Here is a 121,896-nt window from a genome sequence, read left to right on the forward strand (position 1 = left end):
CTGACAAACTTCAGCCCGGAGTTCAAGCACATCAACAGGGGCACGACGATCGCGTACATCGAGGAAATTGTGGAAACCAGTAATGCGTTTGTCCTCTCGGATTCCGCCACATCTACCCCGACGACCACGGTTCCCGAACCAGACTACGACATTAATCCGAGTCTCCCAGTGATTAAGCAACAGCAGCTCAGAAGTCTGCTCCGACGATACAAACACTGCTTTTCGACGACATCGAGGATTCGACAAACACCAGTCGCCAAGCATCGCATAATCACCGAGGAGTACGCTCGACCACTCCGCCAAAGCCCTTACCGAGTTTCGCCGCGAGAACGCGAAGCTATAAGAGAACAAGTCGACGAAATGCTGCGCGACGACATCATCCAGCCGTCGAAAAGCCCGTGGGCATCCCCTGTTGTCCTGGTGAAGAAAAAGGACGGAACCCTACGTTTCTGCGTCGATTATCGTCGTCTGAACAAGATCACGAAGAAGGACGTATACCCCCTTCCACGGATAGACGACGCATTGGATCGGCTTTGCAACGCTAAGTACTTCTCCTCGATGGACCTCAAGTCTGGCTATTGGCAAATAGAAGTCGACGAAAGAGATCGCGAAAAGACCGCCTTCATCACCCCAGACGGCCTCTACGAGTTCAAGGTTATGCCATTTGGACTGTGCTCGGCGCCTGCAACGTTCCAGCGCGTGATGGACACGGTTTTAGCGGGATTGAAATGGCAGACCTGTCTCGTTTACTTGGATGACGTCGTTGTATTCGCCGGAAATTTCGACGATCACCTTAGGCGGCTTGCCACAGTACTAGAGGCCATCAAGTCATCAGGGCTCACTCTGAAGCCAGAAAAATGCCGCTTCGCTTACGACGAGCTTCTGTTCCTAGGCCACGTCATCAGTAATTCCGGAGTACGCCCCGACCCGCAGAAAACAGCTGCCATCGCAAAGTTCCCGCAGCCCACCGACAAGAAGGCAGTGCGTAGATTCCTTGGCATGTGTGCCTACTACAGGCGCTTTGTCAAGGACTTTTCACGCATCGCCGAGCCGTTGACACATCTAACTAAATGTGATGTTGAGTTCAAGTGGGAAACGCCGCAGGCCGACGCATTTGAAGAACTCAAACGACGCATGCAGTCGCCGCCGGTACTTGCGCACTTCGACGAGTACGCCGATACAGAAATCCATACTGACGCCAGTAGCCTAGGCCTCGGCGCCGTCCTGGTCCAGAGAAAAGATGGACATGAACACGTGATAGCTTACGCTAGCCGGTCGTTGTCAAAAGCGGAAGGCAATTATTCTACAACCGAAAAGGAATGCCTCGCCATCGTTTGGGCTACAGCGAAATTTCGCCCTTACCTATATGGCAGGCCATTCAAAGTCGTCAGCGACCATCACGCCTTGTGTTGGCTAGCGAATTTAAAGGATCCCTCAGGACGGCTGGCACGGTGGAGCCTCAGACTACAAGAATACGACATCACCGTAACATACAAGTCCGGACGAAAACACTCAGACGCCGATTGCCTATCCCGCGCCCCCATTGACCCGCCGCCGCAAAATGACGAGGATGACGACGCCTTCCTTGGAATAATAAGCGCGGAAGACTTCGCCGAACAACAACGAGCGGACCCGGAACTTAAAGGCCTCGTCGATTATTTGGAAGGGCACACCGACGTTGTCCCCAGGGCATTTAAGCGCGGATTATCTTCCTTCACGCTTCAAGACAGTCTACTCGTGAAGAAGAACTTCTCGCCAGTCCGCGCCAACTACCTTCTTGTTGTCCCGTCAGGACTTCGTCCAGAAGTATTGCATGCCCTACATGACGATCCGACCGCTGGACACCTGGGTTTTTCCCGGACACTCTCGAGGATACAACAAAAGTATTATTGGCCGCGCCTGACCGCCGACGTCGCCCATTATGTCAGAACATGCCGAGACTGTCAGCGACGCAAGACACCGCCGACAAGGCCAGTCGGATTACTACAGCCAATCGAGCCTCCTTGCCGACCATTCCAGCAGATCGGGATGGACTTGCTGGGACCCTTTCCGACGTCAACAACCGGAAATAAGTGGATCGTCGTGGCGACAGACTACCTCACCCGCTTCGCTGAAACTAAAGCACTGCCGAAAGGTAGCGCAGCCGAAGTGGCGAAATTCTTTGTCGAAAACATCCTGCTTCGACATGGCGCCCCAGAAGTCCTCATCACCGACAGAGGAACAGCCTTTACAGCGGAGCTTACCCAAGCCATTCTGAAATACAGTCATACAAGGCACAGGAGGACCACGGCCTACCACCCGCAGACGAATGGCCTTACGGAGCGGCTGAATAAGACCCTCTCCGACATGCTAGCGATGTACGTCGACGTCGAACACAAGACCTGGGATGCCGTCCTGCCGTACGTAACATTCGCTTACAACACGGCGGTGCAAGAAACAACACAGATCACGCCGTTTAAGCTGGTTTACGGCAGGAATCCGACGACGACGCTCGACGCCATGCTGCCCCACGTCACTGACGAGGAAAATCTCGACGTCGCTAGCTATCTCCAGCACGCCGAAGAAGCCCGACAGCTCGCCCGCCTGCGGATCAAGAACCAGCAGAGGACCGACAGCCGACACTACAACCTCCGACGACGCTTTGTTGAGTACCAGCCCGGTGACCGTGTTTGGGTTTGGACCCCTATACGCCGACGAGGACTGAGCGAGAAGCTTTTGCGTCGCTATTTTGGACCGTACAAGATCACCCGACGTATTGGTGCACTGGACTACGAGGTCGTGCCAGACGGCATTTCGCTGTCACAGCGGCGCCGCTCACGACCTGAAATTGTCCACGTTGTGCGGCTCAAGCCGTACCACCAGCGTTGACGAACTTTGGCACTTCGCGTAACTGACCTTTGGACTTTATTTCTTTTCGTTGTTTTGTTACTTATGTTTAATAAGTGTCCCTTTGTGTTTCGCTCTCTTTGTAGCATCGGGACGATGCTTTTTAAGAGGGGGGTATTGACACGTGTATTTATGTTTATCGGGCGACCAGGTTTCACCGCCTAAGAAATCGTATCGCACAGCGCGGGACGCGCTTGAATGTATCCGAAGTTTCTGGAAAGTTATCGATGCTTCTATCCGCAGTCTGTTGTTGCCGAACCTTGTGTTATCTGATTTCATCGCGTAACGCGAATGGTGTAGAACTTTGTGGAAGGCACACGGGTCCGAACGATTAGTCTGGAACATTCGACGACTGCTCTATAAAAGCCGACGCACTTGACCCGCTGATCAGATTTTCGACGATCGCCGACTGTGTTCACCGCTGTCGTTGTGCTTCAAGTGTATCCTGTTTTGTGGGCACAGGTTCGCCCAATAAAAGCTAGTTTTGTCTTTCACAGTACTACTACTGTGTTCTTTCTTCACCGTCACTACCACGTGACAATATACTATAATATTATATTATTATATAATAGACATAATAGATAGATATATAATAGATATAATAGACTTTCTGCACTGGCGCGGGCATCAAAATTTGCGGCATCATCGCCAGTGCGTTTTATAATTAACTAATGTTAGAGAGTTCTTAGATTAGGGGACGCAGGCGGCTTGCGTACGCAAGAACTAGTGGCCACGGTAATGCGTATGCGCAGTATACCGTGGTCATTCGCCTCCGGATCACTGCGCCGTTTATATGTCTCGCATCACGAGGCTCGTCTACCGTCTTGCGCGATTTCTGATGACCTTCTCGTGACCTCTTGTTGCGTTCGGTTGACTTACTACTGTCTCGAGATGCAGCTGAATGCCATGCAGATTCTTTTAAAAATTTTTGAGGGCGTGCAACTGCTACATTTTTTACGTCAGTAACCTTTATAAAGCAGGAAATTTCCATATTCAAGGGAAATTCTCTTAGATAAAGGTAAGGGCCACGCTGGCGTTGAAGTGACTTCTCACCAGGTATTAAGACTCAGGTCAATTCACGTTATTTCACGTTCCAACGACGTCAGGACGTGATATGAAAAAAAAAAAAGCCGCCTTGCGGTCAGCTTGCGGTCTCCCGCGCCCCGCACATAACAGTCATTTTTCGCAAGACGCAAATGTCCGGAAAAAAAAAATTACGAGATAGGTGTGGAAGTATATTGCAAGAGAAATGGACTAATGCATGCTTGAACAGAATATAAACGTACGGAATACAGCAGATATACAAATCTTACGTTACGCAGACACATCGCATTAACCATAATGCACAGAGAGAGGGAGAGACAGACAGAAGAAAGGGGAAAGGTAGGGCGGGTAACCAGGTGGGTAGATCCGGTTTGCTACCCTACGCTGGGGAGAGAGGGGTAGGGGGAGGTAAAGGGATAGCAAAGTAGAGATAAAGAAAGAAAGGAGCACAGACATACAATCTCAGTCAATTACTGCCACCGTATACCGTCACCGTGCACGCAGCACAGTAGCACTTGCAGCACTATAGACATCTGTTCAGGCTACAGCCGCTTGTCCAATTCTGTTGCCCTTATAAAGTGCAACCATAATGCATCGATTCTGAGGAAAGCCCGCGCCTTTTGGGGAGTATATTGTTCCCAAACAATAATCGCCGTCCCTCTTGCTAATTGCGCTTCCTTTCTTGAAAACTCTGCGCTCGGTATACTCTGCTGTAAAAAAAGAAGAAAAAAAAACAGCGATCCGTGACAATGATAACAGCGTGCTTTTCGTGACCTTGAAGTACGGATCACGCAGCGTTAAACGAAGCAGAGGCACGCAAGATATAGGTGAAAATAATTTTTTGTGCACAAGCTGAGTACCAAGGGGTGTCATATATGTGAAAAAGAAATAATCTTCCTGGGGTGTACAACACATGAAACGATTACGAGGATGTCATTAATCGCAGTGAAATTCGCAGCAGCACTTTGTCTGGTTGTAACGGATGCCCCAGGCGTCAGGCTGTGTGCATTATAACATTTTCTCTTTCGAGGCTGGCGCTGTCTTCAGGCAATATTAAAAACAAAAAATTAGCTATGAGGGGATGGGGGCGGTTAACTTCTATAAATAGCACGGTGGGTTATGATGGACGCCGTAGCAGACTTCTCCGGATTTAGTTTTGGGGACCACCCAGGGGTTCTTTTACGCGCACGTATACAGCGTTGTGCGCGAATGTTTTTGCATTCCGGTTCCCATCGCAGTGCAGCCGCTCCGACGGGGATTCGAACCCGGGACCTCGTTTTTCACTAGCACGAACTCCGTAGCGCCAAACTACGCAACCACGGCTGGTATCAGTCAATATTGACAGGCGTAATAATGAATCTTTCTTTTTCTTTTTTTCACGCGACCATTTTTCAGTGGCTGTGAAATATTGCAGAGTTATCGCTCGGCGCAATTAGACGCGCCTTGCTCTATCGGAACGTTGTCGAATGTCATCGCCGTAGAATGAGTTATCGCCGACTCGACAACGAAAACATTAATCGTGCTATTTTTATTCTCTATACTTTCTTCTTGTGGCTCCAAAGGAACCCCTCTAAAACCTCTTTCAATGTTACTTATCTGATCGTGGGCAAATAATGTACATTTCTGGCATGTCTTCTAACGAAAGAACAATTGACATCGGGCTCCTGCAATTCTGAATTCTTGGTTCGATTTTACTTCTGTTGTATACTGCACTAACGATCTACTTAAATGTCTAACTTAACCAACAGAATGCATCCTGTATGCCGATGACACCTCTATTTTATCTTTGGGTAACAGTTTGCTTTACACTCTCTTGCAACGACCCTTAGTGCTGATCTTATAGATATCTCTACTTCGTGTGCTAAAGACAAACTTCCATCTTATCCTTCCAAGACTAAGTTCGTAAATCTTCATTTCTAGACCCAATAATGACTCGCAAGGTATGCCAGTTTTTATTGATATGCATGCTATTGTTCCCTCCGAACACTGTTCATTCCTTGGCGTCGAGCTTGAGTCACGCTTAAAAATTTAACTTGCATATCCATCAACTACGCAGAAAAACTTCATGTGGGATTAGGATTCTACTCGAAGCTAGGTGTTATCTTGATTTACATACTCTGGCTACTCTGTACTACGCATTCATTTATAGCCATCGAAACTATTGGATAACTTCCTGGGGTCAAGCCTATCACTCTCATCTTTCTTCCTTACTACACGTCCAAAGTCAAGTAAATTATTACTAAGAGTAATCGCCGATCACGTGTTACAGAACTGTGCCGTGATCTTAACATACTCTGCATTAGTAATCTTCTGAAATTCAGTGTTTACATATTTGCACATCGAGCAATTAAGGACCACCAGCTTCTTAAATTTGTTTTCATGCAGGGACTTACCAATACAAATAATACACGTTCTGTCTCTAAACAACAGTTCTTTATTTCTGAAAGTACGGACTAACTGCGGTACCCAAAGAGTCGGTTTTGTTTTAATTAAATTGTGGAATTTCTTGCCTTGTAATATTAAAGGTACCGTTTCCCTGCGATTATTTAAACATTTGCTTCGTGATATGATTCGTAACCAATAACACAATTTCACTAATGAAAGAACCTGTCTTTTTATTGTTTTCTTTTGTTGAATAATGAATATTTATTTATTCGCTATAACTGTTTAATCACCTAAATGATTGCACTTGCTTAATTATTTTATTCATAATTGCGTTACTGCGCCTACTTAATTGTAACTGCTATTTATCACTCTTTCTATTTTGCCATTTTGGCAGTTTTACATTTCATGTATAACATATCATAGGAGGTTCCCCTGCAGTGTTTTCGCTTTGGGACCTCCTTCTGTACAATATCTCGTACCCGCCTTTGCATGTGCATTTTACGAGAATGAACTTCACAATTCAAAAGATTCACTGCGAAAGAATCGTGCCTGTAATCAGATTACATGCGCGACGCGAATAGTGGTGTAGATTACAGAACGTGCCAGAACCCCAGCACTTAAAACATTCTAGAACGAATACGCGCGAGCTTACGCTGGAATCTACGGTGGGTCGTCTAGCCGGCGCCCTTCACAACTATTCGTAGGCCAGATGGGTACCGTATGCTCACCGCTGTATTTGTATTTTGAGTGTAACTTTCTTTTTCTTTTTTTGTCTGCGCACAAGTTTTCTATTTGTCTTCTGACGTGCTTCCTGAACTCTTTTTTTCCATTGTGAAATTTGGTGATGAATGTTCGTGATATACCATTATGCAGATGTTAGTGAGCCGTTGTTGTTTGTATGGTGTTTAAGTATGTCTTCCAGCAGTGGTCCTGTAAACGAAAAGTCATTACTACGGTTGAATGTTCACACGTTTGGGAATGTGCATATTTATATGCCACAAAGATGCTTTTAGTTATAGGTATTATTTTTGTGTAATCAAAAAATATGTTTTCATTTCTTGTCGGTAGCTGAACTGTCTGCCTTTATGGAATCTATTTTTTTTTCTTAGGGGGGGGGGGGGAACTCGTCAAGCTGTCTGTTTCAGCTTTTTTTCCCCTTACCACCCCCATCATGTCGATGGAAAAAAAATAAAGGTTATGATTATTATTAAGTTCGCCCACAATAAAAAGCTGGAAGTTCGTGACGCGCGGTGTTGTCACTGCATTTTTTTTTTCACCGTCGCCGAAAATAAATGAAATTATGGGCTTTTGCGTGCCAAAACCACTTTCTCATTACGAGGCACGCCGTAGTGGAGGACTCCGGAAATTTCGACCACCTGGGGTTCTTTAACGTGCACCTAAGTCTAAGTACACGGGTGTTGTCGCATTCCGCTCCCATCGAAATGCGGCCGCCGGTACCGGGATTCGATCCCGCGACCTTGTGCTCAGCAGCCCAACACCATAGCCACTGAGCAACTACGGCGGGTTTTCACCTTCGCTTGCATTTGACACTATCTGACTGAAGTTTCTGGCCTCGCAGTGTTCTAGTATTCTCTACTCTCTGGAACAAGATAGCAAAAAAAGTATGATGGGTAATGCTTGATGTCGTGACTGTATACCGATGTTTACGCCAGCTGTTAAGTATAATTCCGTCAACCTTTTTTCGTCGACAAGACTCGCACAGCTTGCCAAGCCTTCGCCACGTAGCGTCGGCCTTTTCCGGGTTTTGTGGCATCTCTGACGTCATCGCGATAGCGCGCTTGCGGTCACCAGTGTGCGTCATATTTTAAAACAACCTAATACCGCCGTTAAGGTCGGACACGCGCACGACACCCGGGCGTCGTCATTGCTATTGCTTTTTGTTTGTTATTTATTTATTTAGCGCACTTGCAAGGCCCGGTAGAATGTCGGTAGAATGTCGATTGACGGTAGAATGTTATTGACGGTAGAATGTCGGAAGTTAATGCCGCGAGCCGCGTCGCCTGCCTTGTCCTGCGTGTTTTTCCTCCCCTTATGCGATTTGAACTCGCAATTCGCTCCCTTTTAACACCATCGCGCCGTAATTCGCTCGGAGTTCTGACTGCTACGAGCATGTCCAGATGCAATGACCTACGCAAGTTCGAGCCTATATCGCCGTAGTTCTGTAGTGCTCCCACCATAGACAAGCCACAAGTTAACAATAAATAAATAAATAAATAAATAAATAAATAAATAAATAAATAAAGCCGATAAAGATTTCATTAGTCATGCATATGATACGTAAATACGAGGCTGTTTGTACAGACAGCTGAGAGGCTATATATATAGTATCCGGTCCAACGCGCAATTGCGCATTCGTGTCAGACGCAGAGAAAGAGAGAGAGAAACGGATAACTGTAAGGCAGGGACGTTAATCGGGACTGAACCAGGTTGGCTACCCTGCACAGTGGACATGGGGAAGAAAATAATAAGGGGAGGGGGGAACGTCTATTTCCGATGTCTCCGACTTGGCGAAAAATCCTCAGCGCTGTATCACAAACAGTACATATCGCCGTAGCTCATGCCGCTTGCCTTCAGGAATCGTATAGCAGTGATCTTTGCGGCCCCCTGTAGCTGTTATAAGCGTGGCCATAGTCCTGCGATCTTGTCCAACCAGAAAGATTCTTCCCGCTAGATGTGGTTTAGAGGGGGGGGGGGGGGGGGGGGGTTAGGCCTCGCGTTTTCAAGGGACGCGGGCAGTATACGTATATATAGCACGGAAGGCGTTCTACATTCTCTACACCGCCACGGCCATTACATTCGGTGCTATCGGTTATTCCAATCATGGATGAGTATGCGTTGGTGAATGCAGCGAAGTACCGTTATTTTTTCACGTTGCAGGACGACCAGGTAACAGGCGCAGTTGCATGCAAGGATCGATTGTGCGTGCAACCTGTATAGCCAGTAAAATATATTCTGGTGTGGGCCACTTCTGTAATGTAAAGAGAATGGTACATCAAGATACGTTCATTTAATCAATTTTTACAAATACACGTGCACATAAATACGCGCAAAAGATTGGAAAGAAACGAAAAAAACAAACAAGCGCGGTACAGAAAGAGAAGGAAGAAAACGCAGACTGCTTTGATAACTTTGTTCTTGTACGCCTCACACACACACACACACACACACGCACACACACACACACACACACACACATATATATATATATATATATATATATATATATATATATATATATATATATATATATATGGTACACAAAGAGAGAGAGGAAACGCAGACTGCGGTGATCGATTTGTTAGTGCACTGCGTTCACCGAAGCCGCGACAGATGGCGTTACCGTTCCGTTGCAGTGAAATCGACATCTTTTGAACGGCATCGCCGCAGACCGACACGCGCTTCGCGGGCTTATCGTGGGCGAAACTGGTATCGCCTGAAGATGTAGCATTAAAGTTAAAGGTCGTACAAAACGCCACCACCTCTGCGTGAAAACCGAGCTCAGGTAAGCCAGCGGTGTTTAGCGGGAAGCGTAATGTGCACCTGGAGCCCATATTTGTGGAGCCCTCGGACTGTGTACACTGCAGATGAGTGCACCGCTATACCGCGATGGCTCTCCTGTCTGGCCGGCTGTAACATCCAAGTTCTGTCACTCTCCGTGATTATATCGAGACCTGTTGCGGCGTTTGTTCGCCAAGATTTTTCTTCCGTTATTTCTCTCTCGCTTCTGCATGCGCTGGCCCGAAGTTAGTACGTTTTCTTTCCCCCGGGGCCATATCAGGCACTGCGACAGCTCCCGGATGCAGCTTCAACGCGGTGCATACGTGTACACGCGTAAAAGCGCAGTACCGAGGTCGGCGTGCGCAGGTATTACGTTTTGTTTTAGCTAGCGTCCCACGCTAGCGTGATGCTTTTTTGCGTGTGTGGTACTTCGTGCAAACTGCGGACAAACAACGTCATTTATTTTTGTTTCTTTCCAAGCGTTCTTTTTCTGTGTGTGTGTGTGTGTTCTTTTCCTCGCTGTTGCTGAAGCGTGTAAGACGTACTTAAGCAACGAATCAGTGTAATGCAGTGAAGTGCAGCACAGGCTTTACGTCGCAGCATTGAAATCGGGGCTCCTCTTGAAGCTTGCAGCAGCATTTAAAAGTCATGAGGCTGACTCGCGGTCTTTTACAAAGAAAACCTTGAAAGCTGCGTCGGCAAGTTGGAAAAGAAAAAGAAAGTGCACCCACGAACACAGTTTGGTTTTCATCATCCGCGACTTGTGTGGGATGTGTACTTTGGAAGCAAACCGAAAAAAAAAACGCAACAAATATCGTGTGTCGCCCCCCAGTTCCCTCCCACCTTTTCTTGTTTCGTATTTTTCTTTTTTAAATTTCATACAAATCTAATGGATGTAGCTATCGAGCAGCGTGGCTGTGCTAGGTTTACTTTTCGAAAGTTAACTATGTACATCAGGGGGGTATTCTGTAAGAGTCCACCTAGTGGACTGTCCATTTCGGCGGCTGCTGATTGGATGCAGCTGTACGAGCGAGGAGGAGACGAGTGTCCGCAGCCAATCAGCAGCGGCCGAAATGGACAGTCCACTAAGTGGACTCTTACAGAATATCTCCTGAGGAGTTCGTGCGCACTTGCCAAAGTGTGTAGTCGTAGAACTTTCGATTGATTGATTGATTTAGATGAAATCGGAAATGTTAGCAGCCATTCTATTGCCGGCACTTTTCCACAATCAATGTATTGATAAACGTTTACGTAACGTGATACGTAAATGATACGTAACGCAACGTATCGTAACGTGAGATAATACGATACGTTACGTAACGTGAGATACGTTACGTATCTTACGTTACGTAGATACGTTACGTTGAGATAATTAACGCACTCTCACTAATTATTGTGTAAATTATCAATTTAGCAGTATTGAAGTCATACCCATGTAGCAGAAGTCGCCTGGCTTAGCAGCAATGACGAGAAATAGGTCCTCAAATTCTACGGCGAAATCCATTGATTATTCTTTTAACGCTTATCTGCAGTGCTTTTTCGCCCACCGTGTTAAGTCTTACGCGGTCCAAATAGCATAGAAGGTCAACATGCGATTCTGAGAACAAGTCGCTGGTCAAGTTCGCACAAAATGCAAGTGGTTTCGTCTTCTGCACTAGAAACGCGTATCGTAATTCCAGCAGAACCACACGTTGTCCTTGATTTCAACACGGCGTTCATTCTCGGCGATCTTTTTCTTTTATTTTTTCCTCGAGCTCTCGCAAAACCTACTGAGGAGAAGACTGACTTCGCTCAGCAAGCAACGGTGGGCCTATACTAAGTGTGTACCATATATTTACGTAGAAAAACAGGAGCAGACGTGCATGTATTAGTCTTCCATGGTTGCGTCTAGTCGGTAAGGATATCCTCGATATGAAAACCGTGCTTCTTGTTACTATAACTTTTTTGGGTGTGTCTGTAGCCCAGGTCAAGCATTTTGGTACTGGAAAACCAAGATCATCCAACGATAAAAACTGCGGTTTCCAAAAGCAGACGACGTTCTGTTTACCAACGCGTAGCATGCGAATATCTCTCTTCCCGCGGCGACAGATGCGGGGCTTGGCAAAACAGACGACGCTTTTCTGACTTGCAGATGACGGCCGGAATATTTCGTCCCTGATCGTTAATATTGTTTTCGCTTTCGTGCGTAGACACCGGGGCACATTCAGTAGGCCTAGCGACGAGCCACGGTTTTAACAGTACATTTTCCCCTATATATATATCCCTTGCTCAAAACAAGTCGCTTTATTTCCCAGCTTCAACAGTGTATTACTGCGTCAACAAATGTGCGGCAACGCATCGTCTGCTCCTGCAGCGGCTTATATAGCTGCGCGTTCTCGCGCTTTCTCGTCCCGGCGCGGGAATCGTTGACCTAATATTTCGCCTTCGCGAAGCGGCTGCTCCGCTCCGAGTTTCGTGGATATGGCCATCGGGGGAATTCTCGGCTTGCATCTCTCATCGTCTATGCAGCGTAAGCACCCACTAGGCTTAGCAGACGTTCCCGGGGCGCCCATGGGGATTGAGGCGGCGTGGTGCGTCCCTGCTTTCCCTGCTTTCCCTTCCATCCCTTTCCTTTTTTTTTCTTTCTGCCGTATACTGCAGCCATTGGCACCGCCTGACGCTTTTCTTTCTTTCTTTTTCTTGTTTTATTTTCAGTTCGGTGTTTTATTTACTGCGCAGATCAGCAGCATAATCTTTCATTATGGCCTCTGAGATCTGTCGGCGCGCGCCGTCTGATCTCGGAAGCAACGCTCTTTTGAATAGGAAAAATACTACAAGAAACTCGGTGCTGCGATCGTTCAGCGACCATTGCAACGATGACGTAGTGCGGGGATTTGTCTAAATCGTTGTGCTCACGGCTTCAGATATTCCCCATGGTGTTATTTATTACGTGATTCAGGTATCTAAATTTCCGAGCAATCATACTTTTTTTTAAACGCCGGCGAGGGAATGAGTGTCCGGTCGCACACGCGTAAACCTATCAAGTCGTTGCATTTATGACGCAATATTTTGTTGGAAGTGATCAGATTTCAGTGTCGCGAAGTCGTTTGAAGCAGATGGACGGAAGTATATACGTAGACAAACCCAGGTATTACCCGTCGTAGTCGAATTCCACGCTGCAGCCGCTCCGCAAGTATTTGCGTCTTCCGTACGTACACCTCCTGCCCCGCTCCCCACCTACTAAGGAGCTGCGGGCGATGAGGACACCGAAACACCCTATAAATTATTATCGCAGAGCTCTGGTAATTTTTTTTTTCAAGAACCTCTATAGTCATTAGAATACGCGGACGCTCACGGATACCCACTAACTAGCGTCTTTTTCCGGCCTTGCACTAAGTCGCACTCACACTCGCGTCCCCTCAAACTTTTACGGCTCTCGCTCGAATCATCGCACTTACGTCTACTCGTTTCTCGTACTGACGCCCGAGAAATTATCGTTAGTCGTTACGAGTGAGCTTGCTGGTTAGTGAACGCACCGCAAGCTATATCCTTCGCTGCTGCTCTTCGAGGAGGACAGGTTAATGGCGAACGCGAAAGTTTCGATAAAGCGAAGCATGTTCTTCGTCTCTCACCCCCTTCCCCCCCTTGCCCACGCACGCACCAACGCGTGTTCAAGGGGCCGGCTGTCTTCCACGATACACCGGTCCCTGGAACACTTCCGGCGGTACGCTGAAAACCAGGGTACCTGCGGATATACTCAGGTGTAGCGCTAAGTGAGGTGGCCCGGGCCCCTAGCTTGACGATTTACGCTACAGCTCGGACGTGAGTTCCAACTCAAACGCGTCGTCGTCATCTTTCTTTTTTTTTTTTGTCGCCTCCATTTTGTTGCAATCGCTCCTTCGCTGTCGCGCTGTCGTCCCTGAGCGACAGTCCCGACAACCTCCACCCAACAATGCACAAATTGCTTCGGGCCACGGACTCGCGCAGCCTGCAATTTGTCGATCGACCGCGGGACCGAAACAGCCCCCTGCTTGTAACCGCACTCTAATTGCAACGGTTGCGCGAATGTAGTGGCCTAAAGAAGGATACTGTAGCAGGATAGACATTTAGGGCGAGCTGGTGCCGGTTGAACATCTCGAAGGGGGCAAGAAGACGAAGACAGAAGGCAGGAACACGCTGTCAGCGCCCTGTGTCCTGTGTGTTCCTGTCTTCGGTGTTCGTCGCCTTTGGCCGCCCCTTCAAGATGTTCATGAAGGATGTACTTCGTCCCAAAATGTGCACTCATTCGGCCTGGCCGGTGCTAGAGCAAAGACTATGCACACACTGCGCCGAACACGATGCTGTTCCTGTATCCGCGTTTACATTAAGAGGAAGCTTTAGCTCGGGCCCAACTCCGACGCGGCCTATTCAAATACATGTAAAAACGCAAAAACGTTTTTATGAGATAACCCCGGGACAGATTTTGATGAAATTTGTTGCATTTGAGAGAGTAAGATAAATTCTAGTGACTGTTGGAAGCAGAATTTTGATTTAGGGCTTGAATTTCGTTAGAAAGATTTTCAAAAATTCAGAAGTTTGAAAAAGATAGAAGCATGAAGTTTACAAACTAATAGCTCTGCATCAAGAACAGATATCGCGGTTCTGTAAACGGCATCCATTAGATCATTCAAAGCGGACAATTATTATATGTCATTTTACATCTTACGTGAATTTGTTACATTGTTTACGAGGGTTCTGCAAAAGTTGTAATTACATATTATTACATTTTTTGAGGTTCATGTGTAACATATCAACTTTGTCAGCTTTAGATGTGCTATCAGATACAATTCACAGAATTGCGATATCCTTTTTTCTTGTTGAGTTACACAGTTGTAAACTTTATAGTTTCGTTTTCTGAAAATTTGCAATATTTGTCAATTTTTTATAAAGTATTGACGGCCTAACTCAAAAATTCGAAACCAACAGTCACTAGATATTAAGTTTTTCTTTTAAATGCAGCAAACCCAGTCAAATTTAATGCAGTGGTTGCCGAGAAAAACGAATTCTCCTTTTACATGTATTTAGATACGAGCACCCGAGCTAAAGCTTCCTCTTAATGCGACAGTAATGATGAAATGTGACGTTAATGCGACAGTAAGGATGAAAAGTGACGTTAATGCGACAGTACCGCGTTGCGTTCTACAGCGCATCGCGGTGAGTACCCTATGCGGACAGTGTTCACCTGTGGCGCGTTTCCGCCTTCGTTCGAGGCAAAGCCGCGGAATCCGTTTCCGGGCGATTTTGCGTTCAGCCGGTGAGTAGCTGAAAAAAAAAAATGAGACACACTGGGACATTGGTCTCTCTCTCTCTCACTCAATTCTACACGCCAGCGTTTTTACCTGTACCGTGTGAGACGACCTGTCCCGTCTCGAACTACTTTCTGTCTCTCTCTCTCTCTCTCTCTCTCCCTTGTCGCATCACCGCGATTCGCCTTCCTATAAACGAGTCGACAATGACAAGAAGCGAAAGGCAGGACAGCGAGGAAATAAAAAAAGATTCCCGTCTTCTCCGCTTACCCCCCCCCCCCCCACACACACACACACACACCCGCGCGCCACCTACACAACAAACGAAGCCCGCTCGGGCTAGACAGAAAGACAGAGAGAAACAAGCTCTAATGTTATGCTGGAGATGTCAGCCCGGCTGTTCGCCTGGCATGCTACTCTAGGTGCTGGGTGATGGTTGATGGTAGTGATTAACACTTAACAGCACATACAGTCAAACACACACCACGCTCGTGCGTGTTTAACGCAAACATAACGCAAACGCTGGCGCGTCGCATTGAGAGAGGAGGACAGGCGGTTGCCGCCGTGTGCTCTTCGCAGGCGGCATGCAAATCGCCCCGGAAACAAGTTCAATTCGATTCATGTAATTCAATTTATTTTCAGAAGGATCGAGGAAGGCCCCAACGAGACGTAGAAATCTTTTTTTTTTCCACTGCGCAGAGATTCGGGCCCCCTGTACGAGGCATACAGTAAATAGGCAAATTTCGAACTCGAACATAATAAGTTTTCAGATAAAAAATGCATAAAGAAAGAGATATTAATCTGGTGTTTGCGCATGCACCTTATTTGTACCGTACATACTTTAAATGCTAAACAAATAGCAAGCGACGAAAAAAAGACATTAAAACATACGTACATACATACATACATACATACATACACACGTACGTACGTACGTACACATACATACATACATACATACATACATACATACATACATACATACATACATACATACATACATACATACATACATACATACATACATACATACACACGTACAGTCGCCCAAATCTTTAACTGGTGTGCGGGAGCGGCGACTTTTCCGTGCGTCAGCGCCGTTTGACGGGGCGAGGCTGCAAACAGTCTGAGGCTAAGCGCATGCGGACAAAGCGCGCTCAGCTGGGCCCATCGTCTACTAGGCTGTTTCCAGCCTCGCCGCGTCATACGGCGCTGACGCCCGGAAAAGTCGCAGCTCCCGCACACCAGTTGAAGATTTGGGCGACTGTACGTACATACGTACGTACACATACATACATACATACATACATACATACATACATACATACATACATACATACATACATACATACATACATACATACATACATACATACATACATACATACATACATACATACATACATACATACATACATACATACATACATACATACATACATACATACATACGCATGTATCGTCCGTACATCTACGCACTGTATTAAATGCAAAGAAACGATGCACACAACATTTATACACCATTCGGGTTCCGGCTAGTTTCTGACGACGGCAGATTCGCGCCTCGTGTAAACGCTGTGCGCCATAAGAATGCGACACGCTCCTCTGCTGCATTCGCGTACGTTTCTCGTTATTCTCGAACGAAGATTGCTCGCGTGGCTCCGCGAGTGTTTGTTGTTGTTGTTGTTGTTGTTGTTGTTGTTGTTTCTTTTTACTCACTCAAATCGATGCCGCGCGAAGCAGCTGCAAGACATTATTGCGTTCAATATTGCGCCTGGTTAATCGCGTCGCGCTGCTTTGCATTATTGCACGCAACTTTCTTTTTAATTAGTCGCTCGGGCACGCTACGTAATTGGGAGATTCGAAAGTTCAGCGCCATCGCCGAATTCCGAAACTATGGGTAGAAGAAAAAAAATTAATGTGCCTACGCGTAGCTCCAGCTCCGAAGATGCGCACTGGAGAACGTGCCGTGAAATAAATATCTCTTCCGGTCGTCGTCATTTCAGCTTCAGTACTTTCCACAGTACTTTCCACAGTTCTTTCCAACTTATGAAACCTGACACATTGGTACTTGCTGCGAATGTTTGAGTGTTTTGCATATCTCGAATCTGCGTGGTGGAATGTCCAGCCAGAAGTCGTGTTAGCGGTTTGCCGAGTTGTGTATATACTTCAATCCTAAAAATTCGACAAGACGCCTAAATTTGCGAGTAGTAAAAGAAAGAGTCAGGGGCGATATTTAGCGGTGAATGCGAGAGAGATGCGTTAGCGTTTTGTCGCAACTCTTTGATGTCCCGTACCCGCGATTCAAACCGCGTTCACCGCATTGCGCTGTGGGGTTCAGGAGCTCACTCCGACACACGGCCTTGTCTCTCCGAGGTATACAGGGTGTTTTTTTTTTTTCAGCTACACCAATTTCTTTTCAAAGGTTACCTATGGCAGATAGCAAATTTCTAACCCATGATCCAAATTACTCGATGAGTCGACCATTACTTCTACGAATACTCAAACTGTGTAGTTGAATAATTAGTCATTACAAAAATTAACTCTTTTAATAATTAACTCTTTTAATTATTTACTTCGCGCCACAAATTTCAGTCTACGAACTATAGCCGCGTAGTTCGCATGGCGTATCCACTTGGAACGAATCTTCGGGATGCAGCACCGGTTACAAGATATACGTTTTAAAATGTGTCCGTCGAAACGCCTTGGTGTTCCAGTTACTCTTATGCTTCAGGGCATAAAACAGCCCTGGCAGGCATTCTCAGATCATGAACAGCAGATTGCCATTCTCCCTCAAGAGAAAAGTGTATTGGCCTCGAGCTCCACCACTGGAAAAGCTGGCGCCACCGTCGGCGTGACGTGCTAGGAGGGATCACGTGGACATAGCGGCCGCGTCGGCTGCTTCGGGAGCGCCGAAGCGCCGACGCGGCCGCGTCGATGATGATTATGATGATGATGATGAGCGTGATGATGATTATGATAAAACAGCGGCTTCTTAAACAAGTAACTGGAACGCCGGTGCATTTCGTTGTATACTTTGTAAATTAATTATCTCGGAACTGGGCCTGTCCAGAGAATTCCTTCCAAGTGGATACGCCGTGCGAACTCAGCGGCTGTAATTCGTGGATCGAAATATGCGCGGTAATGTATTTAAAATGTCAATTAGCCTAGCTATGTTAATTATCGAACTGAACATTTAGATAATTCTCGTAGAAGTAATGGCCGCCTCACCGAGTAATCTAGATCAAGGGTTAGAATATGGGCTCTCTACCATAGGCAACGTTTAAAACATTTGGTGAAGCTAGCCGCCATCACAAGCCATCGCAGCAGAGGGCGACAAGGGCACTGTTGCAGTTTTTAAAGGCAACGGAATTGGACAAACGGCTGTAAATTTAAATTAAATTATGGGGTTTTACGCGCCAAAACCACTTTCTGATTATAAGGCACGCCGTAGTGGGGAACTCCGGAAATTTCGACCACCTGGGGCTCTTTAACGTGCACCTAAATCTAAGTACACGGGTGTTTCCGCATTTCGCCCCCACCGAAATGCGGCCGCCGTGGCCGGGATTCGATCCCGCGACCTCGTGCTCAGCCGGAACAGATGTTTATAGTGCTGCAAGTGCTACTGTGTTGTGTGCGGACGGTATGCAGTGAGAGTATTTGACTGTGATTGTATGCCTATTCTCCTTTCTTTCTTTATCTCTACTTTGTTATCACATTACCTCCCCCTCGCCTCACTTCCCAGCGTAAGGTAGCGAACCGGATCTATCCCTCGGGTTAACCTCCCCGCCTTTCCCCTTTTCTCTGTCTCTCTCTATTTGGTGAAGTTAAAAAACAAACCACGCCCTGCATGCTTGGCGATTGCAGGGCCAACCCGTGCAACCTAAATCGAAGTACGCCGCGCGCCCACTAGAAGGCGTCCGTGGCGGTAAGGCGACGAACCCGGGACCTCGCCTGCAAAATCCTAATGCCACAAGAAGAAAGCGTAAGAATAGCGAGTGGGAAAGAAAAAAGTAAAGTTGATGACGTCCTTTAGAAGTACAATACACGACTAAAAGAAATTATGCGTTCTTAATGGTTAAATCAAAATTATGCTTTCGAGTTTCGCTAGCTTCGAGCGAAAAAAAAAAGACGAATGAAACAAGATGAAAAACAAAAATGTATTATGAAAAACCTGTCGCCGCGTGCCGAAATTCCGGAAATTCCGCGCTCCCACTCGAGACGCCGTAAATTAGGACACCGAAAAGTCTGAGCTCCTACTTTTCACGTGAGCGCTAATTAGGCATTCCACCTCATTACGGGGACGTCTGCAAAAAGTCAGGCTGCACAGTTAGTTCGAATAATCACGTTTCTATGGAGCTTCGAACCTTCCGTTTTGTTTTTTGTTTTTTTATTTCCCTCCATTTTGCTGGCGGGCAGGCGACGAGCGAATGCAGTTCAAGACCATTCGATCCATTCGATTGTCGACACTTGCCTTTCCTTAAAAACAGAGAGAGAGAAAAAAAAATGGCCAGGCTTAGCTTGGTGAAGCCAAGAATGCGTTGCATATTGCGCGAGTTGGGGCCCAGCTTTTCCTCCGGCTGTCGTGACGTCACGTCACGTGGTTGCGCTAAAGGTCAGTGGTGGCTGCCCGGCCGCGCCCAAGGGCTGAACTGAGTGATTGCAATATGTAAAAATAGAAGCAATTTAATAACAAACATAGCAAACTTGAAAGAGAATAGACCCACACATGAGACGCGCAGCAATGAACAATGGCTCATACCCTCAATGGTGGCTGCCCGGCCGCGCCCAAGGGCTGAACTGAGTGATTGCAATATGCAACGCATAAAAAGAAGAGTTAGAAAGAACGCTAGACAGGGGCGGCCGCGTTTCTGCGAAGTCTGCAAGTTCGAACCTTTGCCTATTAAAACGGGTGCATACCGAAAGCTGCCGCGGCTATCGAGTAGGTCGTAGGCGTATCCGACAGAAGCCGGCGTGCTGTCCCCGGGGGGCATGTCATTACGGCTTACCGCGGAAAGTTTCGCGAGAGCGTCGTACGTATGGTTTGAAGAGAAGGCCCGTCGCCTCTTTCGTTCGAACTCGCGCAGCTCACTGCGCCTTTCACTCCCCCTATGTATTGTTCGCTAGGTGTGTCTGGCTCCCTTTTCCGTGTACCGTAATTTTCGGGCCGCACGCTCCGCAACAATGTGTACAAGTGCTGGATCGCCTGAGCAAGAGGTGTATATGCGGACCGTGGATTGCGCGTTGTAGCCGATTTTTTTTCTCTCCTTTTAACCTTCCGCTTGTGAACGTAACTTGAAATTGAGTAATTCTGTCCAGACTTGGCGTTGCAAGCTTACCAGTGCACTTGGCAGTTGCTTCAGTCAGGCGATTATACGTCAGGCGTATAGGAATGACGTATAGGACTATACCTCTATACGCGTCCCAGCATAATCGCCACCCGCGCATACTTATAACAATGTTCGAGGAGTTCGTACGCGACGCTAAACCCTTGCCATCGCCGTCAGTGGTTTGTCCTTCAGGCGAAGCTGCATTTTTATGTGTGTGTGTGTTGAAAGGTTGACTCGTAGCTCCATTTCCTTGCATCCCTGCCGCTCTCCTCTTTGCTTTGCAACTACCATGTAGAACTGTTGCGGACACCGTGACGGAAGGAGCTAATCTGCTTCAACTTTTGCCCTTTGTTGTCAATTCAAAAGGGGGCCACCGGCAACGAAATTTCCTGGGCCGCGTTAAAGTCCTTCAGATATTGTGTACAGACGTAGAGCAGCTTCCGTGTGAATGATGTTCATTCGATGTACGAGTGGATGTGTCACGAGAGGCTCGCAAAAGTAGACGTTATTGGATGCCGAGGGGTGCGTCTAGACATCGTCAAATTCCTGCTCCAGTGGTGAACTCCGAGAAATGGCGGCACTTTGAACCAATCAGAGAAGCCGTAGCAGGCCTCTGAGCCAATCAGAGCTGGCGCGATGGCGGATTCCACGATGTGGCAGAATCTGACCACGTCCAGGATATATGACACCCTGAAGCTGACGGAAACCGCCTCCATTACCGCTCGAGCAGAGGTGGCGCGCGACTCGTGTAACGCGCGGCTCCTCGACATAGCCTCCGAGACTGGAAACCGTCCACGGTAGCCAACGCCACCTAGGTAGCACAAGACTCGCGCACTTCGATACACGACGTCACGCTACCTTTCTCGGCTGCCGTAGAATGTAATGAAGGATGCTTCCCAAGTTAAGCCGTGGTGATTTTGATCTCACCGCTTTCGTCACGCTGGGCTTGGCGATAAAGACTTCGGGCCAATTGTAGCAAGACGTCGTAAAGCAGAGTGCACAGGCCTGCCATCTCTCGGGCGCTGCCGCAGTCCGCTGAAAAAAGAATATTTCGCTGCGGACATGCTGTAGGACTTGCGTCATATCCTTCAACCATCGTGTGACATGCTTCATTCAGCTTAGGTGCATGTTCAAGGGCTGCTAGTAAGAAAAACTAGATAATCACCAAGCACTGCAACTTGGCCCACACTTCTTCAGCAGCATAGACTGTGCGTATACGTAATTATACATTTTAACCAAAGCGGGATTTTCGCTGTACAGTTAGCCTGTCAAGCATTTCGCCCCGTCCTTAGGAGTTTCCGGAGCCGTACTTCCGTTTCTGGATGAAAAGCTTTTAACTGGTTCGAGGCGTCCGGGTCGCAGCATTCAGAAACGTGCCATGTTTTCCGTGTTCTGTGATCCGGGAACTGCGGTACGTTAGGAAGCACAAACTCCGCACGGCTAGATTTATCGGGTACAGTAGCCTCCAAAAAGGGGGGAAGAAAAACAAGAAAGTCTGTAACCCCGACCGTTCATCTCGCGTTTCCCTGCGGAGCTCTTAATGTAGTGCTTATTATTTTCCTCCCTCTTTCCTTTTTTTTTTTAGCGTTAACGTTCTGGGCCGCCTTTTCCAAAGAACGTGCAGCCACCGCGTCGCAGCCGGAACCCGCACACTCACACAGCGGGTGAAAGGAGGTTTTTTTAGAAAGGCATTGTTCTTTATTTTGTGTGCTTTATCCACGCTCCGTCTTAATGAGTTTTCGAGGCCCTGTAGCGGCGTTTCGGGAACAAAATGAAAGAAGCTAATGCACGTAGCCTGTTTCGGAACGTGGACGGAAAAATAAGATTTGGGAGCAAGGGAAACCGGGGTGCGGAAAGGGAGTCGGGTTTGAATAGAGGCCGGTTGGGGCGAGGTGGATCATGTGACGGTGGCCTGGCTATAGCTTTGAACATAATAAATTCTCCACGATGCGAAGTTGTGCAAGCGAAAAAACTGGCGTGAAAGAGCAATAATGGCTACATGAGCGAGTCGAGGTCTCTATGGGTCACATTTCATGCTGTATACCCCATTTAGTCTCGCCTTGCGACAACGACATTTTCTTTTCCTGTTTAGTCTCGGTCGGTGGAATTCTTTATTTCTCTCTCTGTTTTTTTTTTAAAAACGCTTCGTTGCCTAAATGTGTTTTCGATTTTCCTCTCCCTCTCTCTCTCTCCCCCTATCTCTCTCTCTCTCTCTCCCGCTATCCCTCTCTCTCTTCTTTTCTTCGTAGGCGATGCCTGTCGCTCAGCGTTTGTTGCGATTAGCAACGCGTTCAACAAGCGCACTTATTGCTGACTACGACTGAATTAGGATGTGAGAAACTTGTAGCGCCTGAGGAGGCTGATGAAATATACCTCCGGCCCGCAAGTACTCACACGCAAGCATACGTACACCCGTATGCAAAAGTATACGGACGACAGGGTCGCCGAAGAAACAGAATTTCTTCGTAATTAACACGCATTAACGGAAACGGAGTAGTGCGCTAGAAAGTTCGCAATGCAGAGTTTGGACTGCACTCTTTAATTTCAAGTTGTATTCACAGACAGAGCAGAAAATAAGTTTTATCGCCCTGGTCCGTATAATTTTGCTCGCGTGTGTACCTGCGCACAGGCACACACGGCCATACACCATCGCACGTATACCCGGACGCTCGTGCGGAAATGCTCATAAGTTGCATGAGCGCAAACACACTCCAGCACACAGATGCACGGCCAGTCATAAGCGCACGCGCACACATAGGCACGAGCACATACGCGCAAACATGTTAATTTTAAACGCGAACTTACACAAATGTGCAAATGCGAATACAAGCCGTGTGCGCGCAAACTCGAGCTACAACGCGCTCAAATCACACTGAAACGGAGTACTTGTGCACTTTTGGTTCGGAATATTTGGTCATGTATGTATGTATGTGTGTGTGTGTGTATGTATGTATGTATGTATGTATGTATGTATGTATGTATGTATGTATGTATGTATGTATGTATGTATGTATGTATGTATGTATGTATGTATGTATGTATGTATGTATGTATGTATGTATGTATGTATGTATGTGCTGCGTGCATGTAATACCTACCTCTTGTATTTCCTTGTTCGTGTGCTTAATTATGTATTATGCAAATTATGTACTCAGGGTATTCCCGCCCCTTATACCTTGCCCTACCTTAAATATTTAAATGCCCATATAAAGGGGTCTTTACATATTAAAGTGAAGGGAACTTAAAGCTTGCGCACAAGCAAATACCAGATAGATAGATAGATAGATAGATAGATAGATAGATAGATAGATAGATAGATAGATAGACAGACAGACAGACAGACAGACAGACAGACAGACAGACAGACAGACAGACAGACACAGACACAGACAGACAGACAGACAGACAGATAGATAGATAGATAGATAGATAGATAGATAGATAGATAGATAGATAGATAGATAGATAGATAGATAGATTACCAGTGTCGCGCTTTCTGACATCTCCAGCTTCTCATTAAAGTCACCATTGGGCCTTCTCTATCCACTAAGCACTTGAATCCCGTTTTTCGTTTCTCTCTGCGCAAATGTCAGCTGCAACGGAGAGTCACTCCTCCACCCACTCTATACAGACGCTGCTTCTCGGCGCAATCCAGCCTACACGCCTTGTCGTATACGGTTCGATACGCTTGACAAATACGCGAGGCGTAATTGCCAGTTTCGGATCGGATCGCCGGGTTCAGTATGTGTGTCTACTATGCAGCGTCGCAAGTGGGCGCAAATTGCCTTTTTATTTTTTATGATTTTTTGTAGGGGGGACGGGGGCTGGGCGCGAATCGCCTTTTTGTTTGTTTAGGGTTTATTCAGTGGGGAGGGGGGGTGGAAGGAGATAGAAGGTTGTAACTTTGACTCCGCGCCTTTACGGATCCATTCGGAGTATAGCCAATCACGGTGTGTCTCAGACACAGCGCCGACGCCTGATGCGCTCGTAACTCACTCATTCGTGACGCATATAGAACGTCTAAGGCTCGACGTTTAATGTACGTATAGTCGAGACGGCGCTTTTGCGCACTCGGACTTCTTTAAAGGCCTTCGTCGTTTCCAGTCAGCGGTGTTTTGCGTCTTTGCTGCGACTTTCGCTACCAGCTAGGCGATCCTTGAAGCAGCGCGCCGGCAAAGCCTGACTTCTCCACTTTGCTGCAGTATTTCCCTCATCGAGAAGAGGCAGTGCGATGCGAGTATTAGAGATATACACTTAGAGACGTATATATCAAGTATGATCGATCGATGCGCCGGGTTTGACGTCACAAAGTAACGCCGTTGCGGGGCGCTCGTGCACGTGCGTGAATTGGACTAACTCAGCTTCATTATTGTGCCCATAATTTTTGTATACTAATGTGCTTTGTTGCGCGGAGACAATATCTGCAGCGTCTATCGTGGTGTTAGTCGGTTTGAAGCGCGAAGAAAGGCTCTACAGGATAGGGTGCGGTTTCAGCACCAAATTCACACAAAAAAAGATCATACGCAGTCAAAACACATTACAACGCCCCCCACAGAAATGATTTGCTAACAACAGGCCCGTATATCGTGATCGAGTAATGAAGCAACAAAATTTAGATCACCGCGGATCGGCCCGCGGTATTGCACGGACTCCGGGATAGGCCGATGAAACTCGGAGCGGTGACCTTGCCAATTCCAGTGGCATGTGGCTGTTTGTTTGGGCGTTTGGTGTCGCCTCCGCCCTCCGCTTTCGCTCGTGGGAAAAACGTGGCAGAGATAAAGAGAGAAAGAGAGAGAGAGCGGAAGTAAAGCCCCTTAAACTTCGTAAAGTAGCGGCACGCTTTGAGGAATGCCGCCTCTTCCTCGCGCGCTCTGGCCGAGGCCGACGCCGCGTCGCTATTGGCCTAATGACATCACGTGGGCCCTCGCGCCGTGCTTCACCGCCATTTTTGCTCGAGAATCGTCTACGGAGTGGTGAGGAGCGCATGTTGGCGCGGTTGCTACGCTGGAGCGATGTAGGCGGCGCCACGGTCGAGGAGGGAGCGTGAAAGAGAGGAGAAACGAGGAGGAGTGAGGGCGGAGGAAGAGATTGTCGCTACTTTACGATGTTTAAGGGTCTTTAAGCGGAAGTGGAATAAAAACAAACAGAACGCTCGCTCTGCCCCACTTAAACACCTAGCGTTGCGAATTATGTCGCTTGTCTGTCGTTCCTTTCATGGATGTGAACGTATAGAAAACCACAGCACCGCGTGGAGGCGCTGCGGCGCCAGTTGGGGACGCCACCTACCGGAAAAAGTTTGCAACGTCCGGGGCCGGGTACAGCGCGCTGTCCTCCGTTAGCACTGCACTGTCGAAGCACAATTTTCCGTGGCTGCCGGACTACGTGTGTAAACTTTACGGCGGTGATTTGCCACAAGTTCTTCCTGTCGAAGGACATCTACAAAATCTGGTCTGGATCAAGCTGAAAGAATTATTTTCACCGTTGAAACGTCGCGAAATCATAGCTAGCCCTGCATCTTTTAGGACAACGTCGCGGAAGAAAGCCACGAAAAAAATGAAGTCTGTGTCGAGCTTTATTTCTTTCTTTTCCTGCCCGCAGCACAAAATGTCTCTAAAGCAAAACATGTTTTCATAGAGTAATTTACCAGCTAAACAATTAATCGTTAGCATGAGGTAATTTCTTTTTTTAAAGGGTATGGATACGAGCTAGCTGGCACGAATCCATGGGTGAAAGGCAGCGTAAAATAAACACGGAAAAGGCAGGAACACAGGAGGAGGTCGATAATTATATAATTTCGATCGTGGCTTAAATGAAGGCGAGCGTCGACGCATATGGTAATTTCTTGCTTCTTAATGAAATGCGAGTCAGCGTTATGTTATGGTCACTCTCGCGTGTCTGCAGCGAGTATGGATATTTAACTTACGTCGTGCGCGTCCCGATTAATTTGCATTCCACGCTTTCAGAGCCGGAAGGCTGGGATTTAATTATTCTCACTCCTTACGCTGCGTTCGTTTTGCGATACGTACGCAAAGTGAACAGATCATTCGCGTTGTTTTCCTCTGTTGTCCCGCATGTGATAAATATGCATAACGCTGTGTTGTTCTTCCAGTGTACAGCAGTGTGAAAAGCGTTAAGTCATGTTAAATTGCGGGGTTTACAGCGTACAGAAGCTGAAAAGTGGATCATGTGAGACACCGTGGTGGAGGTCTCAGCATTTATTTTCGCCATCTCCTGTTCTTGACTGCACACTCCAAGACGGCCCACGAGCATTTTCTCTTTTTTTTCTTTTTTTTTGTTTTATTAAATCTCTCGGTATGCCGTCGCTGTGGACGGGAATCGAATCCAAAGCCTCGGTAAAGCACCGTAACACTGTATAGCCACCGAGTGGATTGAGTATATAAGCAGGGCAAATGTGAAATGCAAGCAGTCCGCTGCAATATGAGTCTGTTGATACAACTCCCTTTCTGTTAACCCTTTTTCTTCGATTTTTTTTATTGCTCGTCTTTTTAATTGTCAAAACAGCATATCTCTACTCCCTCCTCTCGCGAAAAAATTACGTCCCTGTGTTTGACAGGCCCTGTTTACATGCGAGGACTCTTGTCTATTTCGCATTCATTACGACCTCTTGAAAGAATGAGCAGCACCTCCCTACTTCACCCCATTCCTCCGCCCCCGCCCTGTGTGGCTAACGCAGTCTCGTTTCTAACATTTCTATTTCCGTCATCATGCACAACAACACGTATGCGCTTAGCAGTTTCAGGGTTGCGTGTTTTCTTTGGGCATCCGCGGCACTTGTCGCCTCGACGATGACAAGTGTCATTGTTGAATCAAATAAAGAAGCGACCACGTGCAACACGAGCGGGGTGCAGCTGAACGAAGCGATAAGCGGAGGAGACCGGCGTGGCCACCCGTGAAGGTTCGGCTTGCTCCGGTAGGGGAATGACAAGCGCTGGCGTCGGCGGAGAAAATTGAAGTGGGCTTGTGTAATAATAATATTTGGGGTTTTACGTGCCAAAACTACTTTCTGATTATGAGGCACGCCGTAGTGGAGGACTCCGGAAATTTTGACCACCTGGGATTCTTTAACGTGCACCTAAATCTAAGCACACGCGTGTTTTCGCATTTCGCCCCCATCGAAATGCGGCCGCCGTGGCCGGGATTCGATCCCGCGACCTCGTGTTCAGCAGCCCAACACCATAGCCACTGAGCAACCACGGCGGGTTGGGCTTGTGTGTGTATATATTGTCACGTGGTAGTGACGGTAGTTATATTTATATAAATATAAATACACGTTTCAATATATATAAGAAATTCTATAGCTTTTTTACAGCTTTTTGTACCTCTACCCCGCCCCCCAATGCGTATGTCGTGTCTGTGAGCAAAAACTCATCCAATCACAGCGGGAGGTGCGCGCCGCTGGGTTCCTTGCAGTGCCACCAGATGGCGTTCGCCTCCACGGCAGCGGCGGCGCCGGCCGTGCGGGGGACAGGAAATAAAGGAACAAGAAAGCTCGCCTTCGCGCATAGCGTTCGCCGAAAGTGTTTCCCGGTAAACATTACAGTTGCATAAGCTGCACTTGTCGGGAAGCTGCAACTGTAGCATACGAATTGGGGAGTGACGTAACTACGCACGACGCATATAAGAAGAATCCGCCTAGCAACTGACTTCATTTGTGTTCTGACAGCGCTACGGGAAGAACACGCATATAAAGTAGCACCGTGAACACGGTGAGCGGCCACGGGAACAGCACCGTGAATGTGGACAACGGTGTCGTGCTCAGGCTAGGCAGGACCCACTTCGAAGCTACACGTCACATTGGTCTATCGGATGAGGTGATACCACAGCTTTGCTGGCCAACCCCCATCACGGCATGGATTGGAGCCCACGTCTTGCTTCCCTCGAAATCCTTTCATCACTGCCTTGGAATCGAACCCGGAGCCTATAGTGCTAGCGACGGCGGCAGAATTAACGCCGAACAAAGTGGGATATACGTCGCTGACCCGAACAGAAGTGATGTGAGAACGAGAAAGTTCGACTTGTCGTTCAAGATAAGCACGAAACTGCGACAGCACGCATAGGTATAAACCACCTGTTCGAACAAGTCGACTAAAATCAATAATATTAAATGACTTCTCTATGCTTAGATCTCGGGGTCGGTCACCGACGCGACCACCATCTCCAGGCTCTAGAAACAACAGCGTGTGGGCGATATCTTGCGAAGTGGCGATGTAGGTGCACAGGATGGATGAATCGGTTGGATGGATGGATGGATGGATGGATGGATGGATGGATGGATGGATGGATGGATGGATGGATGGATGGATGGATGGATGGATGGATGGATGGATGGATGGATGGATGGATGGATGGATGGATGGATGGATGGATGGATGGATGGATAGACCGATGGATGGATGGACCGACGGATGGACGGACGGACGGACGGACGGAAGGACGGACGGACGGACGAATGAATGAATGAATGAATGAATGAATGAATGAATGAATGAATGAATGAATGAATGAATGTTATGATCGTCCCCTTTGGAACGGGGCGGCGGGTTGCGCCACCAAGCTAGAGATCAAAGCGCGGAGCGACACCCCGCGAACGGACAACCGTGCACCGGAACCTGTTGAACCGGAAGCGCCGAGCAGACAACGCGTCCCATGAGCCTTTGCTAGTTTAAGCTTCACCTATTCTTTTTTTTTTCCTCCACTTTTTAAGAGCGTTTCAGTGTTGCGCTGCTAGGTGAAGAACGCGCTATTCTTACGTTGGCGCTCGGTTTCATGGACAACACTCTCTCTATAAAAAAAGTTTACACCCTTTGGGGCTTATCTTGTCCCACAACGATAATCTCCATCTGCCTTGATTGCGTGCCCTCTCTTGAAAACGCGGCATCCACTACTTTCCTGTCGAGAATACTGCGTCATGCTGGTAACCTGCAAGCCTTTCGCGACTGGGAAGTACCGGGCTCGCAGCGTTAAAGAAAGGAAATGCGTGCAAGACAGATGACGATTATTGTTCGGGGACAAAATACAACCCAAAGGGTCACTGAGCACGTGCTGGTGGGCGAGCTGGTTACACATGATTACAACGAACCTATGTGGTTGTCCGGTGTCTTCCGGTGTCGCCTTCCTTCGTCCGTTTTATTTGGTGCCTTCGTTGTAACCCAAAGGGCGTAAACATTTTTTTTTTTTAGAGTGAATGCTTTGTGAACATCGGTACAGTCACCGGATACGCAAGTCACGCAGCCCTCAGCGCGGTGTCCCGAGCGTATTAAAGTGTAGCTGCCTTGGAGTCGCTCTTCATTCGGCTTCGCGCGCGATGCTCGAGCGCTCCGCGCGAAGGTCCGCGCGTCTCGGGGCCCATGTATGTTTCGTATAGACGAACAGAGTGTGCCGGGAAAAGCTCGTAGCCGATGAAAGACGTGGTGTGCTGACCCCGTTCGCCTAAACCATCATGGCTCGTTTGGTGCGCCGGCTCAGGGGTAAGTGCGTGGAACTCGGGTGGTTTTTTTTCCTTCTCGCCACAGAAACAGTTCGTGTGTATCGAGTGTGTGTGTGGGGGGGGTTCCTTCTCTCCTCTTTTTTTGTTTTTCTTTTTTTTTTATCCTTTTCTCACTCTCACCTACGCATCCCCTTCCTCCTCCCCTAGTACAGGGTGGCCAACCGCAGATAATCTCTGGTTAACCTCCCCGTCTTTCATTTGCCTTTTTATCTCTTTTTATCTCATTTGCCGCCGTGCAGGTAATCTTTAAGGCTTCCGTGAAAATAGACCTCGAGAGGAAGCCAGGGAATGAGCATCGGTAGTCTAAGCGAACACACTGTTATTAACCGGAAATAATTTTGTCGCAAACATAACTGTATTTGCAATAATTACGTGTTGCGTCAGCTGTCGGTGGCAGACACAATTTTTGAGGCAATAAAACGCTTTATCGTTAATTTGTTTTTCATGACTGTCTGAGTATTTCTGTGAAAACCGCACTGCGATACTGTTTGTACTTTACTAATCACTAAATTCCGTTTTAACTTTTGTATCTCGGTGTATTCACCCGATTACGAGGGCTCGAAAGAAGAAACAAATTAATATCGTGTCAGTCCTCGAAAAGTAAATAGTGTAAACGACTTTGAACTGAAAAAGAAAGACGCATTGAAGATAGCCAGTTCACAAATAAATGCATTCCTACATACCTGGGCAAGTTATGGATAGCATTCGCGTGAGGTCATGGACCCAGCTTATCACCGAGCCGCCATGCTATAGCATGGCGGCTGCATAGGCGTCAGTGCAAACCATTTGTATTTTGCTGGTGAGTTCTTTTTTCTTCGAATAAAATTTCAAAATCGAGGCCCAGAACATTGCACCATTAGCGAAAAGTCGCTAAGCGATGACGACGTGTTGCTTGAAATTCGGCCTGCATCACGTTTTAATTGCTATTACGTGACCTGGTTAATATAATGCTTTTAACCAATTTATTTAAATTATCTTCTGCGCTGTCGAGTGGACGGTCGGATATTGAAGAAAGGAAAAGCGAACCACCGATTTTGAAAAAAAAATGCTTTCAAATCACAAAATTGCGTTTTACCTGGTAAAGTAGCTTTCGTGCACCCGGAGACGGCTCACTAATAACGTCTTCGCTATGATTTTAGAAGTACAGCCGACTCCCGTTAATTCGACCGTTGCGGGACCTCGAGTTTTGGTCGAATTATCCGAAAGATCGAGTTAACAGGCGGCGGCTAATATGGACGAATTCAAATGTGTTTTTTATTGTATAACGTCTTTCTGATTCTGCCTATTGAAGCGTGACTCGACGGGCCTGCCGCAATGAGCGCCCTAAGCTTTGAACTAATGGGAAAAGTAAAGTCCCGAAAACTCTGAAAATAAAACAAAAGTAAAGTGAATCAGCTTCGTGCTTAATGAAGCAGTAGCACCGTCTGCAGAATGTCTTGTTTTTCAAGCCCTATAGCAGCCGCTGCGCGCATGAGGGGACCGGAAGGGGTCGAATTAACCGAAGCGTCACGCTTCCGCGTTCGAACTAAACGAGTTTTTCTTCCATGGCGATGTACGGGTTCTCGTGGAAACTTTCCAGTGCGTTCGCATTAAGCAAAAATTCGAGTTAACCGAGTTTGAATTAATGTGAGTCGACTGCAGCGCCTAATAGAGGCGCATATCACCCCTGCGATAAACCTGGGTTGAGGCACCGAACTTAACCACAAGTACCTTGAGAACACTTAATTTAGTACGTGAAAACGACGACTAGAGCAAGTATGCGTCATCGCCGGACACCAAGCGCGAGCAATCAACTGCTTATTTTGTAAAAAAATTTTAGAGAAGTTTGTTCGGCGTATACTTGCTGCTCCACTCTGGTCCTCTCGTTGTTTTCGTGTACTAAGTTGACCATGTTCAATGAACTAAGCCCACTGTCGAATTTACTTTGAGGAGTTTCAGCGAGGGCCACTTACGGGCTACTCACGCCAATAAAAAATTCGCCAAGACTCGGGCAAGCCAGATTTGTCGTAGAGAGAGAGAGAGAGTAAAACATCTTTATTAATAATATTTGAATGGCGGGATCAGTGTGGGAGGAACCCTCAGTCCAGGGTCCCTAAGATGATTCCGGCGATGTTTCGAGAACGTTTTATCGCAGCTCGGAGGACCTCGGGAGGTCCGTCGCTGAGGGCTGCGTCCCACAGCTCTTTGTTGCGTAGGGGGGTAAAGGAGAGTTGGCAAGGGAGGAAAGAGGTTTGCCGTGCACTCAGTCGTGACGTGGAAGATTGTGGGTGAGCTGCCACAGCCAGGGCAATGATCTGCATAACAGTGTGGGTAGAATTTATTGAGAGAGACAAGATTTGGAAAAGTTGCGGTTTGTAACTGGCGTAATGCCACTGCTTCCTCCCGCGAGAAGGACGGCGGTGGTGCGGCGTGGGTGCGACAAATGCGTGTACAATGACAAAGTATGTCTTTGTAACGGAGCAAGGGATCCCCCCACTCTGAACTAGTCGCCTCACCACGCCGAGTCGCCCGGAGGGAATGTAGAGGTTACTAACGACTCGCCAAAAATTTAGCGACATTCTCGCTACGTTGCTCAACACTGGAGTGTAATACGATATGCGGCTTGCGGGAATGCATAGGCCTAACTAACAAGCATAATTAGCCCGGCGTCGTATTCTCGGACGATCACCTTTCGGCGATACTATCGCCTTCGCGTGACGTAGTGCTCAATCAGCTCGCACTTCCATGGTCGAGGCGACAGCTCCGCCGAAAGTGGCGAGTGGAGAGAGCGTCTCGCTTGGCAGTGGAGCTCGACTGCAGAAATCATATCTCGGCTATTAATGAGCCGATTTGAAACATTTTTGCGACAGAACGCACCCTAGAGGACACGTGACAACTTCCAGCGTATAACAAAAATTTGCTTTGGGGCCCGGTTTAGCTCAGGAAGGTTTAGCTCGGGGCTTCCTGTCCAAGTACATGGGAAAATTAGAAATCATCTTTCTCGCCAACCACAGCACCGAATTTAATGAGGATTGTCACATTTAAAGAAAAGTATTAGTTTCTAATGGCTGTTGCAAGCGTTTTTTTTTTATTGAGGCCTTCGATTTTTTTCAGTAAAAATTGTTGAACATTGCGAAACTAAAAAGAAAACGAAACTATCAGGTAAGCAAATCTGTAGCTCCCGAATGGAAAACGATATCGCAATTATGAAAACTGCATTTAATAGCACATTTGAAGCGTACAAAACTGATGTTACACACGCTCGCGAAGTGTGTAAGTAATTTTTAAATAAGGCTTTTGTAAAGCTCTTATAAACGTTAATACAAATCCACGTAAGCTGTCAGTTAATATATACCAAATTTGTCCGCTCGCGGGATCCAATCCCGGCCACGGCGGCCGCGTTTCTATAGGGACGAAATGCGAAAACACCCGTGTACTTATATATAGGTGCAAGTTAAAGAACCCCAGGGGGTCGAAATTCCCGGAGTCCTCCACTACGGCGTGCTTCATAATCAGAAGGTGGTTTTGGCACGTAAAACCCCATAATTTAATTTTAAAAATTTGTCCGCTTGAGATTCTCTAATGGATGCAGTTTACAGGACTGGCGAAATCTGGCTTTTGCGCGGAGCTGCGGAGCTGCGGAGCTCCGCGCCAAAGAAAAAAAAAAGATAGAAGCACGAAGTTTGCAACTTCGAATTTGCTAACTTCGTGCTTCTAAAAGATACAAATTTTCGGCATTAAAAAAAAGGTTCAGGCCCTCTGAGTAAAAATTCTGCTTATTACAGTCACTACAGTTTAACTAATATATGTCTCATATTCAATAAACTTGAATAAAATCGCTCTAGCGGTTTCCTCATAAAAGCAATTTTGCGTTTTCCATGTACTTGAATAGGCAGGTATCGGAGTTAGGCCCGAGCTATAGGTTCGTCCTAATATTCAAGCTGTTTATGAAATTTGCAAGACTTGTAATGATACGTGGCAGTCCAATTAAAAACGAGACGGAGTCCGCGAAAAAAAAAGAAACAGTTTGAGTCGTGCATCCTTCCACATACATACATACATACATACATACATACATACATACATACATACATACATACATACATACATACATACATACATACATACATACATACATACATACATACATACATACATACATACATACATACATACATACATACATAGTAAAACTAAATCTCCAATCCTAGAACGTATGGGTCACATGCCTTTCGCAACCTTAATTAAGGCAACTTCATTCTGACGGGAACCTCGGATTGTAGTTTAGCTTGTCGCTGGAAGTAATCTGCAGTGCTCTAACATCGTTTGTACTAACCCAGTCTTCTTATCACCGAGGTGTGTATCGAATTTATACAATAAAGAAATTTGATCAATTGATTTGAATATCGCAACTTTTGTTATTAAAAGTTAGCCATACTTTGATTAATCCGACTGTTCCCAGCACGTCATTAGCTAACAGTGCGAGGCGAGATGATTAAGTCGCCGAAGTGAAAAGCTTACTACCATGCTTATTAATGGAGACTTATTAATTAATCCTGTATCGTATGTGTCCAGTATAACGTCTAGGCTTACTCGACACCATCATCCGAATTCACTAACACCTTATTTTGCATGGACGGATCAAGTATTCTTTCTTTCCCCGAACTATAACAGACTGGAATAACTCGTTATTTCCTGTTTAAATTGATTGACTCATTGTACTACTGTTGTGTCTTACCACCCTACTTGATTGAATAGTGCATTGTAATATTGTTGTGTTTAACCACCCTGCTTGGACCTGTTCTAGGTCTGCAGTATGAAATAAATAAATAAAATAAAATAAACACCCTGCAATCGTCGGCGTACATTATTAAACGGGCAGCCTGATTCACACTCCATCACTTATGCAAATTTTAAACGGCATCGCGAGACTCGTTCGCTTGCCTGTGGTACGCCTGTTATTATCATTGAAGAACAGCGTTGAAAGTTGTAAAACGAAATTTTAAAAAAGTAATACATTTGACGCTGTACGCGTAAACTCATATTGCGTTAGCATTTTATGGCAATGCAGACTGCATTGAAATGCGGCGCATAGAGGGATCCTTGTGAAAAAAAGAAAATGCCAGCAGACTATACAGTGAATCAACCTCCTGTGAACTTATCCAGTCACCATCAAGCAAACAAAAAAAGGAGGGGGGGAGGGGGCAGGCAGAAGCTGCTCGAGCATCAAGAACAGCTGTGCAATAGCAATTGCTAGTATATTTCACGCAAAGCAAGCGAACAAAGTTAAGAAAGGTCTTCTTTTTTTCAGTCGATCAAATGATTGCACTGGAAACACGCGAATGACTATATACGTCGCCACTATGCTCAAAGTGAATACATAGTGCCCACAGAAATAGTTCGTGTGTACGTGCGTGTGTGTGCTTGGTTTTTCTTCCTTTTTTTATCTTCTTTCTTTCTCACCTATCGCATCCCCTTTCCCCTCTCCCAGTACAGGGTACCCAACCGGAGATAATCTCTGGTTGACCTCCCTGTCTTTCCTTTGCCTTTCTCTCTCTCTCTCTTGTCTGCATCGAATGGACTGTCAGTCCCGTCCACCTGCCTTCTTGTTTGCCGGTCCTGTTGGAACAGTGACGTGTCATCCTGTGCTCGTCTACCGCACTAAAAAAAAAAGAACTTAATCTAAGAAAAAAAAATGAAACAAAGAAAATTGGGTCTACTTGCAGATGTGCCCGCGTGCTCATATCTTCGGTGATTGATGTTGTCATTGTCCCGCCCTACATACGCGATTGCGGACGGATCGTACATGCAGGCCTGCGTGGTGCTCGTCGCTACTTCCTATTGAAGACAATAAAAAAATCAATAACAATAAAAAGAACAATAACAAAAAAATACAAAGCAACGTCTTTCTTTAAACGACACTCCTGAACGACTTCTCTCGGAGCCGTGGAGGCTGGATAACATGTACGACGTTGTTTATTGATCTAAACATATCCTCTCGATACTCGGAAGACAGCTGTGGAAGATGATAGCTTTTCGTGTTGCTCATTCGTAATGACCTTCGTGTTACTAACGTAATTAAAAAAAACAGTTTCTTGTTTAAATGCTTCCCAATGATGCCAGAAGCAGGACTATCAAGTACGTGGACAATGTTGCTGTCTCCTCGTGTAAGTCATCTTTTGATGTAGTTTTACAAAAAAGTGCTTTCCATTTTCACGGGCCACTAATATATCGAGATGCAATGTCGTGAAGCTGCTTGAGCATTTCAAGCTGCTCAAGCTGCTTGAGAAGCTGCGTGTGGCGGGTTGTCACGTGTTTCTTTACGCCGCGGTCTGCGTTCTCACGTCGTTTCGCTGCAGTATAGAAGGACAGGTAGTACGCCACGGTTGCGCGTTTCGCCGCCCGTGACGTCACAACCAACTGTGTCGAATTAGTAGAGAGTCTTAAGTTAGGGGACGCAAGCGGCTTGCGTACGCAAGAACTATGGGCAACAGTACTGCGCATGCGCAGTGCCGCAGGGGCGTAGCCAGGGGGGGGGGGGCTTATGAGGCTTCAGCCCCCCCCCCCCCCCCGAAATTTTTTCGTGCTGTCCATGCACCGCCGACCAAAGCGACCCCCGGCGCCGGAAATCACTCTGGATTTTGTCTAGAATGTCTTTTTGACGCTCGAAAAGACATTTAACCGCGAAGATTGCAAACTCGGGCTGGATTTCGTGGCAATGCCCATACACCGGGAGTCACACAACGCCAAGCAGTCCCATCCGAGCACAAAGTCTTAAGGGCGCTTTGATGGTGAGCGGGCTCGCCGCGGCATGTCACTGAGGCCACGGAATCTATGGAGCGCATGGATATCAATTGCGAAACTTTATGGGTATAAATCTCATAAGCTCTTGATGTGAAAGGTGCATTGACATTTCCAAAGTTGTGGTTTAGGTTATCAATTGCGGAACTTTGTGGGTTTAATGTTGTTATAAACATTTGACGCCAAAGGTCTATTGACTTTTCTAAAGTCTTACATCGGAACATACAACGAGACAAGCCAAATCAACACACTAGCAGACGAGCTGACAAAGCAGGCAGCGAAGTCCAATGAGACAAAGCGTTGGGGTGGTTCATTTGTGCCGTCATGTCACATAAAGAAATATCAACATTTTTTTTAACCTACGCCAGAACATCCATGTCAAGACACTAAAGCCAGCCAAAGTAACTACGTTCTTATTTATTTTTTCTACTTTGACTTTTATTCGCGAGGACACATTGAGCCTCTTCAATTTTTTTTTTCGTTCTCGCTGCCCTACCCGCGGACTGCCAGAGCCAACCAGAGCGCATACGTTTTTCTCGTATGGCCCCGACCACCGTGCGGTGCACTTCGGTGCGCGTTCGGTTTGCTCTGGCCGAGTGGATTTTCACCGGACAGAGTTTTGGACGCTTTCTGGCTAGCAGACGAGAAAAAAAAAACAATGGTCGCTCGCCGCCATAACTGTGGGGACTCGAAGGATTGCACCGCATTCCTTGAGCGGAACCTTTCCGAAAAGTCTTCTTTCGCCGCTGTAGGATACTGAGCAGTATGCGTATGGTTCTCAGTGGACCAAACGTCTCATGTTTTCTTCGGTATTCCTTCCGTAGCCCCATTAGGTGCCCGAAGTAGGCATTAGATTCTGGCCAACATACTTTCCTATGCGTTTTTTTTTTCATTTCGGTGCCTCCGCCTCACAGAAAAAAAAACATACATTGTTGCGGCGCAGCGAATTGTCGCATGGTGAAAGTTCGATTTTGATACTTCTTTTGCGGAAAGTAATGGGCGGCGGGACGCTTCAGTTGCCAGATACGCTTATTATATTCTTGCGAAAGAAATTGTGTGGACACTCCAGGCGCATTCCTGCCATCGCCCTCATGTTTCGTATAAAGTCCAAGGGTGATAACATCGTGACCACGCGCTGCATGCTGTATGTGCGAGTGAAAGCGTAGGAGGGGAGGTGGAATGGGTGAGCCGACGATGGTGGCTCAGTCTTGTGTGCGCAAAGGAGAAAAGCGGGGAGCAAGCGCGCCGCCTTCCGTCGCGCGCAATACATCGGGGGGAGTGGATGGAATGGGGGCAGAATCTAGGATTCTGGGAATCTATGATTGTGCAACATGATTATTTGCCTTGTTTGACGCATTATATACAGTTACTTCTTTATTACAATATTATATACGCATTATACAGTTATTAGAGTTATACAGTTATTAGACGCATTATATACCGTTAACTTATACAGTTACATACATGGACTCATTGGAGACTTATACGTACACTTAAATATCTTGTTGCGAGGTTTTGTGTATACATGCAGTGAACTTTGTTTCCAGTGACACTTTTTGTCCTTTATCAAGCCGTATTTTCGCATTTGCTTATCCCATTGTATCTTTGCATTTCTAATGTACGAGGGCGAGTCAAATGAAAGTGAGCCTACCCTAACCGCGCAATAATGGTTCGGTTCATTATCTGCGAGGCATGCGCGTAGGAGAACGGCATGTCTCATTTACAAAAGTGACATGCAGGTGTGAAGATAAATGTTCTTTATTGCTCTCATACACTGGGTTGAATATGGTTGCGTCACATAATGGACACTTCAAAAGTTGAACAACTCGGTGTCGCGAAGTTTTTGACAGCTGAAGGTGTTTGCAAAACAGAAATTAATCACCATATGACTGCCGTGTACGTTGAACACTGCATTTCATTGACCACTGTGAAGCGTTGGAGCAAACGGTTCAAAGGACGTTGCAAAGACATTCCAAGACCGGGCCAAAACCATCGTGCAATCACCCCCCACACAATTGCAAAGGTTCATGAGCTGCTGAAACAAGAACGGAGGATAAGCATCGATGAACTGGCAGACTGTCTGAACATCAGTCACGATTCGGTTCACGCCATAATTCATGAGCGTCTCGGTTATCTGCTCTTTGGTGCGCAATGGGTCCCCAAGATTTTTATCCATCGCGAGAAGACGGAGAAGTTTCGTGCTGCCTTGACTCATCTGATCGGGTATCACAATGAGCATGACGACTTCTTGTTTGCAACTGTGATCGGGGACGAACCTTGGTGCCACTACTACGAGCCTGAAACACGACGGCAAAGCTTACAGCGGAAACATTCGAATTTACCACGCCCAAAGAACGTAAAGGCCATCATTTCCCCTGGAAAGGTGTTGTTGACCTTTTTTTCGATCGACAGGGTCCATTACTGATAGAATTTGCTAAATCTTGAGAGGCTATCAATTGTTTCCGATATTGTGAAACGCCAGAACGGCAGCGTGTCGCAATCAATAACGAACAACGTGGAAAATTGACGAATGGGGTCATCTTGTTCCACGGCAATGCCTGTCCCCACGTCGCTTATGTGGTTAATACAAAACTAGCAAAGTTCAAGTGGGAAACGCTGCAACATCCGCCATACAGCTCAGACCTGTCACCTTGCTACTTCTACATTTTGGTGCAACCGAAAAAACAGCTCAAGGGAACCAGATACAGACTTTTTGAAGCAGCAACCCAAGGAGTTTTATAAGACGGGAATCACGCAACTCGTTAGTCAATAGGACAAATGTCTAAATTCTCATGAAGACTACTTTTAAATAAAGTACCCCGTTGTTGGCTCATTTATTTGACTTGCCCTCATATATCTTGCAGAACTCCTGCTTTTTATACGTGCTCTCTGTCGCGACTATAACTTCGGTGAAATTACTCACGATACACGACAAGGGACAGCTACTCCTGCGTAATACATTGGAACACAAACGACAGCGTCATTGAGATTTTTCACTGGCCATTGCATATACACAAGAATGTAAGCACGGTTCTTGAATGACAAAGTTTCATTAAGATATTTGTCCTCAACTTGTTCAGTTCATTGCCTTTTAATTTTTCATATCAGCGGCATGCACTGCTTTCCTGGTTTCGAACTGATATAGTTCTAAAGTTCGTGTGATATTTTCTTTACTTAATAAATAGACAATAAACATGGAAGCATTGACATCAGTTATGTTGGGCACAATTTTTGGCTCATACGAGTATAATATTTTATGAAAAAAATACATATTTTACTTGTATTTACCGAGCGTAGCTTTCAAGAATTCGTTTGCAGCATCTTTGGCAATGACAATGCAGTTATTATTCATGTATTTGATCCCTCGATAAGAGGAAGTTTTAGCTCGGGCCCAATCCGACGCGGCCTATTCAAATACTTGTAAAACGCAGAAACGCTTTTCTGAGATAATCCTGCTAATCGCTTTTATTGAAATTGGTTGCATTTGAGAGAGAAAGTTAAATCCTAGTGCCTGTTGGAAACAGAACTTCGATTTAGGGCCTGAATTTTGTTTAAGATACTTTGGAAAATTCGAAAGTTTGAAAAAATAGAAGCACGACGTTTACAAACTAGTAGCTGTGCATGAAGAACAGATATTGTGGTTCTGTAAACGGCATTTATTATAACAGTCAAAGCGGACAAGTTTGCTGTGTCAATTTGTACCTTACGTAAATTGGTTACGTTGTGTACAAGGGTTCGGCACAAGTCGTATTTCCACAATACAAAATTTTTTTGAGATTCATGTGTAACATATCTATTTTGTCCGCTGTAGATGTACTATTAGATGCAATTCACAGAATTGTGATATCATTTTTAATTGTTGAGTCTCGGAGTGTTAAACTTGATAGTTTCGTTTCCTGAAAATTTTCAATTGTGGCCAATTTTTACTTAATAATTGACCTCCTAAATGAAAAATTCGAAGCCAGTAGTCACTAGAATTAAAGTTTTTCTTTTAAATGCCACAAACCTTTTCAAATTGGTGAAGTGGTTGCAGGGAAAAACGAATTCCCCTTCTACATGTACTTAAATAGGAGCACCCGAGCTAGAGCTTCCTCTTAAGGAGGAGGCTCAGCTGCAACGTGCAGCTTTATATATATATATATATATATATATATATATATATATATATATATATATATATATATATATATATATATATATATATATATATATATTGCGTATATTGGGCCAGTGGCGTAGCCCCCCCCCCCGAACAACATTTCTGGCTACGCCGCTGCAGTGCCGTGGCCCCTAGTTCTTGCGTACGCAAGCCCCGCTAGCGTCCCCTAATCTACAACTCTCTAGCGCCGATTTTGTCGAAGGCTGGTTGGGCAAGATCACGAGGGAAACACTTTCATCCAGTTTCACACGCACGTGACATCATATTCGATGTGAGCGTATGTAACGTAATCGCGTGGTTCCTGTGGTCAATTTCGGAAAGGATTGAAAGCGGTCTGCAATATAATGTGCAAGAGTTCTCAACCGGTATACGTATCACACGGCGCTATAGGCAGCTATTTACGACGCTGTACCAGTGCACGCAACGTTTTACGTCCCTTGTCATGTAAAGAACGACACGCAATGACACACTTCCCGGTGCGAGGCCTTGAAGAGAAGGCGCAAGCGCCCTGGCGCTTTCGTTATCTTGCTCTCTGTTATCTTCGACTAGGCTTAGCGTGCCTTGATACGCGCCGTACGGGGGCGCGCTCATCGAGGCACCTTCGCAGTTGATGATGATGATGATGATGATGATGTTTTTTTTGGCGTGCCTTGGAAACGGAGCGGGGACAAATAGTCACCCAGCCTGCCTGATTCATTCAGGTTTGACTACATCTATCGCTATGTAGCCTTTTGCCTATCTGATCCCGATGTTTAACTTTCGTATCTGGACCCGCCGTGGTTGCTTACTGGCTATGGTGTTGGGCTGCTGAGCACGAGGTCGCGGGATCGAATCCCGGCCACGGCGGCCGCATTTCGATGGAGGCGAAATGCGAAAACACCCGTGTACTTAGATTTAGGTGCACGTTAAAGAACCCCAGGTGGTCAATCCGGAGTCCTCCACTACGGCGTGCCTCATAATCAGAAAGTGGTTTTGGCACGTAAAAGCCCAAATATTATTATTAACTTTTATATCTCAAACCTCTGTCGCCTTATTGTACCGTTATGCCCACACAATTGCAATGCCTCCTGTTCTATCAATCTCTTCCCTGCTTTTCTTACACCGATACTCTTATCGTGCCATACCTATACCGACTGTTCATCAGTTTAACCCTTCAGCGCAGAAGCAAAGCTCGATGCAGACGCCCCCTGAACGCGATGACGCGAAGCAGCCATGCCACAGCTTCAAAGCGTTGCCAAGGTTACCGCTCCAATGACGTCACGATCCTCCCATTAAAGTCGTCTGTTTGACTTCACTGAGGAAACGCCGCTGAATACGGGGCGAAATCACATTCTTTTTTTCTGGAAATCGATTCTAGCGTGGTGGTTCCTAGGTTTTCTCAAATGTAACCTAACTCTTGCTGCTCCTCGAGTAAAACTATTAGCCTGTATAACTGTTCTTAGGCCAAGATTTTAGAATATGCTATAGTGCTGTATATGACACCCTCATCAAAATAACGTAACTCAAGTTCTCACACACACGTCCCGAATTGAAATGTTAGATTTATCTTCTCCGTTTACCCGCGCAATGTCAGCATTACGCCAAATCCTGCATGTCCAAGCCTACAAGTCCAGCGTGAAGTGTCCAGGCTTTGCCTTTCTCATATATTCTTTCACTGATTACCTCTTAACAGCTCTATTATCAAAGCAGTCCAGCGGACCTTCGTTCGTTCGTTCGTTTTATTCGCTTACATTGACGACCATCGTTGAAGGTTTCTGCATATGTTTTTTTTTAACGCACCTGTTTGATAGACACGGCGGGAAAATGTTAATTTTCACTGAAGAAAGTTGGGGCCTAATTTCTTCCTTTTATACAGATATTTCTTGCCGGAACCTCAGCGCTGATACTTCTTGTGCGATGTCACTGATTTCATTACCAAACCGTTCAAGACCCTTCTGGTACGGGTTCTCGAAGCTTCCTTCGTATAGTCTTTGGTCCGTCTACAATATAGTCACCTAACTCTTTATTAATAAGCCATTCAAGAAATACTCAAAAGAGAAACGGAGCATTATTTTACACTAATAGTTTTTTTTGGGGGGGAGGGAGCTCCGCTTTTTCTCAGTTTCGCGCAAAAGTGTTGAAAAAGTTGAAGTATTAACTTTTCTTTTCATGAAACTTGTGATGTCATTGAATGTACCTGTTTTGTTTTATTTCGAGCCTCTTGTGCTGCGACACTCGCTCTGTGATGTAATGTATCGCCATATGGAAATTTTCCTTCCGAATCCCAGTGATTTCATTTTAATCTCATCGGTCATATTTTTGTTTTTTCGCTCATCGTTTCTTTTAGATATCTTTATTATTGTTCATCCAGAATGACTTTTCAAGAGCAATGTATCTATATTCTGCTTGCCCTTCATTCATTTATCATAATTACATTTTCTAAAAAATATTAACTCGCCATCCCGACCCTACGAAGGTAAATGGCCAGAGAAACCCAAATGCCGTCGATGGGGATATGAAATGTTTTATTGTTCAGCCTCGTCTTAGCACTAAAAATCCAGAATAGGGCAGTTAGATTTGTTCTTGGTAATTATAGCCGGCAGCTTAGCATGACAGAAACCAAACTTAAACTTAAATGGCAAGAGCTGAAGAATCGTAGAAAGCATATTAGATTAAAATTTTTCCACGATATTTATTGTTCTAAAACAGGCATAAACCGCGAAATATATATCCAGGCACCACACTATATATCTAGGCGACTTGACCACTGTTTGAAGGTCAGGGAATTTTCTTGTAGGGGTGGCGTCTTCCGCTATTCTTTTTTTGTTAGAACTGTTCGAGATTGGAATAGTTTGCCATCGACCATTGTATATATTACAGAAAATGATGCTTTTTACCATGCATTGAACTAATTTATTGATGTATTGATTCAAGTTTGTAACCTCCCTGCTGTAATGCCCTACGGGGCGATGCAGGTAACTAATAAATAAATAAATAAATACACCGTTGCTGAGCATTGCGATTTTGCACTCTTCGACGCTCGTCGTATGCACGCGTCTCTTTGGGAGTCTTAAATTTGCGTGGTCCACCCATAGCGGCCGTGCAGTGAACCGAACGAGTTGCCAGGCGGGTCTCCCTTTCATGTATGAAGTTTGGTGACCTCACCCACTGATTCGTATGCTGCTGTTGCCCCTTTCCCACCGGAGCAGCTTGTGCAACCGCAATCTTTACCGGGAAACACATGCGGGGAGAAGGAACGTGCCTCGCGTCGTTGACAGGCGCCTTATCGTCCATCGTGCGGTTCCGACGCTTGTTTTTGTGCTTTTCTTTATTGAAACGAACAGTGAGCTGGTGTGCAGTTTGCCTGATTCCAAAGGAGATATGCACTTTTCTTCAGTTTAATCTTTCTCTCTCTCTCTCTCTCTCTTTTTCTTTTTTTGCTGACGGACACGAAAAGCCCCGAAAAACTAGAGGCTCACCGCATCGTTGTAATTCATCCTTCTAATAAATTTACGAAGTACACCCGACTGTTGTCCCATCCCCCTTAGCGAGTAGGTTCCACTGCCTCGGTTATGATGATGATCATCATCATCATCATCATTTCATGCCGCAACACCGGCGCCGCGGTACGGTTGCGATGCGACCAGCGCAACCCAGTAAGCGATGATGATGATGGCACGCTATCACGTGACGCGGACGTCAGAGGCTGCGCCCGCCTCCTCCTCACCAGTCGACCCGTTTTCCTCCTCCTCGCCTCCAGCAACCTCTCCCTTTTTGTTAACTGTGCGTCGGTGATAACCCACGACTCCGAATTTCCTCGAGTAACCCGTATAATTCTTTCGAAACGAAATGATTATCTCTTTCTCCATTGTGAGTCGCCTTTCTTAAAAGCTATAGTATACGAGGTCTGTTAGAAACGTATCTGACCTTATTTTTGTTTTGCGCACAACTGATGCATGTGAAACAAGCGCACTTGCGTCAGCCGACCTTGAACTTTCGTGCGCATGCGCGAATTTTTTCCCGCCTGCCGATAGCGTCAGTCGCTGAGACGCAGCGTTTGAGTAAGGTAGTGCGCAGTGCTCTCGTCGGTTTTGTATTGCAAGGAAAATGGCGGAGCGACTGGAGCAGCGCTACTGCATCAAATTTTGCCAGAAACTGGGCGATAGCCAAATGGAAACCATTCGGAAGATTCAGACGTCTTTCGGTAACGATGCCATGAGCATCACACAGATTAAGGAGTGGTACAACCGGTATAAAGTAGGCCGCACATCGGTGGAGAGCGAGCCAAGCTCCGGTCCGCCATCAACATGCCGAAATGACCAGGTCTTTGCCGAAGTGAACGCTGTGGTGATGCGGGACCGTCGTGTGACTATCCGAGACATTGCGGAAGAGGTGGGCATCAGCACTTTTTCAGCGCCTTCCATTATGACCGATGATTTGGCCATGAAGAGAGTTGCGGCGAAATTGGTGCCGAAGCTGCTCACGGTGGAGCAAAAGCAACTTCGTGTTGAAGTCTCACAGGACGTGCTGGATTCCGCAAACGGTGACCCCGACATCATGAACACCATAATCACTGGTGACGAGCCTTAGGTGTGCGGGTACAATCTGGAAACCAAATCCCAGTCGTCACAGTGGAAGCATTTCACGTCACCAAGACCAAAGAAGGCCCGCCATGTGCGCAGCAACGTCAAAGTGATGCTGAGTGCTTTTATTTGACTCCCGCGGTGTGGTACACCACGAGTACGCACCAGAGGGTCAAACAATCACCAAACTGTACTACAAGGATGTCCTCTCTCGCCTGTGTGATGCTGTGCGACGCAAGAAACTGGAGTTGGGGTCAACAGGAAACTGGCGCATCCATCACGACAATGCTCCTGCACGTTCCTCGCACTTGATTCAGGCTTTTTTTGGCGAAAAGCCAGACTCCTGTAGTTCAACAGGCTCCTTACTCTCCTGATATGGCCCCCTGCGACTTCTGGCTGTTTACCAAGATCAAGAAGTCAGTGAAAGGAGCGCTATTTCAGACAAGAGAGGGCGTTATGGCTGTGCGACAGCTGAGCTAAACTTCATTCCGAAAGAGGCCTCGGAATGCTTCCAACAATGGCAGCACCGTTGGGAGAAGTGTGTGGAGTCCCAAGGAGACTACTTTGAGGATGATTAGGTCTCCAACGCTTCAGTTATGCCAGTTTTTTTTTATTCGGCCAAAGGTCGGATACTTTTCTAACAGAACTCGTATATACCGCGGAAATCGGGGCGTGGTGAGAAATTATGTCGCGTTCTGCTGTATTGGCCATAAATTTCTGCCACATTCTGCCTACTTGTACGAATTTGTGGTAAAATTTTCGTCCTCTAATGCCTTTATTTGTTTATCATTGCTGAAGTGGCATTGATAACGTTACGTCTTTTATTTTATTCTTCGCTTTCTTCCTAATAAGGGTAAATCTGATTTTGGTCGAATACAAGTGGCGGTACACTCGGAAGGCTTTCTTCTTCTTTTTTGTTTTTGTTTTTCGTTTCAGGAAATATTTTGGATTTATCCGCAGCAACGCCACCTGCACTTCCATAGAAACAAAGTATAAAACCGAAATTGCGGTCGCCGTTGCATAAAGATTTGGTAAACGAATTCTTTGATGAATAATTAAACATGTCTGTAGTGCAGGTCTTTTTAGCTTGTGAGTGTTAAACAAAGCGCCGGTCCGCGGCGTACCTACAGAGAACAAGCTGTTCAATATGTTTTTTTTTTTTAAGAAATAGTCAACGTTTACATCTTCATGTGCAAACAATTTTTATGTACGTATCTTTAATCACACTGTGGTCGCCTTTGGCTTCTGCTGAAGCATCAACTTTAGATAAAATTATTATTATTATTATTATTATTATTATTATTATTATTATTATTATTATTATTATTATTATTATTATTATTATTATTATTTTAGTTTCAAGTTTGCCGTGCTCAATTGTGTCTGACCTTCGCCGGGGCTTTGACCGGTCGCGGTCGACGTCATTGTCACGAAGACGACCTAAATTTCTAAATGTGCGCACTAACGTCACGCGTGTCTTTTTCGCTACGCGTGGAAGGAAGCGAGCTCAAACGAAATACAAATCGAGAGAAGAAAGTTTTTTGCCAGTTCGAAGCCGCGTCGCGTTAAATTTCGAAGATTACCGGGACGTTCTCCGCATGTCGTTACGGGAAGCGGCAGACATGGTTCGGAGACGCTGCCTCTTCTTCTGGCTCTTCCTCTACTTTAGCGAAACCGCTCGGACCACAGATGAGCTTCTCAATACTCGGCCTTTTTAATTCTCTGTAGCGAGCACCTTATACGAAAGAGAGTAGAAGATGGCCTTTTTGGTTGTAGGGCAGCAACCTCGTTGAACTTTGCTGTCTTAGCACCTACGTTCGTGCAGCTGCCCGCGGCCTGAGCTGCTCTTCCGATCTATAATGGAGCCCGCGGTGCTTTTTCTTTTCTGGAATAAGTTCGAGACGATGCTTCTTCCGTTACGTCCGTGAGTAGTGTGTTTACCGAGAGCCTCGCTGTAGGACTTTCTTGACATCGTGGATAAAGGTAAGCCTCTGTCGCTTATGCGGCGTCCTGCCTTGAGCTCGGGTTCTCGGGTTTAACTGCTGCACTCTTAATCGTGGCGGGCGATATGCGATTATAGTGTTTGTGCACTGACTAGAATGTAGGCACCCCTCTCTTCACTTTGCTGAGTGTTTGCACCCTCTGCCTTGCGGGGCTGTGAGCCATTGCATTTTTTTTTTGCTTGCTCAAGGGGGTATGAGTGCTTACGTGGGTGCGAGCTATCGATGATGATAGTTTTCTGTCGACGGACGCGAAAGAATGCCGGGATCCTAGCCACATACAGCTTCGCTGTAAAAACGGAGCTGCATAGGTCACGTAGTCACACCTCATCCTCGGCTGAATAAGCCGGAGACCTGGCAACCACATGGCGATGGAAAACAACAACTTTGCCAATTACCATAGCCGCCGCCGCTAAATACCGAACTGCAGCCCCTGTGGCAAAGCGTATATAGTTGGCTGCCAGATGAGCTTAACCTCCGAGCTGCCGCGCAGCATTCACGTCTGGTCATTTGTCTTGGACTTCGAGACTTCGAGTCTCACGCACACTCTGAGCGAGGCGGCATCTGCGCATATGTTGCCGAGTGCCACGTCAAGCAACGCCGTATAGCGAAACGAGTACAACTTTGACCCCATCACGGAGTTGTTCCCGAGGATGTGACGTGCCGCGTTTCCCAGGCAACGGCAAGAACGGCGCTGTTGTCCTTTGTGAGAGCCGCGCTGCTCCCGCAGCGAACGAGACCGGAGCCTTGAGGAATCGTTGAAGTCTGCCGATTTTTTTTAATGGGAAGCCATTTTTTTTTTTGCCTCTTAGCAGCCCCTTTGAGCAGGCCGGAAGGTTTCTGCGTCGACCGCCTCGTTTCTCGTCTCGCCTCTACCCACGAGGTCGCCCTCGCGGCACCGGTAAATAACAACAACCTTACGACTTTTCATTCGTCGTGCCAGCTGGTGTGTGACGTGTAATAAAAGCAATGCATTTGTGACAGCGCGGGAGAGGCCAATTCCCCCCCCCCCCCCCCCCGCGCCCCCATTTTTCACTCGTGGCAGCTCGCGCTTTGAGGCGCTGCGCGACATCTCGCCGCCTTCTTGAATCGGCCCTCAGTTTACCTGCACTGCACTTGCCTTCTGAACCGGCCCTGCAGCCACAGGTTGTTGCCTTTCCTCGCCAGTGTACGATAGATCAGTAAGCCGTCATGGCCACCGTCGTCGCTGTCGCCGTCACGTCACGCGTGACGTCACACGTACGCGAGCGCATCGCGCACGCAAGTGCTCGCGTTGCACGCGTATACATGTTGCGCCACCTGGCAGGGATTTGCGGAACCCCAGACGACGCCGTAGATAAACTGCAATACGCCCCGAATAACATTGATCCCCACAGTGCAATTGGGTCTGCATATACTTTATAGAATGTTCTTTTTTCTTAATTTTATTTCCCCCCTTTTTTTCTTTTCATGAGCCTTACGAACCTCGGCTTATACGCTGAAAGGTCGGGCGACCAGATTGTCTGCAGGAGGAGCAAACCTGTTTGCGAAAGAGATTCCTTCGGCTTACACGCCTAGCGTCTTTCGATCGAAAGAATCCGTATGTTGAGGCGAACGTGGCGTCCTGAACGGTTGCGATTGAACGAACCTCTCTCTCTCTCTTCCTCTCTCTCTCTCTCCCCGTGCGTGTGGGCGTGTGTGTGTGTGTGTGTGTGTGTGTGTGTGTGTGTGTGTGTGCGTGCGCGTGTGTGTGCGTGCGCGTGTGTGTGTGTGTGTGCGTGCGCACTACCCGATCTTTCATCCCGTCGCCGTCATCCTTTGTACCGCTGGCTACATTTCACAGCGGCTGTATTGATGCCGAACTGAATCCCTTTGCTCAGCGCGTGACTCGTTCTTTTCCGCGGCCTTTATGCCTCTTAGAGTGCCCAAGCTCTTCTCCACTTCTTCGCCGTCTGTTATTTATCGTCACTGCGACGTCACGTGTATGATCTCTCTCCTCCATAACAAACTTCCCCGAATAGCCCGCAAATTATCGTTTATGTATCCACTGCGTTATTGCGATCCTATGCACGTGAACTTGCCCTCTTTGTGCCGAGGCGCATAGCGGCTGGCAGCCGTGAAGTATCGCTTTGGCGGATCGTCGATCCCCTCCTTTCCGGTGCGAATCGAATCGAGATGATTCGATTCGCTACGTATAGTCTAGTCGCTCTAGACTCTGTGCACCCCTCGCTGTTGTCTTACTCGTAGTGAATGGAAAAGACACTATGTTTCGGGCCGTCCGCGTCCTCGCCAAATCTTATTTCTTGTCGCCAAGTCGTATTTACTATTGAGCAGTATTTTCCTTTATCTCGCTTAAAAGCGTGACTTCCTTCGAGACAATCCGAAGCCAGTATACGAGAAAGATAACTACTCGGTCACGTTTGTTAATATCCTTTAGAGTGTATTGTAAAGAGATACGTAGATTTTTCGTAGGCTGTCGAAATATATATTTTTTAAAGAGTGTATGTTGGTTGCACCTTTCAGACGATAGCAGAGCGTAATGCACCTTTGTTGTTAATCATTCGAAACTCGGCAGAATGATCGCGAATGTTTTTGGCAAACTGACTGCTGCAATCGGTTCTCTCGTGTAAAGTCAGTTGCTATCGTGTCGACGTAGCGCATGAGATGAAAGAGGCATCACAGTGTTTATAGTATATACTTTCTCTAAACATCATTGGTGACTTTCGTTGTGCTATGCAAAGTCTATACTTCGTGCTACACACCCAAAGTATCGTCTTTGTTATAAACTAGATAGCTTTTCGGTAGATTTGCTTTGTACTAGAAGCTCATCGTGTAGACATAGTATAGTATAGACCTCTTTGAGCGTCTAGCTCAGAAAATTGTATTTTTAATTAACAGTAACATTTTTATCGATTTTCTTTGTACTAAATGCTTGAAGTATCGATATAGTTGAAGTATAGACAATTTACAGGCCTCCCGTAGGCCTACTTTGTCCCAGAAGAAGGTATAGGTCTTGTTATAGAATATTTGGTTTCTGATATGCTTCCTGCTGATTTATTTCTGATGTAAGCTCAGGGTATATATTTGACTGTGTACTTCCGGATGACTTACTTTGTAAGATGTATATTATGGGTTGTTCACAGACTTAATTTAGATATGATTATTGCTAGAGGCTCAAAGCATAGATTGCGTTGCAGAATAGTGACTTCCTGTGTACTTCCTACTGAGGTGCTTGTGGCAGAAGCTCAAAGTCAAATATTTTAGTATAGGCTTTTTGATTTTATATAGACTTCCTATTGACCTCCTTTGGGCTGGAGATTCAAAGCGGATGCTTCTTACTGACCACACGTAGACGTCCGCTGTGCTACAGGCTCAAAGTATAGATATTGTTACAAAGTCTAGTCTTCCTGTATACTTCCCGTGGACTTCTTTGTGGTAGGATATCGATGCACGGATTTTTGGCAGACTGCTGAATTTCTGTTGAATTCCTGTTGACTTCCTGTTGACTTATTTTGCGCAAAAGATTTAAAGCATATGCAAGATTAAAGTATAGACTTTCTGTAGACTTTGGCTCATGCCACAGGTTGAAAGTACATATATAGTCACCGTAAAATTGGTGCTCCCGCCAACTGACCGTTCCACCTCCCCCCCCCCCTCCCGAATCCTCCTCGGTCTCGCAGGCGCATCACCGGTCGCCCTGGCGCTGGAATTCGCCGGGCTACACTGCCCGGGGGGCTCCGCGGCCAAGGTGGCTTCCTCGGGGGCCCGCGTGCCCCTGGGCTGGCCCTCCCGGCTCCTCTGCCGAGGGGTGAAACTCAAGCAGCGGCTCGTTTCGGGGCTCCTGCTAGCCGCATCGGCCATTCTCTTCCTCACCCTCGTGCGCATCACCGGAGTCCGCCAGCTACCGTTCGCGTCGCCCGCGCAGGACTGGGTGCCCAGCCACCGCAAGGGAGTCGCCGGACCGTCGGTGCAGCAGGCGAGTAGTTAGCGTTGTTGATGCACAAAAATATGGATTAGCAGCACGCCTTGGCGTACAGTTCTTTTTTTTATTTATGAATACTGCGATCTTGTACACAAGATCATAGCAGGTGGGAAACATTGTGTTAAGACACAGAATTACAGACACAAAGAGAACAAAATTGCACATAGAAATTCAACAAGAGAATACAGCGACAAGGTTAATTAATAACAATCAATTCAAATGCTCTTGAAATGAATGTAATGATGTCTGTCTGACAACATCATCCGTGAGGTTATTCCAATCAGTGATTGTCCTTGGAAAAAAGGAATATTTTGTAGTCAACATTCCACTAAACGGCGATCCTAAACTATCGATCACCCTTACGACTTGCAGGTAGGCGACGTAATCCTTAATTGAGAGATTTAGCGTGTTTGATATTCCGGTAAACCACACGTAAACGCGAACGGGCTGGGCGTTTTGCCGGATGAGCTGAGGCGCAGACGTAAATGGCCTGGCCACCTTGTGGCGCAGAGCTCAACCAGGCAAACACGGCTAATATTGCGGTAACCAAGACCGTTTTACTTTGCTGTTAGTGTACATTTTCGCAAGCAATGCGATTACGCCGCTGCCGAAAATACACATCAGCAGTGAAGTAAGACACGTTTAATTAATGCAGTATTAGTTCTGTCTTTGTCTGATTGAGCTACTCGCTACCAGGTGGCTGCACCGTGCAGACCGTTCACGTTTGGGCCTCCGCTCATCCGGTGAAACGCCCAGTCCGCTTGCGTTTGTCCGGATACCGGACACCCTAAAACTTATTAAAACTGTGGGGCTGTGCAAACAGAAATGGTGCCTCTGCAGCATGAAACTTCCGACGCGATAACCGCCGGCGCAGTCATTGGTGAACTGAAGGTCCGAAAATTGTTTTCGGGCTAACTCGCGCGGATCCGTGAGCACAGGCAGCGCGAAACAGACGCCGGAACACGGGGGACAGACGACGCGAAGGCGCATATGCCGTCTGTCCCTCCTTTCGCGCTGAATGTACAGTCACAATAGTCAGGGTTAGTCTACGTGCTTAGCAGTGTGAACAGACGACCGCGCAAGAAGCACGGTTGTCATTTCGCTTACCCCTATTCCTCGACGCAGTTTCGCGGACTCGCCGTGTGAAAGAGGGTTCAGGCTGGTCGCTTGAGTTTTCTTTATAGTGTTTAGTTCGCCTCAGCACTCACATTCTTGTAAATAAGGTGTGAAGTGACGAAGAGTTACACCTGATCGCTAGGCTAGCCTAGACATCATGTAGTCCTAATCAAGACCCAGGTACGTTCCCTGGTGCCGGGCCCGCAAGTATTGAACAACCGGACATGGAGAATCGTAGACGAGAAAGGGGCGGAAAACACCATCGTTTTATTTATTTATTATTTTTTAGCTCTAATGACTAGTGGCGCGTGCGAAACCTGTTTGTTGTCTTCCACCTCAACGGTTACACATGCTGCCGCAGACTAACAACGTTCGCTGCAGCGCAACACATGACGAGGGCAAAAGAAGGTACGAAACGGGCGACACGGCCCTTTATACGTTCTTTTTGTCCTCGTCTTGTGTTGCGCTGTAACGAGCCTTACTGTGAATCCCAACCAACTGGCCCAACTTGCCGTCTTGATGACTAACAACGGGCGTCGTCTTTTCGCAGGCCGGGCCCGATCCGTCGGGAGTCCTCGGCAAGAGACTCTTGACCAAGGCCTCGGTCGAAGGAGGTTCCAAGAGAACGGGCAGCGAGGCCGCTGGAGCCGGAGGCCAAGCGGATCCCGGCCCGGGTTCGCTGGCGTCTTCGCCACCTCCTCCGCCTGTGCGCAGTCGCGGCAAACCCTCGGTTGCGGCGGCCAAGGGTTCGAAGAAGAATGACGCCGTGGGAGGCAACGCGCTGGCGGGCGGCAACAAGAGACGGCCGGGCAACGCAGCCGCAGCAGCCGCTGGCAGCGCCGAGAAGGAGGTCGTCGAAGGCGAACCGCAGCAGAAGCCGCCGCACGACCCCTTCGAGGACCTGGTGCACATCGCCTGGCCCCCGGCCGAAACGCGCCGGGCTGTCGTCAGGCCCCGACGCTACAACCCCACGCTGGGGCACATCCTTCAGATCGAGACCAGGTGAGTGATGGGGGCCAACGTTCGCCTTAGACGCGGCTAAGTAGGACGACCCAGTTTAGTTACAGATGTTAAGCTTACTGTTAGATTAGGGTCCGGAATGGTTGATAGGCCGAACTAGTTAGTGCTAGATGTTAAGCTTATTGCTAGATTAAGGTCCGGAATAACTGATAAGAGGACCTTGTTGAGTGATGGGTGTTAAGCTAACTGTTAGATTAGGGTCCGGAATAGCTGATAGGACGACCTAGTTTAGTGATAGATATCAAGCTGTATAAATGTTAGAGTAGGGCCCGGAATAGCTTATAGGCCCACCTAGCTTAGTTTAGTTTAACTTAGCTTAGTGGACCTTGGAGAAAAGACGCGAACGCTATAGAGGTGGCTGTTGACGCCCAGCTTGACACTCTATCACCAGTTTCCTGCGACGTCACGTTTTCTTTAACAATGTCTGCTAAGCACCGGTCCAATGTTTGTTCATCAGAGAAGGACCAATTTGTATTTCGAGATAAATAGTAATTATATAACTGGGCTTGGCAACTTTTGGGTGGAACTTTCCCTACGCGACAAAGTACGTAGCGTGACCTACGCAAAAATGGGCCGTGAAATCTGAGACGTCGTACTGACGCCATGGGTTAACTAGTTGCTGAAACGCCCCGCGCAGGATGCCTTAAGCGATTCGTGTGTTTTACGTCGTTTCCTCCTTTCCTTGCCTTAAAGCTAAAACGGACCATTTCGAAATTACTCGCCAACTGGCCCAAATATTTCACCCGCCTCGCCAAGTTTGAAAGCGAGCTCATATTACCGATTAAGACGACGCATACGACTGCGCCATTCGTGGTATATCTGCTTTAGTATTTGTTTTTTTTATTATTTATTCAGTTTACCCTACAGACTCGGAGGAGCATTAGGTAGGGCGGGGGGGGGGGTTACCGAAAGATCACAAATATTTAAGGCAAAAAAAGGGAACTACATAGTAGGGGAAACAAAAAAGTTTGAAAAAGAATGAAATGGTAAATGGAATGGAAAATAAAATGCAAATGTATAGAATGGGAATGGAATGGAAATGGACTGGAAATGGAAAAAAAAATGAACACTGGTAAAGACTGGAAAGAACGCACACAATGTCAATGTCAATCAATCCAAGACGAAGTCGTGTATAGGCTCGTTCTCGCTTTTTTTCTCTCGATTGTTCACGGCGCCAGCGTTCACATTGTGTATCTCCGTGCTTTCGAAAAAAAAAAATGAAACGGCTCTTCGACGCCCAGTGTGAACTAACAATGGCTCGCCACCCTGTGTTCTCGTCGCCAGCCGCAACATGACCAGCTGGGAGCAGTTCCAGACGGGCATCGCGCGCGAGTGGCTCTACCCGGAGAACTCGGAACTGGTCGAGCGCATACTCCACGAGATGGCGACACTACCCATCGTGCACGTCGGTGAGTAGTGCTCTAGTGTGCTCTAGTACACTAGACGAGTTACTGCTCTAGTACACTCTAGACGAGTTAGTGCTCCAGTACACTCTAGACGAGTTAGTGCTCTAGTACACTCTAGACGACTTAGGGCTCTAGTACACTCTAGATGAGTTGGTGCTCTAGTACACTCTAGACGAGTTAGTGCTTTAGTACACTCTAGACGAGTTAGTGCTTTAGTACACTCTAGACGAGTTAGGGCTCTAGTACACTCTAGACGAGTTAGTGCTCTAGTACACTCTAGGCGAGTTAGTGCTCCAGTACACTCTAGATGAGTTAGTGCTCTAGTACACTCTAGGCGAGTTAGTGCTCCAGTACACTCTAGATGAGTTAGCGCTCTAGTACACTCTAGACGAGTTAGTGCTCTAGTACACTCTAGACGAGCTACTGCTCTAGTACACTCTAGATGAGCTACTGCTCTAGTACACTCTAGACGAGCTACTGCTCTAGTACACTCTAGACGAGTTACTGCTCTAGTACACTCTAGACGAGTTAGCGCTCTAGTACACTCTAGACGAGTTAGTGCTCTAGTACACTCTAGACGAGCTACTGCTCTAGTACACTCTAGACGAGTTAGCGCTCTAGTACACTCTAGACGAGTTAGTGCTCTAGTACACTCTAGACCAGTTTGTGCTCTAGCACACTCTAGACGAGTTAGTGCTCTAGTACAATCTAGACCAGTTAAGACTCCAGTACACTCTAGACGAGTTAGGGCCCTAGTAAACTCTAGACGAGTTAGTGCTCTAGTACACTATAGTGCAACGGCGCCGTTATAGTGAACTAGATGGTTTATCGTTCGCTCTTGCACCGGGGACGAGATGCCATTACATACAGACATCAACATTAGCCGACAGCGTTCCGCTGCATATGACGTACGTGTCATGATTATTGCAATGAAATATTGACTCCATTTTCTTTTTACTTTATTTCCTTCTTTTTTTAATGTCCGACCGTTTGTAGCGATAGTTACAATTTGCTTGCCTTGTGCTTAACGTTTGGTACAGGTTGAAAATTTTCATGCACATCAGTGTTGTGCCATGCTGTACTACGCCACCAGAGGCGCAGACATCTGCAAGTCATTTGTCAGATTTGCCTTTCATTGTCTGCGCTCCTGACATCACGTAATGATGGTGAAAACATTTAATTGAAGAAAAAAACTAATGTCATCACCACTTATCATCATTATAATAGGGGCGCTTTGACAGAACACGCGGTACGGTGCGTAGTATCTGAAGGAGGGTCCTGGATTCGGCACCACGCGTCTGAATTGGCAGGCTGTAGGAGCAGCCCCGGAGTAGATACATGCTCTTCTGCCTCGAAGTCGAAAAAGCTCAATATATATATATATATATATATATATATATATATATATATATATATATATATATATATATATATATATATATATATATATATATATATAGTGGCATTCGGCGAGCGGGAAAGCGAAGGCTGAACGTGTTCGTCTGGCGGTTGAGCGCTACGTCTGCACGCTTAATTCGAGTTTCGGGCGACCGGTTAATTTTGTACTGATTACGCGAATGAAGCAGTCGCCGGAGTCCGAGGTATCGTTCTGCGAGATTCCTGTATGGAACCGGCAGCGTTTACCAGTTTCTATTCCACCAGAGGCTACCTGTATGCTCTCTCTTTTTTTTTTCAGTTTGTGTCGCGCGTAGGCATACGCGACTGTGGGTCTCCCAATTGTACGCACACATCGAGTTCAGCGTATAAATTTCGTGCGAGCAGCCTTTCCATACCGTCGCTACCGCAACCAGAATGGTCTCCCCCAGTGACCCCAACTGTATAACGACGCAAAAAAATCGTTTCTTTTTCTTTCGTTCTCGTTTTCACTACAAATATCCTATATAACGATGCGGACGCGTACACACGTGCGTGGAATGCGGCGTGTCAACCGCGCATAGCAAGCGGGAGCCCGCTGGAAGTGACAGGCATTCTTCGTGTCCGAGTTGGTCGTACGCTTCGCGTCGCCATTGTTCGGGGCGTACCTCCGGGAGCGACATTATTATTGCGCCGCTGCCGCCGCCGCCTCGAGGGGGCGCGCGGGAGCACGTAATGTAGACTTGCGCACTGGGCCTCTCTTCGCGATGTCGCTTTATTTTCGGCGTCTCAAAGACAGACATCCCTGTCACGTGTCCTCTCTCTCTCTCTCTCCTTTTTTGCCTTCTTCTTCTTCTACTTCTTTTGTACTTCCCGCATATGGCTCGATCGCTTTGTCGACGACAAATTCTCTCTTTTTTTTTTTTGTTCCCTCGACGCTTTACCACGGCGCATTGTTTAGCGCAGGAAGGAAAGTTTCTCGCTAACGGTAAGACGGGAGACACGAACGCAGGAAAGGTGGTAGATAGAAAGCGGAGTGACGTAGTGTATAAAAAAACATTGTAGCGTATCGGTTCGCCCCCTGACCTTATTCCGCGGTGTACAATGGTGCGTTCCGGTCGCTTTCCGCTATGCCTGTAATGGCCGCATTGTCCACGTGGTGCTAACGGTTAGATGGCTACTTCGCCCCTTGCTCCGTTTTCTTTATTTCTTTCTTTGTTTGCTTATCTATTTGTTTATTTTACTAGGGGTGTTGAGACCAAAGTCAACACTATCGACCCAGAACATGTGCAGCTGTCGTCACCTTCCTTGTGCGAGTTTAACGAGCACCGTAATTAGTAAAAACATCACGCAATCTTCATGGGGCGTCAGTTAGACCATCTTGCATTCATATATAGAGATTCCTGCGATAGAAAGTGCGTTTTTTAACGATGTACTTTGGAACAATGAACTTTGACAGTCTAATAATTGCGAATGAACTTCAAGTAGATCTGTTTTTCTTGCTCGTTCGGACATGTCGCTTCATCTATACAGACTAAACCATCTTTCCTCATAGAGCAGTCCCTCGTGCATCAGTTTTCGTTGGTCTGTTCTGCTCTATGTACCTCTAGGATGACTATCTCAATAGTCCACGCACTGCAGCTGACAAAACACGTAACGTCCAAGCGCTAGCTGTCTGTGAAAGCATCTATATAGGCTGCTTATGAATTCCGCGATGAAATCTTTGAATGCAGATAGTGGGCCTTCGATCCACAAAAAAGTGAACGGAAACATCTGTTGCACAGTGCACGGGGTTTTGAGCTGTAAGCGAAATTTTTTATTACTGAACTTACGCGACCGCTGTTATGTGCTTGAATCGTTGTGCTCTTCGGCCTCGGCACCATTGAATTTCGATCCTGAGACTGCTCATCGTGCCCTACTGCTCAATTCGCGCTCCAGTACCGAAACCGTGTACCATATACACTTATACTGTATAACGACATACACTTATAATGTATAACCATATACACTTATCCGGTATAATTATGTGCACTTATGCTGTACATATACACTTATGTTGTTTAACCACATGTACATATGCTGTATAACCTATGCATTTATTGTGTGTAACCATATATACTTATGCTGTGTAACCACATAGACTTAGCACTGTATAACCACATACACTTATGATGTATAACCACATACACTTATACTGTATAACCACATACACTTATGCTGTGTAACCATATACGCTTATCCTGTGTAACCACATACACCCATGCTGTGTAACCACATACACCCATGCTGTGTAACCACATAGACTTATACTGTTTAACCACATAGACTTATACTGTTTAACCACATATACTTATACTGTATAACCACATGTACTTATACTGTATAACCACATGTACTTATACTGTATAACCACATACACTTATCCTGTAACCATATACACGTATGCTGTATGATGACATACAGTTATGCTGTGTAACCATATACACTTATCCTGTGTAACCATATACACTTATCCTGTATAGCCACATAGACTTATACTGTTTAACCACATACACCTATGCTGTATAACCACGCACGCTTATACTGTATAACCACGTACACTTATCCTGTATAACCATACACACTTATGCTGTATAACGACATACACTTATGCTGTGTAGCCATATACGCTTATGCTGTGCAACCATATACACTTATCCTGTGTAACCACCTAGACTTATACTGTTTAACCACATACACCTATGCTGTATAACCACATACACTTATACTAATTAACCACATACACTTATCCTGTATAACTACATACACTTATGCTGTATAACGACATACACTTGTCTTGTGTAACCATATACACTTATCCTGTGTAACCATATACACTTATCCTGTGCAACCATATACACTTATTCTGTATAACCGCATACACTTATGCTGTATAACCACATAGACTTATACTGTTTAACCACATACACCTATGCTGTATAACCACATACACTTATACTATATAACCACATACACTTGTCCTGTATAACCACATTCACCTATTCTGTATAACCATATACACTTATACTGTATAATCATACGCACTTATACTGTGTAACCATATGCGCTTATACTGTATAACCACATGCACATACTGTTTCGAACATTTCTTGGAAACATAATTTCGATCTCTCTGCGCTTGGCGCGTCACGATCTTTCTCGGATTATCGATGCCTCCTATCAAACTCCTCCAAAGAAAGAATGAGTCGTTTCCAAAAAAAATTTCATTAGAGATGGTGCACGGTAAAGGCATTATAATGAAGCCTTTGTAGCCGCGTCGTCTTTTCGCGTGGTAAATCTATGTACGTCCTGTGGAATGGAGCAGGCGCAAGGCATTAGGGTATTGCTGCTCGGGCTTGTACGGAAACTCAGCTGCACTGAAACGGTCGAATTTCTACTCGCATAAAGGCGTGGGAAACCACGAGCTTTTTTACCCTGTAATGCCTGAACGCAGCTGCTCGTCGAGGAAAATTAGAAATTATGCCCACCTTTATTTTTGGCCACGGAGAGTACGCTTGTAAAAAAAAAAGACAGAAGAGTTAATTCAATTAGATCTTATATGGTAATGTAACTAATTATTTAGTAATTGCTTTGTCGCACTACCTAAAAGTGAACTTCATTCCAGCATATCAAAAAACGCAACTATGGAGTTTGCTTTACTTTTCGCCCACTTACATCGTTTCGAGGCATCGTACTCGGCGTACAGGGTTATACATCATGCGTTTGCTATTACAGGGTTAACGCTACATCTTTGCACAAGCGGATTAACGTTATCCAATCTGGCATCGTATTTCTCCCGGACACGACTAAGACGATGTCAGAAATTCCGTAAGCAGGCTTCTCCACGCGTCTTAGTTGGCCCGTGACGAAGATGGCTGCCGTTCCCGCTTTAGTAGCACCGATGAAGCTAAAAGACGGCTGCGTCGTTTACAAAGTTTTAATTATCTCTCGCTCTGTTTAATGTGTTCTTCTTCTCTTTCCCCTTCTTCTTCCTTTCAGTGTTCCTTTCTTTACTGGCACCTAAAGAAAAAAAAAAGAGTGGGGAGGAGGGGGGGGGGGCGCTTGCCTTGGTCGGTGCAGCTGTTTCAGTAATGGCCGAGGCATACTACGGAGAGCTCTGTTCTCGGCTCTACCGTATTTTTTTTTTTTTGCTCGCGGTTCGCTTCCGTCTTTGCTTTGACCCCATCTGCGCGAGCTTTCGCCGCGGCTTCCGCACCGATTCGAGAAAGCAAAAAAATAAGACGCAGACAAAAAAAAAACAAAGAACCAGGTATCGCTAAGCGTTCTCTGTTTGCAACTCCTCGACAACGACAGGCGGGCTGCTAACGCGGCTGGTCTGCTTACGCTAAACACATCCACGCGCGCACCTGACTCTCTCTATAATCGATGGACAAGTGGAGGTCAGAGGGCGCCCCCCCCCCGGCAGGCGCCACCTGGCGCCTACGAATTGCAGAGGCCTGCACGCGCGGCCTCCACGGCTATGTGGAGAGCACGGTGCTGTTTAGAGCGAGCGAGGGCGCGCGCGCGCCGTTTATTCCATTGTCAGGAGCCGCTGGGCCGGCCGGCTTCAGACCCGGCTGCGAACGCCATTCCAGCGAGCCCCGCCCCCCCTCCCTCCCCCCCATTTGGTCCCCCCCTATCCCCTTTGTTCGCGGTCGGCGGCTGGTCCGAATCGCATTTACATCCGAAAAAAAAAATAAGTTAAGAAAATCGGCGCGGAAAGTACGGTAGTCTGGCGCCTACACTTTTAACGAGCGTTCTTGCGGAATGATCTCCTTTGTAAGATGTAGACGCTGGAAGATGTAGGCATTAGGGAGGACAGGGGTAAGTGGAGACCGCAGGGAGAGGCCTTCGTCCTTCAGTGGACATAAAACTGGCTGATGATGATGATGATGAGGATGAGGATGAGACATTGGGGAGGAAGGACGTGTTTAAGGAAGCATTGTAGTTGTTGTCGTCGTCGTCGTCGTATTCAGTATGCAGTGGACATAAAACAGGATGATGATGATGATGATGATGAGACATTGGGGAGGAAGGACGTGTTTAATGAAGCATTCTTGTTGTATTCAGTAAAATATCTGTTCAAATGTATAATGGAATTTCACGCGTGACATTCGCGAGGGATCCGGGTTTGAGTAAGCGGGGGTTTTTTGTAACGTTGTTTCGGCGGCGGTTGCCAGTTTGGTACGCGGTCGAGCGAAGATCGCGAACAGTTTCTCGACGAAGTGGTCTGTCGGTGGTGCCTTGGAAAGTTCTCCCTCGTAAATTTTGTGCTCGATATTCGATCGTGTCTCAAATCGAATGCGTAATATATGCGACCAAAAAAAAAAGTCTGCGGACGCTTCGTAATTACCTTTGTATTCTCTGTTGTAGGCCACGAAACGTCATCAGAAAGACGGCATATTTTGCATCAACGTATTTGTAATAGCGTGTGCGTCTTCACCCTTTCAACTAACAAAAAAATCTTCATGAATACGATATATCTTTTTTCGATACGTTAATTGTCGTAATTTGTCGTTAATTTCGGTACGTTAATTGTCGAGATATCAACTAGGGAGCCCGTAGGCAATCGTGGGCGACGTCGAAAAGAGATTCTTTCCATCAAGGGGCACATCGCTGTTTTTTTTTTTCGCGGAAGAGAGAAAACACGCAAAGTGTGAAAAATATTATTATTATTATTATTATTAGTAGTAGTAGTAGTAGTAGTTGTTGTTGTTGTTGTCAGAAGCTAGTAGTAGTATTAGCAATAGTAGTAGCAGCAGTAGTTTAGTAGTGGTTAGTACTAGTTGTAGTGGTAGTAGTAGTAGTAGTATTCCTAATAACTAAGAAACACAACACAATTATAATATCATAGCTATGACCATGACACCTTATCAGTACTCCCTTAAAGGGTTTAGGGCGAAATGTGTTTTGCACACGTGGACCCGGTCGTCTGGCAGCATCCAAGTATAGTGCGTCCGTTTCCATGACGACGTAACGCAGTGTAACAGGCGGCGTGTTTGTAAGCGCAGAAGAAGGAAAAGTGGGGAGTAGGGGGAGGTCGTCGCGCCAAGATTGGTCCATTAATCACGCTTACGGACCCGCCAACGTTCGCCCTAGCTGTGCCTTTCGCTAGCGTGCAGTGTTATTTGTTCACCGCAAGGTCGTGCTATAGCTTCCTTTGGGGCACCGCTCCTTTCTTCTGGTTCTACCCCCCCCCCCTCCATCGCCCGCCGATTTCATGTGCGTATACCGCGTTTACTCGAATGTAGGACGAATACTTAAAGAAAGAAAGAAAATTGCACGAAAGTTGGGGTTCGGCTTAAATTCGATCGCGTAGTTTGAGCACGACCGCCAGACACTGTCGACAAAGAAGTCGATACCACGGGGTGGAAATGGGTTTTGCAGATTTTTCTTTCTTATAGCGGCTCAAAGAGAAGCGGAAGAAAAATGCCCGTAACGACGGAGATCACACAGGCGAAGGAGATCGCGAAAATTGGAACGAGTTGAAACGTCGGCCTATAATATTTCGACGCGCCTTCGACAGGGCCTATACTTCGCGTAGTTCGAGTATTGCGAACGTGAAATTCATTGCGTGAAATTCATTGAAATTTCATTGAAATTCAATGAAATTCAACGTGAAATTCATTGCGAGCGTGAAATTCAATTCGATCCGATACGACAGCTCGAGCGTTCCGAAATTGCAACATCTCGGCGATGTTGCATGATCTTTTCCGCGGTCGAGTCGAATGCCTCTCCCCCCCTCATCCCCCCCCTTCTTTTTTTTTTTGGTTCGGCTCTTACATTCGAGAAAAAAAGCTTTCTTATTCCTTTCTGACCCTTCCTAAATTTCGGGTGTCGGCCTTGCAGAGTCGAGAGGCACGGCCTCATCATCATGATCAGCCTAGTTACGCCCACTGCAGGGCAAAGGTCTCTCCCATACTTCTCCAACAACCCCGGTCATGTACTAATTGTGGCCATGTTGTCCCTGCAAACGTCTTAATGTCATCCGCCCGCCTAACTTTCTGCCGCCCCCTGCTATGCTTCCCTTCCCTTGGGATCCAGTCCGTGACCCTTAATGACCATCGGTTACCTTCCCTCCTCATTACATGTCCTGCCCATGCCCATTTCTTTTTCTTGATTTCAACTAAGACTTCATTAACTCGCGTTTGTTCCCTCACCCAATCTGCTCTCTTCTCATCCCTTAACATTACACCCATCGTTCTTCTTTCCATAGCTCGTTGTGCCGTCCTCAATTTGAGTAGAACCCTTTTCGTAAGCCTCCAGATTTCTGCCCCGTAGGTGAGTACTGGTAAGACACAGCTATTATACACTTTCCTCTTGAGGGATGATGGCAACCTGCTGTTCATGACCTGAGAATGCCTGCCAAATGCACCCCAGCCCATTCTTATTCTTCTGATTACATATGTTCGAACATAGGCACGGCCTACGTTCGAACAAACGCGGTATAGTTCACTGCACACCCGGCGTCGCGACCTAATTGCGACAAATGGATTCGAACCGCCGGCGTCGGAAGGTCTCGGCTGTTCACCGCCTATACGCCGACCGCTCGCGTCTCGTTCGCAATAATTCCACGGGCGCGTGGATGTAACGTTGTGGCGCGTTTCGGACCTGCATACGAGTGGTAGGTGGCCCGCCGGTGCGAAGCGGAATGAATACCCCCCCCCCCCTCCCCGTTTTCTCGAAAGGGGCATCGCTGGCGAATTTCGCGTTGGAGAGAGTCCTAACCTAACCTAACCTAACCTAACCTGCTGAAATAAAGAAGAAAAAAAAAGAACTCGTGGCTGAGTGGTAGCGTCTCACACTCCGGAGACCCTGGTTCGATTCCCACCCAGCCCATCTTGCAAGTTCTTTTTATTCATGAAGTGCCTGCTGGGATTTATCGCTCACGGCCAACGCCGCCGACACCGATGCCGACGACACCGGCTTTTCTGCGACACGAGCTCCTTAACGCTGTCGCGTTAAAAAGCCTGTCGCGCTCTCGTGTGTCTCCTGGTGAAATGGATGCACGTGTGTGTCGCGTTCCCCTCCCCCTCCCCCCCACACGCACACACTCTCCCTTTGTTGGGCTTTCCCTCGGTTTCACGCAGGCGGGATTTTACGAGTGAATTTCGAAGCGCCCCAGACGGACCATCGGAAAAAGTATTTCTCGCGGCCTTTTCGTCTACGGACAATACGGACAGTGCCTGTATGTATAGGCCGAAAGAACAAGTCTTCACGAAGGAAGAGTAGTTGCAACACTTCTGTAGACAATCCGTATAACGTCTAAAATTGTTTTTACAAAGACGGACGTGCTTCCTTTTTATTGCGTGTTCCAGTTTGGTCCTCTTTGCCTGCGAACAAAAAAATAGTAATCACACGCCCGCACGGCCACGATTTCAACTGCGCGATCTTCTGACGATATACGAAAAGGGGGCGTCTAACATCTTAGCAGGATGCTTTGCAGTCGATGTAAAAGGGATAACCTCATCCAAACCCGAGGTAATGCGCGCACTTATTTTTCTTTCTTTCCGAGAAGTGTGACCCATCGCGAAGTCACTGCCGAAATCAGCCGCATCCATGAGTCCCAGTAGCCTGCTTGTGCTTCTATACACCAGCTATGCGACCTTGTTAGTTACGCCTTTCCAGACCAGCCTAACTGCGTGTACATCATCACTCTCGTTAACGTGCAAAGAAGACTAATTAACGTGCGCGCTGTAATAAACGGAGCATTCATCCACGCGCCTCGCTATATATATATATATATATATATATATATATATATATATATATATATCGTTCGGTGCACTGGCTGCTGGCTCGCAGTGTAACGCGACCTTGTTTGTTATTCCCCCTGAATAGATGAGCCTAATCTCGGGCTCGTTATTACGCCGACCGGTCTAATTACGGCCTCACTTTCGCTAACGTGGGCAGCCTTCTTCTATATACCCGCCGTACTCTGCACACATACTGTGCATTTGCGTTTACCTGCGCCGGAACCGCGTGCCTACGAAACCGCGGCTATTGGCGCATTTGCGATATCGCGGAACCATGGCGGAGCGATATTCGTTGCTTTTAACTACGTGGCCGCGCCAGAGTTTCGCAGCAGAAGGCAGGGACGAGCGTTGCAGACGACATTTTTATTTTTAGCAGACGAGATCTGCCTGCGGCAGAACGTTGTCTGACGCACTGTCGAATGCGCCGTGTTCTGCTGGTTTTACCGTATACGTTCCCGCAACCTATAATTATGCCTCCGTCGCCGGATTCTGCTCTTGTTCGTTCGTCGCGGGTCCACATAATGCCTATACTCAGTATAGACGGGACCGATGCGATCGCGAAGCAAGAGACGTGGTGTACGTGTACATGCAGCCATATACTTGGAACCCCTTGCCTACGAAACTGCGGCTGTTGGTGCTGTTGTGATTTGACAAAACGATATGCGTTGCTTTGAACCGCGTGCCGATGTTTCGCAGCAGAAGGCCCCAAGTGGACCAACGTTGCAGACGACCTTCTGGCAGGCGACCCCCTGCCTGCGGCAGAACGTCGTCTGCTGCACTGCCCTCAGACATTCCGTACTCTGCCGGCTTTAACGTAGTTTCCTGCGGCCTGTAATTATGCGTTTATCGCGTGCTTTATACTCTTGTGCGTCCGTTTCGGGCCCGTGATTAGTGTGCTAAGTACACACGCGACCGAAGCGACGAAGCGAAAGACGCAGATAGTGCAAGAACCCGGGTCCCCGCGTTCTCCGCCGAGCTCGCTCAGGCGCTAATTACTCGGAGATTGATTAGGCAGCGCAGACAACGGCTGCTGAGAATCGCCTCGAACGACGCCCATGTCAATACCTATCGCCGCTCCGCCCCCTTTTCGTTCTCGCCTTCCCTTCTCCTCTTCCGATCTCTGTTTTAAAGCCCACCTCTTAGCTCTATAACCGCCGCGTTCAACTTCGAAACTTGATCGCCCGGTGGTCGGCGCATTATTCGCGAGATCCTATAGAATCTTCCCTCATCGTTCCTCCGTGTGTATTTATAACCACGCATCCATCCTTCGATCTGGGGGAGATAAGGCTGTTTTGCCGGGATCGGGCGAGGGCGGCGTCTCCGTATTTATTCTGTAGCCGCAGTTTCGGAGACGCCATCCATCGTCGCGGGCGGTTGGGTCCGCGCGGCCTGCCGCTTCTCTCTAATTGGCCCGGCTGCGCCGTGCGTGGCCTCCGCGCACTTATTACCGCCCGGCGACCTAATTAACTCATTTGTGACGAGCCATCCGAGCCGGCTCCGGCGCGAGCCTGATAGAAGACCTTGCGACCTCCCCCCCCCCCTCTCGCCCACATCGCCATATTTTTCTCATCCACGCCACCGACTCGGCAAACACATGCGCGCGCGCGTCTGCAGCGGTGTTGCCATATATGCTGGCATATATCTTGTTAGCGGTAGCGCGCTAATCTCTGGCCTATAGAGTCGCTGCCGTTGTTGTACCGTCTTCGACTATATGCGTACATACCCGCGTTGTCTCCCTCTCTCTCTCTCTCTCTCTCTCTCTCTCTCTCAAAGGGCCTTTCTTATCTTCTTCTTACAGCTTCTGCGCGCGTCGTTTATCTGCCCCCCCCTCCCCCCTCCCCCACCCCCGCCCAGCGCGTCCATTAATCAGCACGTCCCTCTATGCAAGCCTTCTCTGTTCGTAGGGCCGCTAATGTGTCGGAGGAACGCGACCGATGTTCATCGCGCCTTGTGCAAGCTGTGCTGTGTACGACGACAACGCGCGAATTCGTCCACGCCCCGCCCCCCTCGCCCCACCACCACCACCCATTTGCTCCATCTCTGCTACCTCCTACATCCCCCAGAAGAGGGCTATACGCTATTATAGATGGCGCTACCGTCAGCGCGGGCGGTGATATATTAGTGCGTGACAGTGCATTGCGTGTCACATTGCGGGGCATCCGAGCAGCCTTCTTCCTTTCTTCTCTCTGCTTTCTTCTTTTTGTGTGTGTGTGTGGGGGGGGGGGGGGGGTGTTCTCTCTTTCTACGCGTATGCGACGCGACGACATTCAGGGGACAAGGACCATGTGTAGTGGGCATCGTCTCGCGTATACACCATACCCGCGGTTAGGGAGTACGCAGACCCGAAACCGTATATAGACATGTGTCTACCAGCTGGCTGCAGAGAAACGAAGCAAGTTTTATTATTACCTTCTCCTGATTTCCCCGGGCGGATCACGGTATGGGGGTGCGCGAATCTTCGAAAAACTTTCACAACTAACGGATCGAATAATGCCCCGTTCGGTTCGCAGTCTTCGAACTGAAATTGTCACATTTTTCGTAAGTTCGAATATTTTTTTCGAATACTTCTCGAATGTCTCGGAACGTCGACGGAGCCCAATCGAACATAAAATTTGCGCAAAAGTGCGATAAATTTCCATTATCGCGGGCGTATAGTAAATGGGCATAAGGCACGATAACTTACGTATAGCCGAGCAGGCTACGTCGCTCTGGAAGCTATACGCATTATACCGGCTACTCAACGATCACTCGCACTCTCCGAAGGTTCCTGTGTATTGGCACAAACTTGGATGGATGGATAAAACTTTATTGGATCTATTTAAATGTGCACAAACTTCTTGTGCGTTCCTTAGTGCTCTATTCGGGCTTTTGGCGATCAATGCTTTATAAACTGCAGTGTAATGACGGAAACGTGCTAACTTTAAGAGAATACCGAGATGCGAGCGTCGTTTTATATTAATTGTGAAAATGGCTGGTGATTATTCGAAAAGTTGTTGTGTATTCGCTTCGATTAGATTCGCTTCTGGCGCTGTTCGATTCGCATTCAACACCTGCCCTTAAACCCACCCAAACAACGGTGTAATGGTGGGAGTTATAGGTTGGTTTACACCCTCATTCATTTTAAGGGTGTCAGTTATTTTGCTGTGTAGGATGCGTACGATTGCTTTCCAGCAGAGCGTGCTCACATGGACAGACTTTCCGTACTCACACGAACTGAACTTATTCACACGAACGTACTCACACTGTGTGAGTACTTTCTGCTGGAAAACAATCGTGCTGCGTGCAACTGACGAGCTCAGGGCAAACACTACTATTCTGTAAAATTCGTGGCACGGAAAACTTTTCGAGATATGCCGATATGCGCCTGCAAACTTGCGGTAAAAATGCTCTGTTGTTCCACTTACCCCTCCACCCCCCTTCTTTTTTTCTAAAGAAAACAACGTTCTATGCAGGAGCACAAAAAGTAACTGGAACGCCAATGTATTTCGTAGGACCGGTTTGAAAATCAATATCTCGCAAGTGGTGTAGTCTTTAGAATTCATTCCAAGTATATACGCCTTGCGAACTCGCCTGCTACAACTCGTGAACTGAAATGTGTGATGTAAAGTGTATAATGAAACAGTTAATTCATGTAACTACGTTAATTATTCAATTACGCATTTTGATTCCTCATAGAAGTAATGGCCGCTTTATCGAGTAATACTTTATAGTGTCCTTGTGTAGGGTGTCCCTCCCAAACGTACTCAGTGCTTACTCTCTCCCTTTCTTCCTCTTTCTACTCCTTTCCCCCACCCCCAGTGCCAGGTAGCAAACCGGATGCTGTTCTGGTTAACCTCCCTGCCTTTCCTATCCTTGTTTTTTCTATCTCTCTCTCTTATCGAGTAATGTAGCTCATTGGTTCGAATTGTGCTACCTGCCATATTCAATCTTCTAAACGCTTGGTGCAGCTAAAAATAAAAGTAAATTCGGCAGAGACACTTAAGACTGCTTACGTATATGGGACTGCGAAAGCATTGCACCCTTTGTAGACCTCGGAAAGTCGTGAACGCGCTCATTTCGCGCACTCATGACGTGGCGCGACCTCCTCCCCATTGGCTGCGCGCCGTCACGTGTACAATGACGCACGCACTGGGCCACGCCTTTTAGTCAGCGAGAACCGTGCAGCCGCCTTGGCGTCCGGGAAGCGTGCTCGTCTGACAACCCTGGAGGGCCGGGTTCGATTGCCACCCAGACCGAAATGCACCAAAGCTTTTTTTTCTTCGAAGCCATTAATTTAGAAGGGTTGAAATCTGGGCCAGTTGGTACATACTTGAACGAAAAAACCAGTCAAAAACACAAAGGACAAGAGGAGAGGTTCACACCACAACGACTGGACTATCAACTGAGGTTTATTAGAATCGGTGTAGTCCCAGCAAGGCAGGCAGAGCATGCGCAACTGCATCATCGCTAATCACATAGCATGAAAAGACAAGAAACGTTTCTATCGGGACCGACTTAGAAATTCAAATTCTTTTTCAAGTAAGCGCACCGAGGTTGTACTAACGCAGTCATCACCTAATAAACTGATGTAGTACGCTTCCTAAATTTCTCGCTCTTCTTTGCCCTTGCCCCTACCAAGAATCGTCACATTGCTAAACAAAGGATAACAACCACACTCACTGCAATGGCGAGGCAAGTTTGCACCGTTATCTGACCCCAGGGAGGAGTGGTGCTCGCGCAGGCGGTCATTCATACATCGACCGGTTTGGCCTATGTAAAATCTTTCGCACGTGAGAGGGAACTTATAGACAACCCCTGCAGCACATGCCGCAAAACGGTTTTCATGCTGCGTTGTGCAAACATGGTTCCTTGCCCTGCCTCGAGAAATGCGCGAGCACAGACCCGAAAGCTTACAAGGGGCAGAAAGCACAACACTTACTCCCTGCTTGGCGCGCAAGCTTCTTGATATTGTGGCTCACTTTATGCACATACTTTACTTCCTTGCGAAATGTAACGTCAGTCCGAGCATTTTTTTTTTTTTACGTGTTCTTTACTCATTGCTCCGTCGGCCATTTTTGGTACCATCGCTCGGTCACGCCGACTCCGAACATTCGCGTAACGGTGCATTTAATGATTTCACATTAAGAAAAAAATATGGCCTGCAATGGTGACGTGCACACAACGACCATGCCAGGCGCGGAGAACACAACGACACCTTGGCTCTTCCACCGAGGCTGTATGTCGACCGCGGCGTTGCATGGTGTACGTGTCCTCTTCACTTCATCGTTTTTCGCAGCTTTCTCTGAAAGCTCCCTAACCCTCCGCGCACGCGCAGTCGAGTGGGGACAACACGACAACGGCGACGGCGTTTTCTTTTTCGCAATAAAAGAAACTGTTCACTTCGAGCCAAACAAAAATGAGTGCAGTATAGGCTGCTTCGATACAGCAGCAGCTTACAAATGCGTCAAAGCTTGGCGGCGATCAGGGCATAGGGATTGACATATAGAACAGTACGTACAATGCGTTGGCGGGTTAGTTGGTGCGAATCCATGAATACTTTGTTTAGCGCAAAAAGACAAACACAAGAAAGACGACAGGACAAGGCGCTACTCTCAACTGACATCATTTTATTGCGTCACTCCTTTCTTTCTTTCTCCTGTCTTTTTGCGCTAAACAAAGTATTCATGAACAGTACGTACGCTCCAACAGTTTGAGCAAGTACAGCCAAACGGGACCCTTCTAAATGTGTGCGGGCATATCGTCGAATGCAGCAGCAACAGTGACAGTCGAGCTTCTCAGGCTTCTTCGAAGCATGATTTTCCGTACGCCCATCCAAATCCACGCGCTTTCAGAGTCACTTCGGCTGTACTTTCCCAATAACAGTGTGTGTGTGTATAAGCCGCCCTCTTTGTGTCGGTTCTCCCTGTGTCAGTGACGCCTGGGTGTGGGCGCGTTTCAGCCGCGAGTGACTTTTAGCGCTTTCTTTCTTTTTTTTTTTTCACCCGCTCTACGTACTCGCGTTTGGCCTAGCTGTCACAATAAGTTCTGTAAATAGCTTAGCTTGCGTGTCGCTTAAACCGAGCGCCACGTTGCGCTTCGTCCAGACTGTGCCGCTCGACGGGTCTCCGCATTTTTAGGCTTCACCGTCAACTTCCGTGAACTATTAACTATGAACTTCACGTTAACTTCCGGGTTCCGGGAAAGCATTCGTCTCGATCGAGACGCGTCGTTGTCGCACTGTTTGCCTTATTTAAACATTTGAACGACACCCACGTATACGCGCGTACTCGTATTTGACGTCACTCGCGTTTCTATATGTTTTGACATACGCTCTCTTATATAGATGCGGCGTCGGCCTCCTTGTGTGTACGCGGGCGACCCGCCGCAGTATGTGGTCATGCCAGTGGTTATGGCATTGCGCTGGTCCAGCTAGAGCTCGAGGTCCGGGGTTCGACTCCCTCCCCCCGGCGGCCGCATTTTGGTGCGGGGCGAAATTTAAAAAAAAAGGAAAAACCTAGGCTTGCGCTTAGGCTTAGCGCACGTTAAAGAACCCTGCAGGTGTTCGTAATTAATCCGGGATATACCATTACGGCGTGCGTCGTAATCGGGTCGTAGTTTTGGCACGTAAAAAAAAAACAATTTTCGTTTTTTTTGTATCATATGCGTATTCTCTGTTCTCTTTTTCGCTCGTTACGCTCACCCTCTCTCTTAATCCCTAGTTTATTCTTTGCGAACAATTCTTTTTGTGTGTACCTTTTTTTTCCTTTCTGTAGAGCTGGCAGGCGTTGTGCACCTCGTTGTGAAAGTTTCCCACTAGCTCTTTTTCTTTCTCCTCTTTGTGACAGTTTTATGTATGCCCATTAACGAATAGTAACTGCAGGAAGCTGTGAAATAACATATTCAGCGCCAGCATAGACATCTTTATATGACAAAGTACTGGCTACATTGGAAATATGTATGGCCAATACTTGGCCTGTGTTATACAGCGACGCTTTTTCATGCTTCGACGGACCCGCCGCGGTTGCTCAGTGGCTATGGTGTTAGGCTGCTGAGCACGAGGTCGCGGGATCGAATCCCGGCCACGGCGGCCGCATTTCGATGGGGGCGAAATGCGAAAACACCCGTGTACTTAGATTTAGGTGCACGTTAAAGAACCCCAGGTGGTCGAAATTTCCGGAGTCCTCCACTACGGCGTGCCTCATAATCAGAAAGTGGTTTTGGCACGTAAAACCCCATATATTATTATTCTTATGCTTCGACGGGGTTCTTTCTTTTTTTTCCTTGGCTACAGTGTTGGCAATCTGTTGGCAACAACGGCAGTGGTTTTCCACTGCTTCCGCCGAACATTCCGAATGCAGCGAATGCTTTGCCGTTGTATTACAGCGGTTTTGTTCGTGGTCCCACGTGTTGCTTTATTCCTTTCTTTTCAGCGGTGCTGGTCATGTCAGTCTTTGGCAACACTTGGCAACAGTTTGCCAGTACTTTGGCAGAACATGATCAATGCTGTCACTACTTTGCGACTGTTCTTATAGCAGTACCATTCACGCTTCGAGACTGTTCTTTGTGTTTCCTTTCTTGCAAAATATTGGCAACGTTAAAGGTACTGGGCTAACGCTCTGACATGTCATACTTCAGCAGCGGTGCTGGTCATGTCAGTCTTTGGCAACACTTGGCAACAGTTTGCCAGTACTTTGGCAGAACATGACCAATGCTGTCACTACTTTGCGACTGTTCTTATAGCAGTACCATTCACGCTTCGAGACTGTTCTTTGTGTTTCCTTTCTTGCAAAATATTGGCAACATTAAAGGAACTGGGCTATGGCACGTCATATTTCATTCAGTTAACTTTCCCACTGTGTTATGTCCGAGCTATTCGAGCTCTAATTGTCTATACTTGCTTTCTTGGTTTGCCATGTTGCAATATTATTGGCAACATTACCAATAATGGGCCTATACTGTGAAAAAAGATTTGCCACACTGTCACAGTGGACCTACTAATTCTAGAAAATGTTCCTTTTATTATTTTCATTTGCAGTCACACCGCACCGAAATTTCAACAAACGCTTTTAGGGAGCGTTATAGTCCCTTGATCGCTGTTCCCGCTTCAGTGTTTTTTCCACGTGCATAATGAATTAATAATGAAGTAAATAATTAAATGAACGCAACCTTTTTTGTGAGCGCCATTCACTTATGTACGTGCAAAATAAATTAATAACGAAGCTCACGGGTGACAAATTATGTGTTCTCTCTTCAGGCCTCAAGGATGGCGGCACACAGCTGAAGCTCATCATCGACTACGAAAATGGCGGACAGGCTCTTTTCAAGCCCATGAGGTACGTCGCGGGTTCGGGACCCGAATTCTTGCTTCTCGTTTTGAGCTGCTCGCGCGTTCCCCATTATTTGTCAGAAACATCGACGCGGTGTAATTTATTCAGTTATTATTCGTCAACGTATACCCTCAACGCCAGAATAACGTTGCAAAATGTAGGCGGCATATGGAAAGGAAGGGGGGTGGTATGATATAGGACAAGTTTAATTAATGAGTGAAAATTTGTATTTAACTGACACGTAGCGTTCTGCTTAAGGGACACCAACGAAAAAAAACGCTAGGTGAATTGATAGTGATAACTTATTTTTTGAAAACCTTTTGCTTATAATTAATTTTGCGTTAATAGGGCATCTATGAAAGAGAAAATGGATATCATTTTCTTTGGGGTTGGGGGCGTGTTATTTCGCTCCGTAACCTTAGTGCCGGTGCATCAGTGTGTCAACATGGATATTGATTCTTTTTTTCATATTTGAACCGTTGTTGCTCTGCAAAGTACGTAACGACCTGACTGTGTGACGTCGGCCTCTCGAGTCCCGAAAACCTGAAGACTGCGACAGAATCTTACGCGAGTGGCAATTGCGAAGTTCGTAAAGAAAGGAAGACGCGTGAAGTTGGGGGCCATGAAAGTAAAAAAAAAAAGATTTATTGCTTTCGTGTAGTTTCTTCTTTCGTTTTTCCTTTGAGATCCAGAAGAAGAACAAAAATAGTTACTAAGTAGTTCGAGCAAAAAGTTTTCGCCCATAACTTTCCTCTTCCTGCCGTAAAAGAGCGCCATTCCGAAATTATTCGCACATTTTTTTTCCTTTAGCGTTTTTTTCTATTGCGCAATAACCTCCGGCTCATGAAAGACTCTGCTTGCCAAATGCTGGCAGCTTCAGCGGGATTTCTCTCTCTCTCTCTCTCTCTCTCTCTCTCTCTCTCTCTCTCTTAGGTGAAGCCTCAGACGACGTGTGCGTTGTCTTACTTAATTCCTTGCTTTGCGTCGTCCTCTTTATACTTTGGAAATATCCAGCTCACCTGTGCACCGTGTACGTAAATGCGTACCACTCGATACGTTCGTAAGAACGCTTTAAGCACATCACGCAACGAAAGTGCGTACGCAGCGCCGCCAACAACTCATCCTAGAAACAAGAACGCCATTCAAGAAAACTTGTTCACGATGAGACGAGGTACGGGCGTCCACTTGGTTCCTATCTTGTTTCGCCTTTACGTGGTAAAGGGCCGCCCATTGTCGCAGCGCGACTCGCTGTCGTATTTGTGTGTCGTAAAAGTCTATATAGGTGTGCACATGCATAAAAAACGTCGGCGTAACACATTGTTGTGTTACGCGCGCCAGCTGACTCGGTGTACCCGCAAGGAACTCATTCCACTCACGCTCAGTCGCTCACTCTCAGCTTAATCACTCTCGCTCGCTATAGTGCTCGTCACTCGTTTACTCGTGATGACGCTCATTTACTGTCACTCGGCCTCTCACAATCATTCACTCGTTCACGCCCACAATCGGGAAAGAGCTCTAGCGCGTCCGGTGTTACGGTAAACGCAAGCGGACTACCGGATGAGCGGAGGCCTTTGGCGCAAGTGTGCACCATCTGCACGGTGCAGCCACCTGGTGGGCGCACAGCTCAACCAGACAAACAAAGAGCTAATATTACAGTAACCAAGTGCATTATGCTTCTTTGCTGGTCTAAAAAATACACTTGCTTACTGCAATGTTAGCTCTGTGTTTGTCTGGTTGAGCTCTGTGCCACCGGGTGGCCTGCACCGTGCAGGCCGCTCAGGCTTGCGGCTCTGTCGACACGGCGAGACACCCAGGTCAGCCTACGTTTAGCGCAATACCGGGCGCGCTCTAAAAACTCTCTACTCACTTTTTTCCTCACTCGCGTTCGTATGTGGGCTAGTGACTGATCACGTCGCGTCACTCTGGCGGCGCGTCGACTGCGGCCGCCATTTCTCCGTCAGGCCGCGCGCCGAGTTCGAGTTGTATTTCAAATTTCCATGCACCGCGGAATTCACTTTGACAGGCGCAGCGGGGCCCGCTCGTGTGATTTACGGCGCCTTTCGCGGAGCCTGCTTCTTGGCCTCGCTTCTGTTCCTCCTGCATAAGCCGCGCAGGAGACACCTTTCTCGCCGCTCCTTTAGAATACACGTGACTCGCGAATGCGGAAGCACACCGCCATTTGCAACCACTCCTTTCCGTATTTTTTGTTGTTCCTCTTTCTTGTCGTCATTGGTCTACCCCTCGTTATTGTTCTTCTCCTTTGTCGCTGACGTTATTGTCGTCGCCGTTCTATTTTCTCCTTTTTTTTTTCTCGTCAGCGTTGTTATTGTCGTCGTCGTCAGGGGACGCATACACGTGGTCAACCCCTTGCACGGGCTTCTCGTCTGCGGCCCCCGAGAGACAGCCCTGTGGTGTTCAATAATTTTGTTTTGATTTGATTTCGTTGCTGTCGTTCTTCTTCTATTTGTCGTTCTCGTCGTCGCCATTTTTGTTCTTTTTCTTCCGGTCATTGCGTATTCACGGTCGTCCTCATTGTTCAGGTCTGCTTGGGAAGCTTATAATAGAAAAAAATAACACGTTTGCAGATATTCGGGCGAAATTTTTACCGCAGCAGCACCTGGTAGAATAGCCCCTCTCGAACTTGTGCCGGCAAACGAGACATGGGGTCACGGGTGACCAATGGGAAGGAAGTGCTGGCAACTCTTTCGCCCAGACTACACTCAAAAGTAATTTACGTAAAGTTCATTAAGGGTGTAAACCGATCTATTACTCACGCTCTTACACCGTTTTTGGATGTAACGGTATGAGTTGCAGACCGATTTACACCCGTATTCGCTTTTGAGGGTGTAAATTATTTGACATTGTACTCTGCCGGGCGACAAGAATATAGTCACTTCTTGTCGTCGTCTCCGTCGTTGCTTCTTTGTTTCCGTCAACCTATTATTGTTGTTTTTATTGTTGTAGACGTTCACGTTGTTCACTTCATTTACTGTCTAGGTTACTTTGCTCCTTCTTCCTTGCACCCTCTTTGTCGGGGCTCGGTTTGGTGAGGCAGTTGACGACTTTTCTTCTACCGTGGTGCGCACGAACTTTTTTTCTATACTGCTTTACCCATGCAATGTAGCCAACTGAACGTCGGTCTGCTTAACCTTACTGTCTCTCCTTGTTCCTTTTTTTTTCTCTTTCTTTTTTTGTGTTTGTGTGTTAGAAGTTGACTCGTATTGCGCGATATGAAGCCTGCATGTCCTGGCTGAACAAGTTTCCGAGGTCGCTTCTTCGCAGCAACCTCCTTACAGTAGTGAGAAAGAAAGAAAGAAAGAAAGAAAGAAAGAAAGAAAGAAAGAAAGAAAGAAAGAAAGAAAGAAAGAAAGAAAGAAAGAAAGAAAGGGAGAAAGAAAGAAGAAGCGGCTTGGGGCCCTTTGTCTTGTGCAGAACACTGTTTAGCGAACCTAGCGGTTCGATCATTACGCGCATCCGATCCTTGTACGGTCAGCGTAGGAAACCGGTCGCGCTGCGCTCGATGAATAGCTCTATTGTTTCACGGCTCCTTAAAGCTTCCCTTGCGGTCAGGGTGACCGCGTGAATTCGCTCCAGCGAGCGAATGAGATCGCTCCAGGCGAGAGCCGAGACAACCCGCGTGCATTTTTTCTATGCGAATGTTATTGTGCTTGCTATATGTGTGTGCGCAAATATAAGTGAACCGCCAATCCTCTCCGAGTCCCTCCGTTTCTTGGGCTCATCTACAGCGACATAGAAGTTAGGGTCCCTCTCTCCCTAACGTCACGCATTGTTATGCTAATATTCTTCAATCTACAACCTAATCTCCATAGAGTATAGCATTTCTCAAGCACGGTGCCCGAAGATGTAAGAAACTCGTTTTAAAGGTCAATATTGTTACTGCCCAACCAAGAGTGGCGCCAGTCAGAAGAAGACGATTTTACGTGTAGATGTGGAATCGGTCTCGACAGCCATCTTGCTTATGCCTCGTTGTCGCTCCTGTAATATCGAAGCACAGAGACGGAGACGTTTACACAATCTGCACAATCTACGTATACATTTACACCCTGCCCTGTTTCTGGCAGATGACCCGCTCGTGCAATTTAGTGACTCGTTTGACTTTTTAGAGACAACTGGTTATTTACACCAACTGTAAAGTTACGCAGGTTAACCTGCTCTAACATTTGCGTTTTCTATTGTCCTGGGACTGGCGCAGCATCCTCAGTAGCCTTTGCGCCATTAAGCCAGCCAACCAAATTGGTAGAGGGGCGCTAATGTTTGGAAGTACGATCTGTTTCATTGGCAGCGATTCGGGAATCCAGTATACTGCAACGCACGAGCGGACACCACCCGCCCTGCATGCCTTACAGGGTTCAGATTTCTTCTGCACATGCGCAGATCCGCCGATGCTATTGCACTGTTGCTGCTGTTGTTCTTCCTCTTCTTGCCAACGCGTAGTCACGGTCGTCGCCATTGTTCAGGTCCGCTGGTGAACCGCACTAAAGAAAAAAAAACAAGGAAAAAGAACACGCTGACGGACATGCCGGCGAAATAGCTCCCCCTCCCCCACCCGCGAAATTGTGCCCCTGGAGGGTACAGTGTAAAATAACGTTTTATAACTCCCACCCTTACACCCTTTTTGTAAGGCTGTGAGTTACAGACCGATTTACAGCCGTATTCACTTTCAAAGGTGTAAATAAATAAAATAATTTACAGGGTGTAAGCGTGTGAGTGATAGACCGATTTACACCCTTACTGGACTTTCAGGGGTCTAAATCATTTTACAGTATGCGCTGCATGCGTCCGCTAATTTTCCGTGTAGCATTCTACACAGATCGAAACTTGGCCTTCGGCAGTGCAGGAAGGTACAGTCGACCAAAAAAGTTTACGGACCACGGGGTCTCAGAAAATGCTAAATATACGAGCAGCCTTTCAATGTAGCCAGTAAAACCGTACATCACAATGTTGTTCGCATATACCAGTAAAGGCTGGAAATGTGAATACCAGGCTGCATTTGGAGGCTGCGGAGATATTCCGCTTTTTGTCAGGTCTCTTGGTCCGTAAACTTTTTTGGTCGATTGTACGTCACTGACGGAACGAGTGTGTAGGCCGACACCGGTACTCAAAGGCGTTGGTGGGCCGACTGTGATACCACTGCACGATATAGGTGTCCTCGGGCTGGTCACAACAGGTTAGCATTTACAGGCCAGAACTTGACCTTCCTTGACGTAGGGGGCGTGTGTGTCCCCAGCGGGAAGCCACTGGCGCAATGATGGCGACGGAGCCGGAAAGGAAAACAAGAGGGGCGCTCTGACGTAGTAAGGCACGTGACGTGACGTGGCGGGGCGCCCTCTGGATTGCGCCGTGCTCTCCACCACAGTGCGCCGCACGGAGGTGGTTGCAATAAAACGGTAGTTCTGGTTCGCGTACGTCTATACGAATATGTGCGCTGGATTATTTAGCGATCGGATATATGTATATTCTGGTGGGCATGGAATAATGAGTTCTATAGCGATAACTGTATGGCATGCTATAGGCGGTAACTCTGGTGTATACATACATCGGATTTAAAAACCACGCACGCACGCACGCTCGCACGCACGCTCACACACAAACGCACACACACACACAAACACACACACACACACAAACTCTTCTGGTGATGTGTTTCGGTTGACGATAAGTGACGACTTATATAGACTCGCTGAGTGCACTAGTTGCAGCAGTAGCATGACAGCAGGTCTGGTATAGACGGAAGCAGTATAGGTCGGCACGCCATATAACTCATAGACGAACCATCACGTAGAAGTGTAGAAGTCCCCCGCAGGTGTCAATAGATAATCATCGAATGATGGGGTATCGGTCCCTGTAGACTCAATTGTGAGGGAGCTGTGACCTTTTTTTTTTTCCTCTGTGTGAAACGGGGTATGTTTGTATCGGCCTACTCGGCGTGTAGGAGTTGTACGGGTATCCCAGCGCTAGCGTGCTGCCTCAGAACTGTCGCGACCGCAGCTGTTTTTCTGGCTTCAAATATACAAATGACCTGACGCGAGAAAAGTGTAAATCACCGTAGTTCCTCAGTGGTGATTTGTCCTGACCGTACGTCGCCTCGCCTCGGGTCGCAAGCTTTTTTTCTTCCAAACTTCCTCTGTACCACAGCATTCAAAAACAAAAAAAAAAGAAACGCTGAACTGGTGCGGTTGAAGGCGGCAAGACGCCGTGTGCAGCCTCGTTCACTTCTGGGGCGAACAACTCATTCGTATTCAAGAGCTTCGACATTGAGAGACTAAAGAAGTTATTGGCACCCAGAAAGTGTGTCGTGATTCGTTATTTACTCCAGCGCTCTCGAGTAATTGAGCCTTCGTGCCGCAATTATTGACTCGACGGCTACATAAAGAACTAAAAAGAGACGAAAAAAATAATTCGTGTCGGTGCTTCTTTGAAGTTTTATTCACAAATATGCAACCTCGTGTGTTAGAGCCACGATCTCTTCCGCCCACCCACCCCTCCCTATTCCCACCGATTCTTTCTGGCTTCGAGCGCAATTTGTTTCATCTAACAACGATCACTTCGTTGTTTCTTTGAGGACATTCTTCAGGAGTATAAAAATGGAATTCGTGGTAATTGTTCCGTCAGGTGATGGCCAGTCCCGGTCTGAAAAAGAAAGTGCGGCCTCGGTGTTTATCACTGGGTCAATCCCGACGGTTCATTAAACGACCGCTTGGTAGGCTGCCGGATGCTCGATGCGCAGTTGCTGCTTGCGCTGGTCCGCACGAGCCTGTTCTTGTGACCGGGCTGCAGCATCGGCACGGCGTAGTTAGGCACGCTCCAACACGTCATTGGAGTATGCGATTTCATCAAGGCGATCCCCCCACTCCCATCGACGGCGTCTAAGAAGATGTCGAGCTCGGCTCAGTAAAGCTGTTTCTCTCTCTCTCTCTCGTTCTCGGTTCTGCTCGCAGCGTCGCGTCGCTGATCGAAAGCTGCCTGCTCCTCGGGAGTACGTATGACGCGTGGCCTGCCCATTTTGGAGCCGCAAAGAAACTGCTGCGCGCGTGATCGGCTGCGACGGAGAGCAACGACGTCACTACTGGCGCAGCCAGTCGCGCGCCTTTATATCTCTTTTTTTCGCGCATGCGCATAGGGTTGCGCCGGAGGAGCTCTTGGCGTAGAGGCGGCAGACAGGTGGACGAATGAAACGGCTAGCCATATCCAGCTTCGCTGTAAGATACTGAGGTCTGTATTCGGTACGCGGCGATACATTAGGCGTCACATCGCCTAATTTATTTTCGTAAAAACGTAGGAGAAATGATAATGCTATACCGAATGGAACAGTATCATTGCTGTCCATTTCGACGTACGTAGCAGCGTTATTACGGGCGAAAATGCGAAGTTTCGAATACGAATAAAATATAACACACTAACTATACTCGCATTCCAAGAAAATAAACTGTCGGAATTTTTTTTAATCTCAAAAGTAAACAAAATATATCGAAACAACCGACTGTTAAAGTCGGGTTGCTGTTCTCGCTCTGGTAAACGGAAGTATCGACCGAAAATTATCGGAAGTGCAACGGCGACAAAGGTTTTCGAAGCAATTAAAAAAAGAAGAAGAAAAAGACGCGCGCTGTGGTGGCAATAGAATGCTCTGGCGCAGCGCGGCTAAGCACGAGGTCGCGGGATCGAATCCCGGCCGCGGCGACCTGATTTCGATGGCGCCGAGACGCAGAAACGCACGTGTGCCGCGCATTGTCTGCACGTCAGTGATCGCCAGGTGGGGAAAATTATGTACAAGTAAGTGTGTGTATATATATATATATATATATATATATATATAACGAGAAGAAAGGAGGTTAACCGAGGAGCCCGATTTTTAATGGTAATATCATAAGAAGCCAACAAACACTTACACCAAGGACAACATAGGGGAAATTACTTGTGGCTTAATAAATGAAGGAAACGATAAATGAATGGAAATTAAAGTGGATGAGAAAACAACTTGCCGCAGGTGGGAACCGAACCCACAACCTTCGCATTTCGCATTTTTTAATATGACTATTAAAAATCGGGCCCCTCGGTTAACCCCCCTTTCTTCTCGTTATTACATAACGAGGGTCTCGAATCCGGCAACACTGATGCCTTCAGGTAGCATATGTGGGTTTATTGACCAGTTAGTTGCCTTCACCCTGAAAGATCACGCTGTCGTGACGCCTGCAGCAAAAAAGACGTTCCACGTCCGCCGCCAAGGTCTGTGAGTGGTGGTACTGGCTAACACACCCAGGGTTCTACTAGGACACATAAATACCCAAGAAAGTGGATAGACTATGCTATTCGATTCAGATTTTTCTTGGTGCAGTCAAGGTCTGCACGTGGTTGGGTTTCGAGCGTGCTCTTGGATATGGCAAAGTATATACAACAAACAAATGATCATCATCGCTGTAAAAACAAGTAAGGGGTGGGCGCGTGAAAAAAAAAATTATAGGCTGTTAAGGCGACAACGCAAAGAGTTTAACAAATGTGTAATATCTATAGAAAGAATAAGAACTGTGCAGGAAACGGAGCAAAATAAACTAGGCATCAATAGAGCGTGTGATATGCAAAAAAATTCCTCCGACATGTTATCAGGCATGCGACGCAGCTGGCGAAGCGAGCGGAGGCGAGTGCAACGACGGGGAACGCGATGTGACATCATACCAAACGGCGGCGCCGGAAAGACACGCCGCTGCGCAGCGGCGGAACACCTGTGGCTCGGTGCCACTAGTGGCGCATGCGCAGTAGTGACTAGGGTGCGAGAGAGAGAGTGAAATATCCGCGGCGAGGCGCGCGTTGTGACGTCATGTACCTCCTCGGAGCACCGCCGCGGCGAAATCGCAAGTTCGTGCCCAGTAAAGCTTTCGCTTTCAAAACACGTCTACGTTATTTCTTTCTTTGTCATTAAGGATATCTTTAATTACATTTATGGCGAGTAAGTACAGTGAGACGGTTTCATTAGAATGTGGTGTTTTGCTCTAAAGTGTAATTGATGGAGGGGGCTCGTCTGTTTAACGCATAGTTATGGTACGTATACTTTCGGATTCGATTCCGAGAACTCCCCGTCGACATTGAGGAACAATTCAAAAAATGTGCTCTTGGGGAGTTTGGTTGATACTCGGTGAAAACAATTTTATAGCGCACATAAAGCTATAGCACAGCGGTTAAGGCCTTTCGTGGTTTTTCGCTTTCTTTCGGGCAATTTAGGAATAGTATTCGACACTTTCGAATAACAAATCGAATAGTGTCCCATTCCATTCGGCCTTCGAGTCGAATGGCCGCTATTCACGAGTACCAATATCTTTTTTTTTTTTGGATAGCGGTCGAACATTTCGAAACGTGCACTGCGCCCAATCAAACATAAAACTGGACAAGAGTGTACGGTAGACTTAAACCCTGCGGGGTGTAGGACTGGCACAAAACGTAAGAACTCACATAGTTGGAGCAGGCTGTCTCATCGCTCGGGTAGCCGTAGCTGTGCAGTGATCATTCGCACTTTCCTGGAAAGTCCTTGAGCATGCGAGAAGCGTGCGTATTTAATTGTTCCTAATGCTTCATTTGCGGACGAAAAGCGTGCATATTTAATTGTTCCTAATGCTCGACTTGTGGACGAGAAATGTGCATAGTTAATTGTTCCTAATGCTTCACTTGTGCCTGGGGCGGGAAATGTGCGTATTTACTTGTTCCTAGTGCACCATTTGCGGCTTCAAAAGAAAAGAAAGAAAGCCTGATGAAGTTCGGTCCACCGATCGAAACTGTTGAGATTAAGTACTTGTTCTGTTTACCTTGTAGCACCGCTCAAGTTCTTTACGTTTGAAAGGTAGCCTGAAGAATTCCTCTTTACCCACACACACACACACACACACACACACACACACACACACACACACACACACACACACACACACACACACACACACACACACACACACACATATATATATATATATATATATATATATATATATATATATATATATATATATATATATATATATATATATATATATATATATATATATATATATATATATATATATATATATATATATGCGCCAGCCACGCTATGCTTCAACACTCTCCCGGAAAGGTGTAGACTTGGTGGAAGGAGAGGGGGTTAGTGAAGTGTCGAAATGTAAAAAAAAAGCATATAGATGCAACAGCAAACGGCAACGCAAACAAGCTAATACCCAATACAGGACCACCAGCTGTAGCTGCGCGTGGCTTATGGCGTTGCACCTTGCCCAACGCGCCGAACGGAAATAAAGCTGGCTTCGGTTGACGTTGAAGGGACAGCGCTCTTCTCCGGCTATAACAGAAAAAAACAAAAAAAAAACAAAAAGCTGGAAGAAAAGCTCGAATGGGAGGACGCCCAGAGATCCGCCGTATTAGGATTTGCGTCGTTCAATTTGGGACCAGCAGCGAGCAGCTCACCAGCAACAACAACAAAAACAGCAGGGACAAATATCTGCTTTCAGGTGCCGCTGAATTTCTCGATCAGGGGCCAAGGGCTTTCGCCCGGTTCTTTCTTTACTTCTCGACGGTCGTCTTATAGGATAAAATCGGCGTCGTGAAAATGCTGGTATTGAAGGAGGGTGTGGAGCACGTTCGTGCCTTCTATTATCGGACGTCTTCGATATACATCAGTTGGTTGTTCGGTCGGTCGGTCGTTTCTTTTCGTTTCGTTTCGGTTCGTTCGTTCGTTCGTTCGTTCGTTCGTTCGTTCGTTCGTTCGTTCGTTCGTTCGTTCGTTCGTTCGTTCGTTCGTTCGTTCGTTCGTTCGTTCGTTCGTTTTCGTTCGTTTCTTCGTTCGTTCGTTTGTTTGTTTGTTTGTTTGTTTGTTTAGTCGGTTGGTTGGTTTATCGGTCGGTTTCGTTCTCCCATAATTTAACTCTTCCTCATTACGCTCATCAGCACTATCTTTCTTGCCTTATTCACGGTGTACTTTATTATAGGACATAGGCGTAGTACAAACCAAGATGTATGCACTTAAAGAAAAGCAGGGTAATATAATCAACAATCTCGAAGGTATAATAAAAGCAGCGGAAGAATTCTATACTGACCTGTGCAGTACCCAGAGGACTCAGGAGCACTCCATTCAAAAGAATAATGAAGAGGATACAGAAACTCCTCCTAAAACTAGAGATGAGATCTGAAGGGCCTTGCAAGACATGAAACGGGGAAAAGTGGCAAGAGAAGATGGAATAACAGTCGATTTAATCAGCGATGGAGGAGACATAATGCTAGAAAAACTTCCAGCGCTTCCCTTCCTGTGGTATCCATTGTACGAATCTACTAGACCGCAGATTGTCTGCTCCACGCATTGTGCACGCACTGTCCAAGCTTCGCTTGTACCTTTTTTATCTCAACTAGGATATCTGTTGTCCCCGTTTGCTGTCTAATCTATCGTTACGGCCATCGGTTCTGGTTCCACCGCTCGTCGAGCGTTCGCCATAGTTTCTCCCGAAGCTTCCCCGTCGTCTTCCAACTATCTGCCTCGCATATTAACATACCGATAGAATTCAAAGTTGTCCTTTTTTTTTTCCTTTCGGAGATATGGGTGAGCTGCCCGTTCATGGCTTGGCAGTAGTACTTCCCCTGTTCGCTCACAACTCACTTATGTCCGCCTAACGTGCTTCAATACAGCTCAGAGGGACCGCTTCGCCAATCACGAAGTTTTTTGTGCAAACGCTGGTGCTATATGGCGAGGGGGACACGAATAACACCGCGCGCGTCCAGCTTCCGCCGCCGACGTGAAAAACCCCCAATCGTATACGTTGGTCACTTATTGCACCCTTCTTCGCGGCCACTGCGTTAGCGTCTATAGATGGGCTCCCCTATTCGATACGTTGCGGGTTCCGCTTCGTCATTGCGACTGAGTTGCAACTGCGGCCCGTAAATTTCGATGAGGATAGCAACAGGGGCTTGTTGGTACGGCATGTCTTATTTTGTTATAGCGCGAGCTTGACACGGACAACAGAAGGCACATCTGACACACACAGCGCTGTGCGTGTCAGATGTGCCTTCTGTTGTCCGTGTCAAGCTTGCGCTGTAACAAAATGAGATGTGCCGTAAATTTCCGTTCAGCGCACAAGGCTATTTCGCGACGCCAGCTGCGACGTGTGTAACTCCGTGGCTGTATAGAAACGTCATCTCGGTAAGTTTAGCGAATCGTTTGCCGGGCGTCGGGTCTTGTCTCGACGGGCGCGCGGTCCTCGAAGCTCGCGTCCGATGCGCGCTGCTTCTCGCGCGGTCTCGGTCGTGCGCGTCTCGGACGAGTTTTGATCGAGTCGCGAATGAATTCGAAATAATACGCGAGGCAAAAGTTATGTGCGCGCTTGACAGGCCGATGGTGCGGGAACTCGCCGTCGCCTTCGTCGTTGGCGAGGTGAGTAACGACCGCGCCAATCTCGCGCGCCCTCTCTTGTTTTTCACGTGTGTACCGCATTCGCACGCGCTATAATCCGCCCCGCTACTCGAAGGAAACTCCAGTGCCCGAAACCGTGTTTTATGAAGGAGTTGATAAGACGCTACCATAAAGGGATTGATTGATTGATTGATTGATTGATTGATTGATTGATTGATTGATTGATTGATTGATTGATTGATTGATTGATTGATTGATTGATTGATTGATTGATTGATTGAGCGGCCGTTTGGTCGGAAGAGCTTTAGTTGAACTACTTTGCGTTTCGTCCATCGGTTGAGTGATTGAGTAATATATTTATCGAAAGCACTGAAAGTTAGGCCAGTCGGTGTTTTTTTCGCGTTTTCTTGTTCGCTCTTTCTCTGATGTTGGTCATATTTGCGCTCAGTTGGTCTGCCTTCGAGATCTATCTATCTATCTATCTATCTATCTATCTATCTATCTATCTATCTATCTATCTATCTATCTATCTATCTATCTATCTATCTATCTAATCTTTTACTGGAGCTCAAAGGCGCACACGAACAGACAGTTTTAGTGGAAACCGGAGAGGTTTTCACGGCTGCGCTGTAAAACACTTTATACCCTTGAATGTGCGTAAGGGTGTGAGTCATAGACGATATACACTGTTATGCACATTTTAGGGTCTAGATTATCTTGCGGGGTGGCCCAGGGCGTGATGTCGACAACACCCGTGGCTTGTAATGGCAAAGTAAACGCGTGGTAAAAGGTAAAAGCCCAAGGAAACGCGGAGTTCTGGCCGCGGCGACCTGCATGCGAGCCAGCGTCTTCGTGTTCGGCAACTACGCACTTGCATGCGCCCGACAAGAATTGGAGGACGCTTAAGCTTCGCCTTCAAGAGTGGAACGCGACAGCGTTCCCGTCGACCCGCCAAGGGGTGTAAGACAATGGGCTACGGCGCAGCGACTACGCGCCCCGCATCGGACGCGGTGAGCGTCGAGCAACGCCGCGTTCGGCACGGCAACGAAATGTGCGCCTGAGCAAGCGACGCACGCCTTAGAAACAGCTCGTTTCTAAGGCAACACCGCATTCACTAGAGGCGCTTTTGTACCGCTTTGAAGCAGTGAACTCGCGACTGGGTGGTAGCGTCTCCGTCTCACACTCCGGAGACCCTGGTTCGATTCCCACCCAGTTGTTTTTTATTCATGAATTGCCTGCTGGGATTTATCGCTCACGGCCAACGCCGCCGACACTGACGCCGACGACACTGGCTTTTCTGCGACACGAGCTCCTTAACGCTGTCGCGTTAATACCGTCCCACATGCCGCGAACGCCGTGAAACGGAAAAGTATACAGCGCACGCGGCTCCGTGGTATCAAATATGGTGGTCACACTGGGGTGTACACTATAAATTCATTAAATTGTTGTCGGGTGTCCATAATACATGTTATAATATACTAGACGCAAATATTTATTTTAGATATAGTTGCAATGATCTGTTTTAGGCACTATTCTAGCCTGTCCGTAAACGATTTCAGTTTTCGGACTACCGGAACACGTGATGAGAGCAGAGCCGGTATACCGACATCTGAGGACGAGTTGTTCGACCGTAACGGGGTATAGTGACGTTTTCTAGCGTTGCGCGTTAGTGATTGTTGCTGCCGAAGCATTTTACAGCCGACCGCTAGAAGTGTTAGGCATTCGTTGAAATTATTATTCTTTGTGCTTTAGTTGAACTCAGCTCCGCGAGATGGTAGCACAGTGGTTCCGCGTCTCTGGTATTCCGTAAGGGTTCGCGGCCCTGCGCACACCGTAAGCCAATTTGCACCCTTACCGGTGTTTTCTGTCTCTGAACTCACACTCTTACGGGTGTAAGCGTGGAACGTAAAGGTTCGCGGCCATGCGCACACCGTAAGCCAATTTGCACCCTTACCGGTGTTTTCTGTCTCTGAACTCACACTCTTACGGGTGCAAGGGTTGGAGTTATAGAGACCGATTTGCACCCTTATAGGTGTAAACCGGTTTACAGTGCAATGTGGAAGAAGATCCACGGAACAGAGGAATATTTTCATTGGTTCGATAGCTGAGCGAAGCGGCAATGGAAAAACCCCATACGCAAGTTTATCAGAATGTTTCACGATTTCAGAGACATTGGTCCGAGATGGTTCGGGTTTATAAACCACCTGGCATCTAACGCCTCTCCGGGGAATCGGTTAGCTCGGAAGGTAGAGGGGCGACCGCCAGGGAGAGTTAGCGCGCGCGTTCGAACAGCGCAACAGGACGAATCTTTCCGCAACTGCGAAGCTTTCTTTCCGAGAAACCCGTATACATCGAAGACGAGCTACCTGCGTTTTGGGCAAGCTGGCGCAACATTCTGCAAATTAAAAAAAAAAGTTTAAAAAACAACGCGAGAAGACTGAAGATAGGTGAGACACCTACGCGGGGCACTAGCGCTGAACTATCCCGGCTGAAGTTTCATTCCGTGAAAGATCCACTTTTCATAAGCACCGTACCCTCACATTTGACAAGAACTAACGTGCGAACTTAACGTGATGCTTTTTAGCGCAATAAACTCCAAAAATAAAGAAGAGAACAGTAAGAGATGAAAGCATAGGAAAGACGAGTGCCACTTTTTTTTAATTTCTTTCTTCTTTTATATGAGTACGTAGCGCTCATCTTTCCTTTCCCTTTCGCCTCTCGTTGTCTTCTTCTCCTTTTTTAGAGTTTCTCGCGCTAAGGAGCATCGTGGTAAGTAAACACCAACTCGCCCAAGGAGTTATCCCCAAATAACGTGCGAATTAGTTTCCCTCGTTCGCGACTTTCGAATGCACGACGATTTTCGTTTTTCGTAAAGATCTTTCCCACTTGCTCTGAGCGCGAGTACTATGTAAGTACACTCTCAATCTCGCTTCGCGTTGAACGTACTGCCAGGCGACTACCGAGGGCGAATGGAAAGAGTTATCGCTGGGCAATGACGACGACGAGGAGGTACGGTGTCGTTCTGCATGCGATCCGCCCACCATGTTTTGTTGTTGCCCATTAATGACCTGCCACCTACCTTTCGCTGTATTTCCCACTTCCCCTTTCCCAAGTGAGGAGCAGCAGGCTAGAGACACGATCTCCAGGCCGACCTCTTCTCCTTTCTCTTTATTAAAATACTCCTTCCTTCCCTTTCGGTTCATATACACCCTGTACGTAATCAGACCTTATGTTTTTCTTTGCGTGACAACGTTTGAAAGAAACTGTTCCACTTACTCAGCGGTACACCTATGTGGAAGGACATGAAGAGCGTAGGTTCAAGCTCACGCATGCGTTGTTTCAAGCGTGGGATCAAGCACGTTCGAGCATGCGTTGTTTCAAGCCTGGTTGTTCAAGCACACGCTGCTGTTGCTGCTGTTGCCGGATAGAACCGATCGAGCCCGGTTGGGTCCGTTACGTTCGCGTCGATGCGGTACACGACGGGCCGTTATAACGTGCGGGAAAGCGGGCGAAGCCTTTCAATTTCTCGCCGGCCCTGACGGGAGACACTTTGACGGGCTTCTCGGGCGGACGTTCTTGATGGCAGTTCTTTCAGCGCGTCGCACACGCACACACGCGCACTTGTACATCGGTCGGGCGCCGCCGTCTAGCCGAGGCTCCAGCGAGAGCTGCTAAGAGGACCGCCCGAAACTCGAAAAGACAAGCGGACCATCGAGGCAGACGAAACGAATAAGGAAAAGAAAAACGAAGAGAAAACGAACGCGCTACGCGGCCGAGCCGCGCCGTTCGTTTTTCGGACTCGTGGGTTGTCAGAAGGACGCAGGGTCTGTTCGCCGTCTGTCCACTGGAGGGGGGAGGGGGGGAGGAGACGTGACATTTCTCATTTTCCTTCGCCTAGGTTTCTGCGAAAGCTACAGCGACGCGGACCGGCAGCGGCCTGTTTCGGAAAGATATCGCGTTCGATGTGCTGCAATTACCGTCGCCACATGCGCCGAAACTGAGGACCCATACGTGTTGTTCCACACGAGATGTCACTGTGTACTTATGCCAGTGTCAACGTCATCGCTGTGTTCGCTGTATCGGGGCCTGCCACGTCACAAGTTGCAACCACAAGCGATCTCTCTCGCGACGGCTAAAGACCTCGGGAGCAGGCGTTCCTGTAACGTGACATTTCGGTGGCTTCCGTCCCACGCTGGTATTGGAAGGAAATGAGAAAGCGGACGACATCACGCGTTATATTATAGAGCGCTGTCACGTGCCCCTCGCCCTTAAATACTGAGAGCCCCGAAGAACCTGCGGTTCAGAAAGCACGCAAATCCGCGACCACTTTTTTTTTTTCGATCACAACTGCAAAACTCCGCGTCGTACCCCGTGTCGTCAATGGAATTTACTCGCGTATAGAGGCTGCCACGCTGTATCGCATTCGAACTGGGTCCGTCTAAACGCCAGCGTGGTTGTTTGAGGCTCGGCAGTCCAATTCCCCGCTTTGCGTCTTGTGCGGCGTCACATCGGTGACGGGGAACGGTTATCTGGTTGTGCTCAAAATGCGAAGAAAATCGATTCGCAGCCTCCAAAGGAGAGTTCTTCCTCACCATATTTCGTTTTTCAAGACGTGGTGCGTCCCCTGAAAGGCTCAGATCGTAACAGGAAAAGAGCTCTATACGGCTGTTGAATTGCGTTCTTCTGCGAGCCATTGAAGTGATGGACGTTTTGGGGGGGTAACACCGATGGGTGTTTGGTGGAACGTCCGTACGCCAACAGCGTAAGAGAAGCTGGCGGGCCGAACAATTGCCTGCCAAGCACGCCACGCTGTATGTAACCCCGCCTGATGCAACACCACCTGACCATCTACCGTCCGTCTACTTGCGTCGGGACCCGCCGTGGTTGCTCAGTGGCTACGGTGTTGGGCTGCTGAGCACGAGATCGCGGGATAGAATCCCGGCCACGGCGGCCGCATTTCAATGGGGGCGAAAACACCCGTGTACTTAGATTTAGGTGCACGTTAAAGAACCCCAGGTGGTCGAAATTTCCGGAGTCCTCCACTACGGCGTGCCTCATAATCAGTAAATGGTTTTGGCACGTAAAACCCCATGATTTTTTTTTTACTTTCCTCGGAGCCTCAATAGGACAGGGCCATATGGCTGTTAGCTCGCAGATGGCCGTGACGTCATACGTACTAGGTCAGTGGCAGCCACGTGCGTGGTTTGGCAGCCGAAGACTAGCGGGGCTGCGACGCTTACTACGTGTATACACGATACTTTCGCAACTGCGTAACACGCATACCTTGTGCAATGGAGACGTCGTTCCAATAGCGTGGCTCGCAAAAAAAAGAAAGATTCTGGACGTTTTGTTGCTACACCTTTCGCGCCCACCAACCTGACAGCTTTTCAACAATTTATGGCTCTATACTTAAAGTTTATTGGGCGTTAACTGGGGAAATAAATAATATATTCTGCTTATACCGCTCTCTCTTTCTCTTGCGTCGTATACTGATGTCGGTTACGCATCTGTCCTCGTTATTTCTACACTCGCAACAAATGTCCCCTTCGTCCTCGCGACGTCATTGCGTCGGCGTCTCGAAGTGTGTGTTCGCGTGAAACTGTTTGCGCATTTCGGAGTGCTCTACGTCGTGCTCTACGTCATGCTCTACGTCATGTTCTACGTCGTGCTCTACGTCATGCTCTAGGTCGTGCTCTACGTCATGCTCTACGTCGTGCTTTACGTCGTGCTCTGCCCCCACCCCACCCCTCTCACTTCTGCGGACCGCTGTTCAGGTCTCAGCAGAGTACACGCTAGACAGTTACCGCGGTCATTGTAGTCATTTCCTTCCCTTCATTTTCCGTTATTTGTCTATATTCCCCTCTTTTATAAAAAATATAGACGACTAAATTACTTATTGTGAGTGGTGCAGCGTGCGAAACATAATCATCGCGTTGTAAGGTTGTGACCCGTAAACACGCACGACGCACGAGCGTACAAAAGTTGAGCGAGATTGCACGTTGAGTCGATCTCAATAAAGATTGCACGTTGAGTAGATCTCAATAAAGACTACACGTTGAGTAGATCTCAATAAAGACAGCTGCGAGCGTGGCATTTAGTTTTAAAGGCAATCAACTCATACAGGCTTCACGAAAGCGCGTTGGATGTGTACATGTCGAGCACACAGATTTCAGTGACGCACTTCTCCTCACTTCTTTGCCTATTTTTTATTTATTTTTCTTATTCTCGCGCAGGTTCTCTCGTGAAACGGAGACCAACCCGAACCACTTCTACTTCGTCGACTTCGAGCGTCACAACAGCGAGATTGCCGCCTTCCACCTCGACAGGTAAAATATATATATAAATAGAAGCACTGGTGTGATAATACTATGCAATGATTATATGGCACATCGTGCAAGTTGCGATGCCGCGCATAGATGTGACACGTTGAAAAAAAGACTTGTCCATCTTTGGGTTATTGTGCAATGTTTGTCCTCCCATGCACGTGCTTTATATAGCGTGTGCTTGCAGTGCTGATTCACGCAGTGGCACCATTTGCTGGGCCTCGTGATTTGTGCGCGTTGTGTGTATGTAACGTTTGTTGACATTCTTCTTCTTGCTATTCTCTTCCTTCTTTACGACCTTTCCCGAGGAGTGTGTTCCCGATAGTTGGCCCCTACAAGAGGCATACGTTCCTATTTTTCTTCTGGTAAATAAAGAAAAAAACATCACCGCCCAAGCACTCCGTACAGATGGTCAACCAGCTAAGCTGAAACGTGTGGCCCCGGGGTTTATCATTGAGTTAATCCCGATGGTTCATTAAACGACGACTTGGTAGGGCTGCCGGAAACTCGGTACGCAGTTGCTGCTTGCGCTCGGCTGCACGAGCCTGTTCTTGTGTCCGGGCTGCAGCATCGGCACGGCGTAGAGGAGCTCGTTCCCGGTTCTGCTCGCGACGTTGCTAATCGAAGGCTGCCTGCTCCTCAGGAGCACGTATGACGCGTAGCCTACCAATTTCGGAGCCGCAAAAAAACTGCGCGCGCGCTCGGCTGCGACGGAGAGCAACGACGTCACTACTGGCGCAGCCAATCGCGCGCCTTTCTTTATTTTTTTCGCGCATGCGCATCTGGTTGCGCCGGAGGAATTTTCGGCGTACAGGCGACGGACGGACGAATCGGCTAGCCATATACAGCTTCGCTGTAAAAGATGGCGGAGATAAAAAAAAGATAGCGGTCAATAAGGTCATTACTTAACTCGTGCATAGCGTGCTACACAATATGCTTAGTCAGAGCGGCGGTGTATCGGCGACATGCGAACGTCCAGTCATAGCGACAAGTCTCTCCAAGTACAGTCACCTGACATGAAAAGCAAAACACAGCGGACAACTGCACTCGAATGTCCGCGGTATACAGTCGAACGCCTATACAACGAAATGACCTGTTTAACGAAGGAACAATTCTGTCCCGCTTCTATTGCGAGTGGAGCGGTGCGTGACATGTACAACGAAGTCACCCGCATAACGAATTATTTCGGAGGCCCCAAGCGCTAATGTCGTTATTGAAGGCGTAGCGACTGCAACTGTTTCTCTCCGCGCAGGCTGCTGGGGTTCCGGCGGGCGCCCCCGGTGGTCGGCCGGGCGCTGAACATGACGACCGAGATCTACGCCATCACGGACGAGGACATCCTGAAGACGTTCTTCGTCTCTCCAGGTACGTGGGTCGCCTAGACGCACCCCTGCAGCGCAGTGATCTATCTATCTATCTATCTATCTATCTATCTATCTATCTATCTATCTATCTATCTATCTATCTATCTATCTATCTGTATGCCGATCTATCTATCTATCCGTATGTTTATCTATCTATCTATCTATCTATCTATCTATCTATCTATCTGTATGCCGATCTATCTATCTATGTATCTATCTATCTATCTGTATGCCGATCTATCTATCTATCTATCTATCTATCTATCTATCTATCTATCTATCTATCTGTATGCCGATCTATCTATCTATCTATCCGTATGTTTATCTATCTATCTATCTGTATGCCTATCTATCCATCTATCTATCTGTATGTCTATCTATCTATCTATCTATCTATCCGTATGTCTATCTATCTATCTATCTATCTATCTATCCATCTATCTATCTATCTATCTATATGTCTATCTATCTATCCGTATGTCTATCTATCTATCTATCTATCTATCTATCTATCTATCTATCTATCTATCTATCTATCCTGCTGAATATAGCCTATATTATAGTAACGCCCCCTTTTGTCGTGTTTCCTATTTTTTTGCGCAGCCAACAACCTGTGTTTCCACGGCAAGTGCAGCTACTACTGCGACACGTCGCACGCCATCTGCGGGAACCCGGACATGCTGGAGGGCAGCTTCGCGGTCTTCCTCCCTTCCAAGGACATCGCGCCTCGCAAGTCCTGGAGGCATCCGTGGCGCAGGTGGGCGCGCTGCACTTCGCTATAGTGACGGAGTGCACGAGCGAACGCCTCCTCCTCTAATCGGTATACCGGAAGTGATTTCCGTCGGTATACCGGATAAAGTTTCCGGCAGGAGTCACTTGCTCATGGAGAAAATTTTTTTCGCCCTCTGGGGCTTGTATATCTTTGTCCCACAACAATGACCTTCGTTTATCTTGCCCGCATTGACATTCTCTAACGCTGCGCGTCCGGTATACTTACAAGTCACCAAGAGGCAAGCGCGTTATCAGCGTAACATAGCATTCGCGACAGGCAAGTAGCGAGCCCACAGTTTTCTTCAAGAAATGAAACGCGAGCGAGGCACCAGATGACAAACGTCGCTGTGAGACAAGATAACTCCCAAAGGGTGCAAACTTTCTTAGAGTGCAGAGCGCGCTCTGACACTACACTCTTAGCCTCGGGGGGAATGACGTAACCTAACCATAATTGACTCGACCTTTGACCGAGCCGTTGCTTCCTCCGCAGGTCGTACCACAAGCGGCGGAAAGCCAAGTGGGAGCTGGACGACGACTACTGCGTCCAGGTGCGCGCCACGCCCCCTTACGACCGCGGACGAAGGCTGCCCGACCTCATGGACATGGCCGTCTTCGACTTCCTCATAGGTGCGTGTAGGGAACAACTTTCATAGCTGTCCCACGTATATATATATATATATATATATATATATATATATATATATATTGAAATACCACGGTCGAGACGACGCTTTATTCCAAGAAGGAAAAATGGCGCCGATGCCAAAACGAACACGAGCCGATCATTCATGATGACTTTGTACAGATGACGATGAAGTCCGCATAAATGCTTACACTATATATATATATATATATATATATATATATATATATATATATATATATATATATATATATATATATATATATATATATATATATATATCAAGGAAGAGTACGACCTACGTTGAATAAGCACAGTACATTGCACTGTCGTTTCGGCTCGTGGACCAGCCTCTGTCAAAGTAACTTGTCAAAGAGGTAGCATGACATTATGCTTGTACGAGAAATCGAAACACGTATTCAATCAATTGACTAAAACGCATCAATTATCTTTTTTTATTAATTACTTTACGACACATATTGCAATTTAACAATTGTAGCTGGTGAGATTGCAAGGTGCATCCGATACTTTAAATGAATTTCCAGAACGATGCGAGTTTGGAGATATGCGCCATCTGAATCGCCGTAAAAAAATGCGCTGTTGGTCCACTTATCTTTTTTGTTTAATAAAGCGCTCTTTTGTGCATTGATGCACAACAGTAAACAGGAACGCCCACGCATTTCGTTCCGCACTTTGAGGAAATAACAACTCGAAACTGGTGTCATCCTGCAAATCCATTTCAAGTGGACGCGTCTTGCAAGCTCACCGGCAACAATTCGTAAATTGCAATACATGTGCCGTAATGTAATTATTTAAAAAACTTATTTAGTGATTGTTACTTAGTTGAACATGTGTTTCGATTTCTCGTGCTAGTATTGTCCGCGCCTCTTCGAACAATCCAGCTCAACGACAAGAATTATGCCGCAGGCTTTTTTTTTTTTTGATTCCATAAAACTCAAAAATTATCACCCTGTACAGGGTGCTTCACTGCTCGAGAACACGTCCGTGGCCCGAGCCCGCGCTCTTTGTCACCGAGTGCTTCTTGCACTCTGACCTTTAAACTCGACAGCCAGCTTAATAGAAATGTTACGCGTTCACCGCTGGCCTCCAGCCGCTCAAACTTCTCAGAAAGATCGACTTTTATTACGCTCTGTGATTTCCTAAAGTACGTACAAGGCATACACTGGCACCTATGGCACCTATATTCGTCTATAGTTCGGTTCCAAGCAGCAGCCGCCTGTACTGGAAAACAGAGAGAATGAAAGAAAGAAAGGCGTTGCATTTCTTAGGCAAATATTAGGTTTGGATATATGCGTCCTCGATGTGCGTAACAAAGCAGTTGATCGACGCATTCGCGTTTCTGTCGTTTCGCAGGCAACATGGACCGGCACCACTACGAGACGTTCCTCTCGTTCGGCAACAACTCTTCGCCGCTGCACCTCGACCACGGGCGAGGGTGAGTCGCTATTCCGTGTGTTCCTTCGGGTACATCTTAAAACTTTTTGTGCGCAAACAAACAGGGACAAAGAATAGAAGAAACACAAGGACGAGCGCTTCTGTTCCAACTAGGCCGACTCGCAGTTTTCCTTCGGGTATTCTACGCGTTGTAAGGGACGACGCCCATTTTCCCCCCCACTTGGTGCATCGCAGAATTGTACCCCGCAAGATAATTTGCGCTCCTTTCTTTTTTTTTTTTTTTTAATAAACGCTCCTGGTCCTATATATGAGCCTGCCTCCTTGTGCCTTCCCGCAAGCTTTGCACAACTTGCTGGCGTCGCTCATAAAAAAAAACACAATTTTTTTAATGCAATAGCATTAGTTAATGCGATAGCATTGTAAGCGGATAGCCACCCTCCTTGTAGTTGTTCGTGTGACGAAAAAAAAATATATGGGCCGATCCTTAATAATAATAATAATAATAATAATAATAATAATAATAATAATAATAATAATAATAAGCTTTATTTCCATCAAAACGATAGAGGGGCCGTGGATAAAAGCTGCTGAACAGCTTGACTAGAGCCCACGGTCCCCTCTACAAGGCAGTACAGGAGCATACATGAAACATACAGCAATCTAACAAAAGACAAACGCAAAATTGATTCGATTTATTATATTCCAAGGAAATCAAATATTAGATTTGTTCAAAAACATGACATATCACGTGGCGCAGTTCGCGAACTGTAGTGCGAGCTAAATCAATTCCACATTTATGGAAGGCAGTTTGGTCTAACTCCGTGTCTAAAAGCGCTTGCTGGCGCGAGGTAAGGATGTGATAAACTGACACGTGACGCGTGCTGCGCCAGACGTTTCAAAGGAGCGAGTTCGTTGGCGCGAGAGACGCATCGAGCCCCAATGGTTAGAGCTGCTGCGGCGGAAGACAGGGGTTCCATCCCACCGTCACATCACGCGCATTTCTTTATAGAATCGCATAGGCCGACGTACTTTCCGCCCAATCGAGGTCACGGATGTCAGGTCCACCCAAAGTGAATCAGCCAAGCTGCCGCGCTGCTAACGGTGGCTACTGTCGTATAGTGTCGCCCCCTGTCAGATCTCTGTGTTACCATACATTTGTTTCATAGTACTTTAGCTAGATGGCGCACCCCCCTTCTGTCGTGTGACGAGCTGGGACCAATCAGGAGGTGTCATCTGGCATGTGAAGTCCTTTTTAAGAATAAACGGCCGCGGGTCGGCTGAGTCTTCGTTCCGGTTTTCATCGGGAGCAGTTAGCTCCGAATCTCCTTCACTGCGCTGGCGCTCGCGCGCGTTCGCTGGCCGAGGCCCCCCCACTTGCCTGCCGCTGCCGACACAACAGCTACCGCGGAACCTCAGCCGCGGCAAGCCTTGCAGTTGATTGTTGTTGTTGCCTCAAACATGGCTCGTACCCACAGGGGGGATTGGCCACGCTGGATTGATTGAAGAATGCGTCTAATAAAACATCAAAAGGGGGTAGAGGCATACACTCGAAACGAAGCACTAGGCAGCGAAGCGCTAACACAAATGTATAGAGGGCCTATGCATAAATTTACGATAAAATGAAAATAAGGTGTCCCACAGCCGGTGCCCTGTAGCGACATGATGATGATGATGATAATGTCCTTGACGAGTTTGGCGCTCACCCACTCACGGGGATTGGCCAAGAGTCGGGCAGACTTTGCTTATGTGTTCAGAAAATGGAGGTAAAAATCTATAATTTGGTTACATAAATTTCAGCGAGGAAAAATCAAAACGGTTCATTTTGTTATCGCTGCGTCGTCGTCGTTTATTTACATATTTGTTTGTTTTTCTTTTCCTCGCGCACGGGGGCGCCGCAGCTTCGGCAAGCCCCACCACGACGAGCTGAGCATCCTGGCCCCGCTGTACCAGTGTTGCCTGCTGAGGCGCTCCACGCTTCGGCGGCTGCTGTCGTTCCACAGCGGGCCGGTTCCGCTGAGCGCCGCCATGCGCCGCTCGCTGCGCCGAGACCCCGTGGACCCGGTGCTGACCGAGCCCCACCTGGGAGCCCTGGACCGGCGCCTCCAGCTGGTGCTCGAGGTGGTGCGGGAGTGCGTGTCCGAGCGATCGGCCGCCGAGGTGGTCATCGTGGACGATGCCTGAAGAAAAGAAAAGGAGCGCGATGAGCTCGCCGTAATACGCCGGTACGTACGCGTGTGTGCGCGCTCGGAAGACAACGAGAAGCATCGGGAATTAAAAGTGACCACGGGCAAACTAATGTTAGGAAATAGGCTCGAGATAAGCATGGGCTAGGCGTGGAGGAATGAGGAATGGGAGGCTAGAAGATTGATGATGAAGAGTGAGGGAATAGATCCGTCTTTGTATGAAGGAAGTTTAGGTCATACATTTTTTTTCATTCCTCGCTGAGATTACTTTTGCCATATGCCCGACACAGAGGTGGTATCTGTCTGTCTGTCACTCCGTGTGCATGTATGTATGTATGTATGTATGTATGTACGTATGTATGTATGTATGTATGTATGTATGTATGTATACATATGTATGTATGTATGTATGTATGTATGTATGTATGTATGTATGTATGTGTGTATTCTGTCTGTCTGTCTGTTTATTAAAGCGAAACTTTCTTTGCCTGTTTCTTCGACTTTCCCACTGCTGTTACTGTCTGACACACCACGTCGGAGGGTGCTTCAGAGTGTGTGAATAGATGACAGGAAATCGGCAGAGAGGAAAGGCGAGGCGAGAAACTCGTTTGGACCTTTGCACTCAGTCAAATGAGCACGATGTCCTCTGCTGCTCCCTGGGCGTCGCCATATTTGCCTCTTGGCAGCTGTAACTATCCGTGACAACCCCCCCCCCCAAAAAAAAAACATTGCAGAAATTGCATTGCTTACCTTTCTACTAGCATGCAAGTCCAGAGGGAAGCTAGATAGAATGGGGGAGAGGAGGGGGGAGAGGCGCCAGAGAATGTGTAGTGATGGTAGTGGTGGAACAGGTGGTGTTTGTAGAACCGATGCAGGCCTTGCCACTCTTGCCACCCCTACAGTGTGTGAGGACGGGAGAGGGAAGATATGACGTTAGAATGCACGGAAACAAGCGCTTGCGGACAAACTGAAGGGAGGGTATGGTACGTCTTCTGCTATTCCTGAAAAATAAACACCATGCAAATATGTCAAGCGGATAACTTATGCAGGGCGTGCAGAAGCGGAGCCTCGTCAAAGTGAGGCCACACGTCAAATCAATAGTAGACAGTTTTAGTACAGCGTACGCTATTCCATTGCGAACGCTAAAAAATAGCGGGTCGTCACTGCGCATGGGCTGAACGCTAAACGAAATAGCGGGTATAGCGGGCGTACGCAACGCAAACGAGTTAGCGTTAGCGTTTTTGCGGGGTTTGCGGAGCTTGCGGGAAACATGGCGGCGGTCCCGGCTGCCCGCTTCGAATTGAATTTGGCGTTGCTTTTGCAAGATGCACTTCGTTCGTAGCAAATGACTGTGTAAACGGCTTTCGCTTAGTCTCAGGTCGGTTCGACGACACAGTATTATGGATAACTTCGTGGTGTTTTCGAGATCGCTGCTCGTTTCGAACGAGTGGAAGCCTAACGAAAGAAACGTTCGAGATGTCAGCGCCACCTATCGCTACAGGCGCGAAATAGCCGCAACGATGGCATATGGCCTTTGAGATCCGAAGATATCGCCGGCCAACTAAAATTGTAGAAAACGTGCGCTGCTTAGCGTACGCTATATAATAGCGTATAGCGTACGCTATAGTTACGTACGCTAGACTAAAATTGTCTAGTATCAACTCACCCTTCTCGTGTTGAAATATATACGTTGAAGAACTTGAACATTCGGGATCGACATCGCCGCTAATTATCGTCAATCAAAGTAAACAGCACAGAAAGTTTCGCTGATATCGATTCCGGCCATAAAGTTTCTCACTACATTACCTAGAGGGAAATCTGGCGCTGCTGCGCTGTGGTATGCATGGGAATGCCGGTATATTGTGGATTCGGATTGGCATCGTTCTCGTAGACACAGGACACCTTGAAGACGCGTTTGGCAAGTACCATTCCGTCTGTCACAATGATTCATTTTCTACTAGAACAGCACGTGAAAAGCTTTTTTAGCTTTATTATTACGCGAAAACATGTTTTGTTTAACTATGAGAACTTGTTATTGGGTGTACGACTACATGTTACGTAAAAAGTATCAGCGGGCCGCTAAAGTTGGCGGACAGACGACAAGGTTCGCGCTCGCTTTGAAACAGTTGGTCGTCTGTTGCTTTTCTTTGCTTGGTCATACATAGTGGGTGAGTAAAGATGTAATATGCGTGAATGGAAACATTTTATGAAGATTTTACTTTGAGAACGCGTTAGTTGCGTAGCCATATCCACGTTTTAGACGAAGCCTCTTACAACACCAGCCAACACGAGCCTCGGAGACACATATACCGTCATTCCCATGACGGCACGGTGCCCCCTTAAGAAACTCCCATAGACGGTGGCGCCAGATTACCCTCTAGGTGTTGTAGTGAGAAACTCTATGATTCCGACAGTGCGTAGGATCCGCATAATGTATGTATGTATGTATGTATGTATGTATGTATGTATGTATGTATGTATGTATGTATGTATGTATGTATGTATGTATGTATGTATGTATGTATGTATGTATGCGTGCGTGCGCGCATGGGTGCGTTCGCGCGCGCTTCGTTTCTGAAGGATGAAAGTAAACAGAAAGTCGTGTAAAAAGGCGCTGTGGGTGTAGAGTGCAGGTTCAGAAAGTGTGTGAAACACTCTCTCATAACTTTAAAGCAGTTACTCCTATGCTTTGTTTTCTTGGCTTCAGCGTCGTTTAACTTTGGGCTCTTGTTCTTTGCATGCACATTGCTTCACACTTAATCGGTCAGTTTGTTTACCGCAAGTCTAATTTGTGGTGTACCGTTTTCTCTTTGGCTACTCTCTCTTCGTTAGCTCAGTAAGGATAAAAGAAATAAGAGATAAATAAATAGACGTAAAAAGAGATTGCTTATCAGCAGTCCAAGGGAAGGAGGGCAGGCTTTCGTTTCGGAATTCGCCCCCTCCGCTTCCCCCGCAAACGCGGTGAAATCGCTAGACTCTATGTATATCAGCGGTGCTGACACGTGGCTGATTTCGTTCCTTTCTTTTTTTTCTGCCCGCAGGTCCCGAAATATCCAGTGCATATCAGGTCACTTTCCGCGGCCAGGATGTCCCACGAACGCCAGCCCAGGCTTAGACCGGCCGGGCCTCCTCCGATACGCTTTCGGCAGCCCGCCGCGCCGTCCTCTTCGGAGATGCACGACCAACTGTGGCCTCGCTGGTCGAAAGTGTTACACGAAGCGCGCCGTGGAGTGGACGCTTGGACGTGCATACTGGACACGTTTCCTTTCTCTCTCTCTCTCTTTATTTTCTTATTTCGACGTCCCCGCATTTGTGAGTGCTCCGAGTGCTTGAACAGTGCAAGTGAGTTTGCCGCTCGCTTTCAACAGCGTGCGACGCTTAGGCTTCGGTTCGCTGTGGCAACCACGTCGTCGACGGGGCAAGCGTACCTTGTGTGTGTGGCCTCTGCTGCACGGAAACGCACGGTGTCCGCCACGCATTGCGTGTGCTCCCTCTCGGTAATTGCGCGCAGTGTGGTAAAAGCGCAGCTGCTTTAAGTCATTACAGACATTGTGGGTTAAGCATCTGGGTCCACCAGCTGTCGCGTGTGCCCGATATGCGTTAGTCATCTCCATTCTTTCGGGTGCTCTGGACGACCGGCAGCTCTGCAGCTTTCCGTATTCGAAGGTATGCGCCCGTCTCACGCTATAAACTGAAGGCGTATGGCTGTTTCGTCTGGTGTTTGGGGCTGCTGTGAACGCTCGCTATAACGAAAGGTTTCCAAAGGTCAGGCTGCGGCCAACACTCGTTGTAGTGAACTCGCCCTTCAGCATTTCAGCATAACTCGACATAACTTCGCCCCGTCCTGCGATAAACTGTCACCGGTTAGAAGCACCATTAAGCGAAATATTGTTGTACTCGGTATCCTGTGTATTGACGGTTATACGTATAATGACCTCTCCCCCGCTTTTATTTTTTATCAAAACATTCGTCATATGCGCTCTTATCCCCACCTGGCAACTGCGTTCTAACGTCTCTCAGTTACAAGGTTATGACCACTATTATCACTCTTTGTTCTGAACGCCACGAAAATTATCTCGTGGTTCCGCGAGAATTCCTGCTGCAATTAAAATTACTCCGCTCTTTGCGTACGTGCCGTTTCCGAGGAAACTCTTCGCCGTCCTCTCCCGTTGTGGTACGTGCGGCGTATGTGTCATCGGCTGCGCAGTAAAATTTCGTTATAACGAGACCGCTTCGTTCAAATTGCCGTTAGACTCAACGTCCTGCCGCCAGTCATGCAATGCCATGGTTACATTTGCAGCGCCTCTGTTTTCCTGAAACCCACAGTGGTTGCTTAGTGGCTATTGTGTTGCGCTGTTAAGCACGTGGTCGCGGGATCGAATCCCGGCCATGGTGGCCGCATTTCGATGTGGGCGAAATGCGAAAACACCGGCGTATACTTAGATTTAGGCGCGCGTTAAAGAACCCCAGGTGGTCCAAATTTCCGGAGTCCCCCCACTACGGCGTGCTTCATAATCAGATCGTGGCTTTGGTGCACGTAAAACCCCATAATTAATTTTTTTTGTTTTGTTTTGTTGAAGTTCTGCTTGCACGAGATTTTTCGCCGTCTTGTTATGTTCGTCGTATAATGTGCATCTGTCTGCCCCTCACTAAAGGCGTGCTGTGAGCTAATCGTGTCATTTCGCTGTTCCAAATAAATGTGGCACTATTCGTAATGTCTTCGCTTTTATCGCACCATTCGTTTTGGCCGTCCCGCGCTGACTTCTTTATAACGGAACCGTCCTCCACTGACTTCGTTATAGCGGGGGTGCATTCTCGTACCTTGTTTCGCGTACAGAGGAAAAGCGTTTTGTGGCAATTTCCAGGCGTTTCCTGAGCCCGTCGAAATACGAAGTTTTTTTAGCCCGACGTGGCACTTACTAACGTTGGCGCAATAACCAGACAAAGTCGATGACGTCAGCGCTGGTTTTTTTGTGGCCCCTTGTGAGGTCGTGCTCACTCAAAGTTTGTAGCAGAAGTCCTTATCGCAACCACTTTCTGCGTTACGCTTCATCTGCTGCTTTAGGCGTCCCCGCGAGTGGCGTGAACTTCTTGCGTAGGCCGGAAGTTCGGCCGGAAGTGCCCCGTCCTGTCTTCTCTTTTCGTTCTCGTCTTTGTGCACTTTTACAGTTTCAAGACGCTAGTAAACCAACGAGCCCAGTTGTCTATTCTGTTAGGATTTAGCCCTCCCCCGACGCGGAAAGTTGTGCAACGCCAAGAACGTTTCTAAAATTCTCGTTAAGTGTACAGCGTCGCGATGTACCGCCAGGAGCGCTGCTGTTCCGGGCTCATAACATCCACCCATCCATCCATCCTTCTCCTTACGTCACTAGTAGTAACACGTGCGCACCTGGATAGAGCGGTTGCCGAGAGGGAGCACATGTTTCTGTGCTAATGTGTGGCGCTGTGGACCTGTGCATTTTCACGACGGTGTTTAACCGTCTCTCCTCGCCGGTGGCGTGTGATGACGTCATTTCCGCTTTTCGCCAAAGCGTGTGTAGCCTCGAGCTAATAATGGGCGTGTCAAGTGTTCCGACCTGTGTTCCTTTCACCTCGGCAGCGTGTAGTACGTCGCCATCCAGCCGAGATTACAAAACCATTCTTACCGTGTGTTGCGTCCGCAGTCGGTCATTTGTGGCCGCTCGGCCGCACTTCGATTGAGCAGCGTGTCTACCGGTGCAGAGAAGTGTACGCTCTCGGTCACAGTTAAGTAGAACGTCTATCGCACATTATTTTTTTTTTGCTTGTTTATCGGGACGGAGTGATAACAACGGCTGTGAGGGCACAATTTTCGTTTTTGTATCAGTCGCGAAGTTTATCGAAGGCACAAAACATCGGGCGTTTGCCGGACCTGCGCGCGTTGCCGTACTGTGCCGCCAAACTGGGACGCAAGTGCCAGCCGCTGTGTCAGTGGCGCCATCTTGCGAAGGCATGTTGAACCAAGCTTATGCAGAACAGAACTGTTTCGTCGCGTTTTTTTGGTTACGCACATCTTCGAAAGGTGTCGCCACTATTGCACAAAGGCTACGCGCCAGTCTGACAGGACCGAAGATGACGTGCGCGCGTCATGTCGTAGCTTCGTGCGAGCGCCGCAACAGCGTCACGTGATCCGTGCGGTGCGATTCACATATCAATAATGCGAGCGTGCGGTTGCGCTTGCCACAACAAAAGGTTACACTTTTGCTCAATTTCAGGTATCTTTTTTTTTCTTGTTGCACAACACGTGCTTTTTGTGATGTCAAGTCACTTTTCGTATTTAGATAAAGAGTTCTAGGTGAGCTTTCGGCAGCTTCGCAGTATGCACCGCTACGTGTGACAGCCTCCTCGGTTATTCTAGTTAATTGTTCGTACGCTGAAGACCCGAAGTGCATTTTCGTGAAGCTAATGATCGATAGCATTGCATTTACACCCGATCACATCGTGTTATTTCTTCATATGTCACCGTACCGCTGTACTGTCATTCGGTACATCGTCTTTTTTATCTCTTGCTTAAGATTGTCGGATGTACACTCGTGTGCACACACTGTAGCAATCGCTACGAACGGGTGGATGTCTGATTTTTTCTTTATCACACTATATATATATACCGCTGATGAGGCATCGCTCCCTCAACATTTTTTTTTTGTACCTGTATGATATGAAGCTTTCTAGTCTAACTACAACACTTCGCTTTTCAGCGCCACTAACGCATGTGTCTGGTGGACTGTAGGCAACAGAATGAGGCTAGGACTGTCCCGTATTCTTATTGGCATAACGAATGACAATCCACATGTTGCTTGGGATGTCAGTGTTACATTATATGCTTCGTTTTCGAAATTGTTATGCGATTCATCCAAATTCATTAAACTTTGCATCGAAGATTGCGCTTTTTGTACTAGTTGCGAGGTAGCGCTGCGATTGCCGGTGAAGCTGAAAACCGCCCGTGCGGCATACATTACTCAAAACCTCAAGGCCCGCGAGCTCCGATTGTGACGTCATCTATAGATAGGCCGACAGTTCAATGCCATGCTTTCGAATAAGCATCGTTCTGAGTTTTGCCAGCTTCCCCCATTGAAATGTATCGGCTGTCCGTCGGCCTACACGTTTGAATTCGCCGTTCATAGTGCGTAGACCCTGTGTTATCTAGATGGCGTTGATGATATATAACACGCTTGGCAGTTCGTGACACTTCCGGCGACGGCGTTTTATCTTTAGAAGCTTGATCGTTTCGGGCACTTTCGTGTGCTTGGCAAAGTCGATCACTCCGCTCGAAGGAAAAAAAAAATGTCGGAACGCATAAGCCAAATTGTGAATTCAGGTGAGAAGAAGTGTATTTACTGTGCGAGCGTGGGCGTTTTGTGTGTCCGTGCCTTTGCTGTGAGATCTGAGAGTTTTGGGTTCGGGGAGCGAAGTGGTTTGCGTGCGCAAGAACTAGGGGTGACGGTACTGAGCATGCGCAGACTCAGGAGTAGGTCTCTGCGCATGCGCAGTACCGTGGCCCCTAGTTCTTGCGCACGCACGCCGCTTGCGTCCCCTAATATAAAACTCTCTACTGTGTTAACACCTCTGTGTACGCGTAGTGTGACAGTCGCGTGAAATCGGCCACAAGCCCTGTGTTCCCATTTATCGCCTCCTCCACCAGGTGCGCTCGCATTTCCGATGTTCCTCGATACGTCGACGTGTGGAGCTGACTTTTTTTTTTCAAGCGCTCCACTGATAACCGAACGATCAGTTTATAACGTAAAGTGTGAGTGTTTCTGATTGTGTCGATGTCTCTCCTCTTTTCCTCTCGGCAGCGGGGTCTCTCGAGACTCGTTGTGTGTTCAGAGAGTGCCACGTTGAAACGCACTGCAACGGTTGTGTACAGACAGAGTTTGAACTGTATTTTGTGGGGTTCTTTTTTTTTCGGCGTATGGTATGTTACGTGTCCTACGGATGAGCGACAGCATCGGTATGCAAAGAACACTTGTGCCGGCTAAGCTTCGTTATATGTGGCGTGTGTGTGTGTGTGCGTACCTTCCTATGAACCCTGTTCAAAGCCCTGAAGATACGCGCCTTATACGTGTACAGCCGATGTTGTTTCTTCAAAGGCCTTCTCTCTTTTTTCTCTCAAAGCCTCCCGGTGACAATCGAACATGTCGTCTTTCTTTCTTCGTGACGCTGCCTGTGCTATAGTCAGTGTCCCAGGACCTTTACACCGGAGAGTCAAAGCACACAGGGAATGCTGTCCTAGTACTGCACGGGGCACGCGGGCTCAGCGTTATACTCCGCAGCATGTAGAGACAACTCGGAAAGCGAGAATCTGCGCAAGCGCAGTACAACTATGCGGCTCCAAATGATATGCTGACTTTCGTTTTTCGTGCTATGCTGATGATTATACTTTCCTTCTGCTACAACCGCTGTCGTATAGCTTTCAAGAGTGATGACCTTGACCGATCAGACGCAAGGATGCTATACCTAGCAAACCCCTAAAGCTGGGCCAATGTGGACCCAGCGTAAAACCAACGCGAGCCACTGTGGTCTTGTGTAGAGCCTACATTGGCTTCACCTTGGCTCGATCATGTCCCAGCGTTAGGCCTACGTTGGCTTCGCCTATACTGTGCGGACGTGATGCTCGATTATTCGCTATACTGAGATTGCGATGACGATCAGAAGTGGCTCGCGCATTGGTGCGCGAACCCGGGTACGGCGTGCCACATACTGTGAGAGGATTCGCAATGTGCTTTGACTCTCCGATGCCTCCGCCATTGCGTCCCTGTTGGTGGCTGGAAAGTGTCACGTGGTATACATATCTCGCGCGCCTATTGGTTGTCGGCCCCGGACGTTGTTCGGCCTGTGGGTTCGTAGCCGTTGGAAGCCAATGTTGTATAGTGTACGTCTCTCGCTAGGGGCTACCATATATGCGGTCTTTTTCTTCGTATCTTCTTTTCTTTTTTTTTTGGGGGGGGGGGGTGTTGGTTGGTGCAGTTAACGAACTGAGTTCACCTGAGGTTGAGACAGAGACGCTACGGAGAAACACTAATGTAACGCGTGTGACATATAGCTTCTGAAGACTCGCATTCGGCGTTGCTCTGGCTATCGAACAAGAAGGTCGATGATATTTTCATCGAATCTCAAAAAAAAAAATTTCCTAATATACCCGCGCCGGCAATGTCAGTGTGACGTCATAGATTTCCCAGTATTGTCACGCAATTCGATTCTTCTTGTCTCTTTAATTTTTTTTTTAGGGGGTGGGGCGGAGATGGTTGAGTTCTCACGAAATGCATTTACCAGATTCAGCATTCGCCTACCTTTGAGTGAAGCGTGGTCCTTCTTCATTAAAACAGTCACATTGACGCAACCAGATGCTGCGAAATCCATGACGTCACGAAGAGTTGGTGCGCAAATTTTACGGTGGCGTCGCCACCGGCATTCTTGCTTATTCGTTCTGTCCTGGCAAGGACGTCACAGATAATCGTGAGAGTGACCTATTTGGTATTCTGAAGCGCAGTCTGTGTCAATCTTTACATTCACTTAGTGTTTTTCTTTGGTGTCCCTTTGAACGTATGCAGAAGCTGTGATACGATGGTGCATATCGCCGGTTTTACGGCTCACAGGAGCTAACTTCAACGACACACGAGTTGCATGCAGAGTTCTGCGTACACGTTAGTTAGAAAAACAATTTACCATAAACGCGTTTGCAAGAGCACGCGTGTGCAGGACATCAAACGCTCACAGAACTTTGTGGACAGTGGACTGGGATATAAATGAGGTTGCTGTACTATAGTTTGGTCGGTCCATGTCAACGTATTATACAATTTACGTAATACTGCGAAACGTAGACGCTAGCAGCAGCGCTGATGGCTCCATCTCGTGACTTAGAGTTAAAGCTCGCCCAACTATTATTACAACTATCATTGGCATGTTCAGTAGCATAATCGTTGGTGTATCATGGCTTTCTCTTTTTTTTTTTACACGAGAACAGTCGCAACGCAAAACCTTTCGTAGCGTATTGTCGTTCAATAATCCGTGTTCCGGCATGCCATAAACTCCAATAAGTGCATGAACACGCTAGAAAGTCTAATGTCGCCGGTGTTAGAGCGACGTCGTTACATTCGAATACAAGGACACTTTGCGATTGCTTAAAGACATCCTGGTTCAAAAACGCGAGAGAAACAGCTTGAACGATTTCTCACCCCCCCCTCCCCCCTTTATTTGCCCGGTTACCTTGTCTGGACTTTCTGTCAAGAGGGAACAAGATGAAAAATACTGCGGCTTTTTTATTATGCTTTCGCCACATTTTGTGTTCTTCGCTATCTTTTAGTAACATCATTCGCACAACACACTACAAGAGGAATTTTTTTTGTTTTGTTTCGTGACAACACCAGGATATCTTGTTTGACAGACTCACCACCAATCAACGACAACCAATATAATGTCAGGAAACGTTTTCTATGGCTTGTGCTAATATGAACTGAATGTTCAATGCGAGTTCTTAATGAGCTAGCTAAATTTTTGAGTGAAGGGGTGGGGGGGTGGGTTAGGCGCCCCACAAGTGTTTTAGCTGCTCAAATTCGTCACCTATTCGTACATATTTATAGTATAACAAATTAAACGGGGGTAGTGCTGTAAGCTTCATTCGCACGCCATTGAAGTGATCGCCGGAATTCGATCAGGCCCGCAAATGGAACGCCGGCAAGGCGAGACGACGTTTCACCAACGTTGGTTACCTTGAAAGAGCCGCACACGTCACGTATTTTGTGACATCTGCGTCGCTCCTATACCGTTGTACTATGTACCTAATTTGCATGTCATGACACGTGCATCAGTTTCGGTTGGCACGTGACGGTGGCGCGCAGACCATGTCAACCGACGTGCAGCTGTTAGATGGCGCTTCTCTCTTTTTTTTTTCTTTTCGAAACTGCTTACTTCTTTCTTCCGTGTTCTTGACCTAACGACACGCTCCCGTGACCGGTCGATGGCAACGCTCGTACTGTCAGTCATACGTGGTGTAGACGTAGATATCTTGTGTGGCTCTAGTTCCTCCGAGTCTATCTCTCCTTCAAAAATAATCTGGCACTGAAAATGGAAGCGTCGAAGCATGTTCCGACGTTCGGTACAGTCTTTGAGGCGGCTCTGCAGATGACGTGCTGACGCCAAGGGACACGTTACCCGGGGCGCGTGTGTTCGCGTCATCTTGCTCCTGATTGGTCGACGCCATAGCTGCGGCACTCCCACTCCAGTGCCGCGTTATTGTGACGCAGAGTGTAGGAGATGCTGCCAGTGGATACCGACAGGCGCGCGTTAGGTCCGTGACGTTTCTTTTTTGTAAACGTTGTTTTGTGTGGTTACCAGGCGGGCAAGAAAAGAGCGTTAGTTCGTGAGCTGTTTTGTGCACAAGCCACGTATGTATGTTTGCGCCACATCGGACGGTGACAGTGGCGCCACCTAGTGTGAGCAGTGCAAGACAGCAAGTTATTGACTGCCGCGTCACGTGATGCAACATGTCACGCGTTGCTGTCGACTTGCAAGAACAGTTTCGGTGCGCAGCAGTCACTGAAGAAGGGCTCAAATGAAGAATGACTCAAACGCCTCGGTTAAATGGAGGCAGCGCACGGAATGAATAGTCCAATCAACGGAAGCGTGACCTCTGTTGCGCGACACGCGATAGGTGGCGCCACTAGCGTCGTCAGATAACGGTGGCTCTCTCTGCTTTTTTTTTTCAATGTCAATGCGAAATGGACACTGGGTATCTAGGTAAGGACGTTGCCTGGACCCTGGTGAAACCATATCAACTCCTCCAGAGAAGGTGTTATATGCCTCATGCGTCTTCGTCTCAACACTTCATGCTGGTCCTGGAGCTTTCTCAAGTACTACTGTAAAGAGGGTGACGGGGGGGGGGGGGGTGTCGGGCCAATTGTAACCCGACATTGGGCCTACAATGGCTTCGTTTCCTGTGCTGCTGGTATCTGTCATCGCATGAACAGCGCAGCTATCTGTATAAGTGCATTGTTTTTTTTTATTTTCTTCTCTTTTTCTTCTGCGAAGTTCTTTTTTTTCTTTATTTCGGTGAACTTCACAGAAAGTGGGCGCCATTTTTTCTCCCCACGTACGCTACTTCATGGCAGGGGGATTTCTTGCGTTCACGGAAGTTTACAAGCTCCACTTGAAGGGTTTATTGTATACACTTATAAGCCGACGTGAATTTAATATACATATGACTATTTTGTACAGAGGTGACAAATAAAAGATATATGCCACTGTTGAGATTCCTTGTGCATCCGAGTGTCAATTTAATCAAGATCGCTGTGGTTCTTTTTTGATTATTATTCCCTGCGGCGTACACGAATGCGGTCAAATCTCGGCCTAACTAGACTTCACACCCGCCGTGGTTGCTCAGTGGCTATGGTGTTGGGCTGCTGAGCACGAGGTCGCGGGATCGAATCCCGGCCACGGCGGCCGCATTTCGATGGGGGCGAAATGCAAAAAACACCCGTGTACTTAGATTTAGGTGCACGTTAAAGAACTCCAGGTGGTCAAAATTTCCGGAGTCCTCCACTACGGCGTGCCTCATAATCAGAAAGTGGTTTTGGCACGTAAAACCCCAATTATTATATTACTAGACTTCACGAAATTTCCTGCATAACAAACTCCCCTCGACATCTCGGCGCATATTTCCAAAATCATTACATAGAAAACATCGAAACGATGAATTGAACTCATCGTCTCGCCTGATTTAACAAAATTTATGGGACGAAAATGGGTGGTTGTGGGGGGGGGGGGGGGGGAGTTGTAAGAAGCAGTAATATGAATGCCCCCCACCCCCACGAAACCGAAACCAGTTGTGTTTAAAATGCTTCCACAGTTATTCAAGCATTGCTATAATAAACGCCTAACGATATGACCGTTTCATATGGGCCATTTTCCTTTTGTGAAGCTGCCCCTTGCGGGGTGTCAGCTTTACAATCTCGGCAAGTTAGAAGCTTCTTCACTAGACGTCACCAGCTGCTCTGTGGCAGCCAAGTTGAAAGGCGTGTGCACCCCATTCTAAATCCGCGATTCACTCTTGTCCGCGCAAACAAGAATGAATTTTTTTTTTCGCGCTCGTGGATATATATTGTTATTCGCATAAGGGTCTTCGATTTACCGCGGTTCTCGACTTAAGGGGGACATGGTAGGCAATCACCGTCAAAAAAGCATTTTTCCGATTTTGATATTTAAAAAATACTTTATGTATTCAAGAATATATGCTATATTATTACAGGAAAAAAATGGGGGTCCAAACTTTCTTCCGTCCAATGTCGCGCCGAAGTCTCCGCTTCGGCACGTCAGTATGACGTGTACGTCACCGTTTCAAAGCATTTACTCGGGTGTTGGTAGCTTATATGTGCTCTATATACATGTTTTTCGAACTTTCTAGGTTGGCTCTTGGGTTCCTTAAGAGCACAATGTAGTCATTCTTTCGTTACCTCTCAGCTATTAGCTAGATGCTAAGTAGACGTTGACAAAATCCATAACGTCTCGACAAGCTTGCGCAGGAACTTCAGGGTAGCGTCGCCGACTGTGTAGCACTCTATTCACACAAACGGGCTCTCGGGCGTGGTAGCTGGCCCGACGACACCACGTATTAATGCATGCCATTACAGGATGCGAAGGTTATGTGTGTAGACACAGCATACTTCCATTACACCGACCCTGACGGAACCGACCAGTTTGATCGAATTATCCGGCAGGTCGAACTAACCAAGATGGAGAAGCAAAACGCTGCAACGCACCGCTGATTCGCTTGGCAACTATAGAATCATGCAAGTATTCGCCTGGTTCTAACGCGCCCCCGAATCAAGTGCGCACCCGCTTCCACTGTGTCCAAAGCAGAAAAACAATTTAGCAATTACATTAAAGTTCTTCAACAAGGAGAAATCTGACCCGCACCCAATTTTTTTAGCAAGAAAAATGGACAAGGTTGTCCATTTTTCTTGCCAACAACATGTGTTCCAAAATGGCGGCTGGTTTCCTAAAGTCAGCTTTGCCGCATAAATTGTTTACAAAGAACTTCGCCGCAGTACAATCGTGTTATGCGGCAAAGCATATAAACGCCATGAACGCGGTTTTGGTTTCGCCTCTGAGTGCAGCGCGCAGGCACTGTTTAGCCGAGTTTTCCTGGGAAGGAAAGCCGCGCGATAGGAGTGGGTAAATGCCAAAGTCACACATTGTGACCGCCAGTTATTGCTTGAGAATCTCCCCGGGTTGTGCCTGAAATAGACGTTTTCGATGGGATACGACGAGCGTTCAACGCATCCTCAATCCCCTAAGCTCCGTCGAGACGCGAGGCCACTAGAGGGGTCACTGTTGGGGTTACGGTAGGGGTCAGGTGCGTGTATCTGGGTGGCGAAGTTCGAGTTATCCGACGAAGGCCAATTTTGAGATCGAAATAATGAAAAGGGTGAGCATATAGAAATGCATGGGTTTAACCCAGGACCTTCAATCAAGGTCGAGTTAACCGGACAAAACGAATTAACAGGAGTCAAATTAACAGGAGTTCGAAAAATCACAGTGTCGCACCGTTTTAATGGTTGCGCCCACGAACTGCTTAGAAAATCTGTCGGTATATCCTCAGATCCCGAGTCTGTAAACCTTTGAGGCCAACTCTACTATATTATAGCGGACACGCAGCAAGTTACCCATCTCAGTTTGTTGCAAGGAATCGACGTTTTTAATACGACATGGGTGACGCGTCGTGTCGCCTCGATCAAACCTACTGGCTCTCTGTCTCGGCTCCGTTCGACACCCGCTCGCTAGTTCGGCGCCATTCTTAGATCCCGAGTCCGTAAACCTTTGGGGCCAACTGTACTATATTACAGTGGTTACTCGGCAAGTGATGCATCGCAGTTTGTTGCAAGGAATCGAGGTTTTTATTAATACGAGAGCGGTGACACGTCGTGTCGCCTCGATCTGAGTCGAACCCACTGGCTCTCCGCTTGTCTCGGTTCTCTTCGACACCCGTTCGCTAGTTCGGCGCGCCTCCTTGACAGTCGTCGACTGAACGCCTCAACCCTCCCCACGTGACAAACCCGCCCCGACGCTTCGAAGTGGATCGAGCGCGGCGACTGAGTGAGGCGCCCTCTACGTGCCGGTCGTCAGCCCACGATGGGCGGTCGCGGCTTGCACAATATGGCGACCGCGGTCATGAACGCGCCGAAAGCGAACGTCACGGCCACCAGGGGTACGGCCGCCTCGATGCCCTCTCGCGACAGGTCGGGGAACCAGCCTCGGCGCAACAGGCGAGAGGGTGCCTTCCGGGTGGGTGACAAGGACGGCGACCTGCGAGCGAGAGAGAAAAAATGGCTGTGGCTTAGCTAAGGTTAAGCCCAGGATGCGAAGCATATTAGCCTTTATTTTAGTTGTTGAACCACTGTTTAGCCTGGTGAACTACTGTTACTTGGCTATATTTGGTTTGGCTAGACGAAGAAACAACTCATGCAGGCGAGCGCACGAGCTGAGACCCGGCTATGTAGCTACGCGGCCGCAAGCGAGCGCACGAGTTGAGCCTCCGCTTTTGCAGCTGTTATGACGTCATATGGTAGCTACGCGGCCGCGCGCGGCGCAGCAAGGAAGAGCGTGGTTGTGCGGCTAGTATGCTTCGCATAAAAAATGGACTCGACCGCAGAGGTACGTTTGCATACAAAAAGTTACTTGAGCGAGGGGGAGCGGAAATTAAATGCGTTCTAGTACTTGGATCGATCGCCCTTGGGACTTTATGCGAAACCTCACGGCGACGGCAGAAATGCGCTTGGAGTGTCGTATAGTGGCTATCGCAATAAAAGTGGCGAATATGGTTACAGTTACGTCATTCGAAAAACGCAAATGATTAGGGGGACCAATTACTTCACCGCAACATTGACAGCATATATGAAAGCAATCGATTACTCCTACGTTGCTTTCCTGTCGACGTTTATTAACATTACACAAATAAAGCGCGCTGGAACGAGGTGGTCTGGCTCTTTCAGTGCACTCTTAAAACGGTTGCACCCTTTGGGGTGTATATTTGTCCCACAACAATAATCGTCATCTGCCTTGCTTGCGTTTCCTTTCCTGAAAACTCGGCGCTCGCTACTTTCCTGTCGAGAATGCTGCGTCACACTGATAAGGCGCATGCCGTTCGTGACTGGGAAGTACCGGGCTCGCGGCGTTAAAGAAAGGAAACGCGGGCAACACGGATGACGATTATTGTTGTGGGACAAGATACGCCCCAAAGGGTGTAAATTCTTCTAAGAGTGTACTCTGTAAAAGAATTTACACCATAAAAGAGAAAAAGGGTGTAAATGTGTCTATAACTCACATCCTTAGGGTGTCCATTGTATAGCTAACACCCTAAGGGTGTGAATTATAGACATACTTACACTATTTTTCACTTTTTAGGGTGTAAATTATTTTACAGTGCGCGCGGCTTTGGAGTTGCACACACGTTGCTTATCTTCACTGCAACAAGAGCTTTTTTCGAAACTTTCTTCAGTCACCATCCCTCGTCTTGTAGAGGACCACCAGCAACGACACTGAAAACTAGCTCGATGTGCGTGCTGCTTGGAATGACGCGCGATGTTGTAACCTACACGAACACGTACAGCGAACAAAGTTGGGGAGCTGCGGAATGACATTAGAAGAAAAAAAAAGTGAGAGATGGTAGAGGCTTCCGCGTCATTGCAGGATCACAACCAAGTTGACCAGAAAAGTCGTGTCTTTTGTTTCAGTATGAATTTCAATTGCCGGAAACTGAAGTACACAGCTTGTGAAACGTTGCCAGCATGACTCACCAGCTTGAGACTTTGTCCACAGGTAATAATGCCTTCGAGAACTGAATTTTCAGTTGTTATCCGTAGGTTACCCGTGTTATAGGTTACCCGCAGAACTGAAAACGATGCACCTGACGTCATCCTAGCCCGGCCGCCATCTTGGAGGACCAGCACGGCGAGAATCGGCTTCTGTTGGCTCCACGCGCGACGCGGATCTGGCACAGAAGCCAGCAGCGTTTCCGACCGCTTCTCTTATCGCATTAAAGGGCATATGTTATCCGTTGGAATTGAAAACGAGGCACCTGACGTCATCCTAGCCCGGCCGCCATGTTGGAGGACCAGCACGTCGAGAGGTTGAACGCGTGACGTCACGTGACAAGCTATAGCTATATACAAAAGGATAGAGAGTTGGGCGAGTCGGTACGGTATAACATATATTCTTGGATTGTAGCGCGAAGTGACAGAGACTAGAAGCAGACAGGACGAGGGCTCACTCTCAACTAATGTATATGCATGTGTTGATAGCTTGAATAAAGATTTATTTGAGAGTTAGCGCTCGTCCTGTCTGCTTCTAGTCTGTGTCACTTCGCGCTACAGTCCGAGAATATATGCTACAGCTATACAGCCGAGGATGTCATGCGAGACGTGCGGGAACAAGCTGGATTCACGGGAATAAGCGGCAGCCTACGTGTAACAGGCCGGATTCAGAGAAATAAGCGGCACCCTACGTGTAACAGGCCGGATTCAGAGGAATAAGCGGCACCCTACGTGTAACAGGCCGGATTCGGAGGAATAAGCGGCACCCTACGTGTAACAGGCCGGATTCAGAGGAATAAGCGGCACCCTACGTGTAACAGGCCGGGTTCAGAGGAATAAGCGGCACCCTACGTGTAACAGGCCGGATTCAGAGGAATAAGCGGCACCCTACGTGTAACAGGCCGGTTTCAGAGGAATAAGCGGCACCCTACGTGTAACAGGCCGGTTTCAGAGGAATAAGCGGCACCCTACGTGTAACAGGTCGGATTCAGAGGAATAAGCGGCACCCTACGTGTAACAGGCCGGATTCAGAGGAATAAGCGGCACCCTACGTGTAACAGGCCGGTTTCAGAGGAATAAGCGGCACCCTACGTGTAACAGGCCGGATTCAGAGGAATAAGCGGCACCCTACGTGTAACAGGCCGGATTCAGAGGAATAAGCGGCACCCTACGTGTAACAGGCCGGATTCAGAGGAATGAGCGGCAGCCCGTGTATGTACTTACCTTGATGCGGACATCGGGGTGCGGATCTTGCCCTCGTCCTCCGAGGACAAGTCGGGCAGGTCTCGCACGGAGTGCGTGTGAGCCTGCTTGCGGTAGACCCTGACGACGCCCGTGGACCCCGTCGCGGGGCGGTTGACGTTGGCCGAGTCCTCGGAGCGCGCGATGCGTATCACTTTCCTCTGCCTGGTGGCGGTGCCCGGGGTCCTCGCCAATTCAGGGGGCCGGACGGGGCTCTCGGGGGGCCTGACGCTTTCCACGACCACGTCCATCGCCCGACGCGTTCAAAAAAGAGGCCGTAGCCGCGGGGCCGTGCACGGGGTGGTGGTGGTAGTGGTGATGATGTTGATGGTGATGATGTTGATGATGGTGATGATGAAGAGGAAGAAGAAGGAGGAGGAGGAGGAGGAGGAAAGAGAGAAGAAGGAAAAAGGAGAAGACTCAACTAATGGCACAAGCCCACTATGGGGGATAGGCCATGAATCGGGTGGTAATATAATTGAAAAAATAAAATAAATTAGTTAATAAATAAATAACACAAAAAAGGAAAATCAATGTACAATCCAAAATGAATAATAAACTGCTAATACATGAGATATAGTAGCGATCAATACTATAGTAAGCCTTGCATTTCCTTTCTTCTCTTACCCTTTCTTACGCCAGTTTAGAAATGCGGCCGCCGCAATTAAGAAATCGAGCCCGCGACCTTGTTTTCATCTGCAGAACGTCATAGCCACCGAGTAACTGCGCAAGTTCAAACCTACAAAAGACGATAAACAGTGTGACAAACGAGGGAGAAGGAACTTGCTTGTTTTAAGGAACATTAGGAATAAATTAAACTACGCAAATGTATGTGTGTGTGTGTGTGTGTGTGTGAAGAGAGAGAGAGAGAGAGATTGAAGCTTTAATGATATGCACGGTGAATGGGAGGAGCGGCGCGAGAAATGTGGTAGCACTGACGCAAACATGTATGCGCTCTGTGAAAACCTAAATTCCGTTCTTGGCACGTGAATCGTGACACATGATGCGACGGAGAGCGAGACGAAATACAATTCCGGAATATATCCTCCTTTCTATTCTTTCTTCCTGCGATCATATCATCACGGCTGCCTCCAATTTGACGTGTTTTCTTTTTAGAGCGCAGCTCTTTGGCGTCCGTTCCTGGGTTTCGCGTCGTCGTCGGCGTTGTCGTCGGCCTCGTAACCAGCTCCGCCCCCCTTTCATCCCCCCAGCGCTAGCAGCGACCGACTGATACCGCTGGATACCGCTGACGCCGCTAGAGAGTCAAGATAACGTGACTGCATAGAACACCGTCGCCGCCATGCAGAAAGAGGAGGAAAGGGTCCCCCCCCCCTGTTCTTGTGTGGCGGATAGGGTGCTCTTCAGTTGCCGACGCGCCGGTTATTTCACGTAGGCCCCGGCACGTCGACGAATACGTGACCACCTTCCCACGGCTAGACCTGGTTCTTAGCGCTGCGGAAGCGAGGGTATCATATTGTTTGTGTCGGCATCGGCGGCGTTGTCCCTGAAACCAACTCCGCAGCTGGGGTTGACTCACTATCGGCGTCAGCGGCATCAGTCAGTCGCTGCTATCTCTTCCCTCCTCCCTTTATCGTGTTGTCCGCTTGCTGCGCGCGCTTCTGCCCCCCATCGTTTGCCGCTGGGTGTACACGCCGCCCCCCTCCCCCCTCTTCCTGCGAGTCTCCGGTTGTCAAAGCGCCGGCTCGAACTTAATTCCTTTCTTCGCTCCTCCTCCAATGCAACCCCTGTGCGGTGGCAATCAGAGAGCCAGATCGGTGGCGGCGGATCTGTATATGTGCACCGCCCGAGCCGAAATTGCCGCTGCCGTTCGCCACTGCGAAATTATCTGCCAGTTCTTTCTGAGCCATGAGTGAGACGACCGATGGAAGTCCTCCGTCTGCTGCTGCTGCTGCTGCTGCTAAACGAGCTGCCAGAGCAGAGGCCCAGCGCCGTCGCCGTCAGAATCCAGAGGTGCGTGCCGCCGAAGCAGAAGCTTACCGTCGCCGCCGTCGAGATGATCCAGGAGTACGCGTCGCCGAAGCAGAGGCTAAGCGCCGCCGCCGAGAAGACCCTGCCGTTCGCGCCGCCGAAGCGGAGGCTCATCGCCGCCGTCGAGAGCAACAAGCGAGGCTGAAGCAGAAGCTCATCGCCGCCGCCGAGAAGACGCTGCAGTTCGCGCCGCCGAAGCGGAGGCTCATCGCCGCCGTCGAGGGCAACCAGCAGTAAGCGAGGCTGAAGCAGAAGCTCATCGCCGTCGCAGAGAAGACTCTACCGTTCGCGCGGCCGAGGCCGAGGCCAAACGCAAACAAAGGCTCGCATTTGCTGCGCTCAAATTTCGCATTAGGAAGTAACGTAATCGTCGGTAATTTTTTATTCTGTCTACCTTAAGAGGTTCACGGATGTAATTTGTTTTTAGACCCTTCAATTGTCCTTCTTCACGCCATCCGACTCTTGTATGATGCCCCTCGGTTTGTAGGTCCTCCCGAGGTCGTCGTCGTCATCATCATCATCAGCAGCAGCAGCAGCAGCAGCAGCAGCAGCACCACCACCACCTCAAACAGCCAAGAAATTTGATCATTGTAAAGGATTAGGGAACCTACAGACATAGGGTCGGTACGGCTAGTGACGGCTATGGACAGGGCTAAGTAGCGACTTCTGAGAGAGGTATTGGCCTGAAATGGGGGCACATATCCATCTAATAAATGTTCACAAACGAGGGCCTCGATTTGAAACTGTCCAGGAGGTCATGATGATTTACTTTAAATTGATTTTTTTATTGAGAATTTTATTATTCCACCGAGCTGGGGTGCCCGCCTCTTGACGTACACGTAGGTAGGGGGGGGAGGACGAAGCGGTCCCCGCGCGTTGAGGACGGTGAGTTTTCACGGCCTCAACGGCCAGGTGGATTGCTCGACGCTGGTCGTCTTCAGCCTCGCTCTGGAGCAAAGCCTCCCAAGCTTCTCGACTGTTAATGTTTTCCTTGGCCCCTGGGGAGACAGCACACTCCCATATTACATGGTCTAGCGTACTTTTTTGCTTACAAATTTTGCAGAGGGCGTCGTTATAGTCCCTCGTCTGTGTTAAGTAGATCTAATGTGGTGATGTATGCCTCCAGAGAGAGAGACCGATGCGGAGGAGGAAAGATTCTTCTTTCTGTTTTGTAATGATCTGCAATTTCTCTGTACGTGATTATGCTATCCTTGATCCCTGGAACTGGCTGCTCTAGAGTTGCCCGGTGGTAGAGCGCTCGGGCGAGCTCGTGAGCGGCTTCGTTACCTGGGCATTCGTTACCTGCGGACCTCGCGCTCCGCAGCCCGCTCATAGTTTTCATGTGACGTCACGGACGCAGCTGCCACTGCGCTAGTACCCAAACATGGCGGCCACGATGACGTCAGTGCATTGTATTATAACGTACACATTGTTTTATGCGAAGCATATTACGAGAGCTCAACCCAGCTCCTCAGGCGCGGCGGTGTCGCCATGAAATCACGTGACACCGTGACGTCACGACAGAGGAGAAGTGGCTTTGGCTCAACTCTTGCAAGATGGGCTGGATGGGAATCGAGCCAGGGTCTCCGGAGTGTGGGACGGAGACGCTACCACTGAGCCACGAGTACGATGCTTCAAAGCGGTACAAAAGCGCCTCTAGTGAATGCGGTGTTGCCTTAGAAACGAGCTGTTTCTAAGGCGTGCCTCTCTTGCTCAGGCGCACATTTCGTTGCCACGCCGAACGCTGCTTTGCTCGACGCTCACCGCGTCCAATGCGGGGCGCGTAGTCGCTGCCCTGTAGCCCATTGTCTTACACCCCTTGGCGGGTCGACGGGAACGCTGTCGCGTTCCACTCTTGAAGGCGAAGCAGTAATGCATGAGTTGTTTCTTCGTCTAGCCGAACCAAATATAGCCAAGCAACAGCAGTTCACCAGGCTAAACAGTGGTTCAACAACTAAAATAAAGGCTAGTATGCTTCGCATCCTGGGCTTAACCTTACCTAAGCCACAGCCATTTTTTATTATTGACGGTGACTGTTTTCCACCGTTTTATCGCTGTTATCGCTTTGTCGCTCGACATAAGATGGGCCCGTCGTGCCGTCATGCTGTCACGTTTCTTGATTGCAGAGCTTCGCGACAAGCTAGTACCTAAAGATACCGGCCGCGATGACGTCTTTGGAACAGACGCGTTGACGACTTTCGTCTGCAGACGGCGTAAGGGCTTTGTATATATAGCCAGGACAGTTCTAATTAGGACTGCAAAGCAGTCTACAAAAGAGTCTATACAGACGACCTGTATATATATATAAACCGTCTAAATTCATTTTTTCTTTTACAAACGAGACGCGGGCGACGGTCCTTCTCGCGCGTCTCCTCGCGCACCCAATCTCGACGCCGCAGCAAGAACGCACGTCCTGGTCAGCGTCCGGCGGGAGCCCTCGGATTGCCGAGTATGACGGCCGCGAACACGAGCGCGCCCAGGGCCAGCGTCAGGGTGACCGTGGGCAGGGCGTCCTCGACGGCCTCGAACGACAGGTCCGGCAGCCAGCCCCGGCCCAGCAGGAAGCTCCACCACGTGCGGTGGTGCCCCGACGGCGACCCGGGAGACGACGACGACCTCGACGACGGGGTCGTGACGATCTTGCCCTCGTCGTCGTCGGCCGCGTCCACGCCGCGCAGGTCCCGCACCGAGTGCGTGTGGGCCTGCTTGTGCGGGACCCTGGCCGCGGAGGTGCCGCCGCCCGCGATCGCGCCCGCGGGACGGTCCTGGCCCGCGGTCACGGCGCCGCCCCCGGCCCAGTCTTCGGTCGGCGGCGTACTGACGCGGATGACACGCCGCCTGTGCTGCTCGGACGAGTGGCTGCTGCCGCCGCTCCTGGAGGGGCTCCGCTCTTCCATGAGCAGGTTCATCACCGCGCGACCGGTACCCGGCGGTGCTCTCGAACGATAGCGCGCAGCAAGAATTGAATTTGATGCTGATGCTGATGCTGCTGCTGATGATGATTAAAGTTGCAAAGTACGGCGCATACCCACCTGGGGGTCAGGGTGGTGGTGGTGGTGGTGGTGGTAAACTTTATTAGAAAGGGGAAGGGGAAAGGGAGAGGTGGCTGAGGGATCGGGATCAAGTAAGGCCCTGGGCCTGATTGGCCTTCTCCGCCCAGTCCACCGGTTCAAGCTGGATCGGGTGGCATGGCCCGAGGGAGGGAGGGGGTACAATATGAAGGAGCTACGCAGCAGCGTCACGTGATAGATTTGAAGCCTGTAGTCCTAGAGAGAGAACGCGCAAATGATCAATGAACGGCAGGGAGGTTAACCAGGACTGAGCCTGGTTGGC

The 121,896-nt window shown here is 47.8% G+C and overlaps 2 protein-coding genes across 2 annotated transcripts; one reads left to right on the plus strand and one right to left on the minus strand.

Moving 5' to 3' along the window:
* The first annotated feature begins 35,944 nt into the window (after window positions 1-35,944).
* Window positions 35,945-104,158, plus strand: LOC135912915 (extracellular serine/threonine protein CG31145-like). The gene is made up of 12 exons (XM_065445521.1): window positions 35,945-36,082; window positions 51,097-51,392; window positions 53,065-53,516; window positions 54,819-54,943; window positions 73,343-73,421; window positions 92,043-92,135; window positions 93,385-93,497; window positions 94,100-94,253; window positions 94,758-94,894; window positions 96,285-96,366; window positions 98,225-98,548; window positions 101,551-104,158. The coding sequence occupies exons 1-11, from the start codon at window positions 36,019-36,021 to the stop codon at window positions 98,505-98,507; spliced, it is 1,878 nt and encodes a 625-aa protein (XP_065301593.1). The 5' UTR covers window positions 35,945-36,018; the 3' UTR covers window positions 98,508-98,548; window positions 101,551-104,158.
* A 9,237-nt stretch (window positions 104,159-113,395) lies between these two features.
* LOC135912877 (uncharacterized) lies at window positions 113,396-116,907 on the minus strand. Its single transcript, XM_065445452.1, has 2 exons — window positions 116,557-116,907; window positions 113,396-113,827 (listed from the first exon to the last, which is right to left on the minus strand). Exons 1-2 carry the CDS (start codon window positions 116,823-116,825, stop codon window positions 113,644-113,646), a joined length of 453 nt encoding a protein of 150 aa, XP_065301524.1. The 5' UTR covers window positions 116,826-116,907; the 3' UTR covers window positions 113,396-113,643.
* Between the last annotated feature and the right edge of the window lie 4,989 nt (window positions 116,908-121,896).

The sequence above is a fragment of the Dermacentor albipictus genome, chromosome 8 (assembly GCF_038994185.2).
Source record: "Dermacentor albipictus isolate Rhodes 1998 colony chromosome 8, USDA_Dalb.pri_finalv2, whole genome shotgun sequence".
Lineage (NCBI taxonomy): Eukaryota > Metazoa > Arthropoda > Arachnida > Ixodida > Ixodidae > Dermacentor > Dermacentor albipictus.

What these genes read in the sequence shown, in the direction of transcription:
- LOC135912915 (XM_065445521.1), top strand. Translation starts at nt 36,019, where the DNA reads ATGCTTCCCAATGATGCCAGAAGCAGGACTATCAAGTACGTGGACAAT. An exon ending in CAATGTTGCTGTCTCCTCGT is followed by an intron (nt 36,083 to 51,096) that starts GTAAGTCATCTT and finishes TCGGTCTCGCAG; the next exon opens with GCGCATCACCGGTCGCCCTG. An exon ending in GACGTTCTTCGTCTCTCCAG is followed by an intron (nt 93,498 to 94,099) that starts GTACGTGGGTCG and finishes TTTTTTGCGCAG; the next exon opens with CCAACAACCTGTGTTTCCAC.
- LOC135912877 (XM_065445452.1), bottom strand. Translation starts at nt 116,825, where the DNA reads ATGGACGTGGTCGTGGAAAGCGTCAGGCCCCCCGAGAGCCCCGTCCGG. An exon ending in ACCCCGATGTCCGCATCAAG is followed by an intron (nt 113,828 to 116,556) that starts GTAAGTACATAC and finishes TCTCGCTCGCAG; the next exon opens with GTCGCCGTCCTTGTCACCCA.